This window comes from Centroberyx gerrardi, chromosome 5, assembly GCF_048128805.1.
Source record: "Centroberyx gerrardi isolate f3 chromosome 5, fCenGer3.hap1.cur.20231027, whole genome shotgun sequence".
Classification (NCBI taxonomy): domain Eukaryota; kingdom Metazoa; phylum Chordata; class Actinopteri; order Beryciformes; family Berycidae; genus Centroberyx; species Centroberyx gerrardi.
In genome coordinates, this window is record NC_136001.1 from 11,097,928 (window position 1) to 11,230,236 (window position 132,309).

The 132,309-nt window shown below is 42.0% G+C and overlaps 3 protein-coding genes and 1 long non-coding RNA gene across 6 annotated transcripts in view; 3 read left to right on the forward strand and 1 right to left on the reverse strand.

Annotated features, from left to right (window-relative positions):
* Positions 1-20,062: 20,062 nt before the first annotated feature.
* Positions 20,063-73,334, forward strand: LOC139912216 (plexin-A2-like). The gene is made up of 31 exons (XM_071899952.2): positions 20,063-21,292; positions 23,236-23,418; positions 33,081-33,215; positions 39,008-39,108; positions 41,343-41,466; positions 42,150-42,303; positions 42,906-43,002; positions 45,747-45,861; positions 46,402-46,602; positions 47,500-47,596; positions 48,408-48,607; positions 50,032-50,183; positions 51,279-51,396; positions 52,763-52,899; positions 53,430-53,597; positions 56,139-56,232; positions 57,956-58,195; positions 59,232-59,375; positions 60,160-60,394; positions 61,178-61,320; positions 63,105-63,373; positions 65,246-65,312; positions 65,696-65,842; positions 66,598-66,757; positions 67,893-67,996; positions 69,396-69,492; positions 70,331-70,530; positions 70,699-70,868; positions 71,254-71,466; positions 72,357-72,507; positions 73,239-73,334. The coding sequence occupies exons 1-31, from the start codon at positions 20,063-20,065 to the stop codon at positions 73,332-73,334; spliced, it is 5,742 nt and encodes a 1,913-aa protein (XP_071756053.1).
* A 10,657-nt stretch (positions 73,335-83,991) lies between these two features.
* LOC139912213 (hematopoietic progenitor cell antigen CD34) lies at positions 83,992-103,870 on the forward strand. The gene is made up of 8 exons (XM_071899950.2): positions 83,992-84,186; positions 95,366-95,473; positions 96,332-96,588; positions 97,497-97,577; positions 98,931-99,051; positions 99,320-99,372; positions 100,490-100,639; positions 102,225-103,870. The coding sequence occupies exons 1-8, from the start codon at positions 84,102-84,104 to the stop codon at positions 102,411-102,413; spliced, it is 1,044 nt and encodes a 347-aa protein (XP_071756051.1). The 5' UTR covers positions 83,992-84,101; the 3' UTR covers positions 102,414-103,870.
* Positions 103,871-113,089: 9,219 nt separating this feature from the next.
* On the forward strand, positions 113,090-121,576 carry LOC144539374 (uncharacterized). Its single transcript, XR_013504913.1, has 3 exons — positions 113,090-113,225; positions 117,933-118,042; positions 120,338-121,576. It is a non-coding gene; the product is annotated as an uncharacterized LOC144539374 (long non-coding RNA).
* Positions 121,577-129,260: 7,684 nt separating this feature from the next.
* LOC139912209 (complement factor H) overlaps positions 129,261-132,309 on the reverse strand; it is a 7,903-nt gene continuing 4,854 nt past the window's right edge. For 2 of the 3 annotated variants that reach the window (XM_078283837.1, XM_078283835.1), the window contains 5 exons: positions 131,118-131,153; positions 130,981-131,022; positions 130,833-130,884; positions 129,785-129,860; positions 129,261-129,568 (listed from right to left, as the gene is read on the reverse strand). In XM_078283837.1, coding sequence (XP_078139963.1) covers positions 129,803-129,860; positions 130,833-130,884; positions 130,981-131,022; positions 131,118-131,153 — 188 coding nt within the window. In that variant the 3' untranslated portion in view covers positions 129,261-129,568; positions 129,785-129,802. The remainder of the gene's footprint in view (positions 129,569-129,784; positions 129,861-130,832; positions 130,885-130,980; positions 131,023-131,117; positions 131,154-132,309) is intronic. The other variant, XM_078283836.1, reaches the window with a different exon arrangement.

A 132,309-nucleotide genomic window follows, 5' to 3' on the forward strand; every position in this document is an offset into this window, starting at 1 on the left:
AATAATTTCAATAAATGACGAAAGTAAGCCTAACTATTTCATAACAATGACCATAACTGTGGTCTGACTAACTGGGTATCAAATCATATCCAAGACCAAGGATGGATGCTGAAGCGCTCTCTCCTCTCCTCCACTCTCTTCCTTCCTCTCTCTCTCTCTCTCTCTCTCTCTCTCTCTCGCCCCTTTATATTTGCTCATCCACTGTGCAGTGATTTCCTCAGCCAAAGGTAGAGCCGCGGCACACGTGAGCCTCTGTTGAGCTGAGCACACGCTTCATCCTCCATGTGTATTGTGAAAGAATCTAATAAAAAAGGCTCAAAGTGAGAGAAGCCCTGCAGAAATCTAATCAGTGCCACGCGCTGCAGAAGAGCCTCAGCATTGTACTGAGCCGGTGTCCAATGTAAAGACCAAGCCAGGCTCATCAGCGGCCATTTTCAGAGGCCAATTTAAGAACTATGATCGCTCCTGGTCCGTGGCACAGTTCTCACTCAGCACATTAAATCAAAATCTCTAACATTTATGCTGAGGTTTCAATATAGGCGACAGATGGCAATTTTTAAATCTCACTGAATGGAGATGGAGATAAAACGACACTTGAAGAAATGTTCTCGCCCATAGGTTTCTCATTCAACTTCACAGTAACGCACCTCTGCCCTTTTTTGACCACAGAAACCAGCTCCATCTAACACCAGTGGACCCAATTCCATATTTCACCACATTAATTTGCAGCCCGAGGGAAGGATTCTGTCTATTCCTGTTGAATATTTACACATGCCGTATCTTACTCTGACAAAAAAAAAAAGAAAAAAAGACCAATTTACTTGGCACGCAAATTTGCTTTCATCCAATAAGCAAGATGCAAATGAATTCCAGTAAAGAAGGTCAAACATATTCAAGATTTTCCTCAAGTCCTCTTTAAAAAGGGGTCCGATTTTGGTCTAAATATGGAACTGCTTCTCTCTAAATGTTATGTACACTGTCCTGAGAGCTGGAAGATAATATATTCCTGATAACCTTTGACTTGCCTGGTTGATAATGAAAACATGGGATCTCTCTATTTGAATGTGAAAGGATTAAAAATTGGCTGCACACGCTTCAGGAAGAAGATGAGCATGCTTGACGGATATTCTCTGCAGTGTGTAGAAGTCATGCAAACACAAGGCTCGAATGTGTGCAGTGGGCAGGTTACCAGAGTTATTTGGCGTAAAGGTACATCCTGCTCCACGGGATACGGGGGAAGTGCTGAGTCGGCGGATCAAGTTCTGTCCACCTGTTCGCCAAGGGAATGACCTCCAGGAACAGGTAGATATCCCAGCAGGCCAAGGCAACGCTCAGGCCAAGCATGGAGGTAAGGAAGGAAGCGATAAACTCGGTGCGGAAAAGAGATGAGAGAGTAATGGAGAGAGGATGTAACGTCCCGGTGAGGCAAAGGTGGCCTCAGAAAGTGAATAAAAAAAAAAAAAACCTGAAACTGTAAGGTAGCCATCTGGCATTTTGGGTAAAATTGAATCATCCATATAATGCAGTTCCTCAAAGAGTTTCCTCATACATGTAGCTGAAGTTAGATGTTCGTTTGTGGGTAAAAATGCAAATTAAGAATATATAAGGTTATATTAGTTTTTCTATATGGGATCTGAAAACCCTGAAAACGCTCAGTATCAAAACTTCTCTGACTGCAGATGGAGGTTTATTATTCTAAGCTCTCGACCTAAAAGTGTACAGCAGATTAATTGCGTCCCTACAGTCCCAACATCATTACAAAACTCTGAAAGTATTCTGGTCTTCCGCTTGTTCTTCCAATTATTTACAGTATTGATTTATAGCTTTATAGGCACTGGAGTTAAATGGGAATACTATAACTCTGACCACTCTGCAACACATAGCAGACGATGCATCTGCCGCCTTATTACACCCCTCTAGATTTTTGTGGGTTTTTTTTTTATGCTAGCCACAAAATGTCAGCAAATGTCAGCTGATGAAAATGCATGACTGATGGGTGAACTGTGTGTTTTCATATCACATTCACACACAATTGGCTCTCCCTCCATTCCTCCCCCCTTTCCCACTAAGGGACGCGGCACCTTGCAAATATCTTCAAGAGTCAATGAGGGTAATAACCTGAAGATAAATACCATGCTCACATCTGAGAGGGTAAACAAATCAGAGAACTTCATTTACACACTGCTGTAACCAGGAGTGGGGTCAGTGTACTTTCAGTTCAATCAGTTCAGGAGGAGGATGGTTTATAAAGTTCAAGCGCTGGAAATCTTCTGCTCTAACAATCTTATTTCCAGTCTATCAAGGATTTATTGTGAATGAGTTTACTATACTCTTCTCTTTGTCTTTTTTGCTTTCTTCATATTTCATTGTCATTGTTCATGTTATTTCCCATTTTATTGTTTTGTGCCTATTGCACACTCAGCCATCCTGGTGGAAGAACCCACTTCGAATTGCCCCATCTCAATGTTTTTTACCTTTTTTCTTTTCCTAATAAAGTTTTCTTGGGAGTTTTTCCTCGTCTTCACTGAGGGTCAAAGGTTGGTGGAGCCAGTCAGGCTTAGCTAGACCTGTTATGCCTTTCCAACCTGCTGTTTTCTGTCTTGTGCTTTGTTTTGTTTCCTTGTGTTTTATTTTGTTGGCATGCTGTACTGCATCATTTTGTTTAGTGATTGATTGTCGACTAGTGCCTGCCTAGAGGGAGAGAGAAATAAACCTGATTTGACTTTGTGAAATGAGTAAGCAGAAAGTGAATAGAACATAGGCCTGGTTGTGACTGTATGATACTCAAGCTCTGTGTCCACTAAAGCCAGTGAGACCCTGATACAACACAATAGTGATTCAACCTATACCCAGTTTGTGAAAGCTTTTACATTTTCTGTTGTAAACACCTGGTGTTAGGTAGGTCTTTCCTGGAGAAAATCAACGACAGCGGTTTGTTTGGAATTAATAGAAGAAGAACTGGGTAGTTAGTATGAGCAGCGATAGCCACCATGGCTGAACAGACAAAGAAAAGAGCTCCACCTACAGAAACTCAAACTTTATCAACAGAAAATCCAAAGATGTCACAGTACTGGACCCACTGTTTGATTGACAGGTGATCTGTGGGAAGTGCAGTGCAGAAACACCACAGCAACGGCCACTTAGCACTAAAGATGTTCCCAAAAAAAGTTTCTGCGCATTTGTTAAGTCGATGCTTGAGATGTGTATGAATAAAATGAATAATTGTTTGTCTAAATGTATCAACTCAGTCTTCTTGAACAACTAAATTGATGTTTTATGCAATGAGAATGTGTGGAAGCAGCAGTGCATGTATATTCAAGACAAATTTCCCATGGGGAGCAATAAAATACATCTTATCTTGAGTTAAATTATGATTAATAAGGGTTTCATTCCAAAACTCTCATCACTCAATATTTCTAAAATATGATTACATCTTTTAAAAATGTTAGAATTTTTTTTTTAATGAAACATCATTTGGTAATTGAAGCTAATAGCTTAACTCATTTTCCATATTAAGTTTTATTGTCATGCCAGCAATTATTTTGTAAGAGAACGTGTCAGATTTTTCAAGTAGTGGATCTCAGCTACGGTTTCCTCTGACCTGCATCTCCAGTGAGATCATTTTTAGGCTGTGTTATTTTCAGAAGGCAGCTTTATAAATACTGACTGCAATATACAGGAAGAGGATAAAATAACAGAAACACAGGTACAATATGAATATCAAGTACCTACAGTAATAAGGAGTAGGGCCACACGTTGCCTTCAGACCTGCTTCAGTGCTGCTACACTCATGTATGTCAAGAGGAAAGTGTGTGTAGTTTTTGCTGTAGTTTTGGGGTGTTTAGCAGCTATAGTGTGTGTCTGTCTGTGTTTGGCAGATGTCATGATTTCAGAGACTGCTCCCCCTGTCACATTAAAGAGTCACTAAACCCCAAACCCAAATCTGTGGTGTCAGGCTTCACCACAGATTTGGGTTTTAGTTACTCTTTAAACAGTGTTGCAGTTTTTGTGACAGATGTGCCTGCAGTTCACCTGCCAACTATATTTGACCCCTTTAGAACTTCATATTGCTTTGAAAACTTACATAATAAAGTGGAGATTGTTTGATCTCTGATCTTACTTGAATGCTAATTGGTATTCAGCTTAATATGTGCTGTCTGTGTAGCTGCCTTTGGAAATGTGATTTAGCTACTTCAAAGTGAAAGTCCTTTTTCATGTGGTGTTTCTGTTATTTTGTCCACCTCCCTGTATATTCAACATGTTGCATTCATGTTCTGTTTTATTTTTGAGACACACTATACAGCTGATTCTGTGCAGCCAGGTGGCCCTTATGCATTTTAATGTTATATATGTAGAATTGGGAGCCAATAAAGAAGAGCTTTGTCTTGCTAAGTCATTTGCTTCCACACTGACCACAGGATGACGGCATTTCCAAACCTCTTTTTAACTTTTATTTATCCTGGGACAGTTTTTTTGCTGATCACCTTGCTTAACATTCATACAGTTTCACACATTCCCACCTGCGTGTTGCCCAGAACAACAGCAGTCATCTGCTGTTGGCCTCGGAGCAGCGGGTTAAATGCCTTGATCAAAGGCACCTCAGTAGGTGTTAAGGGAGGTGAGAGCATTACATATTCATATTCCCTGCCCAGATTTTCCCAACTGGACTGGGGTTTTAAAACAGCTACACAAGCATGTCACAAGCATGCTTCTCTAACCCTTAGACCATCCATCAGTCAAACCTGAAGAGCAAAGCACCTGTTTCTACCTTCCTGAGTACTGAATTTAAAACACGCGTGAAGATGTTTTCTTTTTAAGTCTGAGCACGAACAAGTGACAAGGGAATAGATAATTGTTTTCCAGCACTAGATTCCGTTTGATGAATGTCTCATTATAATCTGGAGATGATGGATGTGAATTGAATAAAGGCATGGTGTGTATATGTGCCTGTTATGGGAGAATGAAGGATATGAGGGGCTCTCAATCCTATTCTTCGCACAGTGAGGTGTAACGGTTCGGAGTGAAAGGTTTTAATGGCTTTTAGTTGTTATTATTCCATGTGTTATGACAGCTTGATTGGGCCTGCGGTCTTCTTTCATTGCGATGCCATTTGCATGCACCTCCCTTTGCCTCTCTCCACAGCTTTGTGTTGTTATGGTAATTTTCATGAAGTAGATTGCATCTAGCTGACTGCTCCACTTGGGTCCTGTCTGTGAGAGAAGCCCGAAGCAACAGCATAATAATCATAATGAACACATCAGAACAATGCCAGAGCAATAACATGCACACCAGACACATTATAACCATTTTAATGACCACCGTGCTTACCTAGCTGAGTAACTAATTACAAACCGTCATGAAGCCAATGGTCTCTACTTTGCCCTGAGAGGTTTTTTTTCCCCTTTGTTTGTATTCTACTCAATTTACTTTTACCCATTTTACTTTTACCGAATTTCCCCATGGGGTTCATTCAAGGTGCTACATGCATTTTAACATCAATAAATCACTAACTCAATTATTTTAAGATATTAGCATAATAAGCATAAACAAATGAGACCATTGCTGAGAAGACTGATAGCCTCTACCGGCCTCTACACTGCATTTTACAATGTGTGCCACCGAATCAGATTTTGCAGGAAATCTGCTGGGTCGCTTTACTGCACAACGGGATATTGCTTTATGGCACAAAACAGGAAAGTGTTGGGGAAGGCTACTTTAAAAAGTAATTTGTTACTTTACTTCATTACTATCTTTAAAAGTAACTAGTTATGTTACAATGTTACTATTAAAAGTAACTTGTTAGAGTACTTTTGCATCAACCACTAAAAAAACAGGCCGTAGCTATATGGCTTGTACTGCCAAGTGTGTTGTCAATAATTTTTTTGAAATGCAAAGAAAGACTATTGCTCTGTTTTTAAACAGTAAGTCAATCTCATTTTATCAAGCATGCTTAAATAATGTTTTTTCAATTAGCAACATGTTTTCTGCATGAAATACCAAATTTTTAAATTTGCACAATCAAAAATGAAACATGAAAGGAAGATAAAATCAACCACTTTGATAAATGAATGCGTTAAATTACTAGTTGCCACAAGAAGGCAATCTGAGTACTCCCCCCAAAAATGTCCACAACTTTATTCCAGTTCCACTATTCTGACTGTATGCAATTTGAAAATGGTATTATAGAGGTATTCCAAAGGGAATTCTTTACCTGTAGCAATCTGCTGCAGATGTGAACCATGTGATCCAGGTCACCCATGGCTACATGTGTCATTTATGCAAAGAAGAACCACTACTTCCACTTATCTTGGGATTAAAGTCGCCCGTCATATGCTTGCTTGACAGCATAATGGACAGCTCTTCTACCGATCAATCAATGCAAAGACTCAAATTTGACAAAGGGTACTGTTTCAACCCACAGAGGCAGTTATTCTATTATAACTGAACTGTACTAAGCAGACATCCCATCACTAACAGTCTCTGAAAGTCTATTCAACACACAAGTCTGCAAAGAGCTGTCTTGAATCTGAGCTTTTCTATTTTTTACTTCTTCCCTCTTCTGATACTGCACTGTTTCCCCCCAAGCCCTGTGTGTGTATCTGCATACCTATTTCCAGAACTGTGAATGTGAGTGTGTGTGTGTGTGTGTGTGTGCGTGTGTTTGCAGCCTAATACCCAGCCCCTGTGTATGTGTGCCTGGGTAAGCATGTGTGCGCTTTGCGTCTGGCTGTGTTTGTATATCTGAATGTCTGCAGGCCTGTGTGTGTCTGTCGGTCCCCGCGCTGCTGTATGTGTGTTTGTGTGTGTAATTGGGGCTCATGACCACATCACCTCAGGTGGGCCGGCGGGGAGCAGCAGCCATCTGGTCGGCCCAGGGGGAGTCCGCTGGCCACCCCAGAGCAGCTCGGCCCTAACAGGTAGCCCGCCTGACATCTCCAACTCATCTCCAACCCACCAAACGGCGGATAATGAGGGGCAGACAGCTGGCCGATGGACCCTGTGTGCCCCCCCCCCCCCCCCCCCCCCCAAAAGGAAAACTGTCAGAAATGCCTACTGAGCTTTTCAGCAGTGTAAGCAGTTCTCTGGTAGTAGCTTTGACTGGCATGCGTCCCAGTGCGATGGATACTGTGCTGCATGGTTTTCTCTTCAAGACGCAGCATACAGGGACACGCTCAACCCCCTTACTCCCCTCAGTCCTTCTCTTAGTTACAGCTGCATGTGTTTTTTAACTTTTACCTGAAGTAGGAAACAAGGTTTGGCTCAGATAATGAAGATTTGACAGACTTCTTCTACAAAGCAGAGGCTCTATATCCCAGCTTTGTTCCACCACTCGAGAGATGAGGAACCACATTCACACTGAGTGCCGTGTGGTTACAACATTTAGCCTACAGATGGCAGTGTTTCAAAGGAAACTCGGAATGCATGGTGCTGTGGGCATTTTTACTTGACTACAGTATAATCTGCGACGCATAACCAAGCAGTAGTATCGTCAAATTTGTGTAGGATTATTATTACTTCTTTAAAGTCTTAAAGGGCTCTGGCTGATCTCTATTTGACTGAATGCATGGGCCAGACCAACAAAATACTGTAGCCTACCTGTCCCTTCCCATACTGCAAAAATACATTTCAGAGTATGTTTAATAGTAAACAATTGGTCTAACATGCAGCCTATTTGAACATAGAGATGGCAATCATTCGAAAAGTATTTTTGGATACTGGATAGCCTATAATTTTTTTTCTTCCTATGCCCTACTGACAACATCTGCAAGGCTAAAAATATATATTGGCCATTCTAAATATATTTCGAATGAATGTCACTTGATTCTAAGCATATTTATATGGAATGTATGGAGGAATGTATGTTTTTCCATAGGCCCCAGGGGTTAAATTAAATATAAAAATAATAACAGAGAAATGTAAAAAAAAAAAAAAATAATAAATAAACATTTTGCAGAGAGTTGCCTACTGATGTGAGTCTATCCAGGGAAAAAATAAATCCAGAATAGAAAAAAAACCCATAATGTATTGCAATGCGCTCAAGTTGTGCCAAAGGATGACGCGACGGAGGTTGGGTCTAAAAGCGCACACTGTACGTGAGGTGCAAGTGAACTGATGGGTGACTTCATGTAGCACCGGCATTCACCGAGCAAGACCGTGGGAGAGAGAGAGAGAGAGAGAGAGAGAGAGAGAGAGCGAGAGAGAGAGAGAGAGAGAGAGAGAGAGAGAGAGAGAGAGAGAGAGAGGGTTGTGTGGCAGCCTGTTGGCAATAGAAAATGATCAATCCTGAACCAAGTGGGAGGGTCACTTGATAACGTCTCATCTTTAGCGATTAACGGAGAGATGCCCGCTGCCGTCCAGATGACTTCGTGTGCGTAGCGGCTGCGCTTAGAATAAACTGCAATTTCTACCGGTGTATCTGGAATACACACACACACACACACACACACACACACGCTGGCATCTACACCGACTGACTGAGTGAGACGCGGGACGTATCGCCAAATCCCAGGGAGAGGAAGAGGATCTGCGCTGCTCATGAATGAGTCTCCTCTTATTTCAAGGTGAGTAATCCATCCTGTATTAGTAACTGAGCGGTGGCCGCTGTTGCAGCCCGCCGGTGTGCCGCGCGGACAAAGTTGGGCTTACTTTGCGCGCCTCGGACGCAGCGCGGAAGACGTGTGCGTTCAGTGAAATGGTGCACTCTTCTTCCATCATATATCATTTACCGTGAAATATTTGGGAACGAGACATATTGTGAAATAAGTACTATAACTGATCGGATTTTTTTTTTTTATCTTATTGGTCTATTGCTGTGTCTTTGCTGGCCAGCTGGACAATAGCCAACAGATGTGGATTGACAGTGCGAGTGTATATGCTTCAGCTTCACGATTCTTCAGTAGCCAGCAGATTTACAGCGCATCAGACAGAAGGTAGACGCAGCACTGCATTAGCTCTGCTCCAAATCATTGCATTATCAGTAGGAGAATTTTCACACTACTTCAGACAAAGCCTGCTGCACATTATTTAGAGCCTAGCTTGTGCAGATTTTGTTTTTTCCCCAGAACTCAGGGAAAGCATGCAGGAAGCTGCTCACCCACATGGATTATTCTGGGCAGTGTATCTGATAGTTGGTCATGAGAATACCAAAGTAAAGCTTTTCGCCTGGAGATAGTTAATCCTCCATCGCTGCCCTGCTCCTGCCTGCTGCCTGCTGCCTCCTGCAACCCGAGCCCATGCAGCCCTTGGCAGCCTGGGGAGAGCAGAAGCCACTGGGCCAGTGATAAGGCTGGGCATAAGCTGAGATGGAGCCTGAGCCTGAAAGAACTAAAGCACACACAGCTGTACCAGTGCCAACCTCAACAATGCTGTTGACCAAGTGCATCTTTGTTCAAGGCTGTCTGTTGTGTGTGTGTGTGTGTGTGTGTGTGTGTGGGTGGGGGTGGTGGTGGTGGGTGGAGGGTTGTTGGATTCACGGCTCTTTGACTCTCACCCCTCATGCAAACCAGATGAACCCTCTTCTCTCTGTGTGCTCTTTCTGGTCCGGCTTATCTTGCTGGCCAGTTGGACTAGCTTTTATTCTCCTGGCCCTCCAGAGTGGGTAAAGCCTCTCACAGAGAGGGAGAGGGAGAGAGAGAAAGATTGGCTTCTCTCTCGGAGTGCTCATGCCAGTCAGCCGGTCCGGCACTTTATCAGTTGCCTGCTAATTTTAGAATTTAAATGAGTCTCCATATTAGTTCTGTCTCTCTTTTTATTGCTGTATTTGACAGCGTTAAATGAAACTGAGGTTTTGGTTGCGATGATTGCTGTTCATCTATTTGGTGGTGCTTAGTGAGTTGGTGGTAAACCAATCTAAACTCAGAGTATACCCATCATTTTTAAGCTCATAACTTAATAGTAGCCTATTTATTCCACAACATAGAGTCAGACTGATGCACAGTAGGTTATGCGGAAACAGAACATGTCCAAGAAAATGAAACATACATTTTTGTTTGTTTGTTCATTGATGGCTGTTTGCTTTATGCCGTTTTTCTCACTGCATCACTTTTTGTGTTGGTAGTTTTGAATGTAGGTGGATTGCTGGTAAAACTGCATTATTTTGCAGTCTTGTGACCCTGAAGGCGGTGTGTGAGCAGTGCAGGTGAAGTAATTTAGAACATCTGTCTCTGTCATTCTCACCCACAAGCCATGAGTTAAGTGTTATCTCAGACTCCTACAGAGATTAATGAGCTATACATTTTGGGAAAAAAAGAAGGAAAAAAAAGAGAAATAAAATCACATCCCGCAAAAAAACTGTGTTTGATTTGAGTCACCACGCCGGCTCAATCTGTGACATTGATTTCGCCGTGATTTGAATATCACTGAGTGCAATGTGGGTCAGCAGCAAGGCAACGCGCAGCAGTTGCAGTACTACGTCAGGCGAATTAGTGTATGTAAGACAATTACACGGTGTGTGAGTGCACAGCAGCTCACTGCTACTACCCATTGCTGGAGACTCCCCCCCCCCTTCACCACCCCCCTCACCCCGTTGCCCACGGAGACGCTGATTAAACACGACTGCTCAGATGCTACAGCCTGAGGAAGAAGGAGGGCCCCCAGTGTGTGTATTGTGTGTGCGTGTGTGTATGCGCGTATACGCTTGTATACATGTGTGTGTATGTGCTAATGTGTGTGCATTTACTAGTGTGTGTGTCTGAGTGTGTGTGTGTGTGTGTGTTTGCATAGGAGAGAGCGAGAAAGAGAGAGGAAGAGAATCAAACGGTGAAACAGACCGACAGAGAGAGTGAGAGAGAGAGAGAGAGCGAGAGAGAGAGAGAGAACAAAATCCTCCAAATTAACAAACACGGCCGATAGCTGTCATCCTCCCTCTCCTCCCTCTCCTCCCTCTCCTCCCTCTCTCCTCTCTCTCTCCCCCGTCCCCTTGTCGATCCTCAGTCACCTGCTTATTTCACTGTGTGATCCAGGCCTGGAGGGAGGAGGAGATACAGGTAGCTGAGGTGGAGAGAAGGAGAAAGAGACGGGGAGAGTGAGAGAGAGAAAGAGAGAGAAAGAGGGAGAGAGGAGTGTAAGAGGTGGAAAGAGAGAGGGACGCAGGGAGGTAGAGAGAGAGAAAAAGGGAGACAGGAGTGTAATAGGTGGAAACAGAGAGAGAGGGAGATAGAGAGAGAGAGAGAGAGAGAAATAGAGATGGGATTAGACAGAGAAAAATAGAGAGAGAGAGAGAGAGAGAGAGAGAGAGAGGTATCGGGAAGTGTGTGGGAGGAGAGGTACAGGTGGAAGCGTGCCGCTCACCTGCCAGATGGCTGCTTTGGCAGTACTCAGCATGCAGTGATGGCTGCCTTGCAATATGGCATATCGCCTCCAGATTGTCAACACCATTGTTGATACAAGCAGTGCAATAACTTTGCTGATGTGTGTTTTGCATGATTTTCTCTGGCACTGGTGTGTGGCAGGGTGTAAGCAGGCAGCGTATGGTCACCGACAATGTGGGAAGCTATGGACATGATGACTTTTGAATAAGACTGTGTCAAGTGTGGCTACTGGTACCATTTAAAGTGATGTTGAACTTTGGCAGTACCTTGGGTTGTGTAGCTTCCTGGCCATGATATAACCCCAAACTCGCCAATTCTCTGTTATCTGTTGCTCCGGTGCTCCGGTAGAGGAGACCTGTTTCGCCATACAATGGCAGTGAATAGAGAGAGAAAAGAACCGCAATTCTCCAATCGTCTCTCACGGAGCATCGGAGCAACAGATAACAGAGAATCGCTAATTTGGGGGTTATATCATGGCCCAAATTTTTTTTTTCATATTTTTATTTCAAAATCCCACTACTTTTACTTTCTGGAAAATGGCATATTTTTAGTGGTTACTTCATGGCGTATCAGTTGGTGTATATAACAATTTCAATCAATCAATTGTAAGTAAGTACATCTTTCTATAATTAACTTTTGAACAGCCCCTCCCCACATTATATCCAGCTTCAACACCATCCAGATGCTGTTTCCTTGTGACTTGGATGACAGATACTTTGAAGATGTGTGAAATCCACAGTCTGGCAAACAAACACCACACTGAACCAAGCACCAAGGTTGTTTTCTCAGAGAAAGTAAGGTATCAATTCTGCCATAAATGCCCAAATGTGGTCGCTCAGCGGGAAAGTCTGCAAGATGGCTCCCCATCAGGTTAACCCACTACATGTCCCGGAAGCCCACAGCACCTGGACTACATCTGAGGCTTCTGTATAGTGATCAGCCCTTGGCAGCCACAAACCAGGTGGGACTGGACTTGCTTAATAGACTTGGAGAATTAGTTTTTCATTTGAGAATCAAGTCCTAGCAAGACGGAGAGATTATAGTGATGAGAAATGGCCTCTGCTGTGTATTTGCCTGTAATTCCTTACTGTTTGCCCCTATATGTGCTATTTCTGAAGACTTGGAGAATTGGTTTTTCATTTGTGAATCAAGTCCTAGCAAGATGGAGACATTATAGCGATGAGAAATGCCCTCTGCTGTGTATTTGCATGTAATTCTTTACTGTTTTTGCCCCTGTATGTGCCATTTCTGAAGGCGCTGCTGTAAAAGAATGAATTTGATGAGGGAAAAGTCTGCCTTCCATTTGCCTTCAAGTCACTTTCTATTTGAGTGGAATTCACCTGTTTCTGCAGTCCTGGTAGACCTCTGGCCCACTGGGGTGCCGTACTTTTAACCAGGCTATTTCTATTTCCGATTACTGTGGAAATTTCTATGCATCTGTCCCCAAATCGTTGTCAGTGACTTAGGAATAGGGATAGAGTTTCAAAGTAGGTTAGAATTAGGGACAAGCCAGACTGGGCAGGCCATGGAGACAGACTGAGATAATCTGGGCAGATGCTTGTATTTGTGCAGCTTTTGGGTGAATTGCCACCAAAGGCCTTATTTGCACTGCGGATTAACTGTTAAATGGGTGCTGGAGCAGCAGATACTTAGAGGGAAAGTTAGAGAATAGTAGAACATGCACTGTCTCTCCTCCTCTTTCCTGTTTCTTTCTCTCTCGCTCACTGTCTATCGCTCTCTCTTCTTCGCTCACAGTGATTTGTCAGCAGTGAAGGTAGCAGCTGTTCCTTTTGCATTGTAATTTCTTTGATCATAATTATTTGTGCCAGCTACCTCCAACCTTGGCATCCTCCGCCCCACTAAGCCATATGGGCAAAGAGGGAGGAAGCTGAGGAAACATACAGGCTTCTTTGGAATCAGTTGTTTGATTTGTGTGTGCGATGATGTGGGAATTACGGACATATGTGCTTCGCAGCTTCATATGGATGCTCTGCGTCACTGTATGTGATTATTTCCCCCCCTGTTGATACGCTCAGCGGAGCCTTTTCTCTGCCATGCAGACAACACTGGACATATAATGTATTTCTACGTCTAAGCTATGAATGATTTATGCAGACAAAGCAATATAAGCCCTGCGCATCTGTAACTGAATCAGTCTGAGCAGAAGATAGTTTTGTTCTGCAGAGAGAGCAATGTCAACTCCTGGATATCAGAGGCTATTTAAAAAAAACAAAAGAACTGAAGATGGGAGCAGACAGTGTATTTACAGCAAAGCACAGAGGCTGTATAACAAGCTGGTAGTCACGGAGAAAAATGGGTAAGAGAGAGAGAGAGAGAGAGAGAGAAAGAGAGGTCTCACAGTACAGGAAACCCAACTGGAGAACTGTTCTGTACTCCTCTCCCGGCCCATATCAGAGACTAGAGCTCACATTTCTCCAGCCTCATTCCCTATTCCCTTCAGCTGTACTGTCCACTCCAGGCTTTGCTCCGACTCCTGTCTGCACCCCTTGTTCTTCTTCTCGTCACTTAAGCGGCGTGGAGGATGAGGGGCGCCGGGCGGCCGATAGCGCCGCAGCTCGCTCGCGCACGTGCTCTGCGGCTCCGCAGCAACGCAGCCACGCTCTGTCTTCTTCTGTGGCCGCTGAATTATAGAAGACCTGCTATTGCACTCAGGCTGCATGGGTTTTCATCAGAGCGCTGGAGGTCACTTTGACTTTCCCCTCTGTGCTCATCATATATGCAACGCGAGGGCTACAGGAGTTGAGAGGAGCCTGCTTGAGGTCACCATTAACCAGGAAAGACCGACAATGAGATTTATGGAAGAGGAGACAGCGCTGAGAGGAGGGAAGGGAGGAGAAAGGCATGCATGGATAAATCTGACTGTGGCGGCGGTGCCCTTCATCCGGTCCCTGCTCTTAACAGCAATTTCAGCTATAGTACTGTATCTGCATGTTTAATGCATATGCTCTGAGATAATGGCGAGCATTGCGGAGGAGGCCGCCGATTGTGTTGCGGCGATGTGTTTGAATTGGTCCCCCATCTCACATTTGCCTGTGCCCAGGTCCCTCGCAGCGTCCTGTGGTTGTTAAGAGCAGAGCGTGTTGGGATGACATACTGCTGTTTTACTGTTCCCCGCAGACATCCTCCGCTACTCCACCATCAAGATTAGTGGTTGGCTTGAGAGTCCTAAAGCCTACAATTGAATTGACCAACTAAACAACAAGTATGGAAAAAAGGCAATTAGATTTCCTTTTTGTTAATATTACATCATGCGGTAACGCTGTGTGCCAGAGGAGCTGCCAGCCTGAAAGAATTTCATTTACTGTATATTGGTTTCAGTGGAGAATTTTAGCATCGCAGTTTTAGTATCGTTAATCTAAATAGTGTTTCCGAGGCCTTTCTCCCTCACTAAGAAACATTTCTGCTGTTTGAATCTAAAATGTGGAACATTATGATGAAAATTAACCACAGGCCAACTGTCACAAAAAAAAAAAAAACACTGTGTGGTATCAGAGTGAAGATATCCTGTGGGTATCTGCAGTACGAGCATCCATGCTACACATTATGCCTTTTAAGGCCTGAATGTGTGTTTCAGTGAAGGGGCCCGTCGCCCTGGGCTGCCCCTCCGCAGCGCAGCCACAGATAAAACACGCTGGACTGATCACAAAACATTGCTTTCCTAATAAACCCCACCGGTCCCTTGTGATTCAATATGACATTCATTTAAAAGTCATCGTTAATAAAGACGGCATTTTCATGTCCTAATTCCCCTACCCATCACTGTAGGTACCAGCGACAGCCCCTGGCTCTGGCTTGCTGGCTCCCTCCTCCCTCCTGTCTTTGCCACGTTTGACCTACTTCTGTCTCCACAACATTGTAAACAGATCTACTAATTGCCTTCATTTATTCATTTGGAAGTCAAGTTCTGTTGCGGCTGGCGCCCTCCCAGCTCATTCATGTGTAATGCGTACAATGCTTGCCCTCCCCCCGATGACTCGTCCGTGTGGATTTGCAGCAAACCCCAGACAAAGGTATCCCATCAGGCCATGCGATTTTGCCACGCTTAGATACTGTAAGTGCAAGCATCAGGGTCACATTGTGCAGACTTCATAATGACACTACAGTATACCAAAAAGTGCAACACAGCACAGCGTTGCAGCCGAGATCTTAAATCATTTCTGAGAACAAACTTCATAAAATGACATTCAGCTTCCATCAAGAGTGCAATTAAATCTCCTGCTACCTTTAAATCCCTTATTTTGAAGAGCGTTTCTGCCCAGCTGTCCTGTGATCATGAGGACAGAAGCTCTGTTATGACTATTGTATTTCAGACACTGTTCCGCCCCCATGGTCCCATACTGTTATTGCTTTTGTCCAGCCTTATAAATCTAGGCCACAAAAAAAAGCAAATGTTTTTATCACTTCTGATGCGAGTGACACGACTCCCATTGTTGACTAAGTGTGAGAACAGAGATTTCTCTTGTAACCTTTAGAAAGATCGTGTCACAGTCTGTTGACTATGTTCCCAATCCCACACATCTCTATAAGCCAAGACCTAAAGAAGATACACTTGAACAGCATGCTATTCATGGAAAACCTGTCTTTATTTGTGGGAAAAAAAGATATTGAGCCATATTGTTGGTGTTGGATAGAAACCTTGCATCTTCAAAAATATGAACGTTTCAGGAACTAAGAAAAGCAAACCTGTTTTTAACTTGATGACAATATATTTTTGACATTATCCAATGGGTTTTGAAAGGGTTTCATAAGGCCAAGAGTTCCCAACCCATGTAATCTTTCAATTGAAACCAATTGGAGTTAAGAGGTTTTCATACAACAACAGCGATATGAATTGCATCAGTTCTTTTGAATTGAAGCTTTTTTGCTCTTAATGCCTGGAACAAACTTGTCAAATTTACCACCAGCAACATGAATGCTGGCCTGTCCGTTATTCACCGGGTCTTCAAGCAGACAAAGCACAGGTTCATACTATCAAACTTGAGCAAGCAGTGAAAATGATGCAGATGGACAGCATAACAAGGAAATATCTCCTATGAACATTTTACTTCATCTCTGATGGCAGATGGGTCAAACAAACAAAGCAAAAAAAAAAACCTAACCATCCCTGCTGTCCCATGAATCATGCCTAATAGGACACTACCGAAGCTATGACAGCATCTCACCCCGATAAAAGCTGAACCCAAAGGATGGATTTGGTTCCGCTGATCTCGATCCAGGTCAAGGGGTCGTGTTTGTAGAAGGCAAGAGGCTGGCTTCTCCCTCCTCTGCCCTGTGATTGGTGCCCGCTGAGAGCTCATGTCCCCAGAGGCCCCAGCAAACCATGTTCCTGTGTGTGAGTGTGAATGAGTCACGTCTGGGCAGGAGCGTGTCTGAGTGGCGAGGCGGAGAATTCAGCAGGGAGGACTGCGCAGGGCGAAGAGCTGTCTCTATAATCCAGGGTAAACACTGAGCAGCATGACTGCACGGCTCAGACGTGACCAAAGCCGGCAGAACAGAAATGGATGGAGCGATGAGGCTGCTGCTTGCCTGCGTGCCTGCCCGGCGCCGTTTGCTACCAGTAGCACTTCCTATATATATATATATATATGTAGATATATATATATATATATATATGTTGTTTGTTTTTTTCTCCCCGACGCTGTAATTCTCCAGAGGGCCTGGCTGGAGACTCTCAGCGCAGAATTAACCTCTGGGTGGCACTATTGGTATCTGTGGGTAACGTCATGCTAGGCTCAAGCCTGGCCTGGCAAAACTCATTTTGTCTGGTATTAGCTTTCACTCACTATGGTTTTCAAGAGTGTGGTCCTCTGTGTTCCTATTTCATGTTGACACAAGGACAATGCATGAGGCCCTGATAAGTTTATAATGCAGATTACATCAAAAGGTCATAACCTGGAAGTTTGTTGTGTGATTTATAGCGGGGCGAATGGATTTTTTTGAAAACCACTTGGTATGGCAACTCATTGGTGTCTGTTGATGTGGTAAACTAGAAGCTTAAAGTTACAATGAAGTGAAAAATTACTTTTTAACCCTGTTAGCTAATTCTCCATACCATAAAGTATGGAGAACTTCATTGCATATTAGTAGGTGTACATAAAAATTCCAACCAGTAATACCATCACAAAATTTCCATCAAATAAAACCTGCAACTTCACAACTTTCAAAGTGAAACATAGTACGGCGGAGCGTTTTTTGGGTGTTGACCCCCCAAAAACCCTGTGTCCTTTTTCCATGGCTGGAATTTATTCATTTGGCAGAATCAGTTACTTGTGCAAAGCACTGAGTCACTCATGTCTGTTATGGTCCAACCCGCCCACTTTTGAACAGTCCTTCCCCGCACTATGTCCCGTTCCAACATCCTGTCTCAAATGGAAATACATCAAATTACAGAAGCAGGACAGTATGAGATAGATTGATACATCGAAATGCCGTTTCCTTGTGACTTAAAGAAAGGTTTACACTCCACAGGGAATAAAGATAATTTTGACCATTGGTTTGGGCCACTTTTTAATGTAATTTGCTTTGCACATGTGCACAAGTGTTGCCAGATTACCTTGAAGGCCTTCATAAAACAGAAGCACCATTGCTCTCTGTGAAATATTTTAAAATGCCCGAACACTCTTCATTCATAATGTTTTACATAAAAAGACAAATTATAGAACATGCTGGTTAGAAACTCGTTCAGGGACACATCAGTTTACAAAGCAGATGATGTGAGGGATTTTGAGAAGGAAATCGTTGGAGACGATTTTGCCCAAATAAAGAAGCTGTACATCTTAGAGCCAACATCGCCTGCCAAATCTCCGGCTTCCTAGAACTAATAACAGCAAACACAGTTTTTGTGGCCAGTCGGGGAAAAAACGGTCAAGAGAAGAGAAGGCAGCCTCGCATTTCATCTAACATTTAAAACAGAAATGCAGTATGAGATAGATTGATACATGTATTGAAAAGTAGGGTAAATAAAGAAAATCAGATTTCAGGTTTAACGCAGTGATACGGTGCATGATAGATTAGTCTTCGGTGGTCAATTACAGGGAGACTTGCTCACACTGAGCCTGCCAAATTGACCAGAGTAGGTCGAGACACTCCAGTGACTTCTCCCCCGGTGTGAGCATGGCAGGGACAGATGGACAGGAGATGCTGGAGTGGAGCTGGAGTTAACCCAGCCAGCTCAGTGTCGGTCCATCCGCTCCATCCCTGGCTCCCGCTCAACTCTGCCGGACGTCCTGTTAGCCGGCCAATAGAGAGCACCCACCGCATCATGGCTCCCGCATTAGGATCTGACATGGCTGTCTTCATTTAACCTTTACTTATACCAGGAAGTCTCACTGAGAAAACACCCTGTTTACATTAGCTCTAGCCAAACAGGCAGTTGCCTCTGAGCTGAAGCCTTCTAGCTTGGCAGATACCGTGGACGTTGAGAGGCATTTCACTGAGGGGCTGAATGATTTTTAAAAAGGGGGTTTTGAAGAGTGGCAGAGGGGTTAGAGAGCTGCTGGTGTGGCAACAGAGAGGACAGAGGGGGGAGATGGGATGGAGGCTTCACAGCCTCAGAGAGAGCCAGCTTGGATAAGCCTTCAGAGCTGGGGGAAACACAGACGAAGTGAACAAGTGCAGACAGATGTAGGTTTCCTAATTTACTGTCCTTTCCCTTGTGCTTGACAGTTTTATTACTTCAGTAATGGACCAGGATGAAGTAACTGCATGTATGAAGCCACCTCATCTATGATCAGTGCCTACACTAAATTATACACTGCCATTTTTATTCTCTTAGACAATCCAGGTTTGGTGTCAAATTGCCTTATCTCACCTCGTGTGCATGAGAAACAGACTGCATCAGACCAAAGCATACAGCACATAATAGTTATTAGAAGGAAAAAAAAACCAAGTAAACACAACATATATTATTTGTGTTTAATACATCACATCCTTTGGCCTTTGTCAAATTCATCCATCCTTCAGTCCATCCAGCCTTCAAGGGACATTGTTTGTCCCCTGCTAGAAATATCTACATAAAATATGCTAATGAAATTAAATGGGGAAGTGTGAGGGTTGATGCTGCCTGGCTCTGAATCTCTAATGACTCCCTGCCATCCTTGGAAAAAGCCTGATTAATTTAGGAATGTCGGCCGCAGTGGAGAGTGATTAATTCCTCCTGGATTCAACCATTTAAAAGAACAAGAGGGAGGGGAGAAAGGAAAACAGTGAGCCCAAAATATGGAGGCATAATTAATACATTTGGATCATTTAATTAGCCACCCAAACAGAGGGTAGGCACAGGCACTGTGTGTCACTGCTTTGTTCAAGTAATGGGCCACAGTTAGTTTTCCCGTACATAGAGGCAAATATAATGAGCTCCCCTGCAGACTGGGGGAACATTGGACCTTCTCTCGGCTACTAAAGATGGGGAGACAGTTTGAACAAATGATTACTTGTTTCTTTGATGTCTCATGTGTCTGACTAAGCAGAGATGGAGAAAAGCAAGCACATATACTTCTAGGTTTTATTTGAAGCATCTAATGATACCCTGAAAGCACTTTTTCACTTTCAAAAGAATCAGACATCTTCTCAGTCTAAAGCTAAAACTATCTCTCTTTTCTTTCAGAATGATGTGAAGATCACTGAAGAGGGAACAGACCACACTTCAGCCCATCTTCTTCAGGACAATCCTGCTCCATTGGTGAAATCCAATCCCAGGTGTTTTGTCTGACCTCTGTATTTTTCGGAGCCCTATGGGGATGGGAACGTGCTTGGATAAGGGATGGACTTACTGTGGCCTCACTAAAGGTCACGGTCCTCTAAAGGTCATGCCATGGCCGCTGGCACTGTGGCTATTGACTCTAATCTCTGTGAATCAAAAGACGACTGTCGGACAGTCCCTGAGCACCTTCCAGTCAGAGAGGAGGGAGTGGTCTCTAAACCATCTGACCGTGCACCAGTCCACTGGGGCGCTGTACATCGGAGCGGTCAACCGGATCTACAAGCTGTCGGCCAACCTCACCCTCCTGGTGTCTCACGATACGGGGCCGGAGTACGACAACAAGGCCTGCTACCCTCCTCTGATCGTCCAGCCCTGCTCTGAACCTCTAGCCTCCACCGACAACGTCAACAAACTCCTGCTCATCGACTACTCCCACAACCGGCTGCTGGCCTGCGGCAGCCTCTACCAGGGCGTCTGCAAGCTGATGAGGCTGGATGACCTGTTCATCCTGGTGGAGCCCACGCATAAGAAAGAGCACTACCTGTCCAGCGACAACCAGACGGGGACGATGTTTGGGGTCGTCGTGCCCTCGCAGGGCCAGGATGCCACTCTGTACATCGGCACGGCTGTTGGCGGCAAGCAGGACTACTTCCCGACCATCTCCAGCCGCAAGCTGCCCCGTGACCCAGAATCCTCTGCGATGCTGGACTACGAGCTCCACACTGACTTTGTTTCCTCTCTCATCAAAATCCCTTCAGACACGTTGGCCCTTGTCCCACGCTTTGACATCTACTACATCTACGGCTTCGCCAGCGGCGGCTTCGTCTACTTCATGACCGTGCAGCCGGAGACGCCGGAGAACGGGATGCCTGCTGGCAGCTCCCCCGGCGACCTGTTTTACACTTCTCGCATCATTCGCCTCTGTAAAGGTGACAAGAAGTTCCACTCCTACGTGTCACTTCCCGTGGGGTGCGTGCACAGAGGCGAGGAGTACCGTCTGCTGCAGGCGGCGTACCTGTCCAAGGCTGGCAGAGTTCTGGCCAAGTCCCTCAACATCAGCGCCCAGGACGATGTGCTCTTTGCCGTCTTCTCCAAGGGACAGAAACAGTACCACGACCCTCCGGATCATTCTGCTCTCTGCGTCTTCACCATCCAAGACATCAACACCCGCATCAAGGAGCGCCTGCAGTCCTGCTACCAGGGAGAGGGGAACCTGGAGCTGCACTGGCTGCTGGGAAAGGATGTGCAGTGCACCAAGGCGGTAGGTGTGCTTTAGAAAGAGAGAGAGAGAGAAACTCACATCATCATCACTGGTGGCCCCTCTGATGTAGCCTCACGCACACCTAAACACACACACGTACGCACGCACATTTAGACAAACTATGAAATCCACAGGGTGGCGAGCAGCATTGATTTAGATTTACTGTAGGTTGGCTCTTTGATTATTCTACAGCCACGATTACAGCCTAAATAGCTGATAGGCAGGCAGCCAGAGCCGCGCTGAAGACACCATTCAGGTTTTCAGGATCCCGTGAGAGCAGAAGAGCTGGAGGAGATTAATTCTACAATGCTAATCAGAGGAGTTTTGTATGCAGCTTTGATTTCATTCAGGGGTTTGGGCGCTGACTCCCTCCCTCCCCTCCTCCCTCCCTTCTCTCTCTCTCTCTCTCCCCCTCTCATTCCCTCTATTCTTGTCGCTGTCAGCAGTATTTGAACCCTCTGAGACCTGTTCTTGATCTTGAGAAGAGGGCTTTCTCGTAAAAGTCCAAGTCTGTGCCTCCGTGAAAGCTATAATTCAGCATAATGAGTGGCTTTCATGAAAACAAGTTGAAAGCGAGTCATGAAAACAATGATATTCATCACATCTTTCACTCTAGTGGTTCCCAACATCCACTTTGATTCCACCATGCGATCAAACAAATAAGATGTAATGTTATTCACAAAAAGATTTCAGTGACATAGAGATACATAATAATTAAATAATTCATTCTTACTGCTCAGTTAACCAAAGGGTTTTATATCTAAAATGGGACTGTTAATGAAATAACGGTTCAATCCTGTTACGATGTCATTAGATCTTGTATTTTTTGTTAGTACGGTAATTACATTACTCAGTGAAAGATCTACAAAATGTCAAGTGTTTTACAGGATTTTATTCCCTGAATGTACATTTACATCTTTATTGTTGGCAGTTAGCTGATTTTCTTATTCAGAGCGACTTGAAGTTCAACACTAAAATCAGCTGAAACTGGCACCGATAATAAGGAATGCAAGGGTTAGAACAAATATTCAAATAACAAATATTTATGTGTAGCTGGAACATTTATGTCCAATAGAGAAGTGGTGAGTAATAACCCACTAGCTAGACAGAAAAAAAGTCTATTTATTTTTATTTTTTCTATTAAAAGACTTCACTTCAGTTCACTTCACTGATTGTCACATACAGTAAAGCTATGTTCAGGCATATCACTTAGCGTAAAAGAAAGCGCAGCAGGACCTATAAGTGCAGGATGTGAAAGAACAAATAAGTTGCCCTAAAAAGAGAGATTTATATACTGAGTGACAGGCAATTAGCAGAGGTTTGAGGTGGGCTATAGTAGATGTAACAGGACTGCTAAGCATGCCGCTCTCTTTGATGCTTAATCAAAACCTGACATCTCTTGTGCTGCGTGTTTGTGTGATGTCAGATCAAGCAATCTAAAAATCACAGAAACTGGCGCAAAATACACAGCTTTTCTCGTGTTTGCCATGAGCAATTAGTCTGCTCCGCAAAATGCACACGCTCCGAGGCTTGTTGATAAATGGAGCGGCCCAAAACCTTTTGAAGTAACCGTTTTTAACCCTGAAAATCGCGCACGTAATGCATGTTAGGCTTTACAGAAGTCAGTTTGAGTTCTCCTCCTCTCTTCGCATGTGTCTACAGTGATCTCATTCATTTCTCCGGCTCCCACTTTCCCTCTCCCTCTCTCTGCTTGCCCCCGTCGCCCCTCCTTGTGTCTGTCATCCTCACTCCTCCTTCCTTTCACTCTCTCCCCCTTCTCCATCCCCTCCTTCCTTTCACCTATTCTCCTTTTATTTTCTTCTCTTCCTCACAACCCCTCTCTTCTAACCACTCAGAAAAAAAACCCCTCTCTGCCTTCTCGTTCTTAATCTGTTCTCAATCTTCACCCCAACACCCATCCCTCCCTCCCTCTCTCCACGCAGCCTGTTCCCATCGATGATCACTTCTGTGGCCTGGATATCAACCAGCCCCTGGGGGGTTCCCAGCTGGTGTCGGGCCTGACCGTGTACACCGAGACCAGGGACAGGCTGACCTCCGTCACCTCGTACGTCTACAATGGACACAGCGTGGCCTTCCTGGGCACCAGGAGCGGACGGCTGAAGAAGGTGAGAGCAGCAGTACACTGACAGACACCGGGGAGCAAGGTGGACATTGCTCTGCCTAACTTTTCACACTTGACTGTAATAGACACGCAGGGGCCATCTGGGTACTTGCGGGGTATTGCTAACTCGCTAGTGATGCTACGAGGCTCTCTTAAAGGAAAAGGAAAAAATCCCCCCTCAGATACACTGTTAGATATCAGTAATTTGTGATGGTCAGTGCATTCCAGGAGTGTTGTAATCTACTTTCTTGGTGTTCCCACTTTCCCTCATCCTGCCTCGTCTACTCCTACTTCAGTTAGTGATTTCCTACGTTTCCTAGAATGACTTTCAGCATCCCCCAGAGAGCGAGCCTGAATTTGCTGCATTCAGCTGTGGGTTTATGTGTAGGTGGAGAGAATGATAGCAATAGTGATAGTAATAGTAAAGGCAAGAAAGCAAGAATTTTTCCAGTTGAGAAAAAGTGAGAGTCATGACCCTTACTCAAACACAACATGTCTTCTGGCTGCATTGCATTATGGTCTATCGGGGCTACTGTCAGAGAAATTGGTATCTCTGCCTCTTCTACAATGGATTTCTCCCTGTGTGATTGTTGAACATGGGTGCAAAATGGTGAGTCTAGAAAGAAGCTCTTGCTCTTTGATTCTGGGGACTGACACTGAAACCTGACGTTTACTGTTGATGTTTTAGATCGCTGAAACATTTTCTCCTGTCAAACTCCATTGTAGGTGCGCTGGAAATGTCTGGACGTGACGCCACGTTGTTTACGTTTGCTGTTTTATCCACGAGAATAAGAGTAATACACCACAAAGTTAGATCGCCAATTAGCTGTTTTTATGTACCGGCAACATGGCACATAACGCATTAATGTGCGTTTAATGCATTAACACTAATTAAAGCATTAATTATCTTAATTAATGATCTCATTAACATAACTGGTTTTGTTTAATACATCAAGGTAATTATGGCGGGACATTAGGCAGCTCACTTGCCTCTTGTTTAACAATGTTAAAGTGTTTTAGGGTGGATTTTCCTTTTAATGGCTGTTACCATTACAAAATTCTTAGACTTAACTCAATATGTAGAAGTCAGGCGGATCCTGGCAGACAGACATGGTTATTTTACTGAATTGATGATCAAAAATAAATGGTTTGAACATGGGATCTATAGGATTGTGTAACCAACTCACATTTTTCCTATTTAATGTTTTCTTTCATTTATTTGTCTGGCCGCTATAGGCTTCTTTACACCAGGCCCACAGACATAGGTTGACCTCTTTCTAAGACGTTCATGAAGTTGATTTAACCCCTTGTCCATCATGTTTCATTTCAACGCATACCGTAATGATATATTATAATCAAGTTCCTATAAGGCTCGTTCTTTGATCTAACTGGATTGACTTAGTAGCACCGGAGGGTCTGCTTACTGCACAGTCTTACAGTATGCAACAGACTGAGGAAATGTGTGAGAGGACTGTTGTGACACTAGCCTGGGGGCCTCAGTCTTATGAGGAGCAATCTGTCTGACACTCACACACACACACACACACACACACACACACACATACACACACACACGCACACACACACATACACACACACACACACACACAGGGCCAGACTGGGAGCGCAGATAGCATCACTGGAGCTGCTCCACTGGATGAGCCATCGGGGAACAGACAAGATAGCCTGGGTGAGACAGAGAGAGACGGGGGGGAGAGAGAGAGAGGGAGAGAGAGAGAGACCGAGAGAGACAGACAGAGAGAGACAGAGATAGATAGAGAGAGATAGAGAGAGTAGAGAGAGAGAGAAAAAGAGAGAGACATGCACAGAGATATACAGAGAGAAAGAGAGGGGAAGAGACAGAGCTAGAGAGACAGTAACAGAGAGAGAGAGAGAGAGAGAGAGAAAGAGATGCACAGAGAGACATACAGAGACATAAGGACAGAAAGAGACAGGGGAATAGACAGAAAGAGAGAGAGCGAGAGAGAGACTGAGACAGATGTAGAGAGTGAGAGAAAGAGAGAGAGAGACTGAGACCTGAGACAGAGGTAGAGGGAGAGAGAGAGAGAGAGAGAGAGAGACATCACAGAGACAGACAGAGGTAGAGAGACAGAAAGAGACATACATAGAGAGAGAGAGAGAGAGAGAGAGAGAGTGGCAGAGAATATAGTTTTGTATGTGTTGGAGAAGTGAGCAGTGAGTTCGGGTAAGGAGAGTGTGAAATCCATCATTACTGGTGCAGGCGCTGCGCGGGTAAAAGGGCAGAGTTTGTCATTACATTGACAGAATGTACGGGCATGATTCAGACTCCTGGGAGCCCCCGAGGAGCAGAGGGTCACGTCTCCAATCCTATTCCATCACCCCAAATGGACAGGCTGAGTGGAAATGGGGCATGACAATAAATGCCATCAGCAGATCACTCAGGCAGCGAGGCCATTGCAAAGGTCAGGCCTGCCACAGGAAGGGCGTAGCCGGGGTGAAAGGTCAGAGGGATAACCAACAGTCTCACGGTCCAGGGCTCCACGCGGCATATGGATGTGTCCGTCGTCGTCCTTCAATTAGGCTACTCCCGTTCCCGATATAACAGGACCTTTCCATCATCGTATCTGTCACGGTTTTGGTGCCTAAGGTGGCTGATTTTAATTGAGTAGCGCGACCCTACGGCTGCCACGAGCTTGTACAAAATATCAGGGACACTTATTCTTTTCATGAAGTACATGAGGTGGTGATGAGGTGAATCCAGGTAAAAGCCAATTATCCTCTATTGATTTTCCTTATTAAATCAATACCGATCTCAAAGGAGGAGATGTAGATGAAGAGACGCAGACGAGTTAGAGAAGGATTTTTAAGCTTTGAGGCAATTGAGATTAGAGCTGAACAATTAATCGAAAAAAAACCAAAATCGCAATATGAACTTTTGCAATTTCCAGATCTCAGAGGCTGCAATTAATTGCTTAAGAGAGAGAGGCGATGGATTTCTAAACAAGGTGTTTTAGAGCTCCAGGTAATCTTGGTCCATGAATCAAGTACAATATTGGTGAAAACCTTTAATCATACTCCAACTCAGCAAATCCTGCACACTGACATCTATTTTTTTAATTTTTTTTCAAAATCACTTTTCTTTAAACAATTTTAAAGTTCTAAAAAATGCATCACAAATTCATATTGTCACAAGAAACACAATCGCAATTCGATTTTTTGTCAATATCTTTCAGCCCTAATCGAGATGTGGATTGTGCAAAAGGGGCTGCAACTCAACATCAGGAAGATGTCCCTATTTTGTACGTTCAGTGTATATTCCAGTTCAGAGGGAGATAAGTAATATCAAAGCTGCCACACTGGAATTGCGGCAATATTTTAATGTGATTAAACTATTTAATGCGTCAGAGTGTCAGCAGGCTTCAGCTTAACTAGACATTACGTTGCTCTCGACAGGCTGGCAGGGCCTGAAACATCGCAGATTTCATCCCTGCAACAGCCAATATGTCCATCAGCAGCTTCGACTCTGTCCTTGAGCAAGGCACTAAACGCCTAACTGCTCCCTCACTGCAAGGCCCTCTTGATAAGAGCATTAGCTAAATGTCTGTAAGTATAATTTGAAGGATGCAGATGCTGCAGTATAAGAGGTTGCTGTCTTGAATGAAATCAAAACAAACCAGCACTTCACCCCAGTGGCTGCAGCCACTTAGCAGCAGTTTTTCTTAGAAATGGATGAAAATGTTAAGCTCGCTGCAAATAAAGGCTTACTCAAATACTCTCATGTGCAAATAGTGGATTCATTATGGCTTGTTGAGTGCTGACCAAGTGAGGGAATTCTCCGGTGCATATCTAAATGACTCGGGCTTTTCAAAGTCACGGTTTCTAGGAGGGGGCAGGAAGGGGAGATTCGGTGATTGAAATCATGAGAATGGAGTTTCACAGGCAGGGAATAGGTGTGTTTGAGGCTAAATTGAAAGGATTTTCATAACTGCATGGAAGGAGCCGTGGCCTGAGGGCAAAACTCTTCACAGCGGATCACCATTAGATGTTTCAGCACAAGTGAAATTCTAAATGGCGTTAAGTGAGGCAATTTTGTGATAACATGGAAAGGTGTGCATCTTCCTGCCTTCCCTGACTGCAATTTATTTCGTGACTCCATCTCTCTCTCTCCCCTCTTCTTTCTCTCTTCTTTTTTCTCTGTCACACACATGGAAACACACAAGAACTCTGGGGCCGTACTGCGGTCAGGAAAATGAAAACCATACGAGTGCCATGAATTGTTCTACTGTCCCTCTCCCACTGCTTTTGTCAATGGGCCATGGGAACCCACTGAACAATGGGAATGATTGGAGGGACGGGGGGGAGGGACAGTACGGAGGAGGCCAGGAAACAGAGAACAGGAAACCGTGTCCTCAAGGAGAGAGAGGAGAGCAGTGAGACTCAGAGACTCAGAGGAGACTGTGGTCATGTTGTAGAAATTATGGTATGAAGTTCTTGGAAGCTCGCCACACAGCTGAAGGTTAGGTTGAGCTCCAACCTGAAATTTGGGCGCTAAACTGGGAGGCTTTTAACAATGACCCCAAAACACACGCACACACACGCACACACACAAAGACACCATTACCTCTCTTCCGACCCAGTTGGTAATCATGTTTAGGTAATGGCACTTGCCAACATACAGCGTGTCTAGTGGCTATGATCAATACGCCTCTCTTTGTGACTGTAGTTAATGTGATGGCTGAATGATTAGTCCTGTTCTGTAATACGGACCTCCACCTCGCTGACCCCCCCCCCCCCCCCCCCCCCGCCGAACGCTTTTCCTTTTCATTAGCCGCTGCGGCTCAGCTCTATCTGGACCCTCGTCTCATTAGCATTCACAGAGCCGTGATGGATATATGGGCTAATCAATGCCCACTCTCCTCGGCTGTCAGCCGCGATCTGACCATATGCACAGCCACTCAACCTTAAAGGTGGCCAGTTGTCTGGCCCTTATGTCACCGCATTTCCAGCATTGCAATATTGAGTCAAGTCTGGGAACATCCATTTTGAAGTCACTGACTGCGCCAAAGTCTGTATTGCTTACAGTCTGTGTGCATCTACTCTATCTACTTTTGATTCTGTGCCTTTTTTCCACTGAAATGGAAGATTTGTGTGTGGTTTCCTGCCAAATTGTAATTTCCTTACTTTTGGTTTTATGTGAAAAAAAGAGTGGTTTGATGTTTGTGTGCAGGACAACTTGTCGTCTGCCAGGAAAGAAGTCAAGTACAAATTAAACTACAACAGAGTAATCCAAGAGAAGTTTATTGTTGAATTTGACTCAAAGTTGAGTGTACCAACCTCCTCATGTCTGGGTCAACGGATGTTGGACAGACCGGTCTTCAGGGACAGAAGCAACCTTGTGAGTAGCAGATTGGAAATGATTGGTTGAACAGAGTGCTCCTCGCCTCCTGGGTCATCATCCATATGTTTAGGTTAGCAGCATGAATTTAGAGGGCACCGACTGGCAGGCCACATATGGACACACTTTTTTTAGGATTGGATTGCCATTGCCACATAAACATAGTAATCACCTGCTTTCCAAAGTTTCCCACTCTGTAGCGGAAAAGTAGGATTTCAGGGATATTTACATGTGTACTTCCTCTCAGCATGAATAAAATCATCAGCCAGAATGATCTCAGAATCAATCCCATATGTAAATCCTCAAGGGGGAGAGACATGTGGGCAAGTGCATTGCTCATGCAACGTCTGGCAGCCTTTCAACTGAGCTAACCCCGCTCCAGCCAAGTGACATCCTAGAAGTCGGGCTTTTTGTTTTCTTTGGCTCTCACAGGATGAGAGTGCAGCGGACCATTCGAGATGCAAACCGAGCCGTGAGAGAAGGAGGTTGTTTTCGTTAAGAGCACACGGGCTCACGTTGCATATCGCTATCTGTTTGTGTAGCCGTACTAAGCTTGGCTGTTTATATCGGTTGCAGGTTCTGGAAGGGAATTTCAACAGCAGGAAGGATATTGCTGTTATTGGCCTAAATATTATTCATGGGTTAAATATATACCTCCTCAACTGTTAGATTTACTGGGAAGAAAGAATGAAGGAGAGAAGCACACTGAGGTCATATGAACATGTGGTATTAATGACAAATCATTTAAATGGCATGGACTGCACAGAAGGGACTCTTTGAACTTTAGAATTAGGTTTTCTCTGGTTTGTGGCTACAGTACAGTGAACAGGCCATGTGAAAATTACATAATACGATCATCTTAACCAAAATTATCTAAATATATGATACTATCGCCATAATTATTATAAAGATTAAAACTTTAAAAACAGTACTGTAATATGTTTAAATTACTCAAAAACTAATTTATAATATCAATCACAAGACATTTGACTTATTTCTTAAAAAACAAAATTATAAAATGCTGGTTTAGCTTATAGAAACTGTGAGGATAGTTTTAAACAACACAAATAAAAATCGAAATAACAGCATCTAAAATAAATATTTGACTTTATGTGTTGACTTTGACTTTATTTAACTTTATAAATAAATAAATAAATGTGTCAAATAAAGCGCAACTGGCCTGCATCTACTTTAACTCAATCAGTAACATGACTATATCAATATATTAGATATATAGTAATACCGGTTATTGTCCCATCCCTAATAGTGACCCTGAAGCACCTTCATATATACACAATAGTCCTTCTAACTATTTACAAACTGTTTTTATCATTACACTACTGTGGATTGTGGTGTATTGTCTATGTGTTCTTGATATGCCACAAGCAATGGTACTGTATTGATCAAAACAAGTGCTTATGAAACTGAAAAACTTTACCCATGCGCACAATTTGCAACTACAAACTCTCACTTAATGAGAGCAGCCAACAAATAGAGTGTGTTTTGTGCGTACGTGTAGGTTTGTGTGCAAGAGTAAGTGTGTATTTGTTTGTGCGCACATGTGTGTAAGTGTGTGTGAGCATGCGTGTGTGTGTGTGTTTGTGTGTCAGTCGCTACAAGCAGGCTCATTATAAAACCAATTAAACCCGCCTTACTCTCATTATGGGGCTGTGGGGCTTACAGAGAGATTGAGGACCTGTTGTACTCCCAGAGGGCTGCAGCCCGGTCAGTCCTGTTTTAAATGATAAAACCACATTTAAATCCACTGAAATCAAACACCATGGATGGGTCAGGGGGTCAGTACTTTCTCTGAGCTCATCGCTGAACCCCTTGCCCTTGGTCAGCATCATCGTACCTAGCTAAATACGCTCAATATTTCAGCCTATATATTTATTTCTGTCCCTCTTATTTTTGGGGTTTTTTCATACATAGCTTCACTGGCGGAATGCTTACAAGCTCTGTTTTCTATCTGGGCTATTTATGAAATGAAGAGTGCGGGAAATATAATGGAAACTGGCTCCTTTGCTGCGTGGGATTGTGGTAAGAGAGAGGAGGAATTGGAGGAGGAGGAGGAGGAGGAGGAAGGGAAGACAGGACAAGAGAAAGAAAACAGACAATGAGCGAGAGAGGCTTAGCACCGGATAAATCTGTCTATGAAATAAGTATTTAAGGGATAGGATTGTTCTCGGTGCCGAGGTCCGGGTAATGACAGTCTGATCGGTGTGAGACAGACTGTGTCCTCTTATGATCTGGAAGCGCGGATCCTAGGTCGTTCTTCTGTGGCTTGTTACTGGGCTTCGGTGTTTTAGTGTGTGGGATCTGAACCCCCCCTACACACACACACACACACACACACACACTCTGTCTCTCTCTCTCTTCCACTCTCTCCCTCCCTCATTCTTGGCTGGCAGAGCTGCCGGTTGGAGAGCCACAGCTGCCTGGAAGGTGGAGGCGTGATTGATTGATGCAGTTTTGGTGCCCAGGGGATCCAATCATGTAATCAGTTTGTATTGATCGGGACTGTCTCTATTGAGAGACTGCTGAGGCTCTGTGCCACTGTATGTGTGAGCCAGCCTGGCACACGCTCAAAATCTTCTGCAGTCACATTTGATTTGGGTGGCGAGGTCGCTCAAGTCCGCGTGTCAGGATGCATGCAGGGAAGACTGTCGCGACAGCGCTGGAGACATTTTGCATTTTGCATTTTTTTAAATTATTATGATATTAATAAGAAATAAGAAATTAATTCAGCTTTACTGTAATTGCATCACACGGTTAATGATTCAATCTCCTTGAATTTTAAATAGGGCTTCAACCTGGGTTTGCATAGCTAATGAGGATCTTTTCTCTCAACTATCATGCTTTATTCAAGGTTTATTCCTCTTATTTCACGTCTGTGACTGTTATTTCAAGTGTCAAGCTGTCTGTAAAAAGTTATCATTATACCAATGCTGAAAGACATGTACTCTCTGCATAGGAGTGCAAATAATGGCATGTGTTTTTGAATAAAGAAATGAAGGAGCGCTACTGAGTTCGTTTATAGTCCAAGTACAAAACACACAATCAATTGTTCTTTGGATTGGGCAATAGTCATGCGGGGGTGAACCAAACAAACAAGGACATCTGTCTTTGTAAATCTAGATGAATAAGTAGATGAATAACTTAAAACAGCTTTATTATGACGTGGCTGCTACTAAAGGGAAGTTTTTATCTTTGTCTAACCATGCCATAATAACGGTTTATTGAGCTTATTTGCCATTTCAATGTGCCTTTTATGTCTTTACAGCTCCAAGATCAGTAAGCTACTTACTACGAAGACAGACCTGCTTGTTTGTTTGGTTCTCTGCAATGGCATCTTATCTTATTTGTAGTCAGAGGTGGGAGAAGGGAATCGAAATCTCTTTACCAGTGGGCATCCATTCTCTATGCATGCGTTTAATGAGCCCCAAAAGATTGCCGTCTGAAAGTCATTCCAAAGTCAAATTGATCCTCTGAGGCTGAGCTCACTGAACACATTTCAAAACTTGACCGCGGCATGGACTGAGCTAACCTCAGGGGGGTTCGGGTCAAAGCAATACTGCCAGATTGAACCACTGATTACCACAGTACAGCAGAGTCTCACCAGATCCATCTTTCCTCTCTCAGTCACACCTTTACATCAAAAGTAGGGATGGGACGATATATCGAAATTCAATATATCGCGATACAAAAATGTGACAATACGTATCATGGGGCAGAAAAATGAATCGCAATATTAGCAACATTTTGTTCTGCTGTAGTAATCACAAATGAGATTTCACAAGCTCTCCATCCTAATTATATTATTTGCACTTTGTAATGACATTCTTAAATTGTTGTTTACATTCTAGCAAGCAAATGCCATTGCTAGAAAGATTCATGCCTCAGAAATAAATATAATTCTGCACTGACTTTGTTGTCAAATAACTTGTATTTATTAGCCTACATTGTATCGTGGTTGTATCAAATTGTGAACCCCATATCGCGTATTGAATCGTATCAAGAGATAAGCATATCATCCCATCCCTAATTAAAAGTACAGGTTTTTGTCTTGGTGACACTGGTGCAGAGATAAGACAGTAGCAAAGCACACACTAGCATATGGTACAAGGACAACGGGACCTCACAAACAAAGCGAAAGGGAGAGTACAATGCATATGATGGACAGTAGACTACAAATATCACTGCAAATATACATTAAACATTCAGTCACAGTGTGCGTCCTGCAGCATGGCATTCACTGTCCCTCTGTGTCTGTGTTTCTGTCCCTGCAGATCAGGGTGGACGGTCCTCTGGAGGGAGGAGTGCTGTACGAGACAGTGACTGTGATGAAGGATAGCAGTCCCATCCTGCGGGACATGGCCTTCTCCCTGGACAGGAACTCTCTCTATGTCATGTCTGACAATCAGGTGAGGAAATGCCCTCATTTTATTTCTGCTGTCAGGACAAAAGCTGAGCAGCGGGGCGAGGTTGTAGGAGAGGGGAGACGGTCTGTCCTTCAGCTGGACGCCCCGGGTTCAAGCCCCCCGTGACAGCGAGCGTCCGCTGCTGACGCGTCCTTGGGCTGATGCCTACCATTAAATTGCAACTCCAAATTTTCTTTTTCTTAGTTGAAATGAAAATGTATGTGTTTATTTATACCACTCTAAAAAAAAACAACAAACACACAAAATCTAAAATGCATGCATACTGAGGTGCAAAAATAAGCGTTCTTTTCTCATTTCCGGAGGATCTTTTTGGAGATGCGTGGATCTAATTGAGCGGGATTGTGTATGGCAAAAAAAGAAATCGAGTCATGTTTGTGCTTTTGTTTGCACAAATATCAGTGTTACTGTTAGCATTGTTATTGTGTAAAGTCTGGGAATTAGGAGTAAGACTGTTTAGAATCAATGATTAATTCAAGTTAAATGATAAATTAATACTATTTAATTGGAATCCTACCAGATGATTATGCCTTATCCCCCAGACACAATGTTGCAATTCCCTAACATTCACAAACTGTATGTCTTGGGAGTGTTAAATATGCAGGGTTGGTGGAGAGGGATGGACTACTGTTCTAATTACTTATCCATGCGCATTGACTCACAGTGCATGCATCTTTGTACATGCCACACACATCCCATAGAAAACCATTAGTGGCTTGGCTTAGCTTTGCTGTGTGGCTGTATCCCCCTAGTCTGCTCCCCAGTTGGACCGGCATCACAGAGGCTAGCAGTTGTTGTTGTTGTTGTTGTTGGACGATATTCTCTGGACTCATTGGAGATAAGAGCGAACAGTGGTAATCACTTTCAACTCCCATCAAGTGATTATTTTGGCGCGGCTGCATGGCACTGTGAAATGGGATTAGGTTTCAGTGCGGCCAAAAAAAGCCCCTATCACTGCTCTCACTTGTCTTCTGACTGTTGGAATGCATTAAACCCCCGAAGTCGCAGGACGGAGAGGCAGAGGGCATCGGGACAATTGCAGTTGTGTCAGTTATGTCTGAGTGCTTCCAAACTCTCTTTCTGAGTGCTCGAAAAACAGCGTACAGCCCATGAAAGCGTCAAGTTTAAGAGAACAAGGGATGCCGTTTGAAGAGAGAGAGCGAGAATAGAGACGGTATTGTGTAAGGGTACTGTCTTCTAAAACAAATCAAGGCGGCTCTTCCTAGAGTGTGATAGACTGGAAGAGACAGCGCATCACTTATTGATGAGCGTTGGTTGTTCAAGGAGAGACACATGCTTCCTTCAAGGAGATAGCCAGCTACTCCCTTCAATCCGCCTCTGGTGACACATAATAACCAAGCAAAACCCAAACCCGGCTGGGCCAGGCATTTTCTCTCAATATTAGAACAGCTTAGGCTTTGTGGCCCTCAGGAGCCCAGAGCAGAGTAAAGCCTTCCTCTCTCTCTCTCTCTGTCTCTCTCTCTCTCTCTCTCTCCCTTTCTCTCTTCGCCCTCCGTTCCCTTCAGACGTTCCCGCGGCTTTGGTAAGGAATTCCACGGGGAGAGGGGCTTCGCTCGCAGGTTTCCCACATTTCCAGTAGATCCCAGAGATGAGAGATTTTTGGATTCCTGGGAGCCAAACAATACAGAAATGATGTGGAATGAGGAGCGAGGCGCAGACAGATTTGGCTGAGATCAGCCGACCCTCGTGGAATAACAATGAGCCTCTCTGTCTCCCGCCGAGTGCAACACGCAGGGTTAGCATGATGATGAAGAGTGAGGAGAGGAGAGGAGAGAAACAGAATCAGTGTGTGTGTGCGTGTTTTGACGTGTGTGTGTGAGTCTGTCTGTGTGTCCATCAAAACCGTCATTTGGGAAAACATCACTGATTTGAAGAAAAAAAAATTTGACAGCAGTTAATCTTTTTTACTGTATGCCTTTAGTTTGATCATATCTAAGAATAGCTGAATGTATCCAAACACACGCTCACCTCAGTGAACGTCACTGTTGCTTGTGTGAAATGATGGCTAAGGCTTTAAACCTGCACCGCTAAGAGAAGGGGGAAACTGCTCCAGGGTTTTTCCAGGGCAATCTCTCAAAGTGCTATCCTGTAAAATGTAAAATCACTGCTTGAAATCCATCCCATCCACTTCCATGTTTCTCTCTGTCTCTCTCTCTCTCTGTCTTTGTCTCTCCCCTCCTTATATGTGTGTGTATGTGTGTGCTGCTGAACAAGAGTGCATGTCTCTCTGTCCTTCATATAATGCCATTGTATCACTCAAAAACAGAACACATTAGCGTGGATAATACCTTTACCCATGATCAGCATGTCAAACTGAGGTTACCATCTATAATCTGATGAAACTATGTGCCACTGGAATCAGTGGTGCTATAACAGAAGAGTTAATTTCTAAAATGTCATATATCAGTGGGTTTTTGATGCCCTGTGCACTGCAGTACTCTTCTCAGGTGCCAGTCAGAGCAGAGGCAACAGTCCATACAAATTCTACTGCACACTGCGGTGAAATATTTTCATCATTGTGTTTTATATACCCGTTTTGAAAAGTTCAGAATTCAATATCTTTAAAATAAAGATGCTCCAGTCTGTTGAGCTGTTAGCATTTTGTCAACCGAGGCCTTTAGTTACCCATTCTTCATTATAAAGTAACACAGTTTGTCTTCATTTTGTGCTACCATTCATGTTGTAAGAGTTTCAAATGGTGGTTGTCTTATTTTAGATCAAAACTCCTCTCCCACTGCACACTAACATTTGGTATGAAAGTAAAAGGCACGGAATATTATTTCACTGGTTAGGTCTTTGCAAAATAGAAACATATTAGAGTATCATCTTTCAATGTGGGGCTATTGAGTAAAAACTCTCGAAAGTGGTTATATAGCAATTTGGAATGAAATCCTTAATTTCCTGTATTGCTCTGTCCTCAAAAAACTGATGGATATGACCTGAAATACCCTAAACTTGCTCCCAACCGTCGTGATAGCTGCAGATTTTCCTGAGTCAGAGTCAGGATATAGGATGATAGTCGTAGAGAGACCTAAAAGCCTGTATGCTCATCTGACAGCATGCTTAAAGTTCCAGCAAATCCGGATGAAAGTGTTAAAGTGATAGTGGACTGGTAAGATGATAAGGTCGAGCATTAGTGTTAAGGGCATCCCAGATGTTGTGAAATGATAAAGATGTGATAATTCCCAAAGCTCTTTAAGTGGACGTGATCATCTGGCCCAGCCATGAAGCCACACTGAAACATAATCAAAACCAGCCATATTGAGACTTTGCCTCTCGGGGAAAGGAGGATTTTCTATGTTGCTCAGTGTTTGCTTTAAATGATCGGTTTCTCCTGAACAAATTATCCCAGGGAAGACAAGATAAACAAAAGCTTGATGAGAAATACTTAAGTACGGCATCTGCATATGAATGATTTATGAAGCATCTATGTAGAGCTTATGAGACATTATGAAGGCTGAATTCATTGAGGTATTATTACCTTTTCCTCCACAATCAACTCTAGGTTGGGCAGGTTCATAGAAGGAGATAAAGATGTATACATGTATAGATGTATACACTGTCGAGTGAAAACGCATCTCCAAAATATCAACTTATCAGGAACTAAGAAAAACAGCCTTGTTTCCAGCTTGACCACTGTGCATTTAAAACTTTATCCAATGGGTTTTGAATGGGTTTTTATAAGTGCCAAGGGTTGTTTAAATTTCTCAAAAAATAGAGAGGGATGTGATCCTTCAACTGAAGTTATAGCATGAAAATCACTAAAATTTGAGTTATGAGGTTTTCACATAGCAACAGCATTAAATAGGTGTATAGATAGATATATAAGTAGAAATACGGACAGATAGACATATTATAGATACATAGATAGATGGATAAATAGATAGATAGATAGATACATAGATAGATAGATAGATAGATAGATGGAGACAGAGAGAGAGATTCCGATCCCCATTTCGAGCGACTATCATTTGAGGAGACATCAAGCAACAGGACCTGTCTTTTGATCTTATTTGGATTCTGGTGGTTGCCTTCTTGCTCAGGTCAATTCCACTGAACAAATCAACTCAGATGTGCGGCGGGAGCTTCACATTTGATTCGCAGCGGTGGCGGCGGAAACAGAGGATCCATAGCGTTCCCCTTGTAAAAGGTCACGCTGCCCAGCGGCCGTAGACCAACTTTGTTAGTTTAGACGAGCTCCAGCTCACGATGATTCATGGATTATACCTACTGCGTCAGATATGGACTGAGAACCCCCCCCCACCCCAACCCAACCCCCGCCCCCCTTCCCGCACTCAACATCATTTTGCTAATGGAATGCACCGAATATTTTCTGAAATGAGGGGGAAAAAAAGAGAAAAAGTCATTTTGTAGGGAGCAGCAGATAATCCGTTTTGCCAACACAGACCTGAGAGAGAACCCACTTACGCTATCAAGAGCACCGGAGACACTCTAATCCATAATCCACTCTTCATTTGTGATTGCTTACATCAGGAAATTGCTTGCATCGCACGTCAAGACGAAGAATAATAACAAAGTATAAAATAGCCGGGCTCAGGCTGAGGCTCCGAACCTGTTTTTGTATGCAGGGGCTGGTGCTGGCCGTGCGACAGCAGTGTCTCTCACAGCAGCTAATGGAGAGCTTATGCTTTGCCAGGCGTCCACACATACTGTAGAGGTGGCGGCAGCAGCGGTGTGTGCATCTGTCTGTCTGTCTGTCTGTCAGTTTGACTGTGTCTGTTTGTGTGTGTGCCTGTGCGACTGTGTGTGTAACAAGTTTAGAGATAGCAGCATTTAACTGTGTCCTCATAGAGCGATAACCATTGTAGAAGTCCACTGATCATCTGTCCTTGGTCTATTCTGCTTTAGTAGCGCAACAACTGCTGCAGAATGTTATTTCTCAAATCTCATAAAGTAGAACCGAATAGGGATTTTGCAGCACAAAAATAATGTTTCTCAGGCGACTAGTTGCCAGGTCTACTTGTACTTTCTGATAGCTGAAAAAAAAAGCAATTGAAAAAATAAATCGAATATGTTTTTCCAATCAATTCCTCATGTGGGCAGAGCCACAATACTGCATGGTGCAATATTGTGTACACAGCAAGAAGTGTTTTACCTCTGGGACATTATACAACATGGACTGTAAATGCAATGTCATGTCTTTCATGTATTCTACACTAAAGGACATGATGCCAGGGGCTTTCTTCTCTCCATTCACATTAAAAGTGTTTATTATCTCATCAACAAGTTTTGGGTACATGCCTTCATTGACCTTATTTCCGGCGGCCATTTTGAACTTCCGACACTCTCGGAAGATTGGCATGTATAGTATATTAAACTAGTGTTACTTCAACACATAAGTGAGGAGTTCAGATAGACCTAACAGTTATCGAATGAGCAAGCAACCCTGGGAAAAACAACTACTTGAATTTAGCAGGGAAGTTAACTAACTTACTAGCTAGTTAGCTACTAGCTACCTGGGTATATTTGGGTAGCTATTGGGCCAAATATATGACCTTAAAATGTGAACATGTCCTTGAAATCCATTTGTTTCTACTATGTTTTTCAATGGGGAATCTGTGAAATGATAAATGTTTGTCTGAAAAAAAAAAGGTATAAATGAGATAATGACCAGTTTTAATTTGCATGGAGAGAAGGGTACCGTATTTGTTTTAAGAGGAGTGTATTTTATGTGTTTCTTTCTTTTACCTTTGTAATTCCACATGTTAACACTTCCCGTGTTTCCTCTGGTCCAGGTGGCCCAGGTGCCTGTGGAGGCGTGTGAGCAGTACGGCACATGTGCAGAGTGTCTGAGCTCCGGTGACCCGCACTGTGGCTGGTGTGTTCTGTTCAACATGTGAGTGTGTTCACCGTATCATCTCCCTCCTCACATAAACACATCATATCCCGGGTTAAAACCGCAAACACTGGTGTTTTCCAAACAGCTGGCAGCAAGCATGAAAGACGTCAAAGCAAGTGATGCTTTTAAAATTGTGCAATTTAATATAACAGACTTTGTGCTCGCTGGAGTTCACCATTATCAACAGATGGCGGTGAAACTGAAAACAGCGAACTGGTTGTTGTACAGTATGATCCCTTTTAAATGGTGCTATTTAGGACAGGAGACGCTGCATGCCCAGATACTATTGTCAGTCAGGCGAGAGGACGACTGGTGTTAATGGCGGGGACGGGATTAGCCTGGCAGCGCAGCGGGCCTCCCAACTGGACCTCTGCGTACCCGGGGGAACATTTTGGACCTGACGGAGCGAGCTTATCTCCTCCATCTTAATTATCTGACCTCCAGGTTAGCTTGCGTAATACCTCGATATGGAGCAAAGGGGATTCAAGGGATTAAAACTCTGTGTTTCAGAACCAACCGCTGTGTTTGAAGCTGACCTCAGCGAGGGATTTATAGCAGTCTCATCATATGACGTTTGCATTTCAGCTATATCTTGATGATTATCAGCATTATTTAAATTGCAGCTCTCAGTGTTATCAACTCACTGGCTAAGTGAGAAGAAATAATAAATTATGTAATTTATCTTAATTACTTTATTAATCCGTTGCTTTTCTATTTTTTTCTTGAGTGCATTCTTGCAGTCTGCTTAAGTCCCATTTCTCTATTTATTTGAATTAATGCCTTCCACACAGTGAATAGATAGGCTGCTGCTCCTTCAAGTAAACCAAAGTAAATCATGAGCACCCATACTGCAGTGAGACTACTTTATTTGCCAGTCTATTAAATTCAGATCGGGGTCTTTCTCTTGTCTCTGAATGACTGTCACTAAGTGTCATGTCAACCCCTTTCAGGATCTCACTTTCCCACCCCTGGCACGGGAGACCAAAGTACATATCTGACAGTTTGCGGAGGGCATTGCTGAACATGTGAAAAAGCCTGAAGGAGAAGGGAACAAATGGCCCCATCAGACAAAACATGGTGAATGAGAGAGGCGAAATAAAAGGCAATGAAAGACAGTCTGAGATGAAAGGCTTTGTTTTTTTCAGAGGCACTTCAGCTGATGAGCGGTCAGGAGGTGACTGTCTATCCTCCCGTGGCTGCGGTCCGCCTCAAGGAGCCGCGCCAGCAACAGCTGTCACCGCGTTTCCATCCCGCCTTTATATTGTCTTGTAATTACAGCAGAGGCCTCAGTGCTCTTTGAGCTCTCTCAGGAGGTGCCACCCCCTCAACAGCATCTGAGAGTGTATTAAGCAGCCTCCCTTCGCTGTGTGCATTACAGATTTAAAAGAAAGAGACACGGTGTATGGTCAAAACAGTCTCCGAGTCTGCTATTAGTAACAGTACAGCTGAGAGGCTCTCATTCTTTTAAGTGCGGTGTTTACATGTACAGCATGCTTGTCAGTGTCTGAGCCAGCAAACACCCAGTTGCCATAATGCCTCTCTTTCAACAGGATCAGTATCAATACAACCACATTAAAAAACACTCTCAACAATACGTCCATCTATGTGATGTTCCAACAGGTTTAGGCCTGGACAAATTTATAAAGGATTAAAAAAAAGTAACTTCTAGCTCTTCCCTTAGCTCTAAATTTACTGACTTCTTTCCTTTGCACTTTTCTCTTGCATGATCATTCTAAGATCACAGGAATATTGTCAGGGCATTATGGCACTGACTCTTTCACTGTCGCTTGTTGGAGATCCAGGAATTGAGGCTTATTCTACTGTGGCTCTCACCGTAATTTGCTCTACATAAGAGCATCGGCTAAGTGCCTAAAATGTAAAAATGTAAAGGGAATGCATCCTTACCCAACAAGCATCTGATGGACAGCGATATGCAGGAGGTGGCCAAGTTCAACGGCAACCCAAACAAGCAGAATATTATATTATGGCACCCTAAAATCATATTAAAACAGTTTTGGAAGCTGTTTTGAACTCATATCAGAAAGATATTTAGGTCCTAACTTCATAAAATGATGCAGGCTATGGACAACTATAGGTGTCTTCTCATTTTGGCACTATATTTACACAGGTTTTGTAACATTAATGCCAGAAATAGTACATCTTAAACTCGCCTTAGCTTTGCTGTGCAGTGTGATACATGTTTAATTGTAAGAGTTCGTCTCGCTCCTCAGGTGCTCCAGGAGGGATCGGTGTCAAAGGGCGGAGGAGCCCTTCCGCTTCGCCACTGACACTGACCGCTGTGTGAAGGTTATCGCTCACCCGGACAGCATTGCTGTGTCAGCACACAGCGTGCCTGTGAGTCTACTTATCATTCCACCAATCACTGCGCTGTCACTCCACTCACAATGCTAGTTTTTATGAGCAATCACCGTGAGTAGCCTTGTACAGCCACATGTATGGTAGCTACACGCCCAGAAGAGAAGATTACTTCTGTAAGAGGGCAAGTGTGATGCTTCCTGTAGCATATCCACTCCATTTATTTTGGCCCAGACATGTTCAGCGCTGTAGATGTACCGATGTACCAGCCATCCTCCAGTCCTGTACATGAATTTTGTCTGTATATTAGGGATGGGACAATATGCTTATCTCACAACATGATTCGATACGCGACATGGGGTTCACAATGCGATACAACCACGATACAATGTAATAAATAAAAGCTCAATGACAACAAAGTATGACTATGCAGAATTATGTTTATTTCTGAGCCATAAATCTTTCTAGCAATGGCATTGGCTTGCTAGAATGTAAACAACAATTTTAAAAAATGGCATTACAAAGTCCAAATAATATAATTTGGATGGAGAGTTTGTGAAATCGTGATGAACAAGTCGTCTCATTTGTCATTACTACAGCAGAGTAAAATGTAGTTAATATATTGTCACAGTTTTGTATTGCGATATATTGAATTTCGATATATCGTCCCGTCCCTACTGTTTATTCTTTCTCAGCTGTGCTCTCCCTCTCCTTTTCCGTAGCTTCTGCTGGAGGTGAATAATGTTCCGGACCTTTCTGCTGGAATCACCTGCTCCTTCGGCCAGCAGGCCCAAGTGGAGGGTCACGTCAACGGGAACAGGGTTATGTGTCTGTCCCCGGCCGGCAGGGAGGTCCCGCAGATACCAGAGGGACAAGGTGAGCTCACATGTCGGGTGTCAAAGAGAAGACGAAATACAGCCGTGACTATACAGATTCAGGACATCGTCGCTGTCGGGTGAAAACCTCCCGTCTCCCGCGCGTCAATTTTTCAGGTTGACCATGCAGTTTTGAGTTTGTTCAATGGGTTTTGAAAGGATTTCACACGCACCGAGGGGTTGTAGAGTTTTCTCAACCACAGAAGACCATGTCATCGTTCAATTAAAGTTACAAGGCTTTCACACTAAAGCGATATGCACTTGTAGACACACAGAGGTGAAGTGGCTCTTTGCGAGAGTTTGCTGAAAGTATTACATTTTTCTCTCCCTCTGACCTCTTCCTTTCACTCATTCTGTTTTCACCCATCCTTCTCTCTGTCTCTCTCTTACTGTTTCTCTCACTCTTTCTCTCATGCAATATGTCTCTCTCTCTCACTGTCTCACCTCTCTCTTTCACGCTCTGTTTCTCTCTCACTCTCTCACACATTTCCCATCCTCTCCCTTTCTCTCACTCTGCCTTCTGTCTCTCTCTCCCTTTCTCTCTCTTTCTCTTTCTCCCTCTCTCTCTCTCTCTCTCTCTCTCTCTCTGCCTCTCTCTCTCAGACTGGTCTGGCGTAGAGCTTCGTCTCAACTCAAAGGAGACAGGTCAAATGGTCGCCAGCACAGAGGTCAAGTTCTACAACTGCAGCATGCATCACACGTGAGTCCGGCTCTCCCTCCCTCCCTCTCTCCCTCCCTCCGTCCCTCCCTCCCTCCCTCCCTCCCTCTGCCTCTGATTGGTTCAATAGATAGGAGAGCACAACCTCATTTAGGACAATGATGTACTGATGCTCACAACCCTGCTTTAGATCAGGCTGTTAGATAGCCTCCGAGTTCAAATGATCTGTCTGGTTTCATTTAGATCAACATGACACCATTAGCCCTGGGTTGTTTGTTTTAAGTTAAGCTTAAAATCACAGTTAGCAGGCTAATTGCTTACAGCTTTAGATATATAGTACATGAGCTACACTTTTTTGTGCCTGTTATTTTTAATTTTCTTATGATTATTATTTATTTTTTATTCATCATCATTTGCAGAGCATTCTTGCTCTTTTTCAGCATCGCCCTGCTTCATACTCAAGCAGTTATATTTTCACCTGGAAGCTGCCCAGTAAAGCCACAGTGTTTTACTGTCAGTGACTGAGCTGCTTCACTGGTGCAACTAGGGCAGTGGTGAAACTTTTTTGGCTTGTGACGCCTTGAAATGACACAATGCCTACTTGTGAGCCCCCATCACAGGCTGCATATACAGAGTGGTGAACAGTTCACCCTAAAAATATTTTTCCTTTTCAGGTCATTTCATTTGATTATCAGAGGAGGCCTGGAGGCTGAAAACTACTCAGTATTTCACAAGAAAAAAGCAAAAATGAGAGAAAAATCAGAAAAATTACAAATGATAATAGATGTGCATAGTAGAAATATGTTTTTTCCGATCCCATAAATCATCTCGTGACCGCCCAGAATTATCTTGTGACCCCCTGGTGGGTCCTGACCCTCTGTTTGAGAACCACTGCTCTAGGACACCTAGGTGGGAGCAACCTTTAGCCGCCCCATGAATTATACTGAACCATGAAAACACACACAGCTGGATTCAGAGATGTACAATAAGTCCACTGTAGAAAAGAACATTTGATTGATGGAGAATTCATAGCCAAACCCAGGAAATTAGCCAACAGTGCATACACTATCCATCTATTCAAAACGCTCTTTGATTGTGACATGAATGTCCCAAATAACCATATTAAGCCATTAGAGAGAAACAGTCGGAAGCTCATCACATCCGCCCCGGACCAATATGGCCTCCATTAGCTGCACAGTGACCCTCTGCACTCTGTGATTAATATTTCAGACCAAACACACTCCGAAACCGGCCCTCCCCTCTCTCTCTCAGCACCATCACCTCAGCATCACATCAGCCTCCATAATTAATTATCCAGTGTATGCGGTATCCTGCCAGGCTCGTTCTATTAATACCCCACCCCCCAGATCACACACACACACACACACACACACACACTCTTATGTCCGCACTGGCTCTGGGTAGCTATTTAATATCCAAATTTAATGGTGCTGTACTACATTTATTGGCATTAGTACATTACTATGAGCCACAGTGTCGGACTGCTGCTCATGTAGTATCTTAACGGTTTTATGGTTTCTTCATGGTTTCATTCTATTTTGTGACCAAAGTTCAGGAGAAAGATTCTGATAGCGTGCTGATCTGTTTTCCACATAGTGGTGCGCCGCTGTTGCACAGCGAAACCTATATTCTTCCCACAGGAAAATAGGGCATATCCAATTTTCAACTCTCCAATCATTTTCGCTGCCTGTTTGGCATATCAACAGCTGTGCATCTCCCCACCTCAGTTCTCTCATCTCTTCACCTCTCCATTCGCCTCCCAAAGTTTTATCACCATCACCTTCCTGTTTCCCTCCTGAAATGTGATTAAATACAGTCCAACGGGGTTGTTTGAGCACAACCTTAATCCACGACTGAGGGTTGGCTCTCAGTCTGTTGAATCAGAGCCAGGGATGTTGCACAAGCATTCCCATTCAATTATACCCATCACAGATTCTTCTCAGGTTCATTCCACTTTCAATATGTAGAATCCAGGGTTGGGTAGGTTACTTTAAAAATTTACCAGTTACTTCATCAAAATTGTAATCAGTAACGTGCCAAACTCAGTAATGCATATAACTTGCACTTACTTTCAGATTACTTTGCCATATTTGAGGTATAAAGGTACAGATAAGAAATTAATGAACAATTACAAAGTTCAGGAAGTTCAGGTTTATTTCAGGTTTGCATACAAACACAAATTTACATCTGTGCCACATTTTATAAAGACATAGAACACCTGCCATGATTTAAATTGCCTTCAGAGTTTATTGTTTTCACTTTTATTGTATTCCCAGACGTAAGCCTCTATTTTCTTCACAAGTATCTGTAATCAGAATATATATTTTTTAATTTAGAATCAGCAACACCGTTGCAAGTATTCCACTGCTACCCAACCCTGGTAGAATCTCAAACTTGTGAAATGTTACATGATAATGTAACTTGACAGTAGTCATAGATGGTGTTTAAGAGCTCTATGTGACAGTGATAGTGTATTACTATCCTTCCTGGACTTAATGCTCATGGTCATCTATTGTGATCTAAGAAAAGAGTGTGTCTATGAAACGAATGTGTCTATGACCAGACTAGAGGAATTCAGCTGAAAGCTATAATCCTTTATCAATCTCACCTTCACTCAGGAAGGGGAGATGTGATCAAGGTTAGAAGTTAAAGGAGTTTTAACCCGTAACAAATCAAGTGTAAATAGGGTGCAACTCTATATAAGGAAATGTTTCTTGATATTTGACACTCAGTGTATGTACCAATGCATCCATGTTGTCCCACAGGTGTCTGTCCTGTGTAAACAGTACCTTCCGCTGCCACTGGTGTAAATACCGCAACCTGTGTACCCACGACCCAAGCAGCTGCTCCTTCCAGGAGGGCAGGGTCAATGCCTCAGAGGTAGGCTGTGTTTACATTCACATAGAGTGAAAGTTACAGTTTGATTAGCTGGTTTTAGTCTAACTTCATAATGAAACACCAGTCGATTTATGCAACACTTTTTACACAAGGAAGCGTTTTAACTTGTTCTACTGACAAAATAACTGTCCGATATAAAAAACAATAGCATAGACAACCAAGGATTCAGTAAATAAATGCATTGATGAACAGTGAAGAAGTCCTAAAAGTATATCTGCAGGTTAGGATATGGCAGCATACACATCACCAACAATTTACTGTGTAACATGTAGTGTGTGGATGCACATTATACGCGCATTAGAGCTATATTTATGCCCTTTTAATCCATATACTACATGACTATTGCATGTTTACATAACACATCTATCTGTATTAATCTATATTATGTAAAATGTTGACTTTAGGGAATATTAACCCTTAATAGCATGAAGTGAACAATCCATTTACTACCTCCCTGTGAGTACTATAATCGTGTGTGTGCATGTGTGTGTGTGTGTGTGTGTGTGTGTTTTGTTCTCCCAGGACTGCCCTCAGCTTCTTCACTCTGGGGAGATTCTGATCCCGGCCGGCGAGGTCCGTCCCATTACCTTGAGGGCCCGAAACCTTCCCCAGCCGCAGTCGGGCCAGCGGGGCTACGAGTGCGCGGTGCACGTGCAGGGTGTCAGCCACCGTGTCACGGCGCTGCGCTTCAACAGCACCAGCGTGCAGTGCCAGAACAGCTCGGTATGACCTCAAACACTCCCAGTGGGAGTCTCACAGCTGTCAAATGAGGCAGACAGCTTGGATGCTGTGTAGGCAAGGCACATAGTGTACATCAGTGAATACCGCCTGAGGTGTAGAACATACTGAGGAGAAAGTGGAGGAAAGGGGAATGTGTGGAGAGGAGAGGAGAGGTGATAAGAGGAGGGGAAGAGAGGGAGGGAAAGGGAGGGAAAGGAAAGGAAAGGAAAAGTACTCTGCTGTCATCAGGCTAAAGTGAAGCGTTTAGGATAAAATAATGTAATTCAAACTAACATCTAGACTTTCATGGAGCATAATTATTAGGTTTGGGACTCTTGGAGATTTGTTGCACAGTGGAACAAATCACTTGTGTGATGGAGGGAAAGGAAAGGAAAGTAAAGGAAAGGAAAGGAAAGGAAAGGAAAGGAAAAATACTCTGCTATCATCAGGCTAAAGTGAAGTGTTTAGGATGAAATAATGTCATTCAAAGTAACATCTAGACCTTCATGGAGCATAATTATTAGGTTTGGGACTATTATAGGAGATTTCTTGGAGTTTTGTTGCACAGTGCAAATGACACAAACTACATTTGAATGCAATCCGCACCTTGCTACTCGAAGACAATGAGTGAAAAGGCCATTTTCTTCAGATGTGGATGATCGGCCACTCCAGTCAGGGTAACTTGCGTCCCTCCATGTCAACGAGGTGAGGAGCAGACAGCCATGGTAGAAGTGACAGGTGGTTAAAAGCCTCTTCTCTCTGCTGCCCTCTCCTTCTCTCACTTTTCCCTCCACTCTGTCTTTCTCTCTCTCTCCCTTTCTTTTTTTTATTCTCTATCCTCTGTCTCTCTCTTCGACTTTCTCCCTCCGCTTCCCCCCCCTCTCTCTTTCTCCTTTTCAGTACATGTACGAGGGTGTGAAGATCAGTGACCTGGCGGTGGACCTCTCCATCGTATGGAACGGCAATTTCATCATCGACAATCCCGAGAAGATTAAAGGTGCCTCTGCCATCCATCACTGCCAGGCCAGAGAAGTGTAAAGCACTCACTCCACAGGGGATTGATGGGTCATAGAGAGCACTTCAAGGCTCCCAAAGGGCCTTGATAGAAAGTTCACAATAGCAGCGAGTGTTATCAAAAAGCACCCAATCACTTGTGTGCTGGAAGGGCAAAGGGTGAAGCTTTGCATGTGCTCAGTTTGCCTCTCACAGTTGCTCTCGGTTTCCCCTCCATCATCATGCAGGTGTGGGTGTTTGGCAGTTGCCATTGTGGATTGTACATTAATAACATCCACACAGTCAAGGATATACTCAGTAATGGCCGTGAATTTTAAGTCACGATTTAAGTAAGTGGCTTTATATGGGCAGAAAGATAGGATGCTTACAGCAGAGAGAACGTAACAGCGAGAGACTTCAAAGAAAAGTTTATTGGATTATTTGGGCATCCTTATTCCAAATGCTTTGGATAAGGAATTCACACACATGCTATTCATGAGATTTACTGAATGACGTCTTGGCTTTACCTAATTTTATTCAGCTATTTTTTGAGATGCTTGTACAGACGTAATGTTTGCGAATGCATTCTGATTGGTCGATGGAGTTGGAACAGCACTCCCTGCTGGTCCAAATACAGTAATTAGACCCAGCTGTGGGTCTTTGTATGGTTGACATTTGCTATTACATAGTAAAGTATGTAAACGATTAATCAGACTGCCATCCTGTTTTCTTTGATCATTTCAATAATATCACTACTGTCATGTCAAATGGCTTGATGTTTTTATTGACCTGATGTCCTCCCTCCTATCCCATAGTGCACCTCTACAAGTGCAGCGCCCAGCGGGACAGCTGTGGCATGTGTCTGCGGGCGGAGAGGAAGTTTCAGTGTGGCTGGTGTAGCGGCGAGGGCCGATGCACCATGAGGCAACACTGCCTGCCCATCTCCCCCTATGCTAGGCGCTGGCTGGACCTTTCTGCCAGGAACGTCAAGTGTACCAACCCACGCATCACTGAGGTCTGTTGGTTTCTCGGTCTGTCGTCCAGTCAGTCAGTCAAGCAACCACCGAGCTTAGAAGAACAGTTTATTTTAATTATACAAACACCTGTCCTTTTTTGTCCTTTTATTGCATAAAATGGCATGTTCTCCTTATTGATTTTCCAAATACTTAACCGAGTGAATCAGTAAGTGCACGGATAGGGAGGGTTACACACATACATCTCTCAGTCTTGGGAGCTGACAATACAGCAATTGTTGGCTTCACTGGAAGAGGTGAAGGTTAAGGTTTTTGCCACTTGCCTCTCCAACCCTCTATCGCCATATTAGGACAATGTGCCAACACACTTTGTTGGATATAATCTGTAAATATCAACAACAAATACTAATTCTATCCATGGCACCTTCCAGCTTCCCATCCAAATGCCTGTTTACCTGAGACTGTCTCACATTTTATGCCACACTGGCTGAATCCCGTAAGTGCTTGACAGCTAAACGAATTCAGCCTATTTAGAGAGTGGCTATGGATCTTTTATGTCACAAACTCCTGTTCATTCTCTTGAATGAGGCACAGTGGGTCAGACACAGAGAGGCAAGGCTCTCCCACTTCAAAGAGCCGCGAGCCTTTGAAGTCCCTGTCACATTATTAGTGTTTCTGAAGGAGCTGCAGCAGAATGAATCAACTGCCTAGTGCTGCTTGGGAGTGGAGGGAGTGTTGCTCCGGCATTGCTCCTGTTCTGCTCTGCAGGTCCAAAGGTTCCCTGCTGGCATGGCCAGCTTTCCATTGGAACGGTTCTGAATAGTTTTCTCAAGGCCTTGTGATGCAATGCATAATTTATTGTGGTTTGTTTTGAAATATATAATAGTGTATTTCAATGCCTCTTGAATAAACACAATTGAGGTTATATATTTTACAGACTTGAGGTAAACATACTGAATTGTTTGCTCACTAAAATAGAACATAGATTTAATAGAAACTGTTATGTGGTGATAAGTTCTATCAATGTAGGTTTGTGAAGCCAATGCTGATATTTTTGTTTTGAAGCAGCAAACAGCTGATATTTTGTTGTTATTCCAGTATTTCCCCCTGACTTTTATTCTTCTGAGGGTGAAAAAAACCTCTGAAACAGCATTTAAATAATGTGACTCTCCATGGAAACCCGTAGTAATGACATTTTTGTAAGGTTAGCGTCTCCTTAGGGCAGGTTGACTCACCTCAACTATTCAACAGTTGGGGAAACTCTGGGGTACATTACTGCCTTTAAATGAAGAAAAAGGTTATTGAACAATGAAATGAAAAAAAATGTGCATAGAAAATAAAATTTCAGTGCAGGTTTTACAGAGTGTTTTTATGTAGCTGTCCCAGTATCGGCTTTACAAAATATGTGTGTGCGCATACAAATTTTGCTCTATCTTACTATCTTCCCCATGTCTTTCCAATGCAGGTGAGCCCAGTGGCAGGGCCTGTAGAGGGGGGCACACTGGTCACCATCCAGGGCCTGAACCTGGGCCTGTCCTTCTCTGAGCTGGAGGGCAACGTGGAGGTGGCGGGGGTGCAGTGCACGCCGCAGGAGGAGGGATACGTCACCGCAGAACAGTAAGAGAGACGCCTCCCCCCTCCCAACCCAGACACGCATGGACACATACTGTACAGTGCGCAGACATACAGATGCATGCAGACACACATACACACACACAAGAACATCGGGTAAACACATGCAGTCTGTCTTTTGCTCTTGCTCCTTCTCTCTTTCGATCCCGCTGAATAAGATTAAGCCCGGTGATGCCTCATCAGGTTGTAGGATTGCGTAGGGGGTTTGCATCGCTCTGGCGCAGCTAGAGCCAAAGGAAGAGACAGTCTTTGTGTCGTTGTCGTTATGAGGCTGTCGGCACAGCTGTAATTGAAATGCGCCGCATGTCGCTGACTGGAGGGACAATCTGTTAGCCATGTGTTTCTCTCACAGCCATGTAATGCGATTGGGCTGTGGCTGCAGGGACTTTATTTATATCCTTGTAAAAAAAACAGAAAAGAACATGCCAGCAGAAAATTGGAAAACTCTCGTGATGTATGAAGAGAAGGGCTGGGCAGAGAGGATTCATTGGGTGCTCTTATTGTATCGGGGAGTGGAGAGCTTCTTCCGCTGAGCAGTGCATTCAGCAGGGCCATTCATTTGGCACACACCGTGCTTTAAAACATGGCATTACAGCTGTTACAACCATTAATTTCAGCGTGGGGTCAGTTGCTATAATGACTTATTCATGGCGCACTTTATCTTATTGACCTGACAGGCAATACTGATTTATTGAAGAAACCCCTCTGTTGTCATGGTAACGGGAGGTAATGGTGGGTGGCAATCGTGCTGGAGATGGGGAGGGGTGTAGTTTATCATTTGTGTTATATTGCTGTTATAGGTTTCCCATTAGGAAGAAAGATGGCCCTCTGTATTGACCCACAACTTCTATGAAAGTCTGCCTCAATCACATTGGCCAGGAGAGGCCATTTTCCCCGGTGCAACTGATAACAAATGTGATACAGTACAGTGATTATTCTGTGTGTGTGTGTGCGTGTGTGTGTGTGTGTGTGCCTGGCTTGTGTGTTATTGCTCACCGGTCTGTTCCTATGCCTGCATGTTCATTCACCCATGGCCATGTATTTGTGTGTGTGTGTGTGTGTGTGTGTGTGCTCTGACAGGATTGTGTGTGAGATGGCTGCTGCCCCCAAGGGAAGCGTGCCAGGTCCGGTTCAGCTGTGTGTTGGTGAATGCAGACCAGAACTACGCACACAGTCCTCCCAACTCTACTCCTTTGTGGTAATTCCAACTCTTTTCTTCATCCGGATGTTCTGAAACACACGTGAAGTGTAGAAATTATGAGGAACACCTGCTCTTTCCATGAAGTGCTGTAGACTGACCAGGTGATTCCAGGTGAAAGCTAGGATCCCATGTTGATTTCATCTATTTAAACCACTTCAGTCATGAACTGGAGACGAAGATGATGGGGAGGAGATGAGTTAAAGAGGGATTTCAAGTTGAGACAAGTGAGAAATGGATTGTGCAAAAGGGAGTCTAAGTCAACATGAGGAAGGTGTTTCTTATGGTTTCTACACTGTGTGCATCACTTTCACATTAAAGGGTAACTTCGGTATTTTTCAACCTGGACCCTATTTTCCCATCTTTTTGTGTCTAAGTGACTAAAGGAGACAACATTTTTTTAAATTGGTCCAGTATTGAGCGAGATCGCTTCAGCCAGCAGCAGCAAAACGAGCTGCAATGTAATCCGACGGGGCAAATTGCACCGTCAATGTACGTCCACTAAAAGTGCTTGTTTTTGCCACTGACAGGCTCAGATTGTTATTATACGTGTCTGACAACATTATGGAAAGGACCCTACAGAGAAATGAAATGTTTTTCTTTACCTTTCGCCTGATCTGGTCTGTGTGTAACCAAGTCTCGCTCAAGTCTCGCGAGAGTTGAGTTGTTGCAGGAAGTTACACACAGACTGGATCAAGTGAAAGGTAAAGAAAAACGTTTCATTTCTCTGTAGGGTCCTTTCCATAATGTTGTCAGACACTTATAATAACAATCTGAGCCTGTCAGTGGCAAAAACAAGCACTTTTAGTGGGCGTACATTGACGGTGCGATTTGCCCCGTCGGATTACATTGCAGCTCGTTTCGCTGCTGCCGGCTGAAGCGATCTTGCTCAATACTGGACCAATTTCAAAAATTGTTGTCCCCTTTAGTCACTTAGACACAAAAAGTTGGGAAAATAGGGTCCAGGTTGAAAAATACCGAAGTTACCCTTTAAGGCTAATGAAAAGAGAGGAAAAGCTTAGAGCCTTGGGATGCTTTACTGTACCGGAACCAAGAGAGATTTTTGTTTGTTTTTGAAGATGCACCATATGTTTTTTTATCCTTGCTGATGTGTGGGTCTTACTTCATTAAACCCATTTTATTTGAAATTCAAAGAAGCTCTTTGGCCCTCCTTTCCTTTCATATTAATTCTTCCATTTGAATTATTTCTTAACATTTATCACAGATTGTTTTTGGTTGTGGAGTGGCTTACTCAGCCAAAGCCAGTTTTACAGTGCTTTACAGAATCAGACAATTAACAAGACATACTGTATCCTGTGTATGACCAGTGTTGAATGAAACATTCACGAATGCTGGTCCTCCGCAGACCCCTTCGATGCTGGCGCTGACCCCAGGCAGAGGACCTGAGTCTGGGGGCACCAAGGTCACCATAGTCGGGGAGAACCTGGGCGCTGGCAGCACCGTTAATGTCCTCTTTGGTAATCAGACCTGTGAGCTGTACAGGTGAGTCTGATACTGCTTTACCTCCTATTCATAAAGACCTCAGATTCAGAGGCATTGATGTAAGACTGCCTCCCACACAGTGGTCAGTACATAGCCTTCTGTAGTCTATTTATGAAACACAAAGATATGGCTCTATTTAAAGAAGTGCTCTTTAGATACAATTAAGTATCCCTGAATAAAATGAAAGGTCTTGATAATGATTTGTGAGGAGGTGATGAAACCCATGGTGGTGGGTATTGTTCTCTGCGTATTTATAGATTTCTATTTAAATTTCAAAATGCCTCACATGGTAGGAGCCAGGAGGGTGAAGAGGAGAGGCCATTAGCTAGAGCACCCTCTAATTACAGTGTTCCATCCCTAATGTGTCTGTAACGAGGAAGAGTCGGGACAGAGTGTAATGAATCCTCACCCCTCATGGTACTGTGCATGGCTCATAACTGTGTGAAGCCAGGGATTCGCCACTGCAGCAAAGAGTGGGCAGAGTCAGAATCAAAGGGAAGAGTAAATCCTTCCCTTGGTGCTCCCACCAGGAGGACCGTGTCGGAGATTGTATGTTTCTCTGCGCCATCTGTGACTGGTGCGGGACCGGTGCAGGTCAGTCTGAGCGTTGACCGGGCCAAGGTTCCTGGGAGTCTGGCCTTTGAGTATATAGAAGACCCCACAGTCCAGCGCATCGAACCCCAGTGGAGCATCACCAGGTAACACAATACACTGCTGTCTATAGCCTCCTAAATTGCCCATAGGTGTGAATGTGAATGTGAATGATTGTCTGTCTATTAGAGCACTATGATAGACTGGCGACCTGTTCAGGGTGTTTCCCTGCCTGCCGCCCAATGCATGCTGGGATAGGCTCCAGCTCCCCGTGACCCTAAGAAGGATTAAGTGGGTAAAGACTGAATGAATGAAAGTTGCCAGGTGGGTGGGGTTTGACACACAGGACAACACAATGAGTGCTGCAAAGCCTAGTTAAAGAATCAGAGGAAAGAACTTGAAAGTCAGCTTAGTATACTTTTCTGTTATTGACAATTTATCTAATGCCATATGTATTCATAGTATTCCCATGATGTCACATGCATTCCCTAACAATATGGTGCTTTACCATATACACAGCTCATTGGCTGTGGCTGTCATTTGATTATAATCACTTGCAATAATCACTTTATTACAATCACCCGTTATTTTAGTAGATGGCTGTGTGGTGATGTAACAGAATACTATGAATAGTCCTAATCCCATCAAGCCCCACCCATCTGGTGCTGCATGCAGGTTAAAACAAACACTAAGCATTATTTGCAAAAAATATTTGACCCAGGTTTGGCTATATCTATGGCTGAGTAGTATAATATCTATTCTATAGCAACTAGGGCTGGGTGATCTGGACACAGTTATCACGCTAATCCTAAAAAATGTCAATATTAATATATAACAATATACTGTATGTTAACATGTGGAAAATCACATGTTAAATCATTAAATTGATATTCATCACATTGAACTGTATGGTAATATAAAGCGGGATAAAACTCAAATTTTCAGATAATGTTCCCTAATTTGTTTCAGATCTCATTTTGTGAGAGATTTTAATTAGTATTTGCTTTTATCATTAAGACAACAGAAATGTGTATCACAACAACTCTATCATTATTTTCACACAATATAATTTTGTTGAAAGACAATAAACGATTATATTAAATTATTGTCCAGCCCTAATAGCAACATTTATATAATTTAATTGTTTTTTCTCAAATGAAGGATTACATCTACTCCTTTTTAATACATGTGTACTAGATACCATCTGCCACAATGACATATGTGATGAGCAAAACACTGACAGGGACGCTGTTCTGTGTCTGACCTGAACAAAAATAATTTCTCAAGGGGCTCAATTAACATTATTCAACATTATTTATTATTATTACCGTTATTAGAGAGTTGTATATTTTTAAATAAAAGTCAGAAAATATGAAAAAAAAAATCCTGTCTTAATGTGGCAGTCTGCCTAATACAGATTACGATGGTGCCAGGCAAGCTGTGAGTTAGCCAGAGAGTTCAGGGTTACAGGGAGAGAGCTGCAGAGAAATGTAGTGTTGTGGTAGTGGGAAATAAAATGGTTGGTAAACTATGATCTACAATCTGTGATCACAATAAGGGGAACCAATATAAGCAAACAGAAACAATCTGTTTGCTTATATTATATATTATCTCAATAGTATTTATGTTTTATCTCCTTGGAAATGCTCTTTTCATGGTCTTTCACTTGAATGAGTTTGATGCTACCACTACTGTAGAAATGAAGATGAAATTGCGTCATAAACGTTTCTATCAGGCGGGTTAACTCTATTTCACAAATTAAAAGATGGTATTTAAGCGGAGTTTAGGTGGGTTTACCCTGCACCACATCCCTGCAGGGGAAACTTCAGAGAGACGCCCTGGCCCTCAGCCTAGTGACAGGAGGAGCTTTATGGAGCTGCAATCAGAGCTCTCATCATCAGTGTGCAGTCCCACTATGTGGCCCTATAAGCTTAGGTAGCCTTTGAAGTGTGAGAGGGATTGGTTCTCTCTCAAGCTGACTAGACTGGCCAGTTTTTTTTTTTTTACTATTTTGCCCCATCTCTCTGCCTGTCTGTTTTTTTTCTGTCTCCTTCTCAGTCTCTCTCTATCCCTCCCTCTCTACTTTCCAATTCCATACTCTTAAACCTTTCCTGAGCTCTCACCGCAGCACAGGTGATGCGAAGACTAGACCGTGTTGTTTATTTTAATCACATCTAACAGAGATATGTAAACAAGCAACACCTGTATTCATGCTAAGCAACACCTGTATTCATGCTATGCCAACCTCACAGTCATGGATGAATATAAAATAGCAGCCAGCTGGTTCACCCGTTTGATCTGGCTCTTCTACCCAATAACAAAGAGTTAGTTGCCATGCCAGCTCGCTCCCCAAAGATGCATTAATGCAGTTCCTGTGGAAATTGTTGGGTTTGCAACTAAAACTGATTGATTTCTCTGTGGTCGTCACTCTAATGAAATTATGAAGAAACAGCAGTTTGTGTTGTTTCACATAAGCCTACTTGGAGATAATAGTGTGTATGTGTGTGTGTGTGTGTTCACATTTATATACACATGCATAATGTGTTTCACGTTCAGCATTGAAATTTAAATTATTACACATTTTTTGTAACATTTGACCAACAATTCTTGTTACTTATGAAACAAATGTGTTCCTTCCTCCTAAACAGTGGACACACCACCCTGACAGTGACTGGCACCAACCTGGATGTAGTTCAGGAGCCACGGGTCAGAGTCAAATATGCCGGCCATGAGTCTGTCAATGTGAGTGTGACACCTGCTAATATACTGCACTTAACTTCTATTGACGTAACTTGCTCAAGCTGATAGAAAAGGACACAGTAAAGTTGTTCTTTATCAATATACTACAATGTAACAAGGTAAATTTAGTGCTTTACGTACTTTATTTTTAAACTAAGTAAAGTTCTGGCAGCTGGCTTCACGTTGGCCGATGGAGTTCCTTGTTCGTTAAATTCAAATGTGTTTGGGTGGGGCAAATAAAACAATTTCTGATTTGTTTTCATTTAACAGCAGAAAACATATATATCACTGACGCATTCCTTGACAGCGGCATTCAAGTAACTTTTATATCTGTACTGCTGGCGTAGCAATGGAAGAAAATATTGTTTACAGATGATATGGCTAAGTGGGAGCATGTAAATGGGAAATGCAATGAGGCCTAAAATTGATCCTTGAGGAACTCTACAGGTAATGTGTATTTAAGAAGTGATGGTGATTTCAATAGTGATGGAGAATGTTCTATGTGAGAGGCATGCACCAAACTAATTAAGTGCTGTGTTTTTGATGCCAACCCAGAATGTGAGTCGATTAAAATTGCATGTTCTACAGTATCAATGGCTGCACTAAGATCTAAAAGGATTAAAATCGAACTTTCACCCTCATCTGCTGCTAGAAGAAGGTCATTGGTAACTTTAATGAGGGCAGTCTCTGTAATATGCATATCTCTAAAACATAACTGGAATTGGTAAAAAAAAAAAAATATCCATAAAAGCTATTAATTGACTTGAAACAACTTTCTGTAAAATCTTAGATAAAAATAGAAGCTTGGAGATTGGCCCGTAGTTGCTGGGATTTAACGGGTCGAGGCTTGTTTTTGAAGGAGGGATGGAACAACTGCAGAAGAAAACAGACGGCAAAGTGCCACTTGCCAGAGAGCTATTGGTTATCAATAAAATACCAGCAAAAACTGTGTCAAAGACCTCTTTTAGGAATTTTGTAGGAACAACATCAAGAGGGCAAGTGGTGGACCTCATACCATATATAGTTTCTGGTTAGGGGGGAGTGATTTTAAGCCATATGTGATCAACCTTATTGGTAAAAACTGTTAAAAACTCTTCAAGGGTCTTCAAGGGGTGGCTTCAGTGTCAGTGCTATGAAAAATGGAGCCCATCTCTTATATTTTGGATTGCAATTCTGCAGCAGTTAATGGCAAAGCAGCTGTTATAAATGCCTGTAAAAACTCACTAGCAGAAGTAAGGTTAAATACATGAGAGCAGACAGGTGCACAGATACCCTTGGTCTCATGTAGACCAGAAGAGATCACTAAGTCAAATGTGATCCATTCAATATGATCCATAAAATCTTTGGTGAGTGCCTAGGCTGGACGACAAACATGGACGTTAAAATCACACTATTTATTATAGAACCAATATACTCAAATGAGGTGAAATTACCACTTGAGGTGGTTGAACATTTAAAATTATAATTACAAGTTATTGGGTAACCGAAGACCTTTGCAAAATCAATTTTATCTATAAAATATTGACTATTGAATTTCAGGTAGCAATTTCAGAATGGTTATACTTTATATTATTTGAAATTAAACCGTTATATCTACATCTTTGTATAACATTTGTCCATGTCATTTCTCATATTTCATACTGCAAAGCTATAGAATATGTAAGGTTTTACTGTGACCTCTGTAAGTTGTCAACATGGTTTGGGTGATGATTTGATTTCTTTCCAGGTGTGCAAGGTGCTGAATACCACCACCATCAGCTGTTTCGCCCCCTCGTTGAAGGCGGAGTACACCCCCGACCAGGAGACGATCAAACATGTGGACGAGTTTGGCTTTGTGTTCAACAACGTCCAGGCGCTGCTCACTTACAACAACACAAGCTTCATCTACTACCCAAACCCTTACCTGGAGCCCCTCAGCCTCTCTGGGGTTCTGGAGCAGAAACCTGGTTCTCCCATCATACTCAAAGTAAGTTAGAGGAAATCAGACCTGCTGCTGTTTGGGTTTAATGAGTCCCAGTCTTTTGTGATCTGGTTCACTAAAATAGATAGCGAGAATTCTCTGTAGCCAATAAGCACTTAGTATTGGCATGATGAGGACATTGTATCTTTAATCTTCAATATTGTTAATGTAGTTTATTGCCATCTATATTTTATCCTAACTGTCACTGCTGTAATGACCCAATTTTCCTTCAGTCCCATTTTATCTTAAGTGCTGCATGTGTCATTATCAAATTAAGTGTGATACCATGGTGGAGGCCAGTTAGTAGCCTCTATCTCATGGTATTGTTAGTATGTGTTTCCTAAAATTACAACCACATTTCCCATCACAAAGAGGATCTCGCTGGTTGTCCTTGTTTTTTGTTGAAGGTTTTCTCTTTCACTTTACTGAGGAGGATAAACATGTTTGAAGAGATTTTTCCATCGACCTTTCACTCCTTCCACCATCTGCCATTGCAAGAAACTCTGAAATCTGTAGCTCTGTTTGCACCGGAAGAACAGTGTCCTCTTCCTGTTTTGTGCCATAAAGCAATCCAGCAGGCTTCCCACCGCATCCGAACTGATAGCACACAATGTAAAATGCAGCATGGAGGCTTGTGGAGCCTATTAGAGGCTGCCAATCGTCTCCTTGATGGTCTCGTTTGTTTACACAAATTATAATGTAATTATACCAGATTCTGTGGTAATGATTGATTGATGTTAAAATGCTACACATAGGATTTTTCCCAGCCTCTTGACTTAATATTAGTGTAATAATATTTAGATTAGATTTGAAAACATCACTCATCTACCAGACCTTTGCTGTATGGATCCTCACCTGAAGCGTTCTTAGTGTTTATGTTTTTAACCAATGCTCCTAGTTCTTGCTGTGTATGTGTGTTCTTAAAATTTGTGATGTGCTTGATCTCTTGCTCGTTTCTGTATTTATGTCTGTTGCTGCTCTGTAAAATACATTGATGAACCTGTTTGTTGGAAGCAATTTATATGACTTGACTGTGTTGCAGGGACGCAACCTGGTGCCGTCTGCATCCGGTGGAGCCAGGCTGAATTACACAGTGTTGATTGGAGATACTCCCTGCTCCCTCACTGTCTCTGACACACAGCTGCTGTGTGAACCGCCAAACCTCACCGGCCAGCACAAAGTCCTGGTCAGTCCAACACTATTTCTGTCTGCTTGTGTTTTTTTTTTCTGTCCGTTTTTTCTGACGCTCTGTCTGTCCATCTGACTGCCTGTCTGCTTGGATGTAGGTCACGATCTGTGGGTCAGTGTCTGTCTGTACGTTACGCTGTTTGTGGGTCACCGACAGGCTTTCGGTTAAGTCACTGTCATTCTGTCATTGTCTGTCACTCATGGTCTGGTAGGTTCCCGATTACAGAGCGTTTCCCTCCAGAATTATTGGCAGGCACCGCTGGTAATGAAGAGTGAAAGCGCTACAAAAGATAACCGACCAAAGAACTGAGCTAAATTATGTGCTTAGAACTTTCAGAAAATTCTATGTTCTTTTATTCAAAGGCTACTGTTCTGGAAAATTGTTAATTTTTTACTGTGTCATAAACTTTATTATGAAAAAGAGGGTTGTCATAATTATTACCACCATTGGTTGCAAAGCTAAATAAACTCCCCCTTAATTTTAAATTGTACATAGATTTACTGTAGTATAACTGCTACAAGTAATATCCATATGCACTATAATCAAATAGTTTTTAGCAGATGAAATATCACAACTGTATGATACCGTCTACATTCCTGCACAGATTTCAATTGTATTTGCCAGCTTTATTCTTCAGCAGAAGGCCTTTTGATTATTGATCTTATTAGGCTTTATTTGTTATTGTTTCCTTCCTGTAAGCAGTTTGTAACACTGTTTTGAAAAGTACTATGCAAATAAATGTTTTATTGTTAACACTGACTTCTGTTCGTCTGATGTCCAGGTCCAAGTAGGAGGTCTCCACATCTCTCCAGGAGCGGTCCACATCCGCTCAGACAGCCTGCTTACACTTCCCGCCATCTTCAGCATCACAGCAGGAGGAGGGCTGCTGCTCATCATCGTCATCATAGTCCTGCTCGCCTACAGACGGAAGTCGCACGAGAATGACCTCACTCTCAAGCGCCTGCAGATGCAGATGGACAATCTAGAGTCCCGGGTGGCTCTGGAGTGTAAGGAAGGTAAAGCAAACTGAGTCTGAATCATAAATACTGTCTACCGATAATAACTCTCACTCCCATACGAACTCCCAATCTGTAATTGCACTGTTGAAAATTATTATTCTTATACAGGCTTTGTTTAAACTGTGCTTTATTGGAATGAGGATTTATTTATGTACATTTATTGTCTGAGCTTTTGGTGCAAAGACTGGCAGAATGTGATAGTTAAGCATGAGTTTTATGATATAAAGTTTACTTTTGTAATGTTTGTAAACATTGGAGTTTTGATCAACTAACAAAGTTCTAAAAAGTTCCAGTTTTCCATCTGCAAGTCAAACTCAGCTATTTTTAAATGGTAAAATAAATTATGAATTGTATTATGTTACAGAGAAGAATGTAGATCCAAAGAATTTCAGGGCACTCTCTGTTCTTATTTTGGTTAATACATGGCAATTTGAATCTTAAAATCTTTAATTTTTTTTTGCTATGCATTATCCAACATAATAAAGGCTTTTTAATTGGATTTATCTGGATCTGCAATTCTCCATATGAACTGCCCCGCTTCCCAAAAAGCACCTTTCATCTCGACATAGTGTTCAAGCCGAAGCAATGTTCTGTCTTTGTCATCATTGTATTAGTTTACAATTCTTACAGTACTTCAGCTCAAGTATTTAACGTTCAAGAGAGTAAATCCTGGAATGTATTTCCTCATAGGAAGTTGCTCATAACTGCGATGTGTGACTCGTGCAAAGACAAAATGTTTGTTTGCTAAAATGTTTAACGCACACCTCTTGTCATTTGCAGCCTTTGCAGAGCTGCAGACAGACATCAACGAGTTAACCAGCGACCTGGACAGAGCCGGCATCCCCTACCTGGACTACCGCACTTACACCATGAGGGTTCTGTTCCCCGGAATAGACGACCACCCTGTGCTGAGAGAGCTGGAGGTGAGTTCTCCGCCTCCGCCACAGAACATCGGAGTTCGGTCTCGACGCAACTTCTCCGATGTCCTGGACTCGGTCTCGGTCTTGTGCCTATTTTGACTCAAACTTATATGTTGACTCGACTTTTTCCTGTCCTCCTAAAATTTTCAGCGATATGTATTTCTCCACCTGGTTGTTCCATTTTCTCCCCAGCACAATTTATGGGATCACACCTGTGTATAGTTTGTAATGGTCCTGTAATGGACTTCTATGCGTTGATTAGTCAGCATCAGTTGGATGTTGAAGGATTTAGTGCAGAGCTCCTGCAGGTAGATCTACATCTCTGTTGATCCTTAAGAAACTCCTTAAGCATTATTTTTACATTTGGAAAGACATGTACAGTCTTTGACAATTTTGGTCTTGGTCTTGAGTCAGACTCAGTTTGCTCTGGTCTCAGCCTTGACTTGGTCTCGACTCCCTTCGGACCTGGTCTTGACTCAAACTCAACCGGACCTGGTCTTGGAATTGACTTGGAGTCGACTAAGGTGGTTTTGACTACAGCCCTGATCTGAAGGGGTTTCATTCCAAAAACACTATATATCCATTCTTGGAGAAATGTTCAGTCAGTAGTACTTCAGAAACACAAATGGTTCTATCCAGGGTCAGAACTAGACCGTCTATTGAACTATAGTCCCGGACCTTTTAAACACACTGGACACATTTGAGTCAGCCACCTAACGTTACTCTAATTCCTACTGCTGTGGTGCCATATGTGAGCAGGACTAAGTTCTCATAATTTTCCATTAAGCCTGCATGCTGGTTAAACATTTCATTCTAAATATTGGCACTATAGTCCTGTATGCTGCTAGATGCCTGCCAGTGTAATCTGTCATCTCTCTTTTGCTATGCATTTAACCCTTTGTTAAGCCTGAGTTAACCCTTTGAGGAGCTGCTGAAACAAATGATAGGGACAGTATAGGTCTTCTAAAATGTGCGTACCCAAATCTATGCCCATGAAACATGATAATTATTATGATAGATGTACAAACAGCAATACAGAATCATAGTGCAAGATATTTGCTTAAAATGACTGAAGATACATGCAACTTTATCTTTCATCAACACAACCTTCTGAGTCTCTCATCCACCCGTTATTATTTTTCGATGAAATTGCCATACCCTCAAGATCAAAATTGAGTTTGTGTTACCAATTACAGTCAGTTCAATTGAGCCATTATTTTATTCGCAATGATCTCAGAAGATTTCCACTCTAAAGAGCATCTGAGATCGCAGTTAGAACATCATTACTTTTTCATGAAGGTATTTCATTTTTCCCAGGAAATTTTTAGGCTATGTAGTCGCTCAAATTGTACCAGACTGATGTATTTATCAACTGAAAATCAAAAAATTCCCCCCCAGAGAAGGATGCAGCTGGACCTGTGTATTTCATGCCACTGCATCTGGGCTAAGTCCCTGATGTTGTACAGTCCTAGTCAGGCCCCCGGGTCTATCCACAAAAGTGTCACTGTTTTGTATGCAAATGTCTTGAGATGGTTCATGACTTTAACATTATTCCATATGGTGCATTTCTTTCATACTAGCAATCTTTTCTTTTAAGACTAGGCCTTTTTTTTCAAATGGTGGATATTTCATTCTGTTCTCATATTCCTCTTTTTCTGTCGCTACTTTGCTCTTTGATCTCTGACAGTGTGAGTCTTAAATATCTAATAAGTGTGTGTCTTTGTGTGTGTGTGTGTGTGTGTGTGTGTGTGCATGTGTGTGTGCACAAAAATGTATGATGTATATAGGTGCCAGGGAGCGGACAGGCGAATGTGGAGAAAGCCTTGAAGCAGTTTGCTCAGCTGGTGAATAACAAGGTTTTCCTGCTGACATTCATCCGCACTCTGGAGCTGCAGCGCTCCTTCTCCATGCGAGACCGTGGCTACGTGGCCTCGCTTATCATGACCGCTCTGCAGGGACGGCTGGAGTATGCTACCGACGTCCTCAAACACCTCCTGTCAGACCTCATAGAGCGCAACCTGGAGAGCAAAAACCACCCCAAACTGCTCCTGCGCAGGTAAACCCAGTAATACCTGTTTATGAAATATATGAGGACAATAGAAAAGAGAAAATCCATTATCTGAAGTTCATTTAATATCTCAAAAATATATGTGTTATTTTCTCAGCCAAGAATATGAGTTACTTACCATCTGCGCTGTTAATCATTTTGTGACTTACAATAATTGCATTTTGTCAACAGTAGTCAAACCAACTGTATATCACAGTCTTCATCAGCTAAGCCTTGAATAGGAATAAGTAGCATTTGTAGAATCAGCTTTTTTTGTATTATTATTATTTATCATTACATGATAGATAGGTTCATTCAAGTGGGGTCCAGGTGTAACCTGAAGAGATGTGTCTTCAGTCTCTGGCAAAAAATGGATATGATATACGTACAGAACTGTATGAATATGAAGCAAGGCATTGCCAAAAAAGGGCATCTGTCCTCAGAAAACCTTCCGTAGAAAATTAAGTCAAATTCACATTCACACAGTTACACTCATTCACTCTAGGGAGCGGCCTTTACAGTTTTCTGCTGTCTGCCTTTGAGTAGCTCGACTGCAGCAGTTGGAGGTTAAGTGCTTATGACAGCGGCACCTCAATGGCAATTGTTGAGGGGAGAGAGCAATTACTCCTTCATTCCTCTGTCTAGATTTTCCAAGATGGCGAGGGGATCTGAACCAGTGGCCTTCCGGTCACAAGCCTGATCAGTGCCGATCAGTGCTGCTAATCCTTTGGCATAGATAATTCCTTCGTGCATTGTCCTTTCCAGCCCAGTTGCTGCACTTCTGATGGATGAATAATTAGGCCAGCGAAGGAAAGCCCAGCTCCGTTCGGTTTTGTGTTGTGCAGTGGCGTGAAACAGCCGTTAAGAGTCTGGGAAAAAAAACACAAGAGTGCCTGAGAAGACAGGTGAAAGACAGGAGCAGCGAAAGTGATAGAGAGTGGGAGGGACTGGGAGAGGAAGAGCACCTAATGGTTGGGGGAAATGTGAGTGCAGCAGCGGCAGAGCCATTGTCAGTCTGGCTTATCTTCTGTGTGCCACTCATGAAACATTCAGCTGTAGCTCACGTTTCTTCCCTCTTCACCTCTCCTCTCCTCCCTCCTCTCTCCTCTCCCCCGTCTTCCCTCCACCTCTGGTTATCTGCTGATTGTTTTCCCAGTGCCGAGACTGGCCTGCTGAATGTTTCATGAGTTTTTTTAGGAGGGCTCTCTCAATCTGAGGCACACTCATTAAATATAAGGATGAGTTAACATGGGAGGCAGTACAACTTGAACTTGTTAGCCCAAACATGCTGCTCTTGCGGAGGCACTCTAAAATCTAATGGGATGCAGTCAATGGGGGAGCGGATATAGGTTAAGGTGAGGAGGCGGATAAGGATTGAAGGAGAGTGACAGAGAGACAGCAGTTTAGGGAGAGTTAGAGAGGATGGTGGCTGCAACACTGCTAGCTTTGAATCAAATTAAAAACAGCTTATAATCCAGTTTAAAGGTATTGTTACACGATTTAAGGGGATTACTACACTAAGTCATGAAATCTTTTCCATCTGGTTTCATGTTAGATAGCTAAGTGCTGACACAGTGAGGAAGGAACAGAGTGAAAGGACTTAAAGTGGACATCAAAGTTGTGTCTGCACAATTATGTCATGACCCAAATATATTCTGCACTAGCAGCACTCAGCTACATTGGAGTATGTGTCCTTTGAGACCGCGCGGCAGAGTAAGGATGTTATGTCTCTGTAAACTCACTGCGTTACTTTTTTTTTTTTTTTCCCAACACTGTCAGGCTCTTCTACGTCTTAAGTCATAAAAGAATCATCAGAGCACTCCAGCTCTCTGTGGGACATCTCCAGCTAACAAATGAGTACACTTTCCTCTTGTCTTGCAGAACAGAGTCAGTGGCGGAGAAGATGCTGACAAATTGGTTTGCCTTCTTGCTCCACAAATTTCTCAAGGTAATGTAAATGACTCGCGCACCTCATCGCTGCAGATGTCACTGTGATACATTACAGCGCTCCTTAAAATGATTAGCATTGATTCGATACCAGATAGACTGCTGTGTACACTGGAGTCGCAGCTGTCGTTTTATCCGTCTGATATTGATGTGTTTTGTGGGCAGTATGGAGGGATAATGCTCACCTATAGGGTCAAACATATCTCCAGCTTTGCGATTCAAAAGCAGAGTGAGCTCCACTTTATTGTGTTTGATGAGTCATGCTCTAGTGTCTGTTTCTCACTGTCTGCGCTGGTGAATATAGATCTCTTTTCTTCCCTCTTCTTCTTCCTATCTTTCTCCCACCTTTCTCTGTAATCCCTGGGTTCCCCGTCCAAAACAAAGGAGTGTGCTGGCGAGCCTCTCTTCATGCTGTTCTGTGCTATCAAACAGCAAATGGAGAAGGGACCCATAGACTCCATCACCGGAGAGGCGCGATATTCCCTCAGTGAGGACAAGCTCATCCGACAACAGATCGAATACAAGACCCTGGTGAGTCACCAAGACACTTGAAAAACAAAGAGTCCACAGTTCTGTCTGTAATCATTTTTTTTTTCATCTCTTGACAAAGAGGAATGACAAATCCAAATCTGCCTAGGCGGTGGTAAGAAGGCAACATCTTATGTGCCTTTGAATGCTGACTTTGTGTTTTGATAGTTTCAATAACATGAAGTCAGTGGACAGATAATGAAGCAGGATGAAGATACTTAACTTTTAAATGCTAAACCCTAACGCTAATCAGCATCATTTCCACAGTTTTCCTATTTCTTCCACTAGAGTTTGGTAAATCCTGACTGGTGTGCACTAAACTTAATCAGCAAATACTTCATCGTTTCATTCTTGGAAGGGCCACCCATATACAACAACATGGTTTTTTTTTCTGTTTCCCCTCCATTAAAATTAAGCGTGCTGGGTTTCACTAGCTCGTCAGAGTAACTTCTCCCTCAGGCTTTAGCCCCCAAAGCAGAGCCAGCCAGCCGGCGACAGGATGACACCTCTCTGATCGCCATGTCGGACAGTCTGAGAGGCTGTGTCTCATTACTTGTTTAGTGCCCCCCACTAGAGCTGCACAACCCGCATCCCGGAGGTGTGAAATTACATTTCTGGCCAAGATCCTCTCCACCAGGACAGTTTGGTGAGGAGTAGGTAATGAAAGGACTTTTTTTTGCAAGCAACACCTTTCTCTCTGTCTCTTTTTCTCACCTACCCCCTCCCTCTCTCTCTTTCTCTCTATCCTGGTTCCCCAGACGCTGAGCTGTGTGAACCCAGACAATGAGAACAGCCCAGAAATCCCTGTCAAGGTGCTCAACTGTGACACCATTACCCAGGTAAAGGAGAAAATCCTGGACGCGGTGTACAAGAACATGCCCTACTCCCAACGGCCCCGCGCTGCAGACATGGACCTAGGTAAATCATACTGTGAAAGACTAATTGTAGGCAATACTGAAATAATACTAATACTGAAAAGTATTTACCATGACTCAGCATTAGGGCTGAAAGATATTGACAAAAAAATCTAATTGTGATTATTAATACAAGTTTTTCTTCAAAAAACTTCTTCTTCTTTCTTTCATTTTTTTATAACTTTATTGTTTAAAGAAATTTTTGTTGAATTGAAACTGATTTGAGTAGTTTGAGTATGATGAAAGGTTTTCACCAATATTGTACTCATAGATTCATAGACCAAAGATTACTAAAATACCTTGTTCAGAAATCCAGTTTGGATGCTCCTCTCTCTTAAGCAATTAATTGCAGCCTCTGCGATTTCATATTGCGATTTTGATTTTTGTTTTTCGATTAATTGTTCAGCTCTACTCAGGATGTGATGTAATGCTGATGGGAGCACCTACATAGAAACTTACGGGGATGTTTCATTGAATTGAACATTCAATGAAACATTGAACATTGAACCTACGTCATCTACAGAGGGCTCAACATCAAATTCTGGCAAAAAAAAAACCTCCATACCTGTAGCTACACTCACCACTGCTGAAATTAAACCTTACTGACACTGCACCTACACCCACAGCATGTCAACCGGTATTAAATGACTGGGAGCACCAGCTGACATGCTCTTTTCGAGGGGAGTGAAGAACTTACCTTGTAGGTAGTAGCTGATATTGGGTTTGTAGTTTTTACCCCTTAAGGGGCTTTTATTGGTTAGGGATTTGGAGAGGATCAGCTTCTCCTAGTTGCTCTAGGCATCTTAAATCTCAGACCGTGTGAGGAAGCTGCGTCATATTATTCTGTGTTTTGTTCTCAGAATCACAATCGCCAAGATCAAGAAGTGTACAGGTCTTTTTGTCTGGGTGACATTAGGGTAGAGGCGCTTGACATCTGACAGAGTTTGACAGAACAAACTGACACAGGTGGTACAAGGACAACATCACCTCACCTGCAGTGCGACGGTGGGACGGTGTAAGACATACGATGAACAGTAGACTAAATGTATCGCTCATGGTACTGTCAGGCACTTAGATAAAAAAAAATCCACCAGATGGCATATGTTACACATTCAATATTCATTGCATTTTTTCCCCAGAATGGCGGCAGGGCAGGACAGCACGCGTGGTCCTGCAGGATGAGGACATCACCACCAAGATAGAGAGTGACTGGAAGAGACTCAACACGCTCATGCACTACCAGGTCTGCTCATAACAACTATCATACTTTTTAGAAAACCACTGCACACCTGGCATATATAACCTACAAGCTTTGAGCCTTCTGCAACATTTTTTTCACCTTTTATTGTCCAGAGAAGGTTTGATGAACACACTCACACAAGCATGATTATAGTATATCTAGCATATACACTAGTGTGCCTGTGTCTTTTGTTTCAATCCATAGATCTAACTCCACAGGTCACCAACATCCAGCGTGAGTCATCCTGTTCCTTATTCAGTCTGATGATAGGCTGTGCAGTCTTGCCTATCAGCTTCGGGACAACAACACCACTTCCATGCAGCTCACATTTACTTTAGCCTACTCTTGTTGTTCAAACAAAGAGGAAAATAGAGACAAAGGAAATCTACATTTGCCACACCAAAAGCGGGTTTGACAAGAGAGGAATGTATTCTCTCTTATCTGTCAAGGAGATGCACAGTTTGCGCTTTTATTTTTAATCTCTCTGCAAAGTGTGGACATGTTTGTTCTGCTGCTAAGCTGGATTTGTATTAGTTTCGTTTGTAGCTCATGCAGAACAGTAGCGTGGATTCTGCTCACGATGAGGCCGACCTCCCTTCCTGTGCCAGGCACAGCCACCGAATAGTTATCTGGAACTATACTGCATAGACTTAATGGAGGACTGGCGCTCACACTGAGCTGCTGCTTAGCTTTGTTAACTTCAAAACATTCACACAGTCAGTGAATGTGCAGGCAGGCAAACAAGTATATATTCACTATGACTTTTATCCAACTGTGTGCGCAGTAGGGGAGTTTTAGATTGCAATATTACTTAAAACTTTAGGCTAACAATATGTCATCAGCCACTTTTCCACAGCAAGGCAAAGTGGGGTTTATCAAGGCCAAGACCAAATTCAGAAGCACTATTAGTTTATTTGGTTCTATAGTCTTGAAATCATCTCCATTAGCAACAAGATTCTGATGGAATCTTGTTTAGTTTAGTTTAGTTTGAACTTTATGTTTGTGGAAATTCAATGACATGGATAATTGATAAGTTAGGTTTGTTCCTATAGTGGAAGCTGTTGATCAAGACTTGATTGTTGTAGATATTACTGTTTCGCTGCTGTCATAGAAGAACCCTATAAGTCTAGTTTCAGTTATTTTCCTGAATGTTTTAAATGTTTTTACTTGAACTGAAGGCTGACATGGTCCTTTATAGATTGAGTAAGTCTCATGACACTGTGGCCCATGAAACACATCCACAACCTCTAGAATAAAACCTAAAAAATGCCTGGCTTTTAATCTGAAAAGTTTTTTTTAATTCCTGCCATGTATACTTTTTGAATATGCAAGATTCTGGTCCAACAGCTGTGAGTTGGGAGATGGATAAACATGATGGAAATGTTTTGCCTGTGTGTTGCAGGTGTCGGAGCGCTGTGTGGTGGCTTTGGTGCCTAAACAGATGTCCTCCTTCAACATCCCCTCCTCAGCCAGCTTCCCACGCAGCATCAGCAGATACGGTCAGTACCGTTTCAGAAATACATACTCACTCGGTGCTGCACCATCTGTTGCTGTCACTCATCAGTCTGTTGTACAGCACATTAAACAAAGAGTTGCAGAAGTAAGGTATTCACAACTTTAAGGAAAGAAATGATTGATAGCACAAAGTTAAGACAAGTTATGTCACTTTGAAAGGATAGTAGGTAACTTCAGCTATGTTCAGACAGGCAGCTCAAATCCAATTTGTTTTGCATATCCGATACAAGTCCGATCTGAGCAGAGTCTGAACTGCAAAAAACACATATGTAATTCGATCTTTTCAGATCAGATTGAAAACATATTCATAGGTAATTTGAAATGTGATTCAAATCACATCTCAAATCGCAGCTCAGTCTGACCACTCAGTTAAGATTTCAAGTGTTTTATTTTCCATCACTGGACAACACGTATTTGATGTCACACGTTGCGACAAGAAGGGCAGAGAACAAAAAACATGGAGGAGACACAGTAACAGAATCCAGCGCCTGGCCAGAAAATGCAGCTGTAGTCAGCGTGCACACACCTGTGTCGTTACTATGACAACCAATGTCGTAATGACAGCAAATTATTATACTGTCTAAACACACAAACCCAATCTGGTCTCTTGTAAATTATAATGTGGACAGTCAGCCTTACAGATCAGATTTGAAAAACAAATTGGATTTTTCTGCCATCTGAATATAGCAAGTCCTTGGTTGACAAAATAACATGAATATAGACTGGATCATCAGACTGAAAATATTATATAAAATGAACTTCAGGCAATATTTATTTTATAAGCTTTTACAATTCCTCTATATCTGACCTTTGACCATCCAGGTGTGGACGTCCCGTTCCGCTCCACCCCCACCAGCCCGGACAGCCCCCACTCCCGTGTGCCCATGCTGACCCCTGACCTGGAGAGTGGGGTAAAGGTTTGGCACCTGGTGAAGAACCACGACCACGGGGACCAGAAGGAGGGCGAGCGCGGCAGCAAGATGGTGTCTGAGATCTACCTGACGAGGCTACTGGCAACAAAGGTACAATATTAGCTACATATCTCCGCCTGTGACAAATAAGTTCTATAGACCTCATTCCCATAGAATAATTTTCAGGTACTCCAGTTTTGTTGAACAGAACTATTCTATTCTATTCTATTCTATTCCATGCTCATATGAAGTCTTAACTCCTTGCATTGTTTCCTACAGGGCACACTGCAGAAGTTCGTGGACGATCTGTTTGAGACTTTGTTCAGCACCGTGTGCCGGGGCACCGCTCTGCCCCTCGCCATCAAATACATGTTTGACTTCCTGGACGAGCAGGCCGACAAACACGGCATCCACGACATGGACGTTCGCCACACCTGGAAGAGCAACTGGTGAGGGAGAGAGGGAGTCTCACTTGTCAACTTCACTGTGATTATAAAGCCATCTGACTGTGTTTAACACATTATACATACAGTAAGTTGTTAAACTGTGAAGGTGATGATCTAATCTGACAGGACTGGCTACAGGAAATATAAAGCAGGACCAGAAACACCCTCAATATAAATATTAGGAACACCTCTCTAATACTGAGTTGCAGCTTATTCACAATCTAGCACAAAGTGTCTAAAAGCCTAAAAGACATTTTTAATTAAGGCTACTTCAAGGAAAAAGAAGGTGTTGCTGACACTTGGTACACATGGAGTAAATTATTTCATTTTGCACATACCACACAAGGCGTACAATGTGTAAAATCTCTCTCTCTCTCTCTCTCTGCAGCCTTCCCCTGCGCTTCTGGGTAAATGTGATCAAGAATCCCCAGTTTGTGTTTGACATCCATAAGAGCAGCATCACGGACGCCTGTCTGTCGGTGGTGGCCCAAACCTTTATGGACTCCTGCTCAACGTCTGAACACCGTCTGGGCAAAGACTCACCCTCCACCAAGCTGCTCTATGCCAAGGACATACCGCATTACAAAAGCTGGGTGGAAAGGTGTGTGCGTGTGTGTGTGTGAGCATACAAATGTCCTCATAGTGATAGAAAGACGAGTAAAAATCCTCATTTTTACTAGTTCATTTCTTAGGTTTAGTATTAGGTTTAGGTTAGGTAAGGGTTAAAGTTAGTTTGGAGTTAGGGCTTGGGTTTAGGTTTAATAATTAGGATAAAGTAGCCTATATATATATATATATATATATATATATTGGATAATCTTCATTTTGGATGATGTGCCTCCTCTATTAGGATTCCTGATGTTCTTGCTATAGTCCACATTGGCATTTTTGTGGACTGTTTTTGATGCCATTTCCTTTCATATTAGAATCAACTGTATGATTCTTATATTATATTCTACTGTGGTTTTCACCCTTTTTTCTCTCCTATGTGTGTATATTAGTGTGTATGTTAGTGTCTGTATATTTCCTTTATGTGATTAATAATAATAAAAAAAAGAATTAGGATTGGTTTTAGGTTAGGTTAAGGGTTAAAGTTAGGCATGAAGTTCAGAAGGTTAAGGTTAGGGTTAGGGGTTAGAGAATGAATGTAGTGACTGAAGGTCCCCACAAGTATAGTGATAAATACATGAGTGTGTGTGTGTGTGTCTTTCTGAAAAAGTCGGAAGTGTGCGTATGTGCTCGAATGCGGCAGCATGTATATTACTAAACGACTGAAACCGGGAGTGACACATTTCCTTATTTTCCTGCCAAAACTCCTACTGTAAGAGTCACAGCCATCTATAAACGTTATATATTCTTTAGCTTTTCATGAGCTTCCGTGGCTTAAAATAACAGAATGAATCAGAGAGAGGAGAAAGGTCTGGTACGCGTGACTATCCGCTCACACAAATCCCTGGCCTCGACACTGACGGTGTGTGTGTCTCCTTCAAGGTACTACGCTGACATCAACCGCCTGCCTGCCATCAGCGATCAGGATATGAATGCCTATCTGGCTGAGCAGGCCCGCCTTCACTCCAACGAGTTCAATGTGCTCAGTGCCCTGCATGAGATCTATGCCTACGTCAGCAAGTACAGCCAAGAGGTGAGGTCGTGGCGTGATATCTAGTCAACACATTGCATTAAGGAGACACAGTGTGGAGCTCCTACTGCCATGGTTAGCTGACTGCAGTGTTAGCAGTTTGTAATAGGAGCGTTATTACTCAGGAATTGACCTGAAGATTATAGTTACGTTACGTAAAAGCAATTTATGGATCATTTATGCACTTACTTTTCTTTATTCACATTATTATGTACTTGTGTTCTAAAGATGTGAATTTAATATTGATATTGTAAGTAACCGTTGTCATCGTCAGCATCATTATTTCTCCCTAGTAGCCTAGTATACTTGGTGTTATTCTCGTATTTTTATAATTTTTTGTGATGTTAGATATTGCTTTGTAAATATACCTGGACATATCAGATGACAAAATATTACTTAAGCACATCTGTTTTCTATTTCTATTGAATCAAGAGCGAACTTGCGGAAGCAGCTGTGAAACGCGATGTTTGCTCTTGAATGTTTTATTTATATATGGACATTGGTCATTCCTGCAATCACCAGCACCTTAGAAAGAAACACGCGGCTGTGCAGAGGACACATATATAATTATATACTGTATATAAATATATATAACTGCAGTATGTTTTCTTGAACTGCTACTGTAATGAATGACATGCCTCAGTGACCTTGGTTCTGCAGTTTATGTGCTCATGTACCCCTGTCTTTGTGTGTGTGTGTGTGTGTGTGTGTGTGTGTGTGTGTGTGTGTATTAGATCACTGAGGCACTGGAGCAGGATGAACAGGCCCAGAAGCAGAAGCTGGCTTACAAGGTGGAGCAGATCATCTCAGTCATGTCTACAGAGAGCTGAGACACACACATACACACACAGGTACACACACACACACACACACACTCACAGAGAGATAGTCATGTACTCAAAGACATTAAAGAAACAGTATGGACCTATAAACACATTTACAAGGCAAGTGGTACACACACGTGCATGTATGCACACACACACACACACGCACTTATGCAGATACACATTCATGCATAAACACACATACACACACACACACACACACACACACAGTGATGTTTGCAGAGACACTACAGAGACTTTATGGACCTATAAACAAACTGACAGGGAACATGGCGTGTGCACACACACACACACACACACACATACATACAGATGTACATACACAATACACAGACACACAAACTACACCACACATCAAACAGCAGACCGTCCCAAAGCACGACTTTTGGATCCACTGTCATCATTTTTTTTATTTTTTCTGAAGAAACTCCAACAGGCAGACATCCAACTTCTAAAAGGCTCCTATAGAGAGAGGGTTTGGGCCATCATGGCTGCCGAAGTTGCCGCCAATTCTTTTCCACCGGGTAATGATTTGTCTTTGTAGTTGGTGGTTATGCTAAATGTGTGTGGCGTGGCTTTGTAGCTGCAGCTCTGAAGAGAATAGCACTTAATACAGAATGACTCAACTTGAGAAGTCACCGGGGGAGCTCAGCAAAGACAGGAGACAATTTAATGGGATGGCACATGTGAGGAGACAAGACTACAAGTACTGTCAAACATGAAGGACACTGATTCGCACTACATATCACAGACTTGGCCTTGGAGTGACATTGCCATTTGGAGCAGAGACGTGTAATTTTGTGTCATAAAGCCTTTTTCCTAAAGCCTTTTAAAGGCCTATAAAAAGAGAACACTAAAGACTCTGGCGCCGTCGAATATCTTCATTGCAGCTGAAGCTCCATTTCAGAGGATATTTGTTTGTTTGGTGAAAATTTTCTGAATCGCAATTCTGCTAAGGATTGAAAACAATCTACACAAAGCTCGTCGTTGACAGGGTGAGGGTCAAATTCTTTCACAATCCCAGACTGACAAGGCATCACATTGCAATTTGGAATAATTGTATATTTCCAGACCCAAGCCCTGGCTTTTAGTGCCAAATATAATATTTCTCATGTTTCATTCATGTTAAATGCTCCTGTAGAAGCTATTAATAATAGATGCCATTGTTCGGAAAGATCCCATTTGAGATAAGAAATTTTGTACAGTAATGATCTATAGACCACTAATTCAGCCATTCAAAGATAAGTGGAGACCAAATTGAACTGTAGCAGAAAGCATGATTAATGACACTATAACCCTGATCACGGATCAGATTAGCCTCACCCTGGCTAGCAGCATCGCTCTCCCACCCTCCCCCTCTCATCAGTCATTGTTTACATTGAACATGCTACTTGAAATGCACCAAGTGTACAAGATATTAAGAACACCTTCTCCTTCTGTGAAGTAATCTGGACAGTTTAATTGAGATGAAGGCTTTGATGCGGTATTGATTTTACCTGTTAAATCTGCTCTAAGCATTAAGTGAATATGCAGATGAAAGGGTGGAGACAAGTTGAAGAAGGATTTCTAAACCTTGAGACATTTGAGATGTGGATTGTGCAAAGGGGGAAGGGGCTGCAACTGAATATTAGGGAGGTGTTCCCCGTATTTTGTACACAGAGTGGATATATGATTAATGATACATGTTTTTATCTGCAGTTGATCCTAATAATGCTCATTTAATAAATGTCTTTTTGTTGGTTATCAGCACCATCCTCCCTTTGCATCCTGACTGCTTCCATGTTTCATATTTCCAAGTTTCATGTACAAATGTGCATTTTTTTTTTTATCTAACTGCTTGTCGTTTTCTTGCTGCTGTATTTCTGGAGTGCCATATCCAAACTTTAAAATGGGTATCATGATGAAAAATTTGGACCTCTGTGGGATTGCATTGATTCAGGGTTTTATTTTTTTTTGCTTGTTTGTTTGTGATTCATCTGTTGCAATGATGAAAGATGAATTTCATTCTGTGCTTGAGGATATTTCATTGCTCCACATAAAAGTCACTGTGACCATCTATTGGCGTCATTCTGGAGAGCTGCTCTTGTTGTTTTCTACCATTTCAGTATCAATGGGGTTATTGTATTCCCCAAAGGACCTTGATCCATGTTAATCCAGAAGAGCAAGATAAAATAAGATAAATAATGAATGCATTTCCTGTTAAGTGTTGAAATATGACAGAGAACCCATCCCTCTATTATACACTGTTTCATGTGTGTTTTGATGATAATTTATAAATGTGTTGTGCAATAAACTGTCAGACGTTTAAACTTTAATCTTTTTTTAAACTAAATATTATTGTATAAATATTGTACATACAAAACACTCCTATTTTGCAAGCAAATGATTCACTTTGTACCGTTGTTATACATTAAATGCGCAGCTGATGAAAATGATTTTGTCTGGCTTCTTTTGTGCCGATGATAAATTCTGAATAATCACGCTTTACATAATTTCTACATTTTCTATTCGGATTGTGCTGATGGTAGATAAACATCTTGTATCCTCAAAATCCTTCGACAATAGGTCATTCATATGCAAAATAATTTTCAATGTCTATTTCAGACTGCAAAGCCTTGACTTTGTCTTGACGTGTCTCCCAGTGAGTGCACACAGCATTATTATAATGCAGCTGATTATCCAAAGAGGCATTCAATGATTCATAATTCATGGCCACTCAGTTTGCGTTTTTTGTTCTTTGCAGACAAATAGTTGACGCTGTTATAGGTGAGGCCATTTGCAGGCCAATCTGAGCCCCACTACACATAACTAGATCAACAATCTATATTTATCATGTTAGTGGACTACAAGCATGCTAATCCAATAGAGAGTGAAACTGGTGCTGGGTTTGCCAGGCGAGGCAACAGGACTCCCAGAGTCTGATGTCAGAGATGGACAGAGATCCCAGAGATATCATCCATCACTTGACCTTTGTACTGTGCGATTGCCATCATTGATTTGGCCATATGCATAAGTGATGTCGTCCCTACACCCACCTCTAATTGTTATTAGACTCCAACAGATGGATAATTAAGAGTTCCAAAATGAGATCCATAATCTAATAAAAAGTGACACCTACACTTACAGCATGATTGATAGCACACAATGAACATATGGTACTTTTTTTAAAGAGTAGTGGGTAACTTGACTTTGACTTTACAGCCTGGTTCCTCAAATTTTATTCATGATTATGAATGAAGAACTTCAGGTAAGGATTTTCTTTTTCTTTTGCAAAATTGAAATTTGCTTTTTAGAATAGAACTCTTGAAATAATATCTTTCATGTCTGCCTTATTTTAAAGGTGCTAAAGATTTACTGATTTTAAAAGGTACATTTTAAGCATTTTAACATCAATAAATCATTACCACATTGATTTTGAAACTAATTACGAATTATAGTCTGCTTGAAAGGCTTTTGAACACCTATAGAGATACCTGATGAAGGTTGGATGACGTATCATTAATAAATGTATCTGAAAGTGCGGACACAGTGCAGGACTTCACTTAAGTAGAGACATTATAGTCTCAAAGTATAATTACTGTAATCAAATGAGACAATTGTCAAGATTGGCAGCCTCTACTGGCCTCTACACACATTTTACATTGCGTGCTACCAGGTTGGATTTTGCGGGAAATCTTCTGGATTGCTTTATGGCACAACACAGAAAGAGGGCGCTGTTCTTCCAGTGCAAACAAAGCTAACAAGAGTGTTTCGCAACAGCAGATTGTGGAAGGAGTAAAAGGAAAAAAACACTTCCAACATGTTTATGTTCTTCAGAAAAGTGAAAGAGAAAACTGCAGTGAGGTTTTAATTTTGAGAAGCACTAGCACTAACTGTCCTGAGATAGAGATTACCAGTCATCTTGACTATGGCAAGATACCAGAGAGGCAGATACTAAAGAGGTACCAAACTTGTAAAATATTATAGAAATTATAGAAGCAACGCTGCATGATGAACAGCCTCAGAGTGGAGAATAGTTCATACTGCTGACATATTTTGATAGGATTTGGTATGGCGTGTAAGCAGCATATAGGGGCTCCTGAGCACTTGCCATAGGGAGCCAGAATTCATTATTCATGTTTAACCCTTGGGGCTCTGGGCAAGCGGAGCAGAGCGGGGAGGAGGGCTGCATGGGCACCCCGGCTCCCCAACCCATACCTGTCAGATCCACGTGGGGGTGTCATCAGCGTGTGGAGGGGTCCTCTGTACACCTGCCAGGCCCTCACCCTTCTTCTTCCCTCTCTTCTCTCTTTCCTTGTCAGCATGCCTGCACTCAGCAGCCAGCAATTCCCCCTCACTCACTGCTCACACACACACACACACACACACACACACAGAAAGATCATTAGGACTCAAACCTCCTCTACTGACAGCTGAGCAAGCCGCAGGATATCTTGTTTGATAGACTGTGTGGTTGGAAGGAACCAGACAGGTTTATGGAGCTACTACTGCTATAAGAAATCCATTATTCTTCAATCAAACCCTTACAGTTGTCATAACATCTAATTCTACTTTGACTGATGATTGATGAAAATACAATATATATATGTATACATATATAATGTGGGGTAAAACAAGAATGTAGCTCTTAATTTCTGCACAATCACTGGCTGGACACTGCCAGGTTTAATGGATCCTTATCTCTCTGCTCTTCTGCTGCCCAGCATATTTGATTCAGGAGAAAACGGACCTTACACACAGACTGCAGATCTTGCGGAATAATTCAAATCGTGGCTGTAACTGTGGAATGAATACTGAATGAAAAAGGCCTTGGAGTTTCTTTGCACCTTGAACAACCCGTGCTGTAGTAGAGTATGTGTTAATAGTCAATGGAGATGGCTCTGCTTCAATGTCCTGAAGCTCAGAGAGAGGGGCATGGCACTAAGTCTGCTATCACAACATTGCATGCATATAATAAAGACGTAATATACATACATACATACATACTGTACATACATACATACGTACATACATTGTCTCTTTCTTTGCACAGAATTCCTCTCTTTACATCTTGAGTATAGGGCATTGTTATTACAGCTTGGACTAATAATACACTTATAGAGAAAGTGGCCATGATCAACAGCTTCAAATGTAGGAAAAAAGGAAATGACTGGTTGCTCTATATTGTCAAACTAGGATAAAAAATGTATCAGGTGCTCTTGGAAAATGGGGAAAAAAAGAGTGCTACAAACAAAAGGACAGTCCAGGCACTCCAGCTTCAAATGTACACTGCCTATAGATACAAATGTGTCATACATTTTCTCTCACATCATGTATGCAGTAGAAAAGTATTGCATTAATTATACTGTCCCCCGTGTACACTGAAGTCTCAAATTCCCTTTAGTGCCACTAGGATGCAGCAGTGAGTTTGCTGAGATGTGGGTGGAGAGATCTGCGTGCATCAATCCCATGCTGCTTTCATTAAATGCATGTTGCATCATCAGATTGCACAGGATCAAATAGGCATTGATATGTTTGTTCTTTCCAATGACAAAAGACAGCTGTCCAAATCATAGAAATTCTCCCATGACTGTATAGAACAAATCCCAAAGAACGGCGGTTTAGCCTCTATCCCTAACAACTTTCAGGATTTATTGAGTGAGGTAATCCATGACGGCATTTTATTTCCCCAATTTGCCATTTGTCATTTTTCTTTCATCAGATCCATGGTCATTTGCAGAATTTAAGGTAATAATTGCCTTCATTACTCACTACCAATAGCCCAATTCTGTCAATATACGCAGGTGGAAAATGGTTTCACTTCCATCAAAACATATGAAGCAATGAAGTGTTTAATGACGCTGGACTGAGAATTGATGAAGCAAATGACCAGTGGGTTGCTCTGGTCAGCACACCAGTCTAGAGGCGCCATCTTCTGGCCAAAGTTAATATCACAAGCATGACTTGGACATTGGCAAGACAAGATGAACATTTCTTCTTTCATTTGTTCACTGTTTGTTGAGCAGATACTGGGCTGAGAGAGGATGAGAATTTGTGAGAGGAAATGAAAAGTGATACAGAGAGAGGTCAAAACAGAGAGCAGCATGTGACAGGGACAAAAAAGTGTCTGTTTCAATGCTTTTGCCTGAGGGTGTGTGTGTGTGTGTGTGTGTGTGTGTGTGGGTGTGGTGGGTCTGGCATATGAGGAACATCTGCAGAGCCGTGAGGAGGTCCTGTAGGTCATGGCACATAGAGATACTCAGAACCCGGACTGTAAAACCCTCACAGGGACGTCCTTGATGCGAATTTTGTTTTGGGAAGGAGTGACTTCATTGATCCAGCACTTCCTTTCTCCCTGTTTCTTCTGTCCCTGCTCACACAGGGGCTGAGACTCTGCTGTGTGGAGAGCTAACGGTCAACGTGTGGCTCAGTTTGAAATGAAATCCCTCCCACTCCTCCTCCTCCTCCTCCTCCTCCTCCTCCCTCCTAGCTTCCCTCCCTCTTGCACTCATGAAATCCCTTCAAGACTGGCTCCCTCCTACGTAGCCAATCGGAGAGCTTTATGGGATTTATGGTTCCCGCTTTCAAAAAGCCATAAAATGTGCATTAGAACATGTGTGTGTCTGTAAATGAGTGTGTGTGCGTGTGTGTGTGTGTGTGCGTGCGTGTGCATGTGTGTGTGAGGAAAGACATGGAAGGACCAAGGCATTTCATCTTGCAGATATTTGAAAACGAATTACCCTCAAGAACCCCTTTCACATTGTACAGAAAAAAATAATCAAAGAAATGAAATTAACACTCTTTCAATAAGGACTCTGAAAATGTCCTTGCCATTAATTGGATGGAGGGTGTGGATGGCTTTTCATGTAGATTTTACTTTTTCCTTGTGACTTGGATCAAGACAGAGCCTGAGTCGCTGCAGCCATGTTGTTAATTATGAACGGATGGCCAAGAATTTCTCTTCCCACAAAAGGACGTCACATTAGGAGAGTCGCCGTTTTACAACTTCCTGTTCAGAGCTCTGCCTGGGGCTCTTACAAATCATCCATCGCTGGAGGCTCTGCTCTCAGACAGAGTTTAAACACTGTTGGTACTGCATCATTAACATTTTGAAGATTTACATTTTAAACAACAGAGGCACAGACCAAAAAATGAGTCACCGACTTTCAGAAGGTGCCAGAACTCTTGGGAGAATCAGTCAAGCTTGAAATTAGTATTCTGAAATGAGCAAATAATCAAAATCGAAGCGTTCTGAGAGTATAATCCATGACATATCCTGCTAATAAGCCCTCTAGTTAGTGGGGATGCTCTGCCATTTAAAGTACTGATTTGTCAGCCAAGCCCATGATCCTAGGGTGGCCAATTAGGAGCTTAAACATCCTTTCCCACAAAATGAAAGATGTGTTGGATAAAACACCATTGACCTTTTGCCTAAAACAACCAAGGAGTGAAACATTACAGTCAGGTACAAGCCAAGCTGTCTGGCATTCTCTCATTGGCACAATTTGGTTCTGTTTTGACCAAGGAAAGGAGTTAGTAACACTTAAAAACATGCCTTCAAAAAAGTGTGTCCTTAAGTAATAAAATAAACTTAATTACAGCCCTGATAGTCCAGTGTCTGAAGGAACATGATGTGGTGTATGCCTGTTAAAAACCTAAAAAAAACCCAACCTAAAATTAAAGTAAAGGGTTGTAGTGTATTGTCACTGTAGGTTTTTCTTCAGTTCCCCCTCAGAACTGAAGGAAGACAACAAGCATTGTTCTAGTTGTTCTTTATTTGAGATTAGAAACAGGTGTGCATGTGTATATATTTGTGTGTATGCTTTGCATTTCTTTGCACAAAAGGTGTGTGTGTGTGTGTGGGGGAGAGAGCGAGGGAGAGAGAGAGAGAGAGAGAGAGAGAGAGAGAGAGAGAGCGTATGCATGCATGTATGTGAAAAAGAGATTGCATGTTCACAAAATGTTTGGCAACAGCTCAAGATTTTTGCGGTCTTTAAAGTATAGGGTGAATCTGAAGGGGACTCCTCGTGAGAAAAGCACAAAGTTCCTCTTTTGAAATCGAACCCGGCTCTCGACTTCGCGTATATCCCCGAGTCGCTCCATCATCCATTTCAGCCAGCATTTAACACAAGAGCTCCAAGGTGTACACACACACACACACACACACACACAACGCACGGAACTAAAAAGCACAACCCTCAAATCTGGTTAAAACAGACTCGCAGGCTAAACCAAAATACACACCGCTGTCAGAAATAATCTACAGCACCAGCAGATATATGGCGATTGCAATGTACTGTTACTGAAGAAACAGTGTCGCAGCTAAAAGGAAGGGAGGCTGTGTTTTCAAATTCCATAAGCTGCAACAGATGTGCGGAACAGTCAATATACTGTAAACAAATAAAGCCATATGAAGCCAGGCCTATAGGCTTTAAATCACAGGATGCCAGTGGCAGAAATGTTTTCCAGATTGGCTTTCTGAAAGGCCTTGGGAGGAATGCACTTGCTGTCTGTGTTGGTTTCCTGCCATGGGACCATGACAAGCCACTCTGCGGCAGTCTGGGACACAGAGAGAGAGAGAGATAAGGACGGGGATGGTGGATGGGGATGGTGGATGGGGGGGTGGGAGGTGGTGGGCGAGAGAGTGTGAGAGAGAGATAGAGAGAGAGAGAGAGACGGACAGACAGAGAGCGAGAGAGAGTGAAAGAGAGAGAGAGAAAGAGAGTTAATTGACTAGTTAATCAACTGTTAATTGTATATGATGACATCATTTGTTTAAGTTTGATTACTGTTGTTTGAATTTGAATTTGTCCACTTTGCTTTAGCAATAAGTACTTTTGTATTTCATGCCAATAAAGCAGCTTGAATTGAAATTGAATTGAGAGAGAGAGAGAGAGAGAGAGAAAGAGGGGAGGGGATGAGAGAGAAAGAGAGCCATGGATGGAGAGTGAGGAAGTGAGTTCAGATTGTACCTGCACACACCTTTATTGTTATCATCTGAATACAGTTGCAATACAGACCTTAATAACGTATCCCCATACTAAAACCAAATACAACTAAACCATACAAAAACTAAATAAAAAATGAAAACATATTTGCACTTACAAATTAAACCCCACCATCCTTGGATAACAGGTAGCAGAGAAGAGGAGGGGTGAGAGATGCGGAGAAAGAAAGAAAGAAAGAAAGAAAGAAAGAAAGAAAGAGAGGGTACAGGGAGGAAAAAGACAAGGAATTTGCCTGGGTTTGCCCTGCTGCCCTCTGTTAAGGGTAAAAGGTTTATTCTGTGCTTTTACAGCCATCTGAAAGGAAGCTGTGATTCACTAGAACTCAAGTAGCAGAAATACTTAACTAGCTAACAGTCTAATGAATGTTTTACTGGGGTGACATGACTGCTGCTGTCCAGCTGTGGTTTCTGTAATGGCCGTGCCGCTGATCTACGTTTCGGGGGTCCGGGCAAAGCTCATCTTGAGAAACAGTGAGGGGCCAATGGTCCACCTCAGCGCCCTGCTGTTTAAGCTGAATGTTACTGATAGGGGTCTGGCAAGGGGGAAGGGGGAACAGGGAGGAAATGGGGTGATGGAGGGAGAGGGGGGCGGCAAAACAGGGACAGGGGACCATGGGCAATGGGACTGGTATCAGATTACAAGACCGTTTCTCAAGCTTGTAAGGGCTAACAACACTCCAGTTTGCTGCAACTTCTCTCAAGTGGTTGTTGCCGCTACTTTTTTCTTTGTCCAGGAGGGTGGGGGCTTTTTTTTTTTTTTTTTTTTTACAACTCATTTAGCATACCTCCACCAGTGGTTCCAGATGTGTGATGTGCAGCGTGCATGAGAACAGCTAGCAGAAGAGCTAACAACAGTAAACCAAAGACCCTCTGTCACAGGGGGGGTGGGTGCATCCCAGACCCTGTGGAGGTGTGAAAGGTTGAAGCAGATCCTATGGTGTCTTCACTGCTGCCAGTACTGGAATGGCTGCTGTTGATTGATGGCCTCACTGAGTAGTGGGGGATATGGGCCGCCTAAGGCTTGCTAAAATGGATTAATATCATTAGCATAACATTGGATTGCACTTTTGTTTCGGGTGGCAAGATATTCCTTGCCATGGGCTATCTCCATAAGCCTATTAAGGGCCAATGTGTCACAGTCTATTGTCCACCATCACCTTCTATTGTGTGGTGGATTACTACTCTCCTCCAAAAAGTATAGACAGGGTTCACAGTTCAAGCAGACACTGTGACTCAATATGAACAAGAGATGAAGTTATAAGCAGCGATCACCCAAAACATTTATGCAATGCTATAATACACATCAGCCACGTCACTCTGCAGCCCAATCACAGCGGATTCGAGCTATAGACACTGCACATTTAAAGTCTATATATAAGTATCCACACCGAGAGGTATTTGAAGAATGTTGTGCATAAAATTTTTTTGAAAATACACAACACACCAACAGGACCCCTTTCTCCTCCTTCCCTCCTCCTGCCTTGCTTGTCCTACAGGGGAGGGGGCACAGAGGAAGGGTTAAAGTAACCAGTGAAAGAAGGGGTGTGGGGTTGGGCCTCAGCAAAGGAGGAGGAGGAGGGGGGGGGGGGGGTATATAAAAACTGACAGAACACAAGTGGTGCTTTATCCACCCTGTCCCGCTCTGGGTAAGAGGAAACCCTAAACTGTTCTGGCCCACTAGCTTCACCCTTTTCTCTTTTTCCCTCTCCCTCTCTCTCACTCACACTCATTCACACCCGCCGGACGTGTGAACGCACAGAAGGAGAATGGCAGCATCATCCACACAGAGAACAAATGGGCCCTGCAAAGTGTTGACTTTTGCTTTGCTTCTCATCGCCTCACTCTTAAACGGTAGGTAAAAAACGCTTATTGCACAGAGGGTCAACTTCTAAGAAAGAAAGAAAGAAAGAAAGCATGGCCATCTGCAGGGAGAGAGGGAGGGTCAGGAGGGTGGGGGTGGGGTGGGGTGGGGTAGGGTGGAGGTGGGGGGCGTTTGTCTGAATGGTCCTTGGGTTGAATCCAGGTTTTAACCCTACAACCTTTATCCTCCCTGGAATGATAACATACTTTCTCTGTCCTGAAAACAAACCACGAATGTGTGAGATTTTATAGGTTTTGAAAAGTGCTTTGGAAGAGAAGGCTTTTTTTCAAGCTGGAAACCGTTACTTTGGAGTACACCTTGGCAAACAAAGGGGTCATTTTAGAGAGAAAGGTTTTAAATTATGTGTGGAGATAGGGAAGACTATTTGAACTTGAGATCTCTTTCCCAAACTTACGACCTAACTTATCACGCCTAAATAGAGCAATCTCCTTTGTCCCATAAATTTCCTTCTTGCTATTAACAATTCGGTGCTAGAGACTCTGCCCCTCTGCAGAGCGAATGGGGACCTTCCTCTGGAGCTATGCTTGCTATTTCATTGACCTGATTCCTGTGATCTTCCACGACTTTGAGAAATGTGTTTATATTTAGCAGGTGGTAACGTGAGTCCAGTTGGTGTGTGTGTGTGAGCGTGTGAGTGTGTGAAAGGAGGGTGTGGAGCTTGGTTGTTTATGTGGGTTGTAGATGCGGTCATGTTGACACAGAAGGGAGCTTTACTGAGGCATCAGGGACGAAGCTATGTGTAAACTATGTGTAAAGACAACATGTAAAGATGAAGTTCACATTACTCGGCATCATGTCAGAATTAATATAAAATCTGTATCTGTATTGTGATAACCTGATTTATTGATTGATTTTCCCATCCGAAACATTCAACCGCCATGTTATCCTCACATCAGCTTATCATACTAAAGCAATCAAACTCAACTCAACTTTCAGTAAAGGTTGAACTTTGTTTCTGACAACAACACCAAATTTTTCACAGTGCTTTCCATTCACTTGTGATTAGGAATGCAATAATAAGTGCATCATTCATCTTCATATCAGACATTCACTATTGCCATTATCACCATGATGCAAGTGTTTTGTTCATTTATTTCTATTAGACAGGGCTGTAGTCCAGACCCTCTTAGTCGAGTCCAAGTCAATTCCAAAACCAGTTCCAGTTGAGTTCGAGTCAAATTGAGTCCTACTCAAAACGAAGACCAAAAAAGGCAATAAACGGTGTACGTTTCTTTTCAAATGTAAAAAAAATGCTTAAGGGTTTTCTTAGGAATCAACAGAGATGTGGATCTATCTGCAGGAGCTCTGTACTAAACCCTTTCACATCCAACTTTTCAATGCAGAGGAATGTGTCTAATCAATGCATAGACCATTACAGAATATACACAGGTGAAATCCCATAAATTGTTTGTAGTGCCAGGGAGAAAATAAATGCAGGTGGAGAAAAACAAATCTGTGAAAATTTTATAGATAGGCAGGGCAAAGTCGAGTCAACATCCAATAATGGCCGAGACTAAGACAAGCTCTTTTCAAAATAAGCATGAGTCCAAGATGACAGAAAAGTGGAGTCTGAACTCAAGTACTGCAGCCCAGCTTTAGGTACAGTGTCATCTGTTGTGGCGGGAAATGAATGATCACACTGGATTGCTTAATTCAAACCTCCTGTCTTTTCATGGGTTATATAGCTTATGTGAATGAGATCATCAGCAGTGAGAGGCAGCTGGATCTGCTTTAGAAAATAAAACTGTGCTGACACCAGTCTAGCCTATACAGACTGTGATTCAGAGGCAGCAGAACTACATTATATTCCACTTTAGGGAGGTACACCACCTCTCGAGGTACGTGCTGCAATGTATCTTCTCCCAAAATCACAAGTTGCAAACACAAAGCAACTCAAAACATGTGACACACTGCCGCTGTACTGAATGCGTCAGCCAAAGAGCAATGGAGCAGATACCAGATCCCACACAGATGGGAAATAGAAGGAAGAACAATCCAACTGCACCACTTCAAACTATATTTCCACTACAGAATCTAGCATTTATCTCTTGAGTCAAATAAAGTCCTTTTCAGACCTTTTGTTTCATTGCCGGATTGTCTCGATGGGAGTAGAGCAGAATTATGTAAGTAGAGGAGAGATAGGCCTACTGTACAACTTTACTGTGATGAGGTCAGAGCGGATTCACAGATGTTAGTGAGCATAACCGTTACCCAGACAACCCAGAGGGGGGTCGTAGTAGCGGAGGCTGAACTGGAGGCGATCAGACACACGGGGGGGGGGGGGGGGGGAACCCCTGTTGAGAGAGCTTAAGTATACTCCGGTTGAAAAAAGGAAAGGAAAAGAAAGATGCTGAGTTTTGCTTTACTTTGTTAGCACTGACATGATTGAGTGCACGATTGGAATGTATTACCTAGCTTGCTTTTTTGTTCTGAAGGTTTTATCTTACATATCTGAGAACTGTACTTGTAAACAAATCATTTTCATCATATATGCTTGGCCTGTACTGCATAGCGGTTTTAGGAGGCTCTCTAGTTAAGGAAAGAACCCAGCCCAACCTCGCTGCCAACCCCAGAGCCTGTAATTATGTGAATCATTGTTTTGGTAGCATCCACTGAAGTAACAGATGTACAGGAGAATCACACAGAAAAATGTCAAACAACAGAGGCCTCATTCCTCTCATGGAGAAAACAGTACAGAGTAAGGTTTGAAACCAGGCCAAAGCCCAAAGTCAAGTGAGCCAGAGGTGGCGAGTAAATATCTACACACACTGAGCCTCCATATCAAAGGATCCTCATGCAGTTGGGAAAAGTTTTAGTCCTCTCCTCATCAGAGGCAGGCTGCTTTTCCACTCAGCTCTTTCCAAATGGCTTTATCTTTGAACTTTCTCCAGCCTTCAATACTTGTATACAGTGGTTACTCTGTGTATTGAGATACATTAAGCCTTGAAGTTCTATAGCCTGAACAAGTTGCTTGCTGAAACAACCAAAAAGTGTAAATTTTGTGCCCTGATCTATAAATTAGGTTTTTGGAGGGAAAGGGAAGTCGGTGCCTGAGTATCAGATGGCAAATCTTACATTAATGAAAGTAATGGATGTTTCAAAAGGAGAGAACAAATCTTTGGCTGTCGACTAAGTGCACTCCAGTTCAGCGTCTTAATGGCCGATTAAATTCTGGGGCAAGGTTGTTTTTCAGTACCACCCCTAGAGGGGCGTGCAAGTAATTAGTCCGGCGGAGTTTTGAAAGATATGTTTCAGATTCTCTCTGGACAAAATCAACGCTGAGCCTTTCAGCTATTCACGCCCAGATCAGTCTCAATCTGCAACAGGATCCGCTGACAGTCTAACTGCATGTTCTGAACCCAGACAGGCTCAGTCAAGGTAATGCACACAGCAGTGAAACTGTAGTGGACAATAGGGGAGGAGGAGGGGGGGGGTGATATAATACTCACAATTGAAAGCAGATGTCATGTTTCCTGATTGAGGTCCCCAGAACCAGGCACCACGCTGTAGATAGCTGCAGCTGCAGTGGCCTCAGGGTGGGGTTGGGTTGGGTGAGCGCTGCAGCTGGGCAGCGATGGGTGAAGTTAGTGCTGCTTCCATGAGCCTGATTGAAACCATGAGATCCAGTTGCTTTTCTGCCAAGAGAAGAGAATGGGCCGGGTTCTGCTATTAATCGCTGTGACAGAAGCAGGGGGGTGGTGTGAGGGGGGTGGGGGTGCGAGTGGGGGGGTCAAGATAGCGGGGTCAGGAGTCTGTTGTTTCAAAGAGGCTAGAGTTGCAGAGCATGTTTTAACCCTAAGGGACTAGGCTCCAATGTCACATTCCTCCGAACTCTCAAATTCAGATTCTTCAAGTGCGGTAGGACGCCCTAAGTCACAAAAACCGTCACTGTCAAGGCAACATTCAATAACATTCTTATGAGAATGGCATTTTGGGTATTGTACAATACTACCCTACAAAGGCATAGAGAGGTAACGACTTCGTGTGTTTTTTAAAAGTCAAAGGTTAAGACTTGGGTTACGATTTCATATCAACAAAAATTATACCCATGAATGCTACTAAATTAAGTCAACTTCTGTACCAGTAATAGGTTTCCTGGGATGGGAAATTACATTTTAAGCAATTTTTCTCAGTTTCACTACTCACACAGTCCACAGTACTCCTCGTTGGTTTTGTAGGGCAGAATAACTTTGTTTTTATGTTTGTAATTATGCTGTAATGACTGCTAACATAGTTTTTTAATGTCATAATATTCACTTATTGCTCGCTTAGTAACACATTCATAAAATAATGACAAGTGGTCCTCAAATCACTGGTGTGGTATTAGGCAAATCTGCTGTGTTATGTTATGATGGAATGCCAAAGTAGCAAGACATGAATACCATGTAAAAACAATAGTAACTACACAAGAAACTCAATCATGGTGCGCTTGTGCTGTATATTGTACATTGTAAATACTCTGATAATCAGAGATATAGTAAACCCAACTATACTTGGTTTTCTCACCATTAGTATACTTTATGGGAAGCATAAAATCAGATTGATGTAAGTTACAAGAAAAGGTATTAAAAACATACTTTTATACAACTCTGAAAAATTAATGGTTTTCTAATTGGTTTATATTGGTGGTTGTTGACCCTGTGGTGATCACCAGCTTGAGTAAGAGTTAACCCCTCACCACTGCTGATGCAGTGCAGAGGAGGGGGTCAGAGGGCTGTTATGTCAGACAGGGGAGGAAAGATGGTGGTGGGGTCTTACATGCTGCACCACCCTTCCATGCTGCCCCTTCCCACAACCCCCCACTCATTCCTCACAGAGCAAGGCATTCACACATATCCTGTAGGAGGATGTATGAGGAACAATCCCAGCATATGTATCCCTGATACAAAAAAAGAGGTGATTTGTCTTGGGAGAGTTTATAGAAGCTGTCTTGGCTGGATGGACTCTCACGCACTCAGTCAGGACGTATACATTTAGCTTCATTGCCAGCAGAAAAAGGGTTTCGCCAACACTGCCAATTTCATTCGTGGAATTCTAAGATTAATGAGACAGCTTGATTTGGAGTTTGCGTGTCTTGCTCCCCTATGAAAACACTGTGTCATGTGGTAACCATCGCATGCTGCATGCAGCAGGGAGGGTCCTAGTAGAGGTTCAGGCTTTGGGGTTTTGGCATGGTGGTCCACTAACGGCTGCAGACCATTATCACCTCACTGTGCCCCGTGACACAGCACAGGGTTTCCCTCTTCAGAAGCAGAGGAGGGCAGGGGCCCCGGGGGTAGGAGGCCACAGCCGCTGGGTTTGTCCCTCCTGAACAAGTAGCACAGGGGTTTTCTTCTTCAGAAGCCCAGAGGGCCTGGGACGGGAGGCCAAAGGAGGGTCTTCCCATTTAACACGTCTAACGGCTGGTTCATGCTTCATGCAGAAACACACATGATGGGGCGTGCACAGTCACAGTGACGTAATTGCTGCCAAGAGGAATCAGGGAGGGAGATGGGCTCCTCCAAAGCCTGCCACATTCCTCCATCCGGAAGTCCCAAGAGATGGGGGGTGTGGCGTGGGGGGGTGGAGGATATACAGACCGCAGCCGTCACTCAAAGGAATCTGGTGGGAAAATCTCAGCGAGAGCAGGGAAGTCAAGGCCCAAGCTGAATAACATCTGGAGTCGGGGCGGATTAGGACGGTTAGAAGGTTAATGGTATATGTGCGGCGACAGGGAGACGCAGGACTGGTGACTCACATCATGGCCGCGTTCTAACAACATGACACAAAAAATGGAGGAATGACAAAAGTGTGTGTGTGTGTGTGTATCTAGTGGTGGTAGGCGGTGACGGGTGCATGGAAGTCAAGAGTGATGTACGTATTAGTGGAAAGATGTAGTAAATCAATGGGGAATTACCTTTAGCTGTGGCCCCTGTGGAGAGAGCGAGTGGAGGGTAGAGGGCAGAAAGCAGTGAGGCGGTGATGGGTTGAGAGGTCACCTTGTCAGGAAGTGTGCTGATGGGACTGACCTCACGCAGAGAGCAGGGCTGCAGCAAACGCCACAGGACCCCACTGTATCAATTACAGCACAAAGGTGCAGGTCATGGCTGCAAACCGCTCCCAAAGTACCCGGCAGTCGAAAAGCCACTCACACTCTCTCTCCACGCGGTAAATCAGAATTAGCACCACAGCGAGAATTGATGGTTGTTGTGTAACCAGTCCTCAATAAATCAAATGTTTGCGTGAATTTTATATTAATAGCTGCACTCAAATCTATTTAGCTCTCAAGTCTACAGTCAAAACAAAACAATAAACGGTGGTCACTCAGATCATGTTGTTACTGTAAATGTTGGCCATAAGGAGGCAATTGTATGGTGAAGTTTCATTCCATTTGAGACTTGGCTCTGGCCTGTCGGGAGAGTTTGTTTGTGTGTAATATATGACCGATGGCTGGTCAGAGAGTGAAAAAAGCTTACGGGTTTACGGGCTGCGTTGGCAGTGTTGCTATACAACAGGCTCTGCACGATTGTGTCTGAAGCTAAACAAGTATGTTTCGCCTTGCAAAAATCTGGCGGCCAGGTTTTACGAGAGCACTACTGGTGCCATGACATCATTAGTGCAAGGCCAGTAAAAGTTAAAATCCCCCTTAATCCCTGAGATTAAACTCGCATATAACCTCAAACTTGTACCGTATAAACAAGGAAATCATGCAACATGATGTTCAAATAATGTCAATGCGATTGTGGTTCTCACTGTTTTAAGGAAAGTGCAAACTCATTTCCAATCACTCATCAGAAACTCAACCCAACCCCAACTGTTATTGAAAAGTTAACATACTCTTCAGCCACAGAGGCAATCTTTACACTTTTTAGACTTTTATTTACTGACGGAGAGTTTTACATTCCGGTCCTGTACTACTCACCCCATGACGGGAGGTGATCACAGAGATGTAACAACCGCACGCCTCAGCCTCTGCACTCTGGCACTCCTGTGTGCCGCATTTGTATGAAAAACGTTGATTTATGCCCCACCATCTCACCCATTTTGAACCTCATCCTGTCCTGTAGAGTAAACAGACAGACCACCCAGACATGGCTGAGGCACCGCAGCTGTAGGCTCGGTGCTGGAGGGCAGCGGTCTGAAGACAGACTTAGACAAGGTTAGGGAGTCCTTGACCTGTCACTGCTCCAAGCCCATGCCAACGCCCCTATTACTGAACCACAGAAACCATGCCAAGAATAGTGAGAAGAGGCATTAATTGCTGCAGCATTCTGGCTCCACGGTAAAGTTGCCCTTGAGCATGACTAGAAGACAGATTTCTCACCCTTTATTCTAAATTTGACATTAGTGGGGAAACTGCAAAACTGCCTCGAGATCAGTGACTCTGATGTGTGTTCTCATTTATTTCAACCAATGACAAGATGTAGAAGGGCTATTTCCACTATGTAGATACTTTACAGAATAAGACAGTAGTTGAGAAACCAGAATAATTATGCAGTTGCGTGGCAACACAAACATAACGGACAGCTGCGATGGACAGTTGCTAGCCCTAAGCATACCAAAAGACCTCCTTTGAGACTATTGACCCACCTGCTAGCATGGCACACACAGTGTTTGCTCTACACTTGTGGCACCTGTCTGTCACACTGATTTAACTAAGGAAATCAGTGGACATGTGCCACAATGTCACCACTGTGTGAGCATCTGTGCTTTATTTATGAAAACCACAAGTGATGACCAGGGAGCCGGTGAGAAGACCGTGATGAGACAACAAGCTGAAATATTTTACTCACTTAGAAGCTCTCTTACTGCTTGAAATTTTTGCAAGGAGGAAAAAGGCTTTTCTATGCAATTCATCAAGCAAAAGAAAAAGAATTCAAGTACTTTTGAATGAAAGTGGCATACAGAATGCCATTGTACTAACTACGTTTATGACTAAAACAGCTTACTCAAAAGTAGGAGTGAGATTACTCCTAGAAGTTTGTTGCATTCCACCTCTGTAATGTAGTTATACAACATCACCATTATGAATATATAAATTGTGATGATAATTTACAGGATTGAGTAGCAGCCAGAGAAACATACCCAGACAGAGAGTAAATAAAAATGAAAGAATGAAACTGAGGGAAAATCTTGTCCACCTTCCCTGCCCAGTTGTGCCACAAGCCTTTATTTTAGATTCTGCCTCTGTAAAGTATATTCACATATATTCTTGAAGAGTTTGAATCATAAATATACCAGAACTTTGTTAACCCATCATAACCCAAAATAGTCTGGTTTACTCCAATGTTAACAAACATTACAGATGTAAACAAATCTCAAAATACATTCAAAGCTCATGTTTTGTGGTCACATACTATCAGTCATAGAATACAAGCTCAGACAATGGAATTCAAAATGAAAAAAAATCAATCATAACTCATTATATAAACAAAGCAGTAGTGGGGCAAAAATTAGTTCAACAGAGGGCCGCATACTGCAAATGCAGAGTAGGCCTTTAATTTGAGAACAATAACAAACTTAATCTGGCAACCAATGGGGAACGACATGAGTGAGGAGTGAGAGAGTGAGGAGTAATGAGATCTGCAGAGGTATGGTATTATGGGAATGTTTTGAGAGTGAGGTAATGCTGCTGAGAGAGAGAGAGAGAGAGAGAGAGAGAGAGAGAGAGATCTGGGTAAAGTGAATACATGGTGGGTATTCTGGTTTGGCTTCTGGATCATTCCATTGCCATTTGACATGAGCAAATCTCAGCAATAAAGAAGTCAGGCTCATTAACTTGATGACTACAGGTTGTGGTAACATATTTTAAAATTAGCATAGGAGATCAAATGTGTCCTACTAGTTATCCAGGTTTTTGCCACTTTGCAGGTGAAATAACTTGCTTTAAGTAGCTTAGTAGAATTACGCATAAATAATGCAAAATATCCTATCAGAGGCTGATTTAGTGCTGTAATTTATCAAGGACTCTTACCCGAAAATCATAGGATTTCCTAATGGAAAATGGCATAATGGCCTATTACATAATTCAAAATTTACTATTTTGGAAAAAGTGATGTTTTCAATAGCATCATTACCTGGCACCTTTAAGCAGTACATTTAATCAGTGCTTTCAACTGTTTAACAGGCTAGAGGGCTAGATGGAAAATCATTTCACCCACATTATTATGTTTCAGGGACTTATTCACCCACATTTATTTTGTGTATCCTAATGGTGCCTTACTGCACCACTGAGTCACTGAAACCGCAGGATCTTTTGAAAAAGCTGAGAGGGAGATAGATTGCATATCAAAGCACATAACTTCATGACGTGGTCATCTGTGGGTCTGAAAATCTGTTATCTACTGCAATAAGATCCATTACCTAACCCTATCACTACAGAGGCCACGGGGGACTTCTATCTCACAACAAAGAAATCTCACTATGTGTATACCCAAGAGCTCTCACACTCTGCATGAGTTCATCCATTAGGGTGATAATTGATGTTGGGATAGTGCACTGGGGAAAAAATCTAGACCATTTGAGCTATGAGCTACTACCTCACATTACCAGTTTATTAAATAAGGATGAATGATATTTCTTACTGAGCTCAAGATGTAGGAATTACCTCATGATCCTCCTAAATAGCTGATGCTCATACAAAGACTTTAAAGCTACACTAAATCCATCATATTTGCCCAAATTAAATTCTGGCATCGGGTATGGACATTTCTCCGCCATCATCTCCCCCATCGAAGCTTAATAGTGTAATCAAAAAGCAAGCAGGTGCTCCATCCAGAGAAAGATGGACTCACTAACATTAGATATTTTCCCTCTCTCATCCCTTTTGTCATTCCTTTGGTATAAAGCGATCACAGACTGTCCAGGTTGGTAAACATGAGCTTGCTGTTGCAGTTTACTGATGTCAAGTTACAGGATTTCTGAGTATTGAAGTTCAAATTTTTCAGATAACTAGCTCTCGCTGCCATTTGGAGCCACCAAGATGTAAAGTTGCCTATGTAGCTTTAACACTGCAAATGTATCAGGTCACAAAAGTTCACTCACAAGCTCATCTGCTTGCAGAGCAGACCTGGGTCAAACAGTATTTGCAAATCATTGTCAGTGTTTGCTTTAGCCTGCGTATCAATTTAATGTGTTCATTAATGCCAGATGTGTGAGACATAAAACATTAGTGTGTGACTAGCAAACAGTTACACAATCACAGGAATGTATTTGGAAGTTGAATTAGTACCCTACTCTTCTCTGTGAATGATAACTTACTGTAAACTATCAGAATTGTCCTGATGCAGTGAACCCCACCCTTCTGGCACGCATGTTCACACTATTAATAATTTAAAAAAAAGAACAGAGGAATTTGCAAATACTATTTGGCCCTGTTCTGTTGCATAGCTCACATTATGTCTGCCATTAGCTGACAGATTTCCCTGTGGAGCTCATAGCACTCGTCCCAGCGGGACGGTACAAGAGGTCAGAGCTTTTGGCTGGCGGGACCAGGACTTAGACTGAGGGAGAGTTTATTTGCTCAGGCTGTGCAGGGAATTAGCCCACCATTGGGTTATTAATTACAGCCAGTTCCTCAGTGCTGAGTCCTAATTGATTTAAGGTCAGGCCATGGGAGTAGCCTATTAGTGAGTGATTGCACCACCCCACTGCAAAAATCTTATTCTGGAGCACATCCGCAGCCAATGAAACTGCTTCCCCAGGGATGGGTAAAGCCAGACGACACAGGCGTGGCTTGATCACTATCAGTGATCAGATATCAAAGCGAAGATCACTATCAAAGATCAATAGATGCTAAGAGGAGTTTCTTTGCACATGTGATGCCAGTTAATGTAGATTTACAAATTGAGACATTGGCAAATCTGGAAAGAGTTAAAAGCATGACTGAAAAAGAAAATGACAGATGGACCATACAGCAGACAGCATACCACCAAGCCTTATAATACAAGAGTGTATTAATCAGCCTTAGATACAGGATCTCTTGCATAATGTGTTTCTGTCAATAAGAATTATAGGTCCTGTCATCCTTGTACCATGCCTGCCAGCATGTAATTATGTTACTACATGATTTGTTGATATGTCCCTACATCTATGTCACCAAGACAAATTCCTATACATTTAGTGTACTTGGCAAATGAAGTGACCCTAACCCTGATTCTGGTTTTACAGCTGGTGTGGTGGCGGAGGAGCTGGAGGTCGTCACGGGGACTCTGCCATATTTGAAAGCAGTGGAATTCATACGAGGAGACATGGCTCCAATGACAACCGAAGACCCTGGTAAGAAACACTGACTTGCGCTACATTTCATTTAGATTTGGTTTACAAGAAGCATGGTTTAGGTCTACTCCAGATTGATTGCCCACAGTATACACTACTTGCCACGAAGTAGACTGACCAGATGAATCCAAGTGAAAGCTATGATCATTTATTTCATTGATTACACGCGCTTTGATCATAAAGTGGAGATGTAGACGGCGTGTGGAGAAGACCGGTTTAAGAAAGATGGGTCACAGATGCAATGGGGAGTGCAGTTTATAAGATCCAGTTTAGTCCATGTACAGTATAGTTCATGCTCATTTTTCATCAGTTAAACACAGAACATCACCTGTATATACACTACCAGTCAAAAGTTTGGATTTCTTTCCAAAGCCTTTGTCTTTCCATCAAGGCAAAGGTCAGCTACTTTAAAGAATCTAAAATATAAGATAGTAAGATAGTTTAACACCTTTTTTTGTTCACTGCATAATTAAATTTGTGTTATTTCATAGTTTTGATGTCTTTACTATTATTCTTAAGTGTGGAAAATAGTAAAAATAAAGAAAAATGTTTGTGCACATTATCTATCTATTTACCTATCTATCTATCTATCTGTCTGTCTGTCTGTCTGTCTGTCTGCCTGTCTGTCTGCCTGCCTATATTACATATAAGCTCCCTAAGAAGGCAAGACGCCGAAAAGTTACTTTTTCAATCTGTATATAGAACTTGCCAGTGCAGTAAAGCCATTTTAAATTTTTTTTTTCACTTCCAGTTGATCCTGTTAAACAGAACCTCATCTTCTGCTGCAAATATCCAAAGCTGTTGGGTACACTTTTAAAAGCTAACAAACTAACCATTTAAGTTAAATTGTCTTCTCAGAGACAGATCAACCAGAAGGCCAGGTCATGGTTTTCCCTACTGTCAACTCTGTGGACCCTGCTGACCAGACCACCGCAGCTCCCACCCCAGAGGAGGCAGGAGAGGCGGGGGAGGCTGAGGACGACGGCCCCACAGCCCCAGAGAAGGCAGGTTTGTTCACGGTTCAGACGCTGACTTTGGAACCCATCGTCGTCGTGGAGCCGGAGACCCAGGCACCTCAGCCCGCCAGGGGCGACGGCCCCGCCGACATACCAAAGGTGAGATGATGCAGTCCCTTCAAATCACCCAGTCTGTCATGAATTAATGTACTGTCTGTAGATATATGGTTATGGGTTTGTAATGTGCAAACTATATCTGAAGGGCTTCATTGTGGAAAAAAAATGTCAGCTGATGTTTATTCCTCAGTATCGAAAACAAAAAAGATGATTACATCCTCTATAAACTGTCACTTTTTGTAAATAAAGGACTCAGGATAACTACTAACTTCAATAATATTTTATAGTTTTATTTTCATGTCAGCAATATTTTTTTCAGAGTAAGGTGAAAAATCTTTCAAATGGTGGAGATTTCATTTTGGAATTAAACTCATTCCAGGCCTAGGTCTACTACTATTCGCTAATAATTCTTCTCAGAGGGAGAAGGAAGAGTGGTAACATTTTGTACATGAGAAAATGAGGATTAATTTCCCCACTACTGAGAGCATCATCTCTGGGGGCCTCATTTATAAGAAGTTCTGACGGACGAATGTGCTTACAGCCAAATCCAAGTCAATTTTGTAGCTTATGAATAATTGAGCTGATCCTAAAATCAGTGGGAAGCACTGATTTCCTTCAGCTTTTCTGCGATGTGTATCAAAAGCTCAAACTCATTTTTATTACAATCCAAAGCACAAATACTACAGGTACACATACATATTTTCACTAATATTGTTTGAAATAATCATCAAAGAACATGTTTAAAAGAGAGCCAAAGTCCCCAGTCAGAGGCACTTGGCTAAACGTTTCCACCAAATGGCATATACCATGACATTTTAGATACATTGGCAACAAGCTATTAACTATTCTGTACAAATCAGTTGATGCCGTGCCACAGTCATGAGCCTAGCTCTGTGGAGCAGGAGTCATGGGATGACTAATGTGGTTTCTCCCCACCGTCTGTCCCACAGTCTGATGTCATGTGTGTCACCAAAGAGGCTGTCCAAGACAAAGATGCCGTCAGTCTGAAACTCAAGGCCTCCTCCAACTGTGTAAGTTCAGACAGCGCCGACTTCTGCCTGTTTCTTCTTTGCCTGCTTATGCGCGATATAGAACTGAAATCCGTTCGTGAGGCAGAAAACAAAATCTGGTTCATGCAAAGGCAGCTGAAAGATAAAAAATTTAGAGGTATTTACAATAAATACAAAACAGAGAAGGCGGTAAAGAAGCTTAGAGGGGCCAAGCGATCCTGCAGGGGTGTCTCTCTCTCTCTCCCTCCCTCCCTTCTTGACTTCTGCCTACCAGTAAGACGGAAAGTCCAAGAAATTTCTGTTGCATCTCAGTCAGTGCATTAGAGGAGTTGTGAAGGCCGGGGAGGGGAGAATGTGTTGAAAGCTTTGGTGCAAAAGGGTGGGGGCCCACTGCTGCTGTAGAATGTGTGATGTATAGAGGCGGTAATGTGTGTGTGTGTGTGTGTGTACAGAATCAAAAAGAGTCCTCAGTGTCTCGGGGTGGTGGCTTTGAGGTTAACAGGAATCACAGCTATGTGGAGGTGTGGAGGATTGAAAGGCCGAGGGGCTGCAGGGTTGGAAGTCGATGTTGTTTGAGGAGTGGATCGCTGCAGTGCGGGGCAGGAACTGTCTTCCACAGCTAAATTTGCTGTCCTGGCGTCTGCATTTCTTCTGATCTGATCTGAGATACTGTATGCAAGGGTAATGGAGCAGTAAATAAAGCCGGACTTGATGATATCTCACACGTCTACCGTCTCTGTAGTAGTGTTTCTGAACCTTTTTGGTGCCGTGGCAGACCAAATATTGTGACCAAATGTCACGTAAACAAAAGCGCAGAGTGATCATACAAGAAGGCCAGAAAATTGAAATAGCTGCTACACAAGGTCTGGATGGAGGTCACTTTCCCTGGCCCGCAGCTAAGCAGTCTTGTAAGCAAGCCAGCTGTCCACTCCTGAACTGGGATCAAGGGCTCCTGCAGCCGTCTGACTTTGTTTGGATCAAATTACACCAGGGGAAGAGCTACGCAAGGTTGTGATATAATTTATTGAGTTAAGGGATGAGGAGACAGAGGAGGAGAGATGAGGGGGAGAGAGTTGGAGAAACACTCAAGGTGATAGTGAAGGTGGGGGATTGTGATTTTGCAGGGAGATGATTGCTTGGCATTAGCCTATAAATGTTTGTTTCCATGGATCTATGACTAGTCGACTCAAGTAGATTCATGCTGAGTCAGCGATGACATACTGGTAAACTGTGTACACAATAGTTAAGTTGACAGACTTTAAGTTGATTAATTATAATGAATAGGAAGATTAACCAAAGATCCTTTTCATGCGGTGTGAAATGGTAAATGCTCCAATTTATTATTAATTGTCCTTTGTTTTGGTCCCCTGACAGGAAGAAACCAGGTCCAAGATTGCTAGTGTTCTGCAAGAGCTGTGTGGGGAAGACTGTAAACTGGATGTCTTCCAGGACGACAACTCTAACGAAATCCTTGTATCTGGACAGTATGTAGAAGGTTAGTCACAGCCTTGTAATAATTCTAGATTAACAAGATGAAAAAGATAGACAAACTGACATTGTAAACACAATTCACAAGTCTTTATGGTCTTGCAATATGTTGGTCAATGTTTTTAACCTATTAGTAACAGCCTATATAATAAAGGCCTTTTAACTGTTTTTGTAGTGTTTTGGATCCCTCGTTTTAATAACCCTAACACCCTCTCCTCTATTAATAAAACTGCAAGGAAAAACACAAACCAAAACCTTTTTTTTATTATTTGCAGCTGACCCTGCAGGTATGGCTGAGAAGTTCAACAACGACAACATCAAAGATAAGGTACAGCACCAGTTAAACCCAATACAGTCAAAAACACACAGTTTTTGTCATTTATGATGGGTTGGGTTCGTTTTAACCCAGTTTATACTTGGTAAAATTCCATTGCTATGGGCATGACCAAGCCATTACAGCTTGTACTCAATGTGACTTGACCAACAAAGGAGTCTTTATTGTAGCACAGTGAGAAAATTGAAGCAAAATAATAAGTTAAATTGACCTGCACTTCCCTAAAGAAGAAGGGACACAACATAGTAAATCAAACAATACATTACAAAGAGCCTATACAGAGCACACCCTACAGTATATATCCCATAGTAATGTGTTGCATCCTCTGGATTCTGCTAATGATGAAATCGATGGTGACTCATGATCTTACCAGACAGAAAGATAAACTAGGGAGAAAACACTCCTTCAGTTTCAGTATGAACACAGGCTTTCCCACAGACTCCCAAGCTGCCAGGATGACAGTCTGTGTGACAAACTAAAAATCCCACAAACAATTCACTTGTCAGCTGCAATCCATTTTGTCTTCCCCGTGGGAATACGCTACGGTTATGGGTGTTACCTCCTTCTCCTTCTGTCGCCCCCTTGTGTCTCTTCACCATCAGAAACACTCTGCTTTCCTCCCCGCCATACAACTGACATATCTTATTATAGCAGATACTAACTGGTGTTTCAGCCAGCCACTCACTGCTCATTATACTGGCCACAGTCTGGTCAATGGCATCATTGTGTCTTGACACTGTCCTGGTGGCAAAGGAAATACTGCCCGCTCTGTAGACACATCTCTGCAAACAGAAGCTTTGGGCTGGTCTGTGTTTTCTAACTTTCAGCCTTGATAAACAGCAACCCAATGTAAAGAGTTCCTTCTGCCATCAAAACAATTATATACACTGTAGATCTTCAGATGGCACTAGAGGCAACTTATCTCTTGTTTTGATGTGTATTTGTGTCTTTTGCAGTCCATACAGTGTGTTGTGCTGATTTGTCCATTTTTTGTTTTAACAGCACTTTATATATACATGTGACTTGACTAGACACACACAATGTGATCTCAAACTCACACTTCACTCATGTTGTTAATTTGAGGACCTGTTTCCATTCTTGTTCCCGTCAGATTGATGTGGAAGAGGCCATTCCTCGCTGGGGGAAGAACTCTAAGTTGGTGCTGGTCTCCCTGCTGCTGACCGGCCTGCTGCTGGCTGCTCTGCTGGTAGCTGGATACTACCTGAAGACCCACCGCAAGAACTCCAAGGGAGTCCGACTGGTGAGTGGGTTGGTGGAGATGTGTGTGTTGCAGCGTTACTGCCAACTAAGCCGATGTTTCGCAAAAATCCGTAGGTGTTGAAACTCCAGTTCTGGGAGGAAGGTGTCAAGAAATCCCTAGAGACTATTCCAGAAAACAGAAAGAGCACAACAACTACATACATGCAGATACAGTTTGAACAAGCCTGTTGTTTTGACATCACAGACATCATTCTCGGCATCTTGTTTGAGTAAAATTATGAAGTTGGTTAGTAGACGAATTGTACCAAGGGTGTAATGGCTGCAAAACAGATATCCCTCCTGGACCTATGTGTCTATTTTTCCCCTCTATTGTATTCTTCAGTACTTCTTTGTCTTTGCTTGAGTATTGTGGACTGGGGACAAAGCAACTCTCTTTGTTGAACTAAGAAAATGCTGTGGCCCTACAAAATCCAGTTCACTGAGGAGATTGTACAAGGTGACACGTTTATAAAAAAAATGTTCTGTATGAATTTGCGGTCAAACTTGTGGCTAAATCTAACCCAATTCCTCACTCAAGGGAGGATGTGCTTGACTCACATTCACCCCGGCTCAAAGCAGCCATAAGTCCTCTCCGCTGTTTCTACTTCAGCCCCTTGCCAGGGGGCCACAGATGGTTTTAGTTTTTTACTTTTCTTACAAAGCTCATGACATCATTTTTAAAGAGTTTTCATATGGGGCACACCCAACAGCATGTGGAACTGCCCTCATTTGGTGCGTTGTTTTTGAAATCAGTCGCTAACGGTTCTGTCACAGGCATCAAAAATTAACCTCAACGTTCTCGTTGACTGACTAATGCACCTCACCAAACTTGAACAAAGTCAGTTCGGATTGGATCCTCAGCTAAAGGCAAAGGAACAGATCTTCCTTGCGTCATGTGATAACCTCCCTACAGTAAAACAATTATTTACTAACACCCTTCTGAGCACACACAGCTGCAAAGCCATAAACCACATTAACGAAGAACGCATTTGCTTGTTTGTTTTTTTGGAACAACGCCCACAAAACAAATCAAATTAACATTCGAACACATTCTTGTTAGTGTGCCTCCTCATATTTGAACAGTAACATCATGTTTGCGGAGTAAATCTAAGGGCATTTTCACACCTAGTTTGTTTGGAGCCTTAATTTCGGACCCTGGAGCACCGAAATTGGCGGGTGAATGTCTCACTGTAGGCGCTCATCACTGTAGGCGCTCATCAGAGTGTGGCTTCTACAGATGCGTCTGGAAACAGCGCGTCTTTGTCGAATCAAATGCAGCAACACATTGTTTTGACGCAGCCTTGATTCGAATCACTGCAAAAGTGGAATTCCTGCACAAAAATTCTGATCAATTATGACCAGTTTGCTCGCGTATGCTGTTTGTTTACAATTTTCTGTCTGCTTAGAATTATTGCCGTGTGCAAAGAAACCAAACGAAGGGGTAAAGGCAACATTGTAACAAATTATTCAGAACAAGGCAAACAAACTACAGGTGTGAAAACAGCCTAAAACTTAAACTTAACCTGAAATCTACATCTAATCCTATTTGAGCTCTGATCTCAGTGTCACCTGTGTCCTTTCCATAGGCCGAGTCTTTCCAGGTGGATGAGGAGAACCAGGCCAACACCCTGGTGTCCGTGGCCCCTCTACCCCAGGAGCCGCTGGACAAGCCCACCGTCAATGGAGAGTCTCCACCGGAAAATGGGACCAACCCCGCACCCTCCACTAATGGACACTCCGCCACCCAGACCCCTGTGGCCGACACAGAGATGTGAAGGAAACCTTGACACCCCCCTCCCCGCCCCTCCGCCTCCTGTTCCCCCCATCACCCACTGGGACCCACTCAACCCCAACCGCCTCCACTGCCTCAGAGATTGTCCACACACTGTCACACATTCGACATGAATCCCGACTAGATTCACTTCCACCCTCCCCTCCCCTCCCCCCACCCTATCTATACCCCTTGGGACGATGATGACGATGATGAAGCCGATGACTATGATGACGATAACGACAATGCCTGTAATGTGAAGAGTTTGGGATTGCTGGCCTCCGCTGGTGTTTTGGAGGTGGCGAGGAGCGTGTGCGCTGTGTTTGGGACAGAGGCTGGTCAGCAGGGCGCTGGCTGCTGATTTGTTAGCTGCCCCGACTGCGGTCTAGTAGTAACAATCATTGCAGAAAAAAGGACAAGAACAAATCACCAAAGTAATGTCAAGTATGTGCTGTTGATCCCTGATGAAAAAGCACAGTAGCTCTATTGTTGTAATCCACAAGTGTGGTGCAATGAAACCAATGAAAGCAGGCAGTTGAAAAGGAGACCAGTTTTGTAATACTATTGTAAAAAGGACCTTCACTGCTTGATTGATTTTTCCATGTGATCGAGGAACTGTTTGCTTTTGTAGCCTCCCTATTTGCCTAAACCTCAGATAAGACAAATTAAAGACAAAGTGTGAGATGAGCAATAAAGAGATGTCTTAAAGGGATACCTAGACAGTATGAATTTAAGTTGTTTTTTCACCAGACACTTCTCACATTGCAGGAAAAAATACATTTATTCCTCAGTTTAGCTAAAAACAGCTTGTTAGCATTTTTAGCATTTTTCAGAAACCTTCAGAAGCAACCCACAAAGTGGTTAGCTAGCAAGCAGCTAGCATGTCTATTCGTTTTACTGAGGAATGCAAATAATGCTAGCAAGCTATTTTAATGTGTAAATGTCAATTCAAACTGTGTTTCCCTAAATGCTGGATGTAGACTGCTAGCTTAAGGAATCAGTGAACCGTGTTACCTTTTATCACTGCTTATCCATTGGGATAGGCTACCAGGTGCATTTCTATTTTTCTGGTTGTGTTGTGACTTTCATCATGAAAACATTATTGTACAGTTTCTTACAAATGCTGATCTTTTTTTACTGACTGTTACCACTGCGTCTTTGGGAATGCTGAACCGCAGTAGTATTATTTTTTATTGAGGAAATCAGAAAAACAGACTCGGAGGTTTTAAGTCGCCAGGCCGGTAAACTCAATCTCTCGGGTGGAGCACTGCCGTCAAATACCTGCAAAAAAACAAAAGGGTTAGCATTCCCAAGACTGCCTTTATCTCCTCTATAAAACTGTTTATTATGAAACACTTTTTACATCAATGGTAAACGTATTCTAGCTTCTCTTTTGAGCAACTGGTTGTTTTCATAAAGTACTGCATGTGTAAATAGCCTGCTTTCTCTGTTAGTAATACCTGTGTGTGCCTCATAAACTGTGATTGTTGACAATAGTTTTAGTGTTTGGCTGTCTTGTCTTCAATTTAGCTGGAGATTTATATGTGAAAACTTTGGAACTACACATACATAAATCACAAATCATAATTAAGTATAGTAAAATAATTTTTCCACATCTTGTAAAACACATAGCTGTACTTAGGAATGCAATATGTAGCTGCTAAGCACATACTGTACACAAGTATGAACACACACTCACACACATGAAAACACATCAGTCTAAACAAACTGACCAGCAGTTTAAGGAGTTGCATGCAAATTAGAGGAACTGTGTGTAGCATAAATTTTTTTAACAAGCTTTAAGTGGATTCATATAGCAGAGGGATTGAATCTGGTGTTTGTGTTTAAATCACGAGGGAGCTCTATACCAAGAAACTGCTATACAGTACAGTGCAGGACTGTATGCTATAAGACACGCTGAATACAGCATTTGGTATTCATTTAATATCCTAGAGCTATAAACCAACTAGTTTATAATATCTTTGTCCACTCTACATAGAATATCTATCTCAATAGAGTAGTCACCCCTGCTGTCAACTATGTTAATTGTCCTAAGTAACGAATAATATAAAAAGCACTAGTAAAACCAAATATGCCTGTTGCTGCTTTTAGCTGTGCAACGAAACACCAAAGAGAATAGACACATCCCACCATGCAAAGCATTTGTCTCTTGATCCAAGAAAATCTAATAAACCAAAATGTGATTTATTGCAAGCTGACTATTCTTGGTTTAATCTCCACCCAAGGCAATAAATTAAATCAGCTTGTGTTAAAATAGACAGTTGAACTTGATAGTCATTCTCAAAATTGAATAAAAATCACTTATGTTATAAGAAGTAAATGTCAAGGAAGATTGAAAAAAATGAATGGAATTAAACATTCCAATTTAAAAAAATCTTTATTCTATGATTACATGCTTATATTCTGCGTGCCAAGTTTTCTGTCATGGGCATCTATTAAAATGCAAATCAATATTTTGACTAAGGCAGAGCAGAAAAGAACCTAACAATTACAGCCGGTAGTTTGCATGTGCAGAGGGAAAAGGCAAATCTGACATTCAAAACATGTAATTAGCGATGTGCCTCAGTGATGTCAATGTGACTCCTGAGCCACATGTGTACATGTAGAGGGAGAGGAGCTGACTCCTTCAGACACACAAACCTAACATACATACACACACACACACACACACAGGGCAACCCGGTCTCACGACAGTTCGTGAAATAGTCACGGAAATGTAATCTATTGATTCGTGTACATGGACATGACTTTTTCCATTTTTTTCATGAAAAACAACCTTTTTTTTCGTGAAATGAACACGACCTGAAAAACGTGCCTCCACCACGACCTGAATTACGTTCCACCACCACGATTTGAAAACGTAAGTTTAGGCAACTAAAACAACTTAGTTAAGGTTAGAGAAATGGTTTGGTCATGGTTAAATAAGAAAAACGTTTGTTAAAAATTTAAATGTGGCTTACGGTTGAAATGTACTTTGAACACGCTGGGACACGCTTTGAACACGCTCGTCAGCATCGAAGGCAAACATCCACCACCCCGACCACATCACCCTTACTGACCACTGTTTTATTTCAATGTCACACTACTTCCTGAGTCCCGACTGACAGACAAAAAAAAACGTTTTGCAGGCATGAAAGATACTTCCAATTGAAATACATTAGTTTGAAAGTCGTTCTGAGTGTCACGAAAAAAATTGAAAAATCGTGTCCATGTACACGAATCAATAGAATAAATGTCGTGACTATTTCACGAACTGCCGTGAGACCGGGTTGGTATATATGATACACTCAACCTACAGTTTGAGTGTATCTTATGTTCCTAATTTTCAAATGGCACACGCTTATTGCTGGATTGTTTAAATTAAGAATTATGATGAAAGTATAGAGTAAATTATACATACGTAACTAGATGGCACTCAGTAGAGCACATACGTCTGCCAACGCTATGCAGTTGTCAATATATGCCAGTTCCATGTTGGATTTTCACCAAAAGTTAATAATTTCCTCCATGCCCCGTTACCCACTTATTTCACATCAGGACATGCACACAAAATGGGGCATGATCTGCCTGTTCAAATTCTAGCCACTTTTAAGCATTTTAGCCATTTATCACAACACCACATGGCCAATTAGCACTATATTTGTTCAGTTTCCATTTGGGCTGCCCCTTCTACCACTGGCCCAAGTTTTGGAAAATTGGCAGGGTGATTATGTCTAAATGAGCTCTCCAGTGCCCCAATGTTGTTTGATCGGGCCAATAATGGAGGGTTTGCCTCTTCTTATGTTTGCTAATAGGCATACAGAGTTTGATGGTGTTACGTGAATCCGTTCGGAAGTTATATGCCTTTTTTTGAGAAGCCACGCCCACCGCCACGCCCCCTTAATTGGTATGAAAAGTTAATCACTTCTCCCTTGCCCCATGATCAACCTTTTCACAAAGTTTTGTGCAAATCCATTCATGAAGTGAAGCCTGCGAAGCTAGTTCAGGCAGACAACTCGAGTCGCGCTGCAGTCATGTGATACACACACTACTCATACAACTCTTATCAAGCGCCCCCCTCTCAATAAGGCGGTCTATTTAAGCTTCCTGCACCTGCTAACACACTTTCACATTGCCATACTGCTGCTAGGCTGCCCAGACTGCTGGTTACTGCTGCTCAGTATTGCTGCTGCTAACCATACATCATTTCATCATCCCCACCTCCACCCCAGCATCCACCTGTAGTCTCTGATTCTAGGTCTCCCCCCGGGGGGGGGGGGGGGGGGGTTCCTTATTGTCACTCCCTGCTGTCTTAGGCTAGCTAGGTGCACGCTCGCAGGGAGTGACAGGATCAGAGCCTAGACACCATACTAAACTCTGTATATATATTTGTATTCATTCTCAGTAATCTGTTTACGTGAGTTGGCAGACAAATTACTTTTTGAGAGATTTTGCTAACAGACAGAGAGAATGGGGCGAAAACCAATCAACCCTGTCCAGCTCTGGCAGCTGGCAGAGGTAATTATGTCAGTCTAAGAGCAACAAGGCCAAGTCCAACGGCCAAGTGAAAACCTTATCTACCAAAATCACGTAATGTGGTTATGTAAAAAATGTGAATTGTCTAGTCAAAGCCCTTCAGCTACTGATCTATTACATATAGACTGATCTATTACCTATAAAAAAAGCAGCACAGTATGTGGATCTCATGTTTCTGCAAGGGTTTGAAACTCTGCCTGTCATTATTGATGTGCGTGACACTGGCTTCATTTGAATTCAGCCAAGCAACTGGCAACAATCAAATGCATAGGAAAAAATCACTCTCACGTAACTCCTATACCACTTGACAATAATATTGTCTTTTTTCAACATACCCAAGCATACTTACGTTTTTGGAAACATATGGTATAGCTTTAACTTTGTAGTGTGACTTGATCAAAATACTCAAAAATGAATTAATTATTTTAACCAGCATATCTAATTAAAGTTTTGAAAAACACCCATAGAAGTAGTCTTCATTGAATCTCTAATAGTGGACTGATATTCATATCATAGATTTCTATCAGCCACTTAAAATTGTCAGTTTTTCTACATTACAGTGGTGATAAAACATTAGCAAATAACACTGACTACTTTAACAATATAGCAAATTTAATAACACACGGCTACTGTTGGATAGAAATTACATTTCTATGAGTTTAAATGACTTGAATGTTTGTACAGATATGAAGATACTGACAATAGAATTTCCATACACTTACAACACAACAGTAGATCTTTTCAAATACATCAGATGTTTAGAATGATTGACTTGCTATGATATATCCTGTATCAGACACCAGTGTGACACCAAAACCACTTCATGATCAAATCAAGAGATTCGCTCGTACTTTAATAACAGATGAAGTTGAGTTTGTCCTCAAAGCATTAGACAGCCTCTAACCTCCAGCAATCTAACAACAATTCTGCATCTTTCTGCTGTCTGTGGATTAAAGACACAGTGTGATGCCGTCTGCAGGATTTTCTGGCATCTGATGAAGTCTGTGTGATCGTGACATAAATATGCCTCCCAAAAAACAAACAAGGATCACCTTGGAGGGAGAGGCAGAAACTTGAGACGGGTTTGTTTCAGCATGCTGTCGTTAGTCTGACTTTCTCCAGTGTTGTGATGTATCTCGACCCAATCTAAGAACAGAAGGTCAAACTAATCACAACGTACCCTGCACCTTTATGAAAAGGGACACACAAGTAAAACACATTGTTTCTCAATAGAAACAAACGAGCAAACAGCAAAGTCGTTTTTGCATAATCCCTGACTTTTAATGATCATTCTCAAATTTTCCAAACAAAATTGAGAAGTTGAGTGGCTATCAAAGACTACTAACCCTAACCCTAACCCTAACCCCAGACCCTCCTAATGCCCTAATGAGGTCCAGAGAGCAGTCCTTCAAACCAGTTTCTAAAATATGTTTTAGAGTAAAGAGTTTTTTATTCTTGTGGGGGCATTTAGCTCAGTGATATCAAAAAATATATCTCATACACACAAACACACTGAAATTTTACCTGCAGGGATCAGTAACTGAACAATTATGCTCTTTTCAATCCCTCAAAATTCACTGTTATATGAGACACTTTTTTGTCGGTCCTCCAGAAACTAACCCTATGAATATGACACTTGGCCTCCTGAAGTAGGGTTAGGGTTAGGGTTAGTTAGGCTTTTTTACAGTCTGTGGTTAAAACTGACAAGTTAAAGCCAGGGTAAGGTTAGGCATGTGGGGGTGAATGCACATTAAAGGGAGTCTCTGGAACAAACAAATACAACACATTCAAATCCTGACTAATGTTCTCCTACACCCGTAACAATTACCCTTGATGTATCCAAATAAAAATTCTGGGGCAAGTAGAGTGTCTTAATACCTTAAGACACTTAATACCACAAGTTTACATGCGGAGTTCTCTGTATATAAAACATGCACTTGTACAGAAAGCAATGTATATTGTATATTACACATTTCAGCAGTTAAACAGTGCTAAATCTAAATAAATAAAACATCTATCATGCGTAACATTTATTTATAGATTTCTTATCTGGGGTCTGCTACATAGTGAAGGTAGATGAATAAGAGAGATGCTTGAGAAAGATGATAGTGATGCTCATGATGATGATGATGATAACAACAACGACAATGTCAACAATGACATTGCATGACATTAATATTATATAGTATGTCTTGAAACATTTGCCAACACTCAAACTCAAGGTCATTTTCATTAGATAGATTTCCCATTAAGCCTTATTTGTGAACATTTGAATACTGTATTGGTACATGTGAATTTGCCTCCCTGTGTATTTTCATAACAGTGTAGGGCGCACTGTGATTGGCTGCTCGTTCCTCCTTCAAATGTCTTAAAAGCCCTTAACAGGATGTGATCATTTCACAGCAGTAGGGAAGCTTGAGATCAAAGCAATATGAAGAAAATTGCTGTCAAGTTGCTGCTTCTCGCAGGTCTCTGTGAGGTGGCCCTCTGTGTTTTTGGGAGGCATATTTATGTCGACCAAAAAAAGACTTGGTCAGAGGCCAGAGAATACTGCAGAGAGGAGTACACCGACCTGTCTAGGATCCACAGCCAGGAGGAAGATCAAGAACTCTTCAAGATTGAAAAGAGGTTTGCTACAGTCTGGATCGGTCTCTACAGAGATGACAATGACATTTGGAAGTGGTCAGGAGGGGGCAATGCTTCCTTCCTGTCACCACTGGAACACAAAAGTGTGAATAAAAGTGATAGATGTGTGGTGCACACTACAACTGGCTGGCACGCAATGAGTTGTGTAAGTAAAAGACACTTCTTTTGTTTTGAGAGCAGCCTGTTTCTGGTGAAGGAGAACAAGACATGGGAGGAGGCGATGGAGCACTGCCGCCGTCAGCACACCGACCTGCCCAGCCTGCGCTCTGACTCCGCTCTGGCTCAGGCCCTCAACGCCAGCAGGAAGGCCCAGACTGACCGCGTGTGGACCGGCCTGCGCTTCCTGGCCGGCTGCTGGCTGTGGGTGAACGGGGACGCTGTGGAGCACGAGTCGTGGTGCCGCAGGGAGGCGCCGCACTGCCCGGCCTGGACGCTTCACTGCGGGGTCCTGTCACTGAAGGGACAGCACTGGGAGAACTGGGACTGTGGGGACAAACTCAACTTTATCTGCTATTAAAATACTGGAGTATGGCTTGATTTGATGAGAAACATATTGGAGGCAGTGTCATGTCAAGCCAAACTTCTACGTTTTCTTTCTAAGACATTAGAGAAGATCTGTTCTTTTGTTGTAAGCCTATGCTAGTATTGCTTGATTAGAAAAGTAATGGAGGTAGTGTCATGTAAATGTGTGATAAAGATCATATGATAATCAAACATTTTAATTATTTCTCGAAGCCATTTGCAAAAGATATATTGTGCTGTAATCCATGCTAATGTTGCTATTGATCTCTCCAGAAACATTAAGTACAGAAAAGTGTGATTTTTAGTCAACTGTAACCCTGTGTTAAGCATGTCATTGTTAAATTATTAGATAAAAAAAATATTAATTCATTAGCTTTATTGTGGTTTATTAGCTTCTTATCACTTTTGTAATGTAGACATTTTTTCATACACCTGTTAAATTGTATGAATTTACAAATTTGAGTGCAAAATAGGCATTAGATATTCAACAAATGCTACCTGTAGATGTGTTTTCACTTTAATAAAGATATGACTAAAAGAAGGGTTATGAATACTGTGTGGTGTGATTCAAATACTATTGACCCTGCTGATTAATTGATTGAATGTCTGATTGATTAGTAGATATGGTACCACCTGAAATCAATCAATCACTTGGCCTAATACTTTCCCTACTGAATGATATGTGCATTCTACCTCACACACAGTGCATCTTTTCTGCATTTTGAAGGCATATTTGAAGGTTCTTTTTCTAAAAATAAATCTATGATGGAATTGAACCCTAGTTGCTGTACAGTGTTATTCTCAGTCCAGTGCTGATGCCAGTGAGTGTTTTGGGACAGAGAGGTTTTGACCTCTGGGCTGTTCATATAGTCTCCGGCCTTGAAGGTTCAGACACACATCGCAAGGTCATGAGGTCGCCTGTTATTCTGTGTGTATGTACATGTGAGTGAGTGTGTGTCTATGTGAAAGTCTCTCTCTCTCTCTCTCTCTCTCTCTCTCTCTCTCTCTCTCTCTCTCTCTCTCTCTCTCTCTCTCTCTCTCTCTGTGTGTGTGTGTATGCGGTTGATGTGGTCACAACAAATTAACTTTTGCTGTCATTCTGGCAGATGACACCCTTTTCAACCCTTGTAGTTAGCCACTATACATGTATGTTGCAACAGTGTACTTACTGAGCCCACAGTGTCGAAGGCTACCAACGTCTGTTCAGTTGCTCTATAAAGCTGAGAGGGTGCAAAGGTCACCATGGTGCAGGGTTTTCAATTTCTTGGCAGAGTTTGACGATTTGGTTGTTGTTCAGTATGCCGTTTGTTGATAGTGGCCGGGCAATATGATTCATGAGTCAACAAGGCTATATCACTCTGTTGCTGAAGATTATTCATAACAATTTATAACAACCAATATCTCAACATGTGAAATGTCAGTGGTTTTACAACTACATGAATTATTTTATCATATGTGTATCAGGACTTAAGAAATTTTTTTCCATAGTTTTCCATCCTTGTGTAATTTTGGGTCTCAAAGTTTTCAAGACCTGGAAATTATGTATACATTTCCAGGATTTCCACAACCGCCTAGTAACCCAGAGGAAGTCTCCAGATGCAAAAGAGGAAATAAATCATTAATGGCATTTTGTTTGTATGATTTGCATGGAAAAGAACTTATGGAGAATCTGACTTGGGCAAAGCATCAGTTGATTCATTTTGCTTAATGCGTTTCCAGCATGCTCTAACATCTCAAAGCACAAGCAACTTACAGTGAATATCTCCACCTACTGGGAGTCCCTCATCACTCCTAAAGTATAGGCTGTAAAACACCAATGTTTTTCAGTTGAGCATTAGGAAAAAAGAACTATAGAAATCTTCTAACAAATTTCAAGACAATATAAATATAATAGCAAAACTAAAAAATCTATATACATACTATACACAACAGACAACCCTGTAGTAATACCATAATAGATTAAAAAAAAACAAAAAAAAAACAAAAAAAAAACATTAAGTCACTGCAAATTTATCATTGAGTACCAATGACACAGTATAAGTGCCTATACTGAAATACTATATATTATGGAGATAGAAAATACCATAAAGCTCGATAAGGTCACTATAAACTCACTAACAAGACAGCCACTTAAAAAAATGACTTTCAGTCAGTATTATACCGCCATCTGCTGTAATAAAGTGGGAATTGCAACGCTACTTTGCCTCTCCGTATATTTACATTAAAATACACCAAAAAACCTAAGGAAGCATTTTAACCACCTGGACCCTTACAAATGATAACTATAGTAATCCTATAATACATTTCAGAAAGATACTATGAAAAAATATCACAGTCCCTATATTATAGCAATATTATAGCAATATTATAGTGATTTTAAGGTCTGTATCTCCTTAAATCTGACAATCACTATAATATTCTTATAATATTCATATAGAGCCTATTGTGTTGGTGGCACTTGTACCTTATCTTGCTTCATGTATTTATTTATTTATTTTTTGCCCTTAAAATCTCCTATGGTATCACTAAAGTATTCCTATAATACTCCTATACGGACTTCAAGTGCGTCTATAGGGACCTTATTATACTCACCAAAATATTCCTATAATATTCTTACAGAGACTTGTAGTTTTACTGTGAGGATTACTGTAGTTCTTTCTCTTTAGTTAAAGGGTTAAAATCCACTCTCTCTCTCCCTCTCTCACCGTCTCTCTCTCTCTCGGTGCGACAGATCTGGAAGCCGCGTCAAAGTGAGGTAGTTTACGGTAAAACGGTGCCCATTACCATGTGATTTCACCGATGTTTGTAAACATGCGTCAGCCACATGTGATTTTGATGACGAGGAAAGACTCTCCAGTCCTCCGGCCAATCAGCGAACGGGGGAGTGTCAGGGGCGGGGTTCCCATGTTGCGCTATGGAAAAATCGATAGGGGGATATACTGTAATAACGCGTGCTTCAAGATTGATAATAATGAGAATAAGGCTGAAAAGGGAACCGGGTGGACTGACCACCCATTCGGCCATTCAGTGAGGACCCGGTCTGACTGACACCCGGGAGGGGAATGGATGAGACTGCCTCGGTACGAGAGGAAAACAGGCTTGGGATAAACACGTAAGTAATTTATGTTATTATAGGACTAGAGTAACCTGAGGCTGCGTATTTTACGTAGAGAATACCACTATGTAATTCATAACTACTCGGCTCTGATGGGTGAAAAGGTAAGGATAATAGAAGCCCAGAGGGGTTGTCGCGAAAGAGTAAATAAAAAAAGTACTTACATTCAGGTCGCGGTTGTATCGGAGGCAGGCGGGGGGTGCTTGTCTGTGAAAACGGCTGTAAACACTTTTATTTATCATGAGTGTTTGATCATCGAAATGACAACAGGTAAATTAAACTGCGTCAGCGAGAAGGAGCGACAAGCCAAACGAAATCCTGTGGGAATTTCCACTGCGTTTGTGTAACATGCAGCGACGCAATAACGTTATAGGACTTTGAGTCGCTGAAGAAAGTCCAGTTCTCTCTGGGTTTTATTGTTTAAAATCGAGATGTAAACAAAGCGTGGAAACGGCGGGGATGGCGTGTGAAGGAAGAGCTTGGAATAGGATGCTGCGCAAGAGATGGGTATAGTGCGTAATCCTGTTGTGGGAGAGGACGATGTTACGCAGTTCATATTGGCACGATCACTTAATACCTCATGGCCTCATGGTCTTTTTTCCCCCAGTGTTATCACAAACAACCGACACTTTTATAAATAAAAACAGCACAGGATCATTTCTAAACGTAACCAGGAATTGAAGCTTACATCTAGCCTATTGAAATTCTTATTTCTGGGGGGGGCAATAATAAGGCTGTGTGTGAGTAACATGATGGTGATATTGCTTATATTATGTTTTAGGTGTCAAAAACCCTTTGCTGCGTGACTCAGAGCCAAAGAGGTCCTTAATAGTAAACTGGGATTTTGGTGCGCACTTGATATGATGTAAACAAGTCCTACTTCCCAACATAGGGGGCGCTGTTGAGCATCACAATCCTTGCTCATCTAAAGTGATGTTTACATGGAGATATTCCATATCTCTCCAGAAACACTCACTGTTTTATTTTTTTTTTCTCAAAGAGCCTCTTTTATGTTATTAATAACATGGGAAAAATGTGACTATGTAAGTAAAATAAATTATACTAAGCCATCAGATTCCCTCAGCTGAGTTGCAGTGTTATACAAGGCCTCTCCTCAAAGCTGGCGTGGCCGTGAGAGAGTCATTTAGCAGATTTGTCTCTCTTTGGTGGAGCATGTAATGTACACCTGCCAGAGCACAATGGGAGACTGACACGCCTGATGTGATGTCACTGTTGTTGTTGACACCGAGGCCGCTGGCTTTTTCGTACCTTCCTAATCACCCAGGTCATGGAAGGCGTGGTGCCTCCCGCTGCTGGAGGTGAAGAGGTGAAAATGAGACGCACAGGAGGAGCGTCGTCTTCCTCGTCCGTTCCTGCCAAGTGGATTTGTTTGGTCAGTGGGTGAATCAGCAGTGGACTTAATGAGTGGATAAGAGAGAGAGAGAGAGAGGGGAGAGGCAGAGGCAGAGAGAGAGAGGAGGGAGGGGAGGGGAGGAGGTAGACCTTTAATTATGTGTTCTAAATAGAAACTTGATTCCTGAGGGAGCGAGATTGTGATAGTTTTCAAACAAACAGGTAAAGGTCGTGGAAGGATGCACAGCCAATTATTGGAAACATGTCAGGAATGACTTAGCAGCAAAACACCACTCTGCTGTAGTCTGAACATAAAAACCCCAGAATCTATTCTCATATCAGATGCAAGAACTGTTAGCGCTGTTAAACCACATGAGAACATTTTTATTGACAGGCTAATGGGTCTTGAGAGTGGGTATCATGTTCTCAGCGATCGTAATGTTTACCTATGTCTTCCCGAGGCTGACCAGTGAAACAAGTGACCCACTTTCACGGACAAGGAAACGTGACCTCAATAGTTATTTTGCTATTCTTTCGGGAGGGACGCTGCTTCTCAAGTCAAACAAACAGAGGAGGCCAGTACAAGTAGGCTGAATGAGCTCAACCTAGTTTTGTTCAGAGTTGTTGCAGAAATGTCACAATGATGCTGTTATTGAGTGCTAAAAAAAAAAAACAATCCTTGCTTTCTCAGCTGAACCAAATGCAATTCAGCAGATGCAGGAAAACAGGAACCCTCATAGACTCCTGAAAAGAGGCTGGGTGAATAATATACTGATGGATGTGTTTACAGCAGGGGGGGTCAGCATCACCTGTAGCCTATATAAACATCCAGAAAAAAAATGGCGAGCGACCCACTGCCTTTTAAAACAGATCCCTCCTACACAGAGATTACAGAATAGGAGGTGGCACAGTGCCGAGAGATGACAGTGCTAAAATTAAACTCGGAGCACCGCCTGCCCTGCTAGATGATGATGTATTAATAGACAAGTGTGAGGCAGCGTTCATTCGCAGGTATCATTAGCAGCAAGACACCTAAAGTGCTGCGAGGGAAAAATTGAATACAATATACTGTGTTGAAATTCAGAACGTACTTCTCCTTATTGCCATCATTGATTTTTCTCTCAACTGCCTAACTATCTCTGTCAGATAAAGCTTCGTATAGGTGAGTGAAAGAGTGAGATAGCTTATTGTTGCTCTTGGATGAAATCCTCCTGGCCACAATTTTGTGTTTACTTCAATGGAAAGTTTGCTTTATATGCTCAGAAAGTTTAATAACCCCAGCACCTGTTGTATGTTTTCAAATCATACTCATCAATGGGGGAAACCAGCCAGCTTTCCTCTGTCTTCCCAGAAAGCTGATATGTTGGAGATGTGAGATTTTCCTCCTTACAGCAGCATTATGAATCTTTATGTACACATCTAGTTTCCCGTTCCTTTGATCAGTCAGACAACTGATATTTCCCAACAGGCAGTTGAGCGAGAGCCAGAAGAGAGTGACAAAGTGTAAATCAACTCCTCCATCAGTAGCCTCCCTCCCTCCCGCTCTGTTCCCACCCATCCTGCAGCAGATAGGCCGAACAAAGTGTCAGGCTCATCTGAGCTTGTTGATATCTCATATCTCCCATGATTTCACAATTTGTTGCTCTTTAAAGGGGGTGGCGCAATGTGCAAGGCGGTATCCAAGCAATTACAGCATACAGACACATTAAGTAGGGAAATGTGGCAGGAAATTGAAGCTATGCCACCTTTACCTTTGTCCAGCCCAGTGTTACAGTTCCCTTATAATACCATTGGTTTGACCGCAAAGCATTAATAGTCACCTTAAAGCCACGTCAGTTCAGCTGTTAGGAGAAAGGAAATTGGACAGCTTTCTAGGCTATCACCATCCCCGTTTATATAAACAATATGATTGGAATTTTGAATCAAGATATCAGTAGTTTTCCTTGATTGCACAAATGTGATGTTGCATTGAGAGGTGGCTTAAAAACACATTACCTCGATGAGTTTGCCCCTCTCACTCCTGATAAATTAGGACCTCTAATCTGTAAGAGGATTAACCACCTACCCCTTTTACACGTGCACACATGCACACACAACCCCACCCCCCACCTTCACACACACGCATACACACGCGTGCACACACACACGCACGCACGCAATGTTAATTTTTACGTCACCTACCCTGATGTGACCCAGCCCAGCAGCTTTCCCTGTGACATATCTTGGCCCGCTAACAATCTGTGCTGCCTGGTGCATTATGGGATGTGCTGATCTCAACTTCATGAATCATCAAATATGTTATGTTGCTCTTTTATTCAATCAGAAACATTTGATCAGTTTCATCTTAGAATTAATAATGTTGTCATCTTTTTTCTCCGTTTATCTAATAGCGTTTGTGATTTGCTGCTAAAGAGGAAGGACAGTGTGTATGGTTTGATGAAGTGGCTTTAAACTGAACCAAGAGCTGCGTAGGTCACTTCTGTTTTGGTTTTAAAGGGGGGTGATGCGCCTTTAAAAGGCACTCGATGGTCAGGTGACTTGGTAAGCAGAAACAAACTCGGCTCTGAAGCAGAAAGCAGCAACTGCATGCAATAGGCAGCGAAAGAGCACATGGCAGAAAGAGGGACGGAGAATGTGAGAGACGCAGATAGAGAGTTCATGAATAGCATTGTTGCACAGGAATGGATAAGAATAGCAAAAACAAGGAGAAGAGAGATGAAAGAAGAAGTGCTGCGGCCCTCAGTCTGCATTGATGTCTGCCTCAGTTACTCTAGACGCTGACAATGTATTTACGTAAATAGCCGGAGTGCCTGTACTAATAACTGCATTGGAGATATTTTGAGCTTTTGCAAGGGTCAGAATGCATGTGTGTTAAACAGTGAGGCCTGTCTTATATGACTAAACTCGATTATCAGTGGCAAAAATGTAACTATAATCAATACAACTACTGTAATTTTAGAAGCCAAGGCACTAGAAGAGCAGTGAGGAGGATTAGGAAGTGACAGACAAGGAAATTGTCCCCGAAAGACACATCAAGGTTTTGGATTAGTTGCCACGTCACCTTTTCGCATCAACAGGATAACAGCGTCTGAGACACTGGCAAGACCTACGAATAGAAGCCGATGCCTTTTACTTCCCCCTCGCATTTTATTTTGTTTCTATTCTCTTTTGTATTGTGTTGTCGTTTCAACAGAAAACCAGGAACAGTACGGGTGACAGAGAGAGTTTCACACTCAAACGAGTTCCCCGTCGACGTAAATACTGCATGCTTCACAGAGAAGGACAACAGGAGAGAAAACTAATGAATCCTTACCTGTTTCAAACCTTTTTTTTGCCCTGTTGCACCTACAGTCAACCATGGGCGGGACTGGATGCCTGAGGGAGACCCAAGAGAGGACACAGTATCCTATTGTGCGTTACAAGGAAGTCTTCAGGACTCTACGGAGATCTATTTCTTCCAAGTATGATTCACAGATATTATTTTTCTGTTATGGGTTCATCTCTGGTGCCAGTCAGCTGCTGTGCCCTTTCCTGAATTAGGTTCTTGGTCGAGTGATGCACTTCTAATGCAAGGAAATGTGCTGCTGTGTCATTCTGAGAGACAGTGGCCATGACGCAGCAGACCTTCTTGTTGTTTTCATCACGCTCTCTGTGCCAGTAAAGGGTATCTGCATCTGTGTGGGTCAGAGTTTCTGGTTGTCTCTCTCTCTCTCTCTCTCTCTCTCTCTCTCTCTCTCTCTCTCTCTCTCTCTCTCTCTCTCTCTCTCTCTCTCTCTCTCTCTCTCTCTCTCCCTGTATAATAGCATCAACCCACATAGGGACCTTGGGTGATATCTTATCTCAAACTTATCTCATAGAAAAATAACCAATTTCCTGGACTGTATGTGTGATAAACCAAGTGGGTCATCCGTTTTCCTCTAATAACCCGAAAGCTTGAGATGACTGTTGAAATGAAATAGTTATAAAACATTCTTTTATACAATTTCAACACAAGGCCTAAAACTGAAGGCAACCTTTCAAACAGACTGCGTAAGTTGTGTTTACACAGGCACAAAAGATTTATTTTTTTTACTTTTTGGCTCTGACCCGATCTACTTGTGGTTGTATAAACAGGGAGAAACAACATGAAATCTGAGCTTTCCCTGTTAAAACAGCCGTGAGAAGAACAGATCTGTGCCACAAAGAGTTAAGAGTCAGGTTTTCTGTTCCTGTGTAAATGCAGCCATAGGCAAAACAATTCCAGCTTAGCTCCTGAAATGCGGTTTAACAATCCTACATTTTTCAGTTTCAGTTTTCATGATTTTAATTTCAAATACTCTTTGGCTCGGGATAACAATAATGTCCAAGATGTTTTGCAAATAAATGTAGTTTTGTTAGAAGGGTTTTTATTGAATGAACTTGAAGACTAAAGGCAAGTTTATGGTTTCTGCGGTGTGCCCGGTGTTCGCGGTGCGGAGGGTCTGTGCGGCGAGTGCGGAGCTCCGCAGGGGGTCTGCACCGAGCTCCACGCTCCTCTCAAAAAATGAAACTGCGGAGGCCTCCGCAAACACCGCAGTCAGTTCAGAGGCTATGATTGGTTAATGGTTGCTATATTAGTTGGTTACCAGGGAAGTAGTCTAATCGAGCCAACTGACGGCTGACAACCGGCAAAAATGGACAATCGGAGGAGATTCTGCGCTCTCCACGAACACTGCGCTGTTACCACATTTACCATAAAATGCTGTGGCTCTGCGGAGAGAACGGTCTTGCTGTGAACACCGCGAACACCGGGCACACCGCAGAAACCATAAATTTGCCTTCACAAACAGTCCTCACAGAAAGAACAGACACAATACTGGACCCTGATTCGCCGACAACACCAGCTCCTCTAATTGAAATGAGGCAAAACTGCTGAGTGGAGGCTTTCTAGTTTAAATACTGCAAACTTGCCTGATTGGAAGGATTTTATTATTGTTGTGAGGGGAGCCAATCAAGACCAAGTCCAGTTGTGATGCGTTGACTGGAGTTAGTTTAAAACTTCCTGTAAAAAATAATGGATGTTTAATAACTTTAAATTTAACCACTCAAACAAATTCACATTTGAACAATGCCTTCATTAAACATCTTAAATCATATATGTATATAAATAGAGAAGTTTTAAATTATCTATTGTCTATTATAGGGCCCCTTTAAGTGTTAAAGAGCTATTGAATTGTCTGACCAGGTAGCATCTTTCTTCCTTATTCCTTATTAAGTATACATGTTATTCCCATCCCCTTTCCCATTTCATGTTTTTATATTCATTCAAGTATGATTAGAGCAGGTGATGGATCTGGGGGAACAACAGTCAGTATCATGTGAAAAATGTTCATCTTAACAAAACAAAGATGCACTAATTGCAGTAATTTCCTATAAACAAGAGTAAGGCTCCACATGTTTTAACATGTTGGCACTTATTTCTACAAAGTTCTTGGCTCAAATTGTAAAGATGGAATTTTTTGCCTGTGTTAAGGAGCCAAAGTCAGAAAAACAAGGAGGTATATCTCTGCATGTGGCGATAGAGATCCTCCTCAGTATGGTAGCCAGTTAATTTCATTATCATAATTTGATGCTGGAATGGTGAAAGTGGGAGTTTAGTAGAATCTCAGTTCTAATTGAAGCATCTTCACCCAAGTTTCACAGAATTGTGTCCAACGTGCAAATGCATGAGAAATTGCTTCAAATGTGTTGCCAATAATTGTTTTTCTCTCTCTCTCTTTTTTCCTCTACCTTTGCAGAAGGGGTCATGGCTTCAGAATGTTGGCTGTCATAACTCAGATGGCATCCTCCCCAGGGAACCGGTTTCAGATGGTGTTTTAGAGTATGAAAACACATCTAGCACCATTTGAAATCGGTGTTCTTGAGCTGGAACGCACTTCAAGGATGACGGCAATACATACTCATTCACCAAATTGCCAAAAAGTCTAGGATATTATTGCTTAGTTTTACAGATTTATAATAAATTCAGCCTCACAGAAGTTTAGTGGCATTAAAAAATTAATTTGGTGTCCACTGATGCAAATACAATACCACAGTTAGTTTTAAATGTGCAGAGTTTTATTGTTTGGTTTTTGGGTTTTTTATTCATTCTACCAATTATGACAGACATCGAAACACATCAAACTCAGCTCCACCTCAAACCCCATCCCTCTGCTCGGGATCAATTCTCTATACAGCCAATACCCTCCAGTGATCAAAAGGAAAGAGTGTGCTGGATGGAGTCCGGCCTCCTGACCGGCTACGACCGCCCTCTCACCAAGGCTGACCGTTTTCCTCTGGTGTTCAGAGTTTCCATCATGTCTAGCACCATTTGAAATCGGTTACAATGTAGAGGGACTATCAGCACAGAGACAGATGATGTAAAGCACGGAGGACTGCAGCCGCCTGATGTGCTACTCAAAAGTACCACAAGATGGCAGCCGTGTGCTGTCATCAAACAACTGCTCTATTTTCAGCAAGTCTAAAAGTAGTGAAGGGTTTACTGTTTGCCTCTGATTAAGTATGAGAGAAAAAACGGTCTGGACAAAGGCACAAATAACTTCAAATACAACTTCATGCACTCCCTCTTTGTTTTTGTTGGTCTGTTTTGCATGTTTTTTTTTTAACAATTCAGTTCCCTCTTTTACCTTGTTGTCAGAGTCCTGCTGTGTGCAGCACACTTGGCTGTTCCAGTGCAGCAGTTTCAACTTCAGTATCTTGTCTTGTGTCCCTTCCCCAGGAAGAGATGACAAACGCGGAGCTTATCTAGTCAAACACACAGTGTCACCGCTAACTGCTGCAGCAGTTCAGAGGTTATGAGTACCGACCGACCCAGTGCAGCTCTGTCAAATGTATGTGAGCCGTTCCACAGATTTGGTGCCTTTACGTCACTCTCACATATTCTAATATAAATGGTATAAAATGTTACCTTACAGTTAAATGAGAATATGTGTTGTACATAACTACATATTTCCATTAATAAAGCATAACTGGTTTTACTTGAGAGTGTGTTTTGTTTATTATAACTATGTTATTTGATTGAAACTAAGCCATTTTGGCTTGGCCCTCACAGTGTTCCTTAAAATCTTCATGAAGATATAACTAATAAAATCGTCATCTTTTTTCCACAAAAATTAACATAGTTTAGCATGATTAATATATAATTAATAATCATTGTGTTAAATATGTTTGCATATATCTTAGTCAACTGTCAACCCTGTTACTCTACTGAAATTCCCTTTTAAATTTTGGCCTGTTCCTCAAGTCACATGATTTTCAAGAAATTTTAAAGGAAGAGAGACAGCAGGTTGAAGTCAAGTAAGTTGACAAGAGCCATTTTTATTACTTTTTTAAAGGTGTTAAAATGTTAGACTAATGGTAACAATCCTAACAGATTTCAGAGGTAATGCTTGTAATGTTTTGAATTTTAATTTCTATGCAATAAAAGCATGTAATCCTTTACTACATGCCCGCCATATGCTCTTTATTACATAGTGTGGGCCAATATTAGCCTTAGATGTCAATCCTGTTACTGTCAACCCTGTTATCTTCAACAAAATCGTATGGCTGACATACTAGATATTAGCAGAATTGTCATTTTGAAGAAATTAGTGAAAAGAAATCTGAATTCATTAATTCTGAATTAAAATTTCTGAATAAATATGTAACAAGAAATGTTTAGAAGGTCAACATGATCAGCAAATATGATTGTAGGTCTACATTTAATACATACAGATACATTGTGGTTGAGTATATTTTATCTATGCAACTCCTAAACTAGACAAAATTGTGATTGTGAAGATTTTTACATTGATTTCTATCAAATATGATACTATTCTAATGATATAGCTTGCTGGCTAACTACTGTGTAAGTTACCTAATCTATAACTTGTTCATATAACATGCCATATGTTGCAGGTTCAGGACTCACACCCATCCCATACCAACTTTGAATATTTTGCCAATGTTTATAAGCGATATAAATCTTTCAGGATATGGCACTATCAATACCTGCTGAAAATTTAAAAGCAGTTTTTTCTAATCCTGCGTTTTCAGGTACCTGAGGCTCCAGCCACTGATGTGATCAGGTATTGTAGGTTCCAACCCTCCAGTCCAAATAGAGATGTTAGGAAAAGGCATCTGTGCAATATTTCATTTAATTAATTAGTCAGGTTAAGTCAGTTTTTTCTATTCAATGATCGATTGATGAGTTGATTCAATTACAATATTGTTTTGCTTTAGGCAGCACAATCAAGGCCAAGTCTCTTATTAAGTCTGTTGTTTGACATTTTAGCTGTTGCACATTCAGCATGTTTTTGGAAGTTCAATATATTTTAATAATATATTGAAGCAATAACCTCTAAATCAGCATTTTTTCCAAAAGGAACACTTTGAAGTTGTAAACTCAAATGTCAATAGCCTACATTATTGTTGTAAAACTACATTTTATTACCTATTTTTTAAATGAATACTGTGTAGAATGAGGGACAATTCATAGGTGATAAAATGTGACATTTGTTGTCTGTAACCCTGTGTATAACAGGATTGACATAAGTTAGAGGCAATGGGTGAATAATTTAACCATAAATCAAAGGGTTTAGGTGCCTGAGTTTGATCATTATGTTGTCAGTCCTCTTTCTGATAGTTTGTCAAAAAGAAAGGAGTGGGGAGCCCAAAAAAGGCCCCCTGTTCAAAGAATGACATGCAGAGCAGGTACTTTCCTGAGCCGTTACATTAACATAGATCATGTTGCATGGTTCATGTAATGACTAGGTAGAGCAGCTATCACCAGTGATACTGTACATAAGACATCACATTTCCATTTAAAAAGGATAATTATGTGTGCTCTTCAGACACATTGGTCACATTCCTGATCTTATTGGATCAGGAATGTGACCGACCACTGGCTCAATGTCACTTGTCACTTGGCTAGAATATTTATCGAGACACGTACAGTGCCTGTCAAAAGTTTGGGGACACCTCATTGAATGTACTATGTTTTTCATTATCCATTTTGATCTAAAGGCTTATGCTTAAATGCTTGAAATTTGTTTCTTAGACAAATATAAATAGTGAAGTTGAAGCCTATGTATGAATTTCTTTCCAAAGCCTTTGCCTTTCCATCAAGGCAAAGGGCGGCTACTTTAAAGAATCTAAAATATAAGATAGTTTTGATTCGTTTCACACTTTTTTGGTCACTGCATAATTCCATTTGTGTTATTTCATAGTTTTGATGTCTTTACTATTATTCTAAAATGTGGAAAATAGTAAAAATAAAGAAACTTTTGACGGGCAGTGTAAATTCTCTTTCAACATAAACACCCAGTTGTCTAAATGTCCTACAAAGTGACCAGTGATAGAGTCACTGCAGCAGCCTAGTCATGCGTCTATTTTATCAGCCTTTTTTTTTGGCTGTACCATTTGAGCTAAAGCTATGAATTACAGGCCAGCTATCACATTTAGAGTCACTTGACACTCTTGAGCCACGAGTGACAGTGCAACAGTCTCCTTTTAGCTTCCCATAATATCTTCAATTCCCAAGTTTTTTTTTTTTCTTACAGGAGGGTGACAGCGTCCAAACAGGGTTAGCAGCTACTGCAGTCCACTACACATCTTGCATGGATTACTCCTGTGGGACTAGAGGCTTAACCCACCAAGACACAGGAATAGAGAGGATATTGTGGGAATAAAGAGAGGCATTGTGGAGCAGTGTCCAAAATTAGAGCATTAGAGCACACTCCATACACACTGTTTGTGTCTCTCATTTTGGCATCCCGGTTCCTGGTTTATTTCATTAAGCACCTATGAGTTGATAAGTGTAGTGGAGCAAAGCGTGTAGGTTCCCAACTGTAAAAGCTTATATTACTAAATGACTGAGCCTGGAAAGGGAGAAAAATCTCTACTCCCGTCTTGACCCCATTTTTTATTACTGAGGCCCCTGCAAGCAGCCAACCTGGCAGACAACTGAGGATATATTCGGAGTGTGTGGCAGACAGTGTTTCCATATCAACAGCAAACAAGAGCATACCCATTCGTTATCCTTTCATTTCTGAGCCAGGGTGAATCACAGGAAGGGAGCGTCTACATTTAAAATGACTTGACATCATCAATTTTTGATTTCATCCTGCCCTGCTCTGACTTGCCCTGTTGACTATGATGTGGTTCGTGTGTGTGACTAGTGTCTTTGGTTGCGTCGAGTCACGTTCAGAGTTCTTTGCCTAACCTCAGCAGATGTGGGAGGAGTACTGAGAATTACTGTTCAGTGAAGTGAAGATCTAGAAGTCACAGTACTTGTCTAGGAAATTATTCACCGGTGTGTGGTTACTGTCAGCCCGATTAGTCACGCAACTCCCTTTTTAATTAATTTTTAGGGGTGTGGTCCATGGAAATCTGAATCTGACTGATCATTGATCAACAGTACTGAGGAAGTTTGTTCAGTTGTGGGAGGTAAAGGCCTGATGGCTGATGCTGCTGACGTCACATACTCATTTCTGACTCAAGTAAAAATAGAAGGTTGCTCAAGTAAAAGTAAAAAAGCATATTGCTGAAAGTGCTTACAATTAAAGAAGTGTTCCTCAAAAAAAAGACTCCTGTATGGTAACTCAAGTACTTAAATATTATTCACTAGACCTCAAGATCCCTAGAAAGAACAATGTCTATTTCGGAGGATGTAAACCCCTACTTTGAAATCATTGCCACATTGATGGCATGTTCTTCACGCTGAACATCTGTGTTTCTGGCCTGATGCCCAGAGCCAGTGGGAACCATTCATGTCTTGTTTGTCTTAAGGTTGAACATGACCAGCTCTACTCATGAGAGCAGCTTTAAAGAGGAGTTTCAAATCTAACTGCTGCCAACAAATATGTTTTTTTATCCATGGCAAAAGTACAGTATGGTACGGTATGTTTCTCCATCATCTTTTGTGCCCAGTTGGAGTCAGTATAATGTCCCATATTATTCAGTTTTCATTACTTTGTTTTCAAATATTTTATAGTATTTATAGTTAAAAGGGAATTTATTGAATGAATTTGAAGACTAAAGGCCCATTCACATCTAGAACGATACCTATAAAGATAACTGTAAGCGGTAACACTTTACAATAAGGGTACATTTATTATAATTCCAGCTTAGCTCCTGAAATGCAGTTTAACAATCCTACATTTTTCAGTTTCAGTTTTCATGATTTTAATTTCAAATACTCTTTGGCTCGGGATAACAATAATGTCCAAGATGTTTTGCAAATAAATGTAGTTTTGTTAGAAGGGTTTTTATTGAATGAACTTGAAGACTAAAGGCAAGTTTATGGTTTCTGCGGTGTGCCCGGTGTTCGCGGTGCGGAGGGTCTGTGCGGCGAGTGCGGAGCTCCGCAGGGGGTCTGCGGAGGGTCTGCACCGAGCTCCACGCTCCTCTCAAAAAATGAAACTCTGCGGAGGCCTCCGCAAACACCGCAGTCAGTTCAGAGGCAGTTGGAGTCAGTATAATGTCCCATATTATTCAGTTTTCATTACTTTGTTTTCAAATATTTTATAGTATTTATAGTTAAAAGGGAATTTATTGAATGAATTTGAAGACTAAAGGCCCATTCACATCTAGAACAATACCTATAAAGATAACTGTAAGCGGTAACACTTTACAATAAGGGTACATTGACACATTAACAGTTAACTAATGTGTCTAGTAATCATTTACTAATGCTGTTCATGTTAACTAAGGTATTAATTTATACATTATTTAATAGTTTAAAAAGATGCTATTAACATTAGTTAATACATTAATAAGCATTAACTAACAGCTAATACAATAATAAGCATTAAGTAACTGTTAACAAATGTCTCTTGTTAACATTTATTAAGGGTTTACATGTTAATTAAGGTACTAATATTAGTAAATGGTTGATAAAGATATTAATTAATATGTATGTCATGAAGTTCAGAGCTAAGCCATGTTTGTTTTTTATAAATGTTTATTTAAGGGTAATGATTGTCCACTTGCTTGTCCAGCCTCCAACTTATGACTTATTTTTGGTAAAGGTTGAGATCAGTGGACACACTCCATGGTCTTCATGTAGAGGTTTGCTTGTTCCTTTATCTTCATGTAGACGTTCCTTAACCTATAAATTATTGTGCATGTTATATAAGCATTACTTAACCATAATTGGCCATTTATTAATGGTCTTTGTGACCCTTATTGTAAAGTTGAAAACATGTATCCCTTAAGTAACACTTCATAAATGCATAGGAGTGCTGAATAAGCATTACTTATAACAGGGTTTCTGCAGGTTTCAACAAGTTAAATTTAAGACTTTTTAAGACCTTTTTAAGACCATTATGAATGCAATTTAAGACCTATTTCACATCCATACTGGCAAAAAAAGGACAAAGGATATGAGCATTTTTAACAATAAATAAATAACAATAAATATTGGGGCAGCAGGATGGACTAGTGGTTAAAGACACCATCCTTAAACCAGATGATTTGAGCCAATCAAGTCCAAGTCCAGTTGTGATGCACTGACTGGAGTTAATCTGAAACTGTGAAAAAGGATGGCTTTTTGAAAATGCAATAACTTTCAATTTAACCATTCAAACAAAACCAATGTTTTCATCAAACATCTTTGATAGAGGAAAATTTGAACTCTCATAAGAGTACTGACAGAAATATCATCAACATGTTCCTCTCCTAGACAAACAGGACTAAACTTGCACACTGTTGTAATGGAAAACCAAAGGCGGCTGATTTATCCTCATAGTGGCCTCACTATGGGTGTAGCATTATACTTGTGCAATGGAAAAAGGGGCTTCCAAGTTGGTGGAGGAGGAATCAATACATCAGATTTTAGTGAATGGAAAATAGCATTTGCTGAAACAGGGAGGATGTGCAGCGTATTTCCTGCTGTGGCTCAAACTTTATCACTTCCTGTGCTGCAATCACATCTGACAGAAGGATGTTCCCCACACAGCTGATGAAGACAGCTAGTACAGCCGGGCATTCATGATACAATTATACAGTCATAGTGCACTGATTGTATTATCCGCGAGTATTGAATTGTACAACATGGCTCTGGCTGTATTACTGTGATCCCTATTGTGAGGTGTGTGTGTGTGTGAGGGGATGAAGAGGCGTGGGCGGCAGGTTAGAGAGATTTCCCTGTAACCTGAAGGTCACAGGTTCCATCCCCCAACAGTCACTGTGTCCGTGTCAAAATGTCCCTGAACACTAAACCCCTGTCCGCTCTTGTCATGAACTGTCTGCCTACATAACTAAACTGATGGATGTATATCCTGTTTATGACGACACTTTAAAACTGTGTTTCCTCTTTCAATGGATTTCACTTAAAGGATAACACCGGTTTTATTTTTTTCCTATCACCATTAATGCCCATAAAAAGTCCTACTGATGTGATTGATTTTCAACCAATCAAATTTAAGATCTAAGAAAGAAAGGCGGGAGAATTCGGTAGCTCACTGCAGCGATGCTTTGTCTGCTTAGGAACTTATCACCGATATTGTTGTAGATTGAATGCTTGAACAACTATATATTCATATAGTTTACAGCTCTATTTATAGTTTTATTATCATGGGCAACAATGGTGATAGTAACAAAGATAAATTACACCGGCATCATCTTTGAACAAGTAAATGTCTCTGTCTTTTGAGTCCAACTAAAGCTTTAGAATTATTTCTTTATGGCCACATAAACCGCTAGTAACTGTAAATTGTGACCTATAAACCTTTGCTCTTTTGACCTGAAAGTCTCGTCGGAGTAGAAACAAGAAGGCCTCTCAAGGGTCTTGTGATCACAAAAGACACCGTTCAAGCCTTTGGCACAGCAGCAGACCGGGGCACAATGGAACAGTGTCACCACGTTTTAGTTTGGGGCTTTTCTCTCCACAAGTCTATACCCAGGCCGTGATAATGGCTCGGCTCTGCTGCCACGGCTGTGAATGTGTTCATTCTCCACTACGTGCCTCCCAAGGGCAACAGACTAATAAATATTGCTACTCTGTAAGAGGTGAACAATGCTTCAATATGTAGTTAGGCATCAAAGTAATTTCACTGAATGGAGGCTTTTTTCCCTTCACAAAATATGTGGTGCAGTACAGTGCAGCACGAAATGCAGTTTTGCATTTTCTTGGTATAATCTCATCATGTGTCATTCCAGATCTGACACTCCATAAAATTGTTTGCTTTTTTTTTTGCTATTTGGCAATATTTTGTAAAATGTTTCTCAACATATCACCGTATCACAATGAAAATTTTACAAAAAATCTTTTTTTTCTGCTCCAGTGGCTCATTGAATTCATTCACTTACACCATAGGATACTCTAAATATGTCTGTTTTTTACTTGTTTATTGGTGTTAGCTTACTCCGCAAGGCTCTTTTCTCATAAATAAAGAATTGCTATTCCTTCATAGGTAGAATACACAACCTACTAGAACAGGCCCCTGAACAATAGACAATGAAGAAAAGAGTCAGGAGGCGAAGAATGCAGTTGATTGTATCGTAGTCAGTCCCCATTTCAGTCTGCAGACCACATTGTGTGCCTTTTGACTCTATTTTTCATTGTTCTATTGTCATAAAAAAGCACTTTAGTAACATGTGAACTTGAGATAATAAGATTTCTCAAAAGCCTCTACCTAAGATGTGGTTGTCTCAAGATCATTTTACAATACTTCACAACACTTGGAGGGAATTTCTTTGTGTTTATTCCAGTTTCCAACATAAATAGCGTACAAAATAGAAATACTATAGTGGCATGAAATATTTACAGTTTAGTGGCAGTAAAAAATAAATCATTACAAATCATTACAAAAAAGTGCTTTTCATTACTGAGATATTTACATTTACATCCGCTGTCTGAAGTGCAATATGATTCAAATTAAGTGTCTTTTTTTTTTCCAGAGAGGCACTGCTACAGTTCGGATGCTGGCACTTCCTCCCGAGGTCACAGATGCTCGTCAGCAGATAGGCACGGTTCCATTTGGAGAGAGCTAGTGTTGACAAGAAAATAAAGAGAAAATAGTTGAGGCGGGGCTGTATTTACTCACTGCTGCAAAACAGGAACAGGTGGGAAACACCGTTCACTCATATCAGGCGTATTTCATGTTCACAAATGTTGATTTATCTTAGCTGTATTCTGATAAGTGAAAGCAAAGGACAGCTATTTTAGCTCTTGATGATAATAATAGGCAGGAATTGACAGATACCTTAGGGAGGGAGTCAATCTAAAGATTTTGGAATTGTAATAACTCCGGCTTCAGGTCTTCTCCGGTGTCATATGAGCTATGGTGCCATCAAATAAGGAATATGTGTCAGAATTGTTAAGTTATGTTATGTTAATTTGTTATTCTATTAGTTGACCACATGCCAGTTTCTTGTTTGCATCCTGCAAAGTCAGTGCCATCTTGAGAGTTATGACTTTATGTGAAGAAAGAATTTAAATTTGGCTCAGTGTAATAGCTAAAGTTCACATTTGTTTAGATAGAGGAAAGTTTCTCTGGGTGAATCAGAGCTTTTTGGCTTATCAGGGTTAGAACTGAATTTCAAAAGAAGGATACCTGTCTGTGTTATCTGCAAGTTCAAGTGCCTTGATATCTGTCTTTTGAAACAGAGATGCATTTGCTTCAATAAATGGATGTTTTATCAGCATCTGTCCTTTGGAAGGGACTTTTGTTTGTCAGTTTTAAAACATGAATCTCCAGCACAAAAGTTAATCACAGATATCAGGGAATTTGTCAACGTGTTTCTGCACGGTTGTGACGAGGACAAGTTCCTGTACATTTATTGTACTTGATGATTAAAGTGATCCTGATTCATTCTGACCCCGTGGGAATTTTCTTTTTCCTGACGCTGATGTCTATGTCAGAGCCGGTCTTATTAAAGGATTTCCTCCTGACTTCCCTCATTCCTCAGCAGAAGCCAGGAAACACAGACATCTCGATTTCCTTAAACGGCTCAAAAATGAAAAAAGCAGCAGAGAAATCGAAACTGCAGTAGAGTTAGTTACTAACAAGATCAAAGTCAAGAGATATGTTAGATGCCATGGTTATTTTACTATAAGCTATGCTTATTAAATATGTAATAATGTTTTCCTGTGCTTTAGATATTACTGTGCATTTAGTTATGAGCGTATAAACAGCATATCAAGCCTCAAAAGGTAGAAAGAGCAGAACATGCAGACAGAAAAGGCAACAGACTTTGATGAAAAACATAAACCATGCATAAAACAAGTTATAATAGAATATTGGTTCTCACCCTTTCCTCTTCAGAAGAAAATGGTGTAAAATGAACACCACTATAGGTACAACTGTAAAGCACAAAAATATAAGCAAGATGAATATTTGTATTTTGACTGCAATGTACAGGTCAAATGTGAATTCAAAAGATAATAAATATATTTTACCTGTTCCAATGCTTATCACACTGACAATAACAGGTGTGTATCCTGAAAGACACATTCAAAGTTAAATGCAAAACATGAATAGTCACGCATGTAAATAAATCTTATAATATCTTATAAACTAGGGCTTAATAACTCACCAATGTCCTTGTTAGTATCTACATCGCCATGCTTCCCTGCAAATATACAATAGTTTTATTAGTGCAATGCAAATATGTAAAATATATGTAAACTATCTAAATTGCCAAGGACAACAGGACTGATTCAGCCTGCATCAAAAAAACCTTCATCAGCGCATAACAGAAAGTCCGTCAGCAACTCAGGACTTCCTCTGCTGAATCCCATTTAGACAAAAAGAAGAACTGACTGATACCTAACGGGGCATTTTGTTATTTAAATATGCCATTTGAGACTGGAAAAATAGCACTTATTGCACTACAAACTAACTTTCTAGTATGGCACAGAGGACTTAAAACATGATTTAAAAAAACCCAAAACAAAATCTAAAATATTAATTTACTCATTGGGAGAGGTCCAAAACTACATGTTAATGGAAATGCTGCACATCAAGGCTACCTAAAATAAATCTGGAAAACACTTTAAACCACATTTTCTTAGGTCTGTGAGGGTCTGCGAGTTCTCTACACTCAGTACATGGCAACCACTAATATATACCCATATTCAACTTTGCAAATAATGAAAATTAAAAGGCCAAGTTAAATTACAGGGTTGATGGGTTAAATCTGTAGCTGCGTGTATTCCAGGAACATTTTAAAAATGGCAACTGCAACTAAATAACTATCTCATTCAGTGTACTAGGAGTATATCCAAGGACTGGCTGACCGATTTGACTGTTCGCTGACAGCTATCAAATGATATGGTAAAATCATTTGATTCCTTGTAAATGTTTTTGCAGCATTAACTACCAAGTGCAGCACAGGAATCATTACATTTCTACTGCAGTGTTTTCTATACTATCCACACCATTACTTTCCTATGAGGTTTCCAGTTTCACAGACTTGTATTAAAACTAGTGTTTGACTAACAAATCTATTTCAATGGAAGTCTTCATTGAAAGAAATGTTTTAGTCCAGATCTGGGATCATTTAATGAAATCCATTTTGTTCCCTTAATTTTAAGCCTTCCCAGCCCCACCTTACACATTGCTGTTGCTGGGTAAAAACCTTGTATCTCCAAAATGTCAAGGAAAAACAGCCTTGTTTTAACTTGGCAACCATACAATTTTGAGTTTATCTAATTGGTTTTGAAAGGGTTTCATAAACCCAAAAGTTGTAGAATTTCCTAAACCCGTAGAGGAGCATGTAATCCTTC

Excerpts from the sequence above, each read along its gene's own strand:
- LOC139912216 (XM_071899952.2), top strand. The coding sequence starts at position 20,063 with ATGGGGATGGGAACGTGCTTGGATAAGGGATGGACTTACTGTGGCCTC. Across the intron at positions 63,374-65,245 it reads CCCAAACTGCTCCTGCGCAG|AACAGAGTCAGTGGCGGAGA; the intron begins GTAAACCCAGTA and ends CTTGTCTTGCAG. Across the intron at positions 67,997-69,395 it reads ACACGCTCATGCACTACCAG|GTGTCGGAGCGCTGTGTGGT; the intron begins GTCTGCTCATAA and ends TGTGTGTTGCAG.
- LOC139912213 (XM_071899950.2), top strand. The coding sequence starts at position 84,102 with ATGGCAGCATCATCCACACAGAGAACAAATGGGCCCTGCAAAGTGTTG. Across the intron at positions 95,474-96,331 it reads AATGACAACCGAAGACCCTG|AGACAGATCAACCAGAAGGC; the intron begins GTAAGAAACACT and ends TTGTCTTCTCAG. Across the intron at positions 96,589-97,496 it reads GCCCCGCCGACATACCAAAG|TCTGATGTCATGTGTGTCAC; the intron begins GTGAGATGATGC and ends TCTGTCCCACAG.